Below are 144,179 nucleotides of genomic sequence, written 5' to 3' on the forward strand. Positions count from 1 at the left end.
CAGTAGCAGGTCCTCCTTGCCCAACCTGCTCCAGTCAGCGAGTAACAGCTGCCTCTTGATACAGATTTCTATCTCTAGACAACTGCTGCTTAGGAAACACGATGGCCACTAATGTGCTGGTGATATGATGACGTAACCATGATGACATAAACCAAACAGATCCTGGCATTTCCAGGTAAATATGTTTAACACAATGAAAACTTTTCTAAGCAAAGTATATAGTGCTTGCTTCCTGAAAACTGCCTCGGGGAGGGGTTGCAGAACTGTGCACCAGCACTGTGGACGAGCTGCAGTCGGTGTCTCTCTCAGTGCGGTACAGGGTCTAGGATTTGACGTACAGGACCTGTCAGAGTCAGGCATCTCTCAGATCATTCTGCTGTACCCAGCAGATGTCAGCACTCCACAGCCACTGTAATGCTCTAGGTCAGGGTTGTCTACAGAAGCACAAAGCAAGGCACATATGTTCTTCAAGAAATTTCTAGTAACAGTGCTAAAACAAGTATGAAGGAATAAGTAAAATTACTTTAGATGTATTTGAAACGTATTATTTAATATATTTAAAATATTTCAAATGTAATCAGTATATGTATGAGATATCTTCCTCCTAAGACACTAATGCTTTTCAGTCTGTGCTGTGGTGGAACTCAGGTCTTATACAGTACCAGGCAAACTCTCTACCACTGATCCTGAGCGTCAGGTATTAGCGTCTTGAAAGCCAACGTGCATTTATACTTATGAAATATCCCAATTCAAACTAGCCACAAATTGCTCTTCCACAGTGTGGGTGTGGAAGTTTAATAGTGTGGCTCTGGGCTGTGGGCAAAGTTCAGCAACAGGTCATGGTCTCTTAGCACGTGCAAGGCCCTAGGTTTGATGGAACCAAAACAACAGAATAAAAACAGTACAGATTGGGACTGGAGAGATGGCTCAGAGGTTAAGAGCACTGACTACAATTCCAGAGGGTGCAGGTTTAATTCTCAGCACCCACATGGCAGCTCATAACTGTCTGTAACACCATTTCCAGGTAATCCAACACCCTCACACAGACATACATGCAGGGCAGACAGCAATGCACATAAAACCAGATAATTAAAAACAAACAAAAAAAACCAGTGCAGATCTTCCCTCTTCAGGATGGCACAGACAGATGATGCCCCAGAAGTCCCATGGCTATCCATATATTAGGACATTTTGGCATATTCTAAACTGAGGTGGCTTTATAGCTTCAGAGACTGGCACTTCCATATGCATCTCTGTGTGAGTGTAGTGTGCAGGTACCACACACCTCCTGAAATATCAGAAATCCTATCTTTCTGTGAGAACAAGACAGCCCGACCTGCTGGAGAATGAGAAAAATAGGCTTCCTGTTCACTAGGTCATATGCAGTGTTAGCTCTTTCTCACAGATCTAATGGTTACATTCTGATATCGTTCATTTATTCTGCAGATGCTACTGAGACATCTCAGCTTAATAGATTGTTAAAATATTTTTAAAAACCAATTCAACAGAACCAGTGGCAAAATAAACTTATGTAGCTATAAACAGCTTTACTTATTTCACATAGCTTTCTATAGTAACAGAACTTTGTCCGAGTTCTTAGACAAAGGCTCAATGTCTCCAGTTCTTAGACAGTTGCTCGTGTGCTTAGTAAATATTTCTGCCCATCACCTGACAGCCTGCACCTCGAAATGGTTACCTTAGGTAAAAGTTCCTTAGTGACTTCATCATCTCTCTTTCCCACCTGCATCATTTCTTGGCTCCCGAGGTAGGCAGCATTTGCTTCATTGGAAACAAACAAAGAAACAAACAGTTAAACACATAGACTATGCAGAAGAAACACAAACGTCAAATGAATGTTATCAAGTTGATATGATTCCTTTTCCTAGAAGCCACGCGCTATTTGACACCAGACACTGTGGATCTAAAAGCTATACATGAGCTCTCTGGCAGGCTTGCAAAGCTGAGGTGTGTTTTCAGAGCACTATGTCTGCTAGGTTCAGCTAACCTTGGGAGAGGCAGCCCACCCTGGACAGTAAGGCCACAAGATGCCAGGGCACCCTGGGGAATAAGAGCAGGACCCACAGCCTTCGGGCAGTGAGTAGGGCTGCACTTGTGTTCATCCTTGCATGGCAACCGGGAAACTTCAAACAACAAAAGAGATAATTGTAAAATTCACTTCATTTGATTCTCTTTTCTCAGAATCCCTGCTTTTCACTTCAACATCCGCTGTCTTGAAACTTTTGTTTTGCAAGAAGTCCTGCTTGTTTGTCCCAGACACCCGGCTAGCTTAGACCCTAAATAAACACACAAAAATTGTATTAATTAAATCCCTGCTTGGCCCATTAGCTCTAGTTTCTTATTGGTTAATTCTTACATCTTAATTTTTTTTTTTTTTTTTTTTAGTTTTTCGAGACAGGGTTTCTCTGTAGCTTTGGAGCCTGTCCTGGCACTAGCTCTTGTAGACCAGGCTGGCCTCGAACTCACAGAGATCCGCCTGCCTCTGCCTCCCGAGTGCTGGGATTAAAGGCGTGCGCCACCACCGCCTGGCTCTTACATCTTAATTTAACCCATTTCTATTAACCTGTATATTGCCACGTGGCAGTGGCTTACTGGGTAAAATTCAGCACATCTATCTCCAGTGGATCCATGGCATTCCTCTTACTCTGCTTTCTTCCTCCCAGAATTCAGTTCTGTCTTCTCCACCTACTTAAGTTCTGCCCTATCAGGTCAAGGCAGTTTCTTTATTCATTAACCAATAAAAGTAACACACAGAGGGGACTCCCACATCACTTTTGCTTTTACATTTTGTTTTTTTTCAATTGTTTTGGGTAAAAGGGCAAATGAAGTTCTTCTTATTCATCTCAGAAATGGAGGAGCTATGTGAAATTATTGTCGCTTGAAATGAAAATCCACTTGAGATTTTCTCAATCAAGATATTTGGAAACAAGCAATTTATTTGGTTGCTATTTTTTACAATTGAGAAGTCTTCATTAAGAGATGACACTTCCTGTCTCTGGAAACATCTGGAGCCTGATGGATCTCAGCATCACGAGGAAGACTTTGTGGTTCCATTTTACAAATTAAATTCAGAAATTGTTTTACCAACACTGGCTAAAGGTTGGGTGTTTCTAGCCTACAAGAATTTATTATCACAATACCGAATACAAAGCACTGAGTCACACATTTAATGCTACAGATCAGCATAACTCAAGCCACACGTGTGACCTTGGGAGGCTCCTCCGTGGCTACCGTGTATTGGTCAGAAGGTCTTGGATAGATGTGCTGCAGACACTGAGACCATGGATGCAAGCCAAGATTACTATACCCAGCAAAGCTTTCTTTCACCATCGATGGAGAAAACAAGATATTCCATGACAAAAACAGATTTAAACCATATGTATCCACAAAACTAGCCTACAGAAAGTACTAGAAGCAAAACCTCAACCCAAGGAAGCCAACAACAACCACAATAGCACAGACATCTGATAACCCTCCACCAATACAACTCAAAGAAGAGAAACACATAATACTACCACCAAAAGATAACCGGAGTTAACAGCTACTGGTAAATAATATCGCTTAATATTAATGGACTCAATTCACCTATAAAAAGGTACAGGTTAAGAGAGTGGATACGAAAACAGGATCCAGCATTCTGCTGTTTACAAGAAACACACCTCAACCTCAAAGACAGACACTACCTCGGAGTAAAGGGTTGGGAAAAGGTTTTCCAATCAAACAGACCTAAGGAAAAAGCAGGTGTGGCTATCCTAATATCTAACAAAATTGATTTCAAACTAAAATCAATCAGAAGAGATGGGGAAGGACACTTTATACTCATATCAGGAACAATTTATCAAGATGAAGTCTCAATCCTGATATCTTAGGCCCCTAATATAAAAGCACCCACATATGTAAAAGAAACATTACTAGAACTCAAAGCATACATCAAACCCCACACTACAATAGAAGGAGATATGAACACTCTTCCCTCACCAGTGGACAGGTCAACCAGACAGAAACTTAACAGAGAAATCAGACGACTAACAGATGTAATGAATCAAATGGACTTAACAAACATCTATAGAACATTCCACCCAAACAGGAAAGAATATATATAATATATACCTTCTTCTCAGCACCTCATGAAACCTTCTCGAAAATTGATTACATACTTGGTAACAAAGCAAGCATCTACAGATTCAAAAAAATTGGAGTAACCACCTGTGTCTTATCAGATCACCATGGAGTAACGTTAGAATTTAACAACAATACCACCACCAGAAAGCCTACAAACTCATGGAAACTGAACAGTCAACTGCTGAACCACACCTGGGTCAAGGAAGAAATAAAGAAAGAAATTAAAGTCTTCCTTGAATTCAATGAAAATGAAGGCACAACATATCCAAACCTATGGGACACTATGAAAGCAGTGCTAAGAGGAAAGTTCATAGCACAAAGTGCCCACATAAAGAAAATGGAGAAAGCTCACATTAGAGACTTAACAGCACACCTGAAAGCTCTAGAAAAAAAGAAGCAGACTCACCCAGGAGGAGTAGAAGACTAGAAATAATCAAACTGAGGGCTGAAATTAACAAAATAGAAACACAGAAAATAATCCAAAGAATCAATGAGACAAAGAGTTACTTCTTTGAGAAAATCAACAAGATTAACAAACCCCTATCCAAACTAATCAAATGGAGAAGAGAGAACACTCAAATCAACAGGATCAGACATGAAAAGGGGGACATAACCACAGACACAGAGGAAATTCAGAGAATCATTAGGTCTTGCTACAAAAGGCTGTAGTCCACAAAATTGAAAAAATGTAAAAGAAATGGACAGTTTTTAGATGAATACCATATACCAAAATTAAATCAAGACCAGGTGAACAATTTAAATAAAGGAAATAGAAGCTGTTATCAAAATCCTCCCAACCAAAAAAAGCCCAGGGCCAGATGGTTTTAGTGCAGAATTCTACCAGAACTTCCAAGAAGAGCTAATACCTATACTCCTTAATGTGTTTCACGTAATAGAAACAGAAGAGTCATTGCCAAACTCTTTTTATGAAGCTACAGTTACCCTGATACCAAAACCACACAAAGACTAAACCAAGAAAGAGAATTACAGACCAATCTCACTCATAAACATTGATGCAAAAATTCTCAATAAAATACTGGCTGGAGCCGGGGGGTGGTGGCGCACGCCTTTAATCCCAGCACTCAGGAGGCAGAGGCAGGCGGATCTCTGTGAGTTCGAGACCAGCCTGGTCTACAAGAGCTAGTTCCAGGACAGGCTCCAAAGCCACAGAGAAACCCAGTCTCAAAAAACCAAAAAAAAAAAAACTGGCAAACCAAATCAAAGAAAAAAATCAAAAAATTATCCATTATGGTCAAGTAGGCTTCATCCCAGAGATGCAGGGCTGGTTCAATATATGAAAATCTATCAATGTAATCCATCATATAAATAAACTGAAAGAAAATACCATATGATCATTTCATGAGATGCTGAAAAAGCATTTGACAAAATTCATCACCCCTTTATTTTAAAGGTCTTGGAGAGATTAGGGATACAAGGATCATATCTAAATATAATAAAAGCAGTATACAGCAAGGTGACAGCTAACATCAAATTAAATGGAAAGAAACTCAAAGCAATTCCACTAAAATCAGGAACAAGACAAGGCTGTCCACTCTCTCCATATTTCTTCAACCTAGTGCTTGAAGTTCTAGCAATAGCAATAAGACAGCATAAGGAGATCAAGGGGATTCAAATTGGAAAGGAAGAAGTCAAACTTTCGTTATTTGCAGATGATATGATACTGTACATAAGTGACCCCAAACCTCTACCAGAGAATTCCTATAGCTGATAAATACCTTCAGTGATGTGGCAGGATACAAGATCAACTCAAAAAAGTTAGTGGTCCTTCTATACACAAAGGATAAAGAAGCAGAGAGGGAAATCAGAGAATTTGATAGCCACAAATAGCCTGAAGTATCTTTGGGTAACACTAACCAACTAAGTGAAAGATTTATTTGACAAGAACTTTATGTCTTTGAAGAAAGAAATTAAAGAGGATACCAAAAAATGGAAAGATCTCCCATGCTCTTGGATTGGTAGGATAAACATAGTAAAATGGTAATCCTACAAAAGGCAAGCTATAGATTCAATGCAATCCCAATCAAAATCCCAACAAAATTCTTCACAGGTCTTGAGAGAACAATAACCAACTTTATATGGAAACAAAACCCAGGATAGCCAAAACAGTCCTATACAATAAAGGAATTTCCAGAGGCATTACCATCCCTGACATCAAACTCTATTACAGAGCTACAGTAATGAAAACAGCTTGGTATTGGCATAAAAACAGAGACGTTGACCAATGGAATCAAATTGAAGATCCAGATGTTAATCCACAAACCTATGAATACCTCAGTTTTGACAAAGAAACTAAAATTTTACAGTGGAAGAAAGAAAGCATCTTTAACAAATGGTGCTGGCATAACTGGATGTCAACCTGTAGAAGAATTAAAATAGATCCATATCTATCACCATGCACAAAACTCAAGTCCAAATGGATTAAAGACTTCAATATAAATCAGACCACACTGAACCTGATAGAAGAGAAAGTGGGAAGTAGCCTGCAATACATGGGCACAGGAGACCACTTCCTAAGTATAACTTCAGTAGCACAGACTGAGCAACAATGAATAAATGGGTCTTCCTGAAACTGAGAAGCTTCTGTAAAGCAAAGGACACAGTCATTAAGACAAAAAGGCAACCTATTGAATGGGAGAAGATCTTCACTAACCCCACATTGGACAAAGGTCTGAGCTCCAAAATATATAAAGAACTCATGAGACTAGACTTTAAAATTCTAAATAATCCAATTAAAAATGGGATACTGAACTGAACAGAGAATTCTCAACAGAAGAATTTCAAATGGCCAAAAGACACTTAAGGACATGTTCAACTTCCTTAGCTATCAGGGAAATGCAAATCAAAACTACTTTGAGATACCATCTTACACCTGTCAGAATGGCTAAAATCAAAAACACCAATGATAGCCTTTGCTGGAGAGGATGTGGAGAAAGGGGTACAGTCATCCATTGCTGGTGGGAATGCAAACTTGTGCAACCACTATGGAAAGCAGTGTGGCGGTTTCTTAGGAAATTTGGGATCAACCTACCCCAAGACCCAGTAATACCACTCTTGGGAATATACCCAAAAGATGCCCTATCATATGACAAAAGCATTTGTTCAACTATATTCATAGCAGCATTATTTGTAATAGCCAGAACCCGGAAGCAACCTAGATGCCCCTCAATGGAAGAAAGGATAATGAAAGTGTGGCACATCTCCACATTAGAGTACTACTCAGCAGTAAAAAACAATGACATCTTTAATTTTGCATGCAAATGGATGGAGATAGAAAACACTTTACTGAGTGAGATAACCCAGACCCAAAAATATGAATATGGTATGTACATACTCATTAGAGGATTCTAGCCCTAAACAAAGGACAGTGAGCCTATAGTTCACGATCCTAGAGAAGCTAAGTAATAAGGTGAAACCAAAGAAAAACATATATAGATCCTCCTGGAAACTAGAAGCAGACAAGATTGCCAGGCAAAAGTTGGACATGGGAGTGGGTATAAGGGGAAAGGGAGAGGGGGAGAGAGAGGGGAGAAGGGGAGGGTTGGGAAGAGCTTGGGGGAATGGGATGGTTGAGATGGAGGAAGGACGGATATGGGAGCAGGAAAGAAGATATCTTGATTGAGGGAGACATTTTGGGGTTGGCAAGAGGCTTGATTCTGGAGAGGTTCCCAGGAGTCCATGGGTATGACTCCAGCTAGGACCCTGGGCAGTGGAGTAGAGGGTGCCTGAACTTGCCTTGTCCCGTAGTCAGACTGATGACTATCTTGAATATCACCATAGAATCTTCGTCCAGCAATGGATGGAGATAGAGACAGAGACCCACATTGGAGCACTGGACTGAGCTCCCAAGGTCCAGTTGAAGAACAGAAGGAAGGAGAATATGAGCAAGGAAATCAGGACCACGAGGAGTTGGTTCACCCACAGAGACAGTGTGCCTGAGCTAATGGGAGCTCACCAACACCAGCTGGACTAGGACTGAACAAGCATGGGACCAAACTGGACCCTCTGAATGTGGCTGACAATTAAGGCAGACTGAGAAGCCAATGATAATGGCACTGGGATATGTCTCTACTGCATATACTGGCTTTTTGAGACCCTATTCTATTTGGATGCATACTTTCCTAAGCCTGGATAGAGTGGGGAGGGCCTTGGACTTCCCACAGACAGGGTACCTTTCTCTCTTAGGACTGAAGAGGGAGAGGAGGAGGGTGTGTGGGGGAGTGGGAGGGAAGTGGGAGGAAGGGAAGAAGTGGAAATTTTGATCGGTATTATTTATAAAGTAATACAAAAATTAAAAAAAAACATCATCACAACACTGAACACAAGGCACTGAGTCACACCTTTAATGCTACAGAGCAGCAGAGGTCAAGTCACACGTGTGACCTTGGGAGGCTCCTCCGTGGCTGCCATGTGTTGGTCAGGCCTTCTCACAGCCACACGAGGCTTCATCAGTCATCACACATTCCCAGGTGGCCTTTCTGCCGTCCCCACGGGCTGGAGTGTTATCAAGACGGGGATATCAGATCAAAGCTCCTATTCCCAGTAATCAATACTTTGTAGGCTAGTGACAGAGACTCCAGTGGTAATGATTTTCCTATGTAAGCCAAACCACCAAAGGCCCAAACTTCAGCTATTTACTGGCTCAAAACACCCGACAGATCCTACCCTCCCTCCACTTGAAATCACCCCAGAGCTAGATACCAGACAAGAGACCACCTAGCAACTTCAGAAAATTTAACAGCCAATCCTAGGTCTCCTCACCCAGGTGCTCAACCTGCCTCATCCCATCCTTCCTAGGAATCTATAACATAGGCTGTGGGTCCTCTGTCCCTTCTGCCTCCTGACCTAATAAATAGGGTGCTTCCTTGTGGAGACCTGTGGTGTGGCATGTCCCCCACTACTGGGAGCTGTAAGCAATAACCTCTCCTTTGAAAGGCAGCTGATTGCAAGTCTATCATAGCTGATGGAACAGTTCTAACTGCGTTCTGCATCAGGGAGACAGGGCATCTGGGAGGGTGAATGCAGTGGCTTAGGTGGAGCAGAGCAGAGCAGAGGAGAGGAGAGGAGAGAGCTACAGTACCTGGAACTTCCAGAGATGTACAAAGGGTATCCTTGAGATTTAACTGAGTACTGACCAGCATAGTCATGTGACAAATAGAATGCCGGGAAAGAAACTTCAGAAGGGATTGACAGACTCCGTGACTGTTTCTTCCAGTCCAGGGGAAAGATTCTTTCTTCTTCTTTTTAAATCTTCTTCCTTCTTTGTCCTTCTTCCTTCTCCTTCCTCCTCCTTCTCCTCCTTTCCCTCTTCTGGTTTTTCTAGACAGGATTTCTCCATAGCTTTGAAATCTTTCCTGGAACTAACTCTTGTTGACCCGGCTGGCCTTGAACTCACAGAGATCAGCCTGCCTCTGCCTCCCAAATGCTTAAAGGTATGCGCCATCACTGCCCACTTGGGGAAAGCTTCTTAATGAGCAACATAATAACTAGAGGACTCAGGGTGGCCTTCAGAACCCCATGTCAAAAAGTCAGACATTCAACTGTGTGTAGTTTAGCCATGCTACACTCTACAATGGCTTCATCACACTGGGGAGCTGAGACATGTACATACAAGTCTTTGGAGTAGGAAGTACCTATAAATGGAGAAAGATATGCACCAGATGGCAAGAGTACAAGAATCTGGATATATTTTAAAGTTTCTTGAAATCAACAAGAAAGAGACAGATGACCAAACATCGAAATGGGTACAGATTTGAATAGGAAAAATCTGAACAATTTGGGATGCTCACATTTCTGAAAATAATGTTTTCATTTTGAATATCCTCCAACTTAATTTTATTCTTACTTGTTTTTCTTTGTCATTTCCACCTAAGTATACTTTTTTCTTTTCTTTTAAACAAGACCTCCTGTTTCTTCTCTAGTAACCGCTCTGAGGAAGCCATCTTTGTCATTCCTCAGCAATGCTTCACACCCCACCCCCGGGCAATACAGTGGTCAGAAATGTAATCTCCTAAGTGGAAAACACACTGCTCTTGGCAGTGACTGCCAACAGATGCTTGCAAACCCAGCAGGCTTCAGAGTGTCGAGCACTGTTGAGAAGGAAATGTCCAGCAAGAGGAGAATGGACATGAAACCCTGAAGGATGACCTAAGAAAACGCTTGTTTACTTGGGCTTCGTTAAAGCCTACACACAGCTGCACAAAGGCTCACCAGGAGCTCCATGCTCTAATGTCTTTGCTGCAACCACCTTCTGAAACATTTGACCTTCAAGTGTCACCATGGATGACCAGGAGAGAGGCTGAAGGGTTCAGGGTGGCTGAGGACCAACAGGGCAATGACCTCAGAGCACAGTGTTGCTGAGTTTTCCACGTGCTCACAGTCTGAAACAAAGGCTGCCTTCTGTACAGACTGAGGCCTGTCCTGATGGCATCCGTGGAGCCAGTCATCTCTGCTTTATACTGACCAAGGTCTGATTTCCTCTAAGTACCACTCAGGTCCTGTTTCTGTTCTTCTGACAGCAGACATTGCCACACACAAACATCACCTACAGCTGTCTCTCCAGCTCCACTGTTAACTTACGGGCAGGGGCTGTGCCTCATCCATCAGTCTATCTAGTGTTTTGCTTCTAACAGGTCTATAAAAAGAAGGGTTAAATGAGGACTACTGAGAGCTCAAGAACAATGGCAATGGGTTTTTGATCCTACTGCACGTACTGGTTTTGTGGGAGCCTAGGAAGTTGGGATGCTCACCTTACTAGACCTGGATGGAGGTGGGTGGTCCTTGGACTTCCCACAGGTCAGGGAACCCTGATTGCTCTTCGGGCTGATGAGGGAGGGGGACTTGATCGGGGGGAGGGGGAGGGAAATGGGAGGCGGTGGCGGGGAGAAGGCAGAAATCTTTAATAAATAAATAAATTAAAAAATAAAAGAATAAAAATAAATTTAAAAAAGAAGGGTTAAGTGACATAAATGGGAAGGGCTGAGGGAGACGGATGCTTGGCTAGGTATTTTTGCAGGATTGGTGAGAAAAAGCCTGCTGCTTTATTTAAGGTGGTCCAGCATCTGACATCACTATGGAAACAACAATGGAGGCCGAAGCACATTGTTGAGATAAGCAGGAACTCAAGCAGGAGAAATAAGCAGATAAGAGGAGGGTCTAAATCTTTCTTTGACATCAGTCATACACTTGTAACTCCCAGGAATGATACAAGGGAAGTAAAAACCATAATAAGTAAAAAAAAAAAAGCAAGGTTCAAAAGAGATGTACAAAGAACCTTCTGAAGCAGACTTGGGGAGGACATCAGCTGTGCGGCTCTTTGGAGATGTGTGCTCTCTCTGCTGCTACTACTAGGGTTTACAGTAAAATGTTCTGGAATTGTTTGGTTTTACAATCATTCTGGAGGATGTATGTAGTGAGAGGCTGCAGGCAGGCCTGCTTTTTGTTCTGCCCGGCTCCTGCATGGCTAGCTTAGCCCCAGAAATAACAACACACAAATTGTATTCATTTAAACACTGCCTGGCCCGTTAGTTCTAGCCTCTTATTGGCTAACTCTCATATCTTGATTAACTCATTTCTATTAATGTATGTAGCACCACAAGGTGGTGTCTTACCGAGAAAGATTCAGCATGTCTGACCTGGCGGCTGGCTCCATCGCGTCTGACCTACTTCCCTTCTTCCCCGCATTCTGTTCTGTCTACTCCACCCACCTATGTTCTGACCTATCAGGCCAAGCAGTTTTCTTTATTAATCAACCAATGAAACAACAGATAGATAAGACCCTTCTACACTATTTCCCCTTTTTCTGTTTAAACAAAAAGGAAGGCTTTAACATTAACATAGCAAAATTACATATAACAAAACAGTTATCAAGCAAGAATTACAGTTACAATATTTATATCTATTTTCTTTCTTTCTTTCTTTCTTTCTTTCTTTCTTTCTTTCTTTCTTTTTTCCGAGACAGGGTTTATCAGTAGCTATGGAGCCTGTCTTGGAACTTGCTCAATAGACAAAGCTGGTCTCAAACTCACAGAGATCTGCCTGCCCCTGCCTCCCGAGTGTTGGGATTAAAGGCGTGTGCCATCACCTGGCATGAACAGGTTTTCCCATGCCCACCTGAGTGAGAGAGTGAATCACAGGGTTTCTTTGTAGTAAAGAAATTTAATCTGGGATGGGACTAAAGGACAAAATTCTGAGGAGAAATTGGTGATGTGTTGTGAGGCTTGCTAAACAGTTTGAACAGTTATCTCCATGTTTACTAAGGAGGAAGAAGACTATGGAAGCTTCCTTCACAACATTATTTACAAAGCACAGTACCCTGGCAGGACTGCTTCGGGTCTTGGGCTCCGTTCCTCTCCTGAGGTAATGGAAAGGAAAGAACACATCAGGTTACCCTATCAAAAAGACCTTCTAACATTTTAAACACTTAACTGTTTGACCTTGATACTGCTGAGCTGAAATATACTTTCTTTAGATTTGATCAGAAAATCTAACTTAGCTGTCTTAGTGGGAAGACAGTGTATGTCTCAAGATACGGTGTGTGTGGACTCCAGGGAACAGATGTAGCAGCAAACATTCCAGGGTTGAAATTAAGGGGGAACATCCGTGTATAGTCTTTACAAACCACATTTCAGCATATCGAGTTACAACCTAATTTACCCTGATGGATGCAGAGGTAAGGCTTACACTATCTGCTAATTGAGTTAGAGCCACTGTCTAGATGGGAAGCGACATTCCCTCCCTCCCACTGGAGGAGAACTCTGATGCCACAGACCTTGGTCTGCTGGAGGGAGGGAGACCTGAAGAGGAAGTAGAAGGCTTGGTGTGTCCTCTTTGCCTGGGGTGGTAGCACTGAAATGATTGAATATTTTTGTGTATGACATTTCAGAGCCTATAAAAACAAAACTGTGGGCACAAACTAAAGGACCTGAAGGGCACCCCTATCTAGACAGGGCAGGATTTATAATCTACCTCTTGGACTAGCAAACTTCCTCCACATGTTTCCATAAGATTTCTCCTGCAGCACAGACATTACATAATGCACAAACACTGCAAGGCAGCCTGCAAGTTCACCCAGCAAGTTAAAGGTCATCCTTTGAAGGGCAACTGGACACGGAGCAGGTCCCCAGCGGGAGGATATAGCTGGACCACAAGCAGTACTGGGAATAATTTCTGACCTGAACTTTTGCTAAGTCTACTTAACCACACCCCTGATGCGGCCCTATGAACACTGGTTACCTTTCTCCAGGGCATGGGTTATTTTGGGGCCCACTAACTATTCTCAGCCTGAGGCCATGTCTTAAGAGCATTGTCCTTTCAGGAAATCACCAAAGGCATGACCAGGTGGCTGGACTGGGGTAGCTTCTGTGATGATTATGGAAAGAGGAGGCAGTGGTACTGGAGAGCCAGTGGAGGAGGGGATGTGGTGGCCGGGATGTCTGGACACTTGGTTAATGAGCAGCTCAGGGTTTCTAGGTTCAACTAAACATCCAGGCAGAGGAGCCAGAGACTAAAGAAATAGTTCTTACTTCCTTTCCCTGTAACCAAAGTTCCACTGACTAGAAAAGCAGAGACCACCAAAGTACTGACTACCTGGATATTGTTAGTCCAGATCCAGAGCCAAGAAGAAGAAGACCAGATGAAGCGGCATGCCAGCAGCAAGCTGGCCATGTGCACAAATACATCTGCTTGCGAGTGGGTCATTTGAAGCGAAGACGAACTTCCTGTGGTGTTTAGGGTCTATTTTGAAGACGGTGAGTCGACTATGGTTCGGGAGAAAGCTGACACAATGCGGCTGGAAGGCACTGGTTGGCCTTGTCTAGAGGGGGAGTGTGCACTGTGGTTGAGCTCCAGCGGAGGTTGCTGGAGCTCATGGCTAGAGCCCAATCACTGCAACTGCAAGGGGGGGGGGGGGCTCCTTCCTCACCAGTGACTTCAGGGTGTTTCTCTAGGAAGATGTTTATAACTTTTGTGTAGGAAAGACTAGAAATATCTTACATAAGCACTTGCTTAACAAATATCAAGTGACGGCTATGAACATTTCCAAATTGAGTTTGGTCTTCTCTCTTTTAAATTATATTTTAGTATTTATTTATTTATTGTGTATGTATGAAGGCATGCACACAAAAAGTGCACCTATGTAGATTACAACACGTGGGAGGGAGTTGGTTCTCTCCTTCCACCAGGTGGGACTTGGGGATCCACCTCAGGTGCTCAGGCTGTGGGCTACTGCCTTTACCCAAGGAGCCATGAGCTCACTTGGTAATTCTTTCCACTTACCGTTCTTTGTATTTTTTTTTTAAAGAAATTCTTCTCTAACTCCTAATCAAGAATATGACTTTTCCTTCAAAATATTTCTTTAAAATAACTGGATATGCTGGCCTTATCTTCTCTACTATGTAGGCCCAAGCCTGTGGCTGCATTACATCAGTTGTGGGTCTGTTCTCTGACTTCAGATATCTGCAAATGTTTGATCATTTCCTTCATGTATTTTATATCTCTTTCTGAGTGAAATTAACACACTTTTCTTGAGGATGGGTTTCTACCTCCGTCTGCTGTGGGCAGTTCCTTTCTCTTGGTCACTGTTTGATGACATTGCCCAAATGCCAAATTTGGTCAGGTGTCCCCTGGAATTCTCCCTTTGTGTCTCTCACTAATGCAGAACAGGGATTTGAAGTGAAAACTTGAGAAGGGATTTTTTTTTGAGTCATATCTTGTTTTTTTCCTGGTCCTATCTCTCAGCTAACTATTCAGCTATTTCCTGTAGACCTTTTCTTCCACAACAATACTTGAGATATTTTGTTTCCCTTTGGCTCACAATAATTTGAGTTTCTCTGGTTTTCCTCCTCAGCCCAATAAGAACATATGATTCCAGGAGTTCCTGTATGGCCAGGATGATGAATGAAAAGGTTTGGGGTGAGGGGAAAGAGCTTTTCAGACGTCTGGAAATGCTGCTTTGGTAGCAATGCATCGCCAATGCTGCCGACACACTTCTTAAACAAGGCACAGCGTTTCAGCCACAATATGAAGTGAGTTCTGAAACTCACACAGAAAGCACATTCTGTCATATTCCCATGCTGTAATGTAGGTATCTGTCGTGTTACTTCAACATCAAGCAGCATGCTTTAGGAGTCTGAGGGGTAAAACTGATGAAAAACCTTTCAGGAATAGGAGAGGTATTCTATTAACCAATGACTTTTCACTGCCCAACTCAGAGTTCTGTCTTTTAGGGAATTCTGATGTCACAAATCCTTTCATTCCTCAAAGTGACAGAGATGCTGCTTTAGATTTAAAGAGATGGAACAGATTGCAAATGGGTGGGTTTGTGCAAAGAAGTCCCTTGTATTGAGATAGGAAGGGCTGCTTCTGTGTCCTGTTGAGGTTTCCCAGGTGGAGCATGCTCTCCCCACCCCATTATTGCAGGAAGGTCCCCCCTCCAGGCCAAGGAGCAGGCTGCCTGGCAGCAGCTGAGGGAGCAACATAAAGATGTAGAAACTGAAGTCTCAGTGTTGCTAGTCCTGGGCGACACTCTGGTCAGGGAGCCAGGCTGGCCACAGTTATGAGCACGCAGGCTCGTCTCAGACAGGCAGTGCTCTGCGGTATCACTTCGGTAGACTTCTGTGTGCTGGTAAGTAGACTGGTCTGTCACTTTCTTTTCCCAATTGCATCTAAATTCATTTGTATATAAAGACTTCCCTGAGTTTCAGAGCATGGCCCTTCCCCACTATCTACAAGGTTAGTAAAATAATACAATATTTATGCTCTGAATATTCAGCATATCTCTTCACTGAAGCTATCTGGGTCTGGGTTTTCATTTTCCAAAAAAATGCATGAACTATTGATTTATTCAATTTATTTAATAGTTCAAGCTTATCCAGGATATTTCATATTGAATTTGTTGTCATATATCCTCCCCCCACAACCAGGCTTGAGTCCACTTCATTTAAATCTCCAAATTCACTTGCAGAACATTATTTATAGCATCCTGTTATTATATTTCCATCTCTGTCCTAGTAATGATGTCACCACTCACAGTTCTTATGCTGCCTGTACTGCGTGAAAGAACAAACTCTAACTATAAAGCAATTCCCTCCAATTTTAGTTCTTGTTTTCTCTTGGGCTTATTCTGTATAGCATTACACAGCTAACATAGCTTTCTCTTGGCAAGAGTTACAAGATAAGACTTTTCCTATTCTTTTATTTTCACATTTCTATATAGGTTATGATTGGAATTTTCCTCTATTCATTCTCATAATTTAGTTAGGATACATTTTCATCTAAAGTTACTTCTAATATTTTAGGTATGAACCCAAGGTACACAAAGCCCAGCTCCCAGCTCCCCTGTTAGCTTCCTCCATATTTCTTTATCTTTCTTATCACATTAAATAGATAACACTAAAGGATATGGAAATCTCTATATGCAAAGGTCACACTCAAAGATTGGAAACCAAAGACTACACAATCATGCCAAAAATGCGGAAAAACCATCTGACAATAATATAACATCTTCTCGTGCCATAATTTCATGACGAATAAGGTGTGGAAGGAACGCACCACACAGCAGTGGCCATAGATGGTATTTCCGGTGCTAACATTATATCCATGATAGGGGGTTCAAAGCCTTCCCCATAAGGAACAAGACAACCGTAGATTCTTACTAAAACAAGTAGGTTCAAGAAATAGAAGGTACATAAATCAGAAATATGGAGTTATACTACTGTGGACAGTAAGAGGAAAATGGAAAATGACACACTGAAAATCTGTTTGAACTAAAAAATTAGTTCAGTATTGTTGCAGGATGAGAAAAACAACACTTATAGAAGATTGGTAATGTTTCTGTAGGCCAGCCACAAACTTCTCCCTAAAAGATACCAGGAAAACAATTACACTTTGTAATTGAAGAATGGGTTTAATCTATAGGGCTGGAGACATGGCTTGGCAATTTGAACCAGGTACTGTTCCTCCAGAGGACCCAAGTTCAGGAAAACAATTCCACTTTTTAATCAATAGGGCTGGAGACATGGCTCGGAAGTTTGAACCAAGTAATGTTCCCCCAGAGGACCCAAGTTCAGGCCCTGGCACCCATGCAGGTCAGGTGGCTCACACCAACATCAATCCCACCCTCAAGAAATCTGCCACACTCTCCTGGCCACTGCTGGTACTGCAGTGATATGCAACTCCTCCACTCGCCCATCACATACACATAAAAAAAAAATTAAAAAGAATTACTTAAACCAAAAACCCATATACTCAGAGGTGTAAAATACTGAAGAAACTGACAACATCAATAGCGAAAACCTCTCCACTGTCCATCGATCAGAAGACTACTATGCATATGTCCACACTACCTAGGGCAATCTACAGATGCCATGCATTTTCCACCAAAGTTACACAGGTGTTTTTCACATTAAAAAAGCCAAACTGTGGGGAGGTGGCCGGAACCCGGACGGCGGAGGTGGCCGGACGCCCTCTGCAGCCGGCGGTGACCGGCTGGGACCGGAGCAGCAGCAGAGGACACAGGCAGCAGGCGGTGGACACCGTCGTGGCAGCAGAAGCAGGCTGCAGGGACCGCACACAACACTGAGAGCAGATCGCCCCACTAAAATTAAATCAAAGAGGTAGGCCTTTGGTTGGCCAGGTCCCTGGCAAAAGAGGAGCCGGGTCCTGTTCCTGAAGACCCTTCTGAGGGGTGAGAGGGATCTTGGCCCCCGGCAGGAACCAGGAAACAGAGTGAGGGCATTTTGTAAGAGGAGCCCCTGGCCAGCAGGGAAACCTGAACCAGTTTTAACAGACCCCTTAGATAGCATCGATAGGAGGAGATAGGCAGGCGCCAAGGCAAGAATTCACCCAATAATCTGAAAAACAGCATGAAAACACCAGAACCCAATGATCTTACAACAGAAGGTGTTCAACACCCTAACACAGAAGAAGTGGAAAAAATTGACTTTATGAAAGCAATAGAGTCCCTTAATCAACAAGTGAAAAATGCCCTTATAGAAATGGATGAGAAGTATAACCAAAAATTTGAAGAAATGAGTAAATACGTACATAATACCCTGGGAAACCAAGAAAGAACGATCAAACAGGTAATGGAAACAGTTCAAGAATTGAAAACTGAAATGGAAGCAAGGAAGAAAACACAAACTGAGGACCAGCTGGATATGGAAAATCTAGGTCAACAAGCAGAGCCTATAGAAACAAGTATAATCAATAGAATACAAGAAATAGAAGAAAGAATCTCAGATTCTGAGGACACCATAGAGAAAATAAACGCACTGATCAAAGAAAACTGCAAAGCCAACAAATTCTCATCACAAAACATTCAGGAATTATGGGACACAATAAAAAGACCAAACCTAAGAATAATAGGAATAGAAGAAGGAGAAGAGTCACAGCTCAAAGGCCCAGAAAATATTTTTAACAAAATTATTGAAGAAAACTTTCCCAACATAAAGAAAGATATTCCTTTGAATATTCAAGAAGCATACAGAACACTAAACAGACTGGATCAAAGAAAAACATCCCCTCACTATATAATAATCAAAACACAAAATATACAGGTTAAAGAAAGAAAGAATACTAAGAGCTGCAAAGGAAAAAGGCCAAGTAACTTATAAAGGTAAACCGATCAGACTTACACCTGATTTCTCTATGGAAACCATGAAAGCCAGAAGGTCCTGGATAGAAGTACTGCAGAAGCTAAGAGACCATGGATGCAAGCCCAGACTACTATACCCAGCCAAGCTTTCATTCACTATAAATGGGGAAAACAAGACATTCCAGGATAAGAACAAATTTAAACAATACGTAGCCACGAATCCAGCCCTACAGAAAGCAATAGAAGGAAAATAGCAACCCAAGGAATCCAACATTGCCAACACTGCCAACAATAACTGAGGCATCTAGCGACCCTTCACCAGCACAACTCAAAGAAGGGAGACACACAAATTCTACTTCCGAAAACAATAAGAATATCCGGAGTAAACAACCACTGGTAATTAATATCACTTAATATTCATGGTCTCAATTCACCTATAAAAAGGCACAGGCTAAGAGATTGGATACGAAAACAGGATCCAACATTCTGCTGTTTGCAAGAAACACATCTCAACCATAAAAACAGGCATCTACTCAGAGTAAAGGGTTGGGAAAAGGTCTTTCAAGCAAATGGTCCTAAGAAAAAAGCAGGTGTGGCCATATTAATTTCTAACAAAACTGACTTCAAACTAAAATCAATCAGAAGAGATCGAGATGGACACTTTATACTCATAACAGGAACAATACGTCAGGATGATGTCTCAATCCTGAATATTTACGCCCCTAATATAAAAGCACCCACTTATGTAAAAGAAATATTACTAAAACTCAAGGCAGACATCAAACCACACACATTAGTAGTAGGAGACTTCAATACACCTCTCTCAGCAATGGACAGGTCAATCAGACAGAAACCTAATAGAGAAGTAAGAGAACTACTGGAGGTAATGAAGCAAATGGACTTAACAGACATCTATAGAACATTCCACCCAAATAGGAAAGAATATACCTTCTTCTCTGCAGCTCCTGGAAACTTCTCAAAAATTGACCACATACTAGGGAACAAAGAAAACCTCCACAGATACAAAAAAATATCAGTGTCCACCTGTGTCTTATCAGATCACCACGGATTAAAGTTAGAATTCAACAACAATCCTACCAGCAGAAAGCCGACAAACTCATGGAAACTGAACAGTCAACTAATGAACCACACCTGGGTCAAGGAAGAAATCAAGAAAGAAATTAAAGTCTTCCTTGAATTCAATGAAAATAAAAAGACAACATACTCAAACCTATGGGACACTATGAAAGCAGTGCTAAGAGGAAAGTTCATAGCACAAAGTGCCCACTTAAAGAAAACAGAGAAAGCATACACCGGAGACTTAACAGCACACCTGAAAGCTTTAGAAAAAAAAAAGAAGCAGATGCACCCAGGAGGAGTAGAAGATTGGAAATAATCAAACTGAGGGTGGAAATCAACAAAATAGAAACACAGAAAACATTCCAAAATCAATGAAACAAAAAGTTGGTTCTTGGAGAAAATCAACAAGATCGACAAACCCCTATCCAAACTAATTAAATGACAGAGAGCACGCAAATAAATAAGATCAGAAATGAAAAGGGGGACATAACCACAGACACAGAGGAAATTCAGAGATCATTAGATCTTACTACAATAGCCTGTATGCCACAAAACTAGAAAATGCAAAAGAAATGGACATTTTTTTTTAGATAAGTACCATATACCAAAGCTAAACCAAGACCAGGTGAACGATCTAAATAGACCTGTTAGTCGCGAAGAACTAGAAACCGTTATCAAAAATCTACCTTCCAAAAAAAGCCCAGGACCAGATGATTTCAATGCCGAATTCTACCAGAACTTCCAAGAAGAGCTAATACCTATACTCCTTAATGTATTTCACAATATAGAAACAGAAGAGTCATTGCCAAATTCCTTTTATGAAACTACAGTTACCCTGATACCAAAACCACACAAAGACCCAACCAAGAAAGAGAATTACAGGCCTATCTCACTCATGAATATCGATGCAAAAATTCTCAATAAAAACTGTCAAACTGAATCCAAGAACACATTAGAAAAATTATCCATCATGATCAAGTAGGCTTCATCCCAGAGATGCAGGGCTGGTTCAACATACGCAAACCTATCAATGTAGTCCAGCATATGAATAAACTGAAAGAAAAAAACCATATGATCATTTCATTAAATGCTGAAAAAGCATTTGACAAAATTCAACACCCCTTTATGATAAAAGTCTTGGAGAGATTAGGGATACAAGGGTCATACCTAAATATAATAAAAGCTATTTACAGCAAGCTGTCGGCTAACATTAAATTAAATGGAGAAAAACTCAAAGCCATCCCACTAAAATCAGGAACACGACAAGGATGTCCACTCTCTCCATACCTCTTCAATATAGTGCTTGAAGTTCTAGCAATAGCAATAAGACAACATAAGGGGATGAAGGGGATTCATATCGGAAAAGCAGAAGTTAAGCTCTCGTTATTTGCAGACGATATGATAGTATACATAAGCGACCCCAAAAACTCTACCAAAGAACTCCTACAGCTGATAAACACATTTAGTAATGTGGCAGGATACAAGATCAACTCCAAAAAATCAGTGGCCTTCCTATACACTAAGGATAAGGAAACAGAGAGGGAAATTAGAGAAGCATCACCTTTCACGACAGCCACAAATAGCATAAAATATCTTGGGGTAACTCTGACCAAGGATGTGAAAGATCTATTTGACAAGAACTTTAAGTCTTTGGAGAAAGAAATTGAAGAGGGTACCAGAAAATGGAAGGATCTCCCTTCCTCCTGGATTGGGAGGATCAACATAGTAAAAATGGCAATTCTACCAAAAGCAATCTATAGATTCAATGCAATCCCCATCAAAATCCCATCAAAATTCTCCACAGATCTGGAGAAGACAATAATCAACTTTATATGGAAAAACAAAAAACCCAGGATAGCCAAAACAATCTTATACAACAAAGGATCGTCTGGAGGCATTACCATTGCTGACTTCAAACTCTACTACAGAGCTACAGTATTGAAAACAGCTTGGTATTGGCACAAAAACAGAGAAGCCAACCAATGGAATCGAATAGAAGACCCTGACATTAACCCACAATCCTATGAACACCTGATTTTCAATAAAGGAGCTAAAAGTATACAATGGAGAAAAGAGAGCATCTTCAACAAATTGTGCTGGCAAAACTGGATGTCAACCTGTAGAAGAATGAAAATAGATCCATATCTATCACCATGCACAAAACTCAAGTCCAAATGGATTAACGACCTCAATATCATTCTGAACACCGTGAACCTGATAGAAGAAAAAGTTGGAAGTACTCTACAACACATGGGCACAGGAGACCACTTCCTACGCATAACCCCAGCAGCACAAACATTAAGGACCTCATTGAATAAATGGGACATCCTGAGACTGAGAAGCTTCTGTAAAGCAAAGGACACTGTCGCTAAGACACAAAGGCATCCCACTGACTGGGAAAAGATCTTCACCAACCCCACAACTGACAACGGTCTGATCTCCAAAATATATAAAGATCTCAAAAAACTAGACCGTAAAATGCTCATCAACCCAATTATAAAATGGGGCACTGAGCTGAACAGAGAATTCTCAACAGAAGAACTTCAAAAGGCCAAAAGACACTTCAGGTCATGCTCAACTTCCTTAGCGATCAGGGAAATGCAAATCAAGACAACTTTAAGATAACATCTTACACCTGTCAGAATGGCTAAAATCAAAAACACCAATGATAGGCTTTGCTGGAGAGGATGTGGAGAAAGGGGTACAGTCATCCATTGCTGGTGGGAATCCAAACTTGTGCAACCACTTTGGAAAGCAGTGTGGCGCTTTCTCAGGAAATTTGGGATCAACTTACCCCTGGACCCAGCAATGCCACTCTTGGGAATATACCCAAGAGAGGCCTTATCATACAACAAAAGTATATGCTCTACGATGTTCATAGCAGCATTGTTTGTAATAACCAGAACCTGGAAACAACCTAGATGCCCTTCAATGGAAAAATGGATGAAGAAAGTATGGAATATATACATATTAGAGTACTACTCAGCAGTAAAAAACAAGGGCTTCTTGAATTTTGTATGCAAATGGATGGAAATAGAAAACACTATCCTGAGTGAGGTAAGCCAGACCCAAAAAGAGGAGCATGGGATGTACTCACTCATATTTGTTTTCTAGCCATAAACAAAGGACATTGAGCCTATAATTAGTGATCCTAGAGAAGCTAAATAAGAAGGAGAACCCAAAGAAAAACATATAGGCATCCTCCTGAATATTAACCTTCATCAGGCGATGAAAGGAGACAGAGACAGAGACCCACATTGGAGCACCGGACTGAAATCTCAAGGTCCAAATCAGGAGCAGAAGGAGAGAGAGCACGAGCAAGGAACTCAGGACCGCGAGGGGTCACCCACACACTGAGACAATAGGGATGTTCTATTGGGAACTCACCAAGGCCAGCTGGCCTGGGTCTGAAAAAGCCTGGGATAAAACCGCACTCTCTGAACATAGAGGACAATGAGGACTACTGAGAACTCAAGAACAATGGCAAAGGGTTTCTGTGGGAGCCTAGGCAGTTTGGATGCTCAACTTACTAGACCTGGATGGAGGTGGTCGGTCCTTGGACTTCCCACAGGGCAGGGAATCCTGATTGCTCTTAGGGCTGAGGAGAGAGGGATTTAATTGGGGGAGGGGGAGGGAAATGGGAGGTGGTGGCGGGGAAGAGACAGAAATCTTTAATAAATAAATAAATTTAAAAAAAAGCCAAACTGTGTACAGAGCAACAGAACACACCAGATATCCAAACTAGTCTTTAAGAAAAAGAGCAAAGCTGTTGCATCACATCAACTGACTTCAAAACACACTACAAAGCTATAGTCATCTAAACAGGATGGTAACAGCATAGAAGGCATTAGGCCAATTACACAAAGCATGACCAGTGTACAATATATACTTGTATGAAAACATCCTTATGCAAGACAATATCATGTACAATGAACAATGAAAATTAAAAAAAAAAACAAGGAGCCCTCCACATACTTGATTTTTAAAAGACAAATGTCAGAAATACACACTGTGAAAAGGACAGACTTGTAGTGACTAGAATAGGGACAACTGGTAACCCATATGCAGAGCAATGAAATTAAATACTCATCCCATTGCAAAATTAAAAAAGCATTAAAGGTTTAACTGTAAGACCTAAAAGCACAAAACTATTAGAAGGAAAAGTGAGAGAAAAATCTTCATGAAGTTGGTCTGAACAAGGATTTCTTAGATACGATTCCAAAAAGTGTAGGCAACAAAAGCCAAAATCAAATTGGATTACATTCAATTAAAGAGCTCTGTGCAGGAAGGGGAACAAGCTGTAAGTGGAGAGACATCTACAGAATAGGAGAAGATGTTTACAAACCATGCTTCTAATAAGAGGAAAATATCCAAAGCAGATGAGGAATTCATCAATAACCAGAAAACAAGTAACTTGATTAAAAAATGAGAAAGGGGGGCAAGAGAGAGGGTTTGGCAGTGAAAAAATACTGGCTGCTTTCACAGCGGACCAGAGTTCAAGTCCCAGCCCCACATCCGGTGGCTTACAACTCCTTGGAATTCCAGCTCCAGAGGATCTGATGTCCTCCTCTGACCTCAGCAGGGAACTGCCCTCACATGCACATAGCCACACAGGCTCATATGCAGATAATTATAAATAAAATAAATGTTAAAATAATAAGCACGCAGAGGACCTCCTTCCTGCATTCACACCATTGCTCTTTCTTTAGGAGAGCAAAACCAAACCACACGCTACCTCATTCTGAACACAGGTAAACACACAAGTGACAACACACATCACAAACGTTTCAAATGGTGACATTGTAAATAAATACTTTTAGCCTTCCTGGTAAGCCTACAGCAAACCAGAGCAAACAATTAGTGAAAACCATCTGTTTTCCAAGACATCTGATAATTGAGTCCTGTTTAGAAACCCACTGTTCATTTTAGTTCCAAGTTCATTCATTAACTTCAAAATCAGACACCTATGTTTACTATGTTTTTCTTAGAGATTTAGAGACTAGAAATGGTTAATGCAGTTACCATCAAACTGAAAGTATAGCACAGATTCCCCATGAGTTATGTAATCCTCAAGATTAAGGGAACTCTGGGCTGATCAAATCAGCTGGCAGAAACAGGAAGCAATCCATTATTTTTACACATGATCCTTTACTGTGACCCATGTTAAACAAAACTGCATGCAAGGGGAACTAAACACACCAGCAACCACAGGTTATATTTGGTTGATCTATATCGAAACAAATTGAGAATTAAAGTGTGCTCTGAAATCCTGGGAATGAACCAAAGCAATAGGAAGTTCTTAATCTCCTCTGAATGCCTCATTGCCTCGCAAAAACACAAGAGCAGAGACGGTAGAAACAGTGCGCAGTAGATGGGACAGGAAGTCACAACCAGTGCTAGGAGATGGGACAGGAAGTCACAACCAGTGCTAGGAGATGGGACAGGAAGTCACAACCAGTGCTCAGGAGATGGGACAGGAAGTCACAACCAGTGCTAGGAGATGGGACAGGAAGTCACAACCAGTGCTAGGAGATGGGGCAGGAAGTCACAACCAGTGCGCAGTAGATGGGACAGGAAGTCACAACCAGTGCTCAGGAGATGGGACAGGAAGTCACAACCAGTGCTCAGGAGATGGGACAGGAAGTCACAACCAGTGCTCAGGAGATGGGGCAGAAAGTCACAACCAGTGCTAGGAGATGGGGCAGGAAGTCACAACCAGTGCTAGGAGATGGGGCAGGAAGTCACAACCAGTGCTCAGGAGATGGGACAGGAAGTCACAACCAGTGCTAGGAGATGGGGCAGGAAGTCACAACCAGTGCTCAGGAGATGGGACAGGCAGTCACAACCAGTGCTCAGTAGATGGGGCAGGAAGTCACAACCAGTGCTCAGGAGATGGGACAGGAAGTCCCAACCAGTACAGGATAGATGGGGCAGGCTCCACCCTTCTGCCTGTGGAGAACAATTCACTGCTGCTCAGTTGAAACACACTTTCTCCAGACATCAAGATAATTTTAGGGAATTTATAGTTTAAGTTTGGTAGGAAAAGCCACTGTTGAGATTTCCTTTTTTAAAAAAATATTTATTTATTATGTATACAATATTCTGTCTGCGTGTATGCCTGAAGGCCAGAAGAGGGCACCAGATCCCATTACAGATGGTTGTGAGCCACCATGTGGTTGCTGGGACTTGAACTCAGGACCTTTGGAAGAGCAGGCAATGCTCTTAACCTCTGAGCCATCTCTCCAGCCCTGTTGAGATTTCTTTTATTCTTCACATAGAAACCTACTTAGAAAAGAAAAAAATCCACGCAGGCCAAGGAAGTGGACCTAATTTTCTGACCCAGCTCATGCAGAGCACTTTCCAGACCTCTGACAGGACAGGCCATGTTCTCAGGTGACTGCCTCGTTACAGAAAGCACATCGTTGCTGGCCAGCTGGGTCTGCTCTACAGAAACAGGTTCATCTGAGACCTACCAGAGTCAACGTCAAAAATACCATTTTTACATTTAAATTTGGTATGAGTGTGTGTGCACATGTGTGTGTGTGTGTGTGTTCACAAGTAGGTGGTCATGCACACACACATGTGTATGTCAGAGAACAAATCCTGGTAATGGGTTCTCTCCTACCATGTAGATTCTGTGAGCAAATCTGGGCCATCTATGAAATTTGGTTCAAGTGTTTTTACCCACTGAGCCATCTCATTGTTCCCAGTAATTTTATGATGTTTTGTTTTTTAATTTTGTACAGGGTGCACTATGTAGCCCCGTATGGCCTGAAACTATGGATTAGGCTGCCCTCCAAATCACAGAGACCACCCTGCCTCTGCCTCTCTGTGCTAGGATTAAAGCATGTACAACCATGCCTAGCTCAGAGTCAAGCTTTCTTATTGAGGCACAACCAGGTTTTCTTGGACATTTCTTGGAAAAAAGTAAATATTCATACTAGGACATTAAATACTGTCTACGTTTCAGGTCAGTGACAGTATTCTTGTGTCATTTTTCTTGAATTTACATATTTAATCATTCAGAAAAGAAGTCAAGAACTATCCTGAGATGTGGCCATGGGAAAAGAGCATGATGCTCATGTGCGGCTTTTGTGAAATATTTCAGTGTGTAACATTTAGTGATTTTTCACAGCATCTGGAAAATCAATGTGAATGAGAACTTAACATTAAAGTAGAGTAAATCTTAAAACCTTCCATCCATCTCCCCATTTATTAGCTTCTCCCAGGGTCATCCATTGTCCCTGAGGAGCAACAGTGACGTCTGCATGCGGTGACCAGGGAAACCACGACACTGAGGCTCTGACAGTGTCCAGAGAACACCACCACCCCACTACTTGCTCATTAGGGCACCGCCTGGCACAGTGGGGACTGTGTGCTTTCCTGCTCCACACCATGCAGACAGGAAAACCCAGCACAGCGCCTTTCTTCTCCCATAACTGCCCGCAGTCCTTTGAAAACATGCAATAGAAACCTGCCTTCAAAAATCAAGTTGTGAACAGTCAAAGTGGAGACTGAGAAATAATCTCCGTCTGTTTGTTTCTTTTCCCATAAAGTCACGTGTCCCTGTCCTTAGTGTCCTTTCAGAGACACAAGCGATTAGCTTTCCTTGTCTCTATGCACTTCACAAACTGCAAATGTCACTTTTATTTTAATCAGAGAGCTTGCTTTTGAGAGAGTATTGTCTTTAAAATCTCATATATCAGAAAGTAAGAAATAGGGCACATTAGGCAAGCACTTAGCACAGCAGTGTGATGTCTATCATTTCCTCGGCATTACAGAAGCGTACTTTTTAAGCATTTTCTCATTTAATCCACGAAACAGCCTTATGAAGTAGGTTCTTCATTTTCATAGATGGAAAAAACTGAGGATTAGCTACAAAGTAGCAAGTATGAAGCATAAACCCAAGCAGGGTGATTTTGGTACTAACCGTTAAAAATAGTACCAGTGAAAAACTTCTTAGCAATAGTTATTATTTGGAAACATCAGATTCCTCACGATGAAACAATTGCTGCCATTATTGTCAGGCGATCTATACAAGTCTTAGAAGTCATTTAGCATGAAAAAAAAAAAAACTAACTCACATGTGAAGAAGGCTGAGATTCTTCATCTCATGATTTTTCTAAACTTTACTTATCCAAATGTAAAGGGAAAAAGGCCATTGCATGTGTTTAAACTGGAGGCCAGAGTTGCTAATTTACAGGAACAGAAGGATACTGGCAGAGAATCCATGTGGCTTACAACACTGATAGGGAAATTTTGTTTCCTGATCACCCTTTAAGCTTATATCATTATGACTCATGTTTCGTTTCCTTGGGAGGCAAAGTGCTCCTCTCAGGTGCACAGCTCTCTGAAGGAATCCTCCTGACACTGCCACTGAGAAGCCCTGAGAACACGGAACTTCCCAGGCTCACAGCTGGTCACCCTTCCCAAGCTGCTCTACAGCAGGAGCATCTATGACAAAACCCCTGCCGCTCCAAGGTGAACGGTGCTCTCCAGGTGGGTCAGCATTCAGGGAGCGGTGACAACAGTAAGTTACCCTCATGTTACAGCAACAAAGTTCTCACTATGCCAACAATGGCTGCTGGCATGATGAGCCCTTCATCCAGTATTTGCTGAAGGCGGTGAAGTCAGGACACCTCAACCACTGGACAACGAAACACACTGCTTGAAATTAGACTCCAGTCTTCTAAAGGCGAGACTTGGAATGAGAAGAGCAATGCATTAGGTCTGCTGGCTGTTCGCTGCTTGGTCACTCCTTTGTTGAATTGAGTATCCTTGATATATGAGATGCTGGGCAGATTGACACACAAATCAGTCTCTCACTTCAGAGAGGGTGTGTGTGTGTGTGTTTGTGTATGTGTAGGTGTGTTAATGTGCAAAGGGTATCTGTCTGCAGGAAATAAAGATCAGGACAAAACCGAGCCCCAGACTCTTGTCTATTACGCCCCATTACTAGCAATAGGCCTCAGGGAGATTCTGACAGGCATTCACTGGACACCTACATGAGCAAACACTGACGGCACAGCAAAGGTTCCTTAGGAAAACCACTGCAGATTATGTCCCACTTAACTGCTGAGAGACATTGAAAACCATTTCTGTACTGTGCACGAAAATGCTTTAAAAACCTGTACTAAGGTGAGGTAGAGGAATCCTCCACATCGTTTCAGAAAGGCACAAAAAGAGGCAGGGCCTCAGCACTCAATGCAGGTAGCAAAGTATTCTGCCATAGAAACTGTTCATGGACTCCTAGCTACCCAGAAACCAAATGGAGGCCACAGGGCTTGGCTTTCCAGTTCCATTTCAGCCAGGGGCAAAGCCATCAGTTAGGGAAGCTGTGACCCCATGAGACAGAGACTGCAACTTGGGAATAGAAAGTTGTCGCACAGGTTAAGCTCAAGCAGAAGTGAACGGAGGAGCATGTGAGTTCCCACACTAGCTGTGATGATGAAGCCAGAGATCTGACCTGTTCAGTCAGGGGAAAATAAAGGCCTGTCTGAGATCCATTCAGTAATACCCTCTCCCTCACCGGTCTCTCCGATGGAGAAGCTCCCTTTCCTCATTGGTTCCCCGTGAAATGATAGTTTGTCTGTGTTTTAACAAATAAAGCTTGCCTGAAGATCAGAGTGCGGAGCTAAAACACTAGAGGTCAAGCAGCAGTGTCACACACCTTTAAACCCAGGACTTGGGAGATGGAGGCAGAGGGATCTCTGTAAGTTCAAGGCCACCCTGGGCTACACGAAACTGATAAAGTCTATCAGAGAAACAGAGCTCACACAAAGGTGATCACAGCACTAGGGAGGTGGAGACAGGAGTGATATGGCTGGGTGGTGAGAGGAATATAAGCCAGGAGGAGACAGGAGCTCAGATGCAGTCTGAGGTAGGATCTGAGGTGCTGTCTGAGGACAGGATTGCCCCTTTGGTCTGAGCACTAGAACAGGTAAGAACTCTCTAGTGGTTGGGCTCCCTGCTTCTTTGATCTTCAGCTTCCACCCCTGATGGTTGACTCTGAGTTTTTACTACTAAAAACAATTTGAATTTGTGGTACACGCCAGCTTTATAAGGTGCCTTATTTCCCAGGCCCATACAATCCAGGTTAGTTCTTTTTAAGGCTCCCTGACCTTGTGAGTTCTCCCAGTTCCGGCAGAGCTCATAGAAAGAACACCTGACTCCAGGGAAGGCCCTCACGTGCCCCCCCCCCCCCCCCCCCGCCCAAAGGACTGGATGTCATTCCTGGGTTGAGTCTACTTCTTAATTTTAGAATGTTTGACTCACAGACACAGGCCACCAGTTTATTAGTAAAAAAAAAATACCAATGCTATGCACAATTCTGTATGGGAAAACTATACGTGGTTACCGATGCAACCTTCAACCAAGAACTGCAAAATTAAGACAATTCAAAGGCTCTGGATAGCTGTTTAGTAAACATGGATAATATTTCTCATTGATTTGATTCACATTTTTAAGTGAATACAAAGTTGTTTTTATTAAACACATCTTGCCACAATTATCACAGCAAACTCTTTTTGCTGTGATTCTAAGTAATTCAATGATATCCTCAGTTAATCCAATCTGTTTTTTTAAAGATACAAATACCTCCTTTATCTTCAGTTTCACACAACTTCTATGAAACCTTCTCTGGATTGTATTTCCATGGGTAGAAAAGAGTTACTATGTGGAAAGTGTGTTTGTTAGGAAAAGTACCCGGAGATCAAATGCCACTAGCAAGTAGTCTTTTCCAGTTTTTATATTCTGAGGTAAAAATATTTTCTCTTCTCCTTTGAGAAATCCCTATTAATAATAGTGAGAGCATGAAACAAACAATTCAGTAAATTAAAGATATGTCTGTAATAAGCCACGTCACATTTGTCCAGCCCCATGAGCTCTCTCATGCAGCATATTCTAATATCTTCACATCACTATTCATTAATTCATGTCAATGGCTGTGGGTTGTGGAAACTGCATGTGCCCTTATATTCCAAAGCATACCAAAGCAGACACAACAGAAACTAACATCCTCATAGTTGCATGATAGCCTTTATTAGAGTCTGGTAGGCATGTGTGTGCGTGTGTGTGTGTGTGTGTGTGTGTGTGTGTGTGTGTGAATGGTCAAGAACAGTAAGTTAGCATGCAAGAATTCACTCTGTTGCTAAATGGAATATTTTAATATTTTATTATCAAGATATCTTCATAGTCATTTTAAAGAAGCCTGATGTTGGCCACCATACTAACTAACATTTGGGGTCCTTGACAAGAAGGTAACTTGTACCTCTTCATCTCTCAGTGAAGGCCAGAAGTCCACATGTTCACAAGTTCAGCTCACACAAAGACAGAAAGCCTCCAAATAACTAATTTATGCTCTTAAATGCAAAAAGAAACAGTAGACCAACAGATACTAGCTAAAGTTAGAGAGCAAAATAATTGCAAAAAAAGCCCAGAGAAAGACAGCAAAAGAGCAGAAGAAACGAGGACTTGCTTAAATGCCAAACAGCATTGCATGGTGAAGAGTGGGGTACAGAAAGGACTAGATTAGAAGCAGTCCTCCTGCTGACAGCAGAGATTAGCAGGCAGGATTGTCAGGAAGCAGGGAAGAAGCAGTGTAAGAGTCAGAGGCTGTGTCTTATGGGCACAGCAGAGCTGCTACTCACAGGTATTGCGACAGCATATGTAAGACTTGGCCAATCTCAAGGGGGACCAAATCACAGCTTAGAGAAGGGATCTGGGCATGAAATCCCATCCCTAGCCATAGAGCTATTGGCAATTGCTATCTTTTAGGATAGGGTGAGTCAGATTTTTTTTCTTAGCAGCACAGCCCTTTCATGTCAGCTACGTTCCAGTGGAAGAGAACATATCCAAGAATATTTGGGTAACACATATTGGTCTTGATTTAGTGTTTTAAAGGATAAAAATCTGGATGAGTAGGGAAGAGGGGGTGGATCTAGTGAGATTTAGGGGGTAAGGAGTCAACATGACCAAAACACATTGTATGAAAGTCTTAGGAACTAGTAAAGAAAAAAATATATATCTCCAATCCAAGAAAACTACATTTCTGTTAAATGAGTTCAAGGAAGATTTCTCTGTCTCTGTCTCTCTGTCTCTGTCTCTCTCTCTCACACTCACTCACTCACTCACACACACAATAGAAGGGAACCTAACAGAAATGAAGCATGCAAATTTTCTTAAGTTTCTCTATAGCTTTGTTAACTAAATAAATGAAAGCTCAGTGAAGAGGCAGCCCGTCCTCCAGAATACCTACCTCAACCACTGTCCGCGTAGGGAGGCTCTGCTAGCTAAGCACAGCCGGGTCATTTACTCTGTCTAGAAACAGAAGAACACAGGTGTGATGGTATAAGTGCGTCATCTGAGCACTTGGCAAGCAGAAGCAGAAAGACCACCACAAATTCAGGGCCAGCCTGAGCCACATAGCAAGTTTCAGGCAAGCCAAGGCTACAAAGTAAGGTATTGTTTTAAAATAAAGAAAAGAGAAAAACTCTGAGATCTGGGTGCACAACACAGAACAGCAGGAAGGAAGCAAAAGCTTCCTCTGGATTCCAAGATTCTCTTAGTCAACACTCGCCCTCTGGACTGTTGGCATCTAGCACTGCATTCAGACAAGAGGGTTCGAGACCCCCTCTCCCAGGGAAAGACAGTGGCTCTAGAAGATGAGAACCACACCACACAGACAGTACGCAAGGGAGGGACAGACTCTAAGAGGTCAGGGCACCCGCTTCACTTTCCGGTGAAGCCGAGCAGCTAACAAAGCGCTCTCCCAACAAAATGCGACCTAAGCCTTTCCAGTGCCTCATCCTTCTCTGTGGAGAAATGATGCAGGAGCATTGAACGGCTGAGGGCGACTTTGATTGGAACAGATCAAGAAAAATAAAACCTGAAAAAGTGAATCTGAAGTGGAGACAGTGCAAGACAAAACTTCAAAACTCTACTTTCCTGAGATCCATGATGAAATCCACAGGAGGAACAAAGAACAAGGAATTCCTTAGAAACTTTTAGCATGAATGCCGAAACCAAAAGCTTTATTAGATGAACCAGAAAATAAAGCTGAGGGAACTTATTTCCCTTCATATAGAACTAAAAAGCAGGAGATGGCCAGGGCATAAGATGAATGGAGGAAATCTTTTCTTAAAGTGTTACATGAATAAGGAGAAATCCAGGAAACAGAATTCTCACTATGCCAGAATGCCAGTGTCCATAGTAAAAGCGGCAATAGTCCATGAAAACCACCATAAGATGCAATACTGGGGGTAGCCTGGAGATCCTAAACTTTCCACAGGAAACCCCAATTGTCCAACAGAATGAAACACCCAGACTGCATACACTTCATCAGACAGGCTTGCCAGACCCTGAAGCCAGTCAACACCCGGAAACGGCACAGGTGGGCATAGGGCAGTAGACTCTTGGTACACAATCTTCCAGATGAGAGCAGTTCAAAAATCAGGGGAAACACTACTTAGAAATCCCCCCCAAACCAAACCAAACCAAACCCATTGTGCCGAGCCTAATGCAAGGGTCAAACCCCAGACAAAGGGGAAATGTAGAGAACTGTGCCAAAGAGTTGAGAAAGTTTCTGGAAATCTGATGAGGCTCAAGGAACAAAAGTTATATGGTAGAGACGAGGTACCCTAGGCTCCCGACAGTCTGCCACTAGGCTCCCGACAGTCTGCCACTAGGCTCAGGTGTCTCCCTCGGCCGTCAGTGTTCCCTTCCTGGAACTTGGGAATCTTTCTTCTTGCCTGTGCACTACAAGGAAGCTGACCTGGAAGACCTGGAATGTTCCATCTCAAGGTGATCACTTATTATTCTTATAAGGTGTCCTTCACTTGGTGCCCCCTAGGCTGTTTCCACTTCCGGGAATTATTTCGTGGTCTCCGCAGCATACTGTCCACAGATTTTCCACACAAGCGAGAAGTGAGTGCTGCTAATGTGGTAGCGACCTCCCTCTCCCTTCTTCGGAGGCCACATCGCATTTCCTGTCTCCATGAGCTACAGAAAGAATGAACACCAGAAGCTTTCGTGGAGTTCTGTGCATCTGTTTCCACTCACTTCCTCTTTCTCTCTGTCCTGACAGGTGTGTTGCATGTACTGAGAATCCACAAGCTGAGCGTCTGTAGATGTCTATGGAGTGTCACTGTGCAAGCTGTACTTTTCAAGTCTATAGCCAGCTAATTGCGAAGGAGTTCACAAACACTGTATCCTGCCTTATCGCGTGGGCCACTCACTTATCTCCCAGGGTCTCGTATTATTCTAGCACTATGACTCTCATGGTCGAGTGAGATCTGAATATGGCTATCTGTTTGTCAGACAAGGCCTGTGTTAACTCAGCCGAGTGAAGATGCCAATCTCACCTCTACTTGTGGTTTTGTTGGACCTCAAAAGCCAATGACAAGGCAGACCATCTGAAGGTATGCTTCCCAACCGTTAGGGTTCTCTGGAGGCAGGGAGGCATCGCCAGTAGAGCAACGTAAGGCAGCAGAGAAGAATGCTGAGAGGAGGCTAGGCAGGGCAGAGGGGTGAGGAGTGGCAGGCTGAGAGAAGCTGGGGAAGCTGCAGTTAACAGAGGTGTTGATATACTGTGTCCTGACGGGCCTAAGAGATGGGGCTCTCTGCAGAGAAATCACGCAGTAGATCTCATTCCTTTACTTTGCTCTTTATTCTTCATCTACTGCTACTGAACAAGCCATTAAAGCCTTTGCATATTGAACTAATACATGTGTTATTTCAGTGTGTGCAGGTGAAGAGTCTGGGTATGACTTTAGCTGGGTCCTCTGCCTATGACCTCTCAGACTGTAATCAAGGTGTCAGCTGGGACAGGGACCTCACATGAGGCTTGACTGGGAAAGGGTCAGGGATCACTAAAGCTGTCAACTAAAGCTGTCGTCAGGAGTCAGCTCCTTGCATTGTAGGACACAGGGCTCCAGATTTTCTTGGCTATTGGCTCAAGGTTGCCTTTAGCTTCTAGAAGCTGCTGTAATCCCTTGCCACAGAAGCAGGACAGCTAAGAGCATGGCAGTTTGCTTTCCAAATAGTCAGAGGGACAGGCTTCAGCAGGACAGGGTGTCACCTTGGGTATGTAAATCACACAACCCCTGCCATCTTACATTGCATTTTGTTGATTAGAACTGTAAGCAGGGAGGAAGTGACATATAAACATGGGCGTGAGTAGTGGACATGAGACCACAGGTGGACACTCGGGGTCTGCCCACCACACTCCTGCTCACTTCCTTCTTCCATGTCACTGTATTTTGTACAAAAGTTTGATTTGTGTAAATTAAATTTTTACCTAGTCTAAGGCCAAAGTTTTAGGAGTTAAATTAGAATGGCTTCTTTACATATTGTGGTGGTTTGAATAAATATGGCTCCCATGAGTCCATAGGGAGTGGTACTATTGGGAGGTGTGGCCTTACTGGAGTAGGTGCAGACTTGTTGGAGGAAATGAGTCACTGGGGTGGACTTTGAGGCTTCAGATATTCAAGCTACACCAGGTATGGCTCTCTTTTGCTTCTTGAGGATCCAGATGTAGAACCCTACCCCTCGAGCACCATGTCCGCCTGCACACTGCCATGCCTCCAACCATGACGATAATGGATGAAACCTCTGAACTGTAAGCCACCCTAAAGAAATGTTTTCCTTTATAAGATTTGCTGTGGTCATGATGTCTCTTCACAGCAACAGAACACTGACTGAGACACACATGCTCTGCCGATCTGTGCCTTCTCTCCTGACAACAGACAGATGTTCCCTTAGTCAAGGCAGGTGTCAGGGTCCTTACATGAAGAGAAGGAGCCAGTGGTGCTCACAACACTGACAGTAGCCAGCAGTAGCTGCTGACAGGACTGTCACGCGTGTACTTTATTTCTATTAGAAGAAAAGGAAGGCGGGTCTTCCTTCGGGAATATATAGGAATATGTAGGACCCCACCTTCAAACTGGCAGGAGTCAGCTTCTGTTCTATGCCCGTGAAAAAACTAGGCCCAAGCTATAAGCCCGACAAAGGAGCCAGCAGGAAGCATGGATATGTCTGGGCTTTGTTACAGTGGATGATACACTGGCTCAGGAGCATTTTCCGTATCCGAGAATATAGTCTTCTTACAGAGATTCAAAATAATGGATTAGTGAAGTTTAAGGGTTTGAACACCCTTTACAGAAACTTTCCCCTAATAATATGGGGTCATTATAGAACACAGTGAAAACAAGACAGTCATCACTCCAGGGACAGCAGCCATAAGTCTCTGGGGTCTCTGTGTTCACTGTCAAAATGTCCTGGGCTCCATAATACACTGCAGAGCGTCACTGACCAGACACGGTAGGTACCCGTCACTCTACAGACACTAACTGGGTAAGCATCACTTCACACACTGTGGCAGGTATGTATTATCATAGTTGTTATAGTTCTCAGGTCCATATCTGCTGCTGTCTTTTGTATCTTTATCTGAGAGCTTGCTATTTTTTCATGAACTTCTAGAAGCCCTTTCTAGTACGAGGTTAGGTACTAAGCTTGGCGGGTAAACACATGATGGGTCCAGTCCTAGCACTGCTCCTCACTGGACCTGAGCAACAATCAAGGTCCTTCAGAGTCTCCAGTTCCTCCCGTATGAACTTGATCATAAAAACCTCTTCAAGTTGTTGAAAGGATTAAAGAACATTCCTCCAGCATTTACTGTAGCTACAATGGCTACAGCAAAGAGACTTATTAACACTACTATAAATAGCCACAAGAGAATTGTATACTTGAAACATATTTTAACATTCTAAAAGCAAGAATGTTAAAAGAGCTCAAATTTTTCTTTTTTCTCTCCATTAACTAAAATGAACAGAGTGTACTACATCATTTTCTTTGTTCTAAGCACAGGTATATAGGACATGCTAGCTTTAAAGTAATTTTTATTTATCTGTGTGTGTGTGTACATGAGTGTGCATGTGTGTGTGCATGCCACAAGTCAGAGCACAGCCTCTTGGAATCCTCTCCTTCTATCATGTGGTTTCCAGAGCTGAGGCTTAGTTGTCAGGCCTAGAAGCCTTTACCTGTTGAGCCATCTTGCTGGCCCAAATCAGTAATCTTTAAGGTAAGAGGCAAATCAGCAACTCTGCTGCAGACATCTCCTGATCAACCGCAGGCAGCTCTCATTATAGTTCCCTTGGCCATTTCTACATGGTTTTAGGAAGCCACTTGCTGCATTAGAAAAGCGGCCAGCTGTACACTGTGTGACGTCCCTCTGAATGATTCTCTACCTTTATTTTTGCATGTTTCCCCCATCTTTCTGAAATTTGAAAATATCATAACTTTTATAATTAGAAAACAATTTAAAGAAAAAATACTTTAAAAATAAATTATGAGTACAACAAAAATCAAAACATAGATTATATCCATTACTTTAGATACAGAATAAAACAAATATAAGGATTAAATACCATAAAGAATGCAATTTACTCAAGATACTAATAAAAAATGAGATGAAAATAATTAAATATTAGTAGCTATAATACTATGGATAATGGGTTTTTATAGAGTCACTATATAATTATTTTGTTTTTGAAAATTTCAAGTTAAATTAAGTATCTTAATTTTATAAAAAGGATTTTTTAAACTTTGAAAAATTTCATAATAAAAATGTAAAATTATCAATGAAGAAAAGCTTTTTAAAAGCTTATTCCTTGCCCTATATAATGGCATATACTGCTATAAGCTTGCTGAATATTCCATTTTTTTATTTTTTATTTCATTTGAAACAGGGTCTGAATGTATAGCTCAGACTGCCAGGAACTCACTGTGTTAGCCTCTAACTCACAGTCATTCTCCTGCCTCAGCACACTGACATCTCAAGTTGAATGATGGAAGTCAGCCATCAGCTACATGTGGATGATCACTTTATTTTAAGGAAGGAAATTAGGCCCTGGCTAAGGGAATCTAAGGACTTTAAAGGTGGATTCAGAACCATATTTAATAGACCATACCTGTAATCTCAGTCCTCATGGTGCTGAGGCAGGAGGAGCACCGTGAGTCTCAGCATAAGGTGAGCTACATAGTGACTTCCAGGCAGCCTGGATTTTAGACTAGGACTGTATTAAAACAAAAACAAATGTAGCAGAATATTATTTTAACTAGGCAAAGATGTATTACATTTGTTTATGCTGTGGAATATTCCTTTAACTCTGTGAAGGTGTCTTACAGTTGTTTCTTCTTCCTTTGTTAATGATGTAGGAGGTGTAACATTTGTTTATGGTGCATTTGTTTCATTATGTAACAATGTGTTGAATTTGTTTCACCTTGCCTGTCTAAGGCACTTGATTGGGCTGATAAAAAGTTGTTGGGCAGGAAAGGGATAGGCTGGGCTGGAAGTCAGAGAATAAGTAGGAGGAGAATTCTAGGCTAGGGAGAGAGAAGAGAACAGAGAGAAAGAGAGGAACACTCTACGAATCAGAAGCCAGGCAGCTGCCAGATAGACATGGAGACAGCGGGAAAGTAAGATATAGAGAAAGAAAAGAAGGTAAAAAGCCCTGAGGCAAAACCTAGATAGAGAGAAACAGATTAAAATAAGAGATAAGATAAGGCTGCGCATTCATAACTAATAAAAAGTCTCTGTGTCATTATTTGGGAGCTGGCTGGTGGCCTGGAAGAAAAAGCCTGTTATGAACAAACAAAACCCAAGCATATTCAGGACTGCAACACCTCAGTGAAACATATGGTAAGCTATGTAGAAGGAGAAGGAAAAAGAACTTCTTTGTTAATTGCTAATTTAACATTTTTTATGAAACAGAATTTTTAAGGCTTTAAAAACTTAAGGTATTTGATATCCTCAGAAATAAAAATAATTCCTCCTATACCAGAAAGTGGCATCACAAAAAGTTAGTAAACACTACATGTGCTCCACCAGCAGCCACTTTGCTTGTCTTGTCTCCCCTTTGAGGAACAGCTCACCCAGAGCTGGCAGGCTGAGGGAAGCTCTACACCTGACAGTAAATATATACTTAGATCTGGATGCTCAGAAGCCCTGCGTGAAGATATGCGGTAAAGCGCCGATGCTGACGCGCATGAAGAATGTTCTATTATAAACCCATGTTCACTTTCTTGCAGCTTTCCAAAAAATTAGCCTTTTGTGGTGAAATTTTCCATTCTTAGTTTCAGTCCAAAGGTGATTTTTTTTGCAAAGTTTGAGAAAAATATATTAAATAGTGCTTGAGTTAAGAAAAGACGAAAAAAAAAAAGACCACATAAAATTTCCACTTTGAAAGCAGTTTCAGGATTTGCAAAAATATTCAGACAGCTAACAATTGCTAAAGTTGAAAAGCTGAAATTTTCCATGTGTCCAGTGTTCAACAAAGTAGTCTGAGAGATTCAGAGAAGACAATATGTGTGCACACACACAAACAAATACATACGGAATCTGGCAAGATTGCTCAGTGAGTAAAGGCACCTGTGGCCAAGCCTGATGACCTGAGTTCTATCCCTGCAGCCCACACAGTGCAAGGAACGTAATGACGCCAACTAGCCGCCCTCTGACCTCCATGTGTGTGCAGTGTGGAGTGTATGGACCCTACTATCTGCCCTCTGACCTCTGCATGCCTGCAGTGCTGGCATCTGCAACCACACACATTTGCATGCTCAGACACATACGTAAATTAAAATGTAAAAAGTATTTAAAAACCAATCAGAGTGTGACAAGACACTGGAAAACCAGCACTCTACCACATTTAACACAAACTTTCCCCAGAACAGATTTATTGTTTTCTAACGCCAAGTCTTTCACAAGCAGAGGATTCACGGCTGACTCTGATCACGGTTTTCACACCAGGACTCACTAGTGATCACATGGAGACAGTCTCAGCTACTGCACTGCTTCTGTGGGGTCAGGAGCCTGCATTGCACTGTCCCAGATGCCATCCCAAGTCTGCAAGTCTCACCCTGTTTTCAGTTCACCTTCTGCCCTTAGCTGGGCCTCGATGCCACCTTCCACCTAGAGAACATTCACCCAAGCTCTGATTCCTCCAAAATCTCCCCAAACTCCCTGCAAAGAAGCATTCACCTACTCCCCTTAAAACGCCGAGTCCTTGAAGAACTCAGGTATTGAGGAAACAACATAAACACCTTTAATTTAAGGAAACAGCTGCTCTTGCAGAGGATCTGACTTCCAGCACACATGGCAGCTCACAAGGGACTGCAACTCCAGTTCCAGCAGATACAGCGCCCTCTTCTGATCTTCTCTGGCACTACATGCATATGGTAGGCAGAGGCACATGCAGGCAAAGCGCTCACATACACAAAAATAAAAACAGAAAAATTAAAAAAATGTTTCCTCAACCAGATCTGTAATTCCTGTATTAATTTTTCTCCTTGGCTTTTAGATTTATATCTATTGCTCCACATTCTGCAGCTTCCTTCTCTTATTTCACTAACAGCGTACTCTGCAGGGTAATTCCAGCAATGGGATGCTTTCCACCTCATCTTCTTAACCAGCTGTCACTTTACATCACTTTATTTCAGCTAACTGTCACTGTGGAATACCGCTCTATCTCGGGTCTTTGCAGGTGAGGAATTCTGACAGGCTCAGCTGGATAACCGTGTGGCTCCTGGATCAGCTGGGCACTGACGCAGCACACAGTGTCTAAAGGGACTGGATAGCTGTGTGGACCCTGGATCAGCTGACCAGGTGCAGCGCACATTGCACTAGGAGCTGCTTTGCCAAGTGCCTGGGGACCCTCTCCTGTGGCGAGCCAGGCGATGCCAGAGTAGCTAGACTTTTAATATGGCAGCTGCCTACTGAGACGAAGGAAACAGAAGGTCGAGTCACTGCAGTGACTTGCTGAAAGCAGGTCAGGTGCCCAGGCTAAAGCAAAGTGGAGAGGGAACTCACTCCATTTCTTGAGGAATGAATGGCAGGGAGCCAGGGCTCTTCACCTGCACATCAGGGCACCTCTCGCGTCCTCCTTTCCCTTCTCTCAGCTTCTGTGCTATCCTAGCCTGGATGAATGGCTTTCAGAACTTTTACCTTAACTCACAATTAGATATACATTCCAGAATGGAACCTGAGATAGCAGCACACACTTGTAAAATGAGAAACAAATGTCTGGCAATAAATACCTAGATTACAATATAAATACAGGCTGTTCTATTTCTTCAAGTGCTGTTTGGACATTTATAAATGATTTCTTCTCTCAGGAGAGCATTAGACATTCTAGCCTCATGGGCCAAACCCTGGTCAGGTGACTTGCCCTGGACTGTGGGGAGAAGTGTCACCTTCAGAGAGAGACTTTAGAGTGCAGCCCACCCCTTTCTATGCTCTCCATGATGCCAGAACATGCCAGACCGAGCCCCTCAGTTTGGATTCTGGAGTAAGACTGTTCAGAGAGAACTGCACAGGGACCGCCCATCCTCACAGGACCTTTACCACAAGCAAGAACTAAGCCTTTTCACTCGGGCTTGTCCCCATGCCTGTGCAACTGTGGACAGTCATCCCATCCACACTGTAACCCACGGCAACATCGCAGGGTGTGCGGGAAGTGTGGGTGATAGTCTGGAAGGAAACTGTGTTTTCTGCACTTTTCTTGCTTCCTCCTTTACACAATGGAACAATCCCTGAGTGTGCACACATCTACACACTCTTCCTCCTTTACACAATGGAACAATCCCTGAGTGTGCACATCTACAAACTCTTCCTCCTTTACACAATGGAACAATCCCTGAGTGTGCACACATCTACACACTCTTCCTCTTTACACAATGGAACAATCCCTGAGTGTGCACACATCTATACACTCTTCCTCTTTACACAATGGAACAATCCCTGAGTGTGCGCATCTACACACTCTTCCTCTTTACACAATGGAACAATCCCTGAGTGTGCACATCTACACACTCTTCCTCCTTTACACAATGGAACAATCCCTGAGTGTGCACACACCTACACACTCTTCCTCTTTCCACAATGGAACAATCCCTGAGTGTGCACACATCTACACACTCTTCCTCTTTACACAAGAACAATCCCTGAGTGTGCACACATCTACATACTCTTCCTCTTTACACAAGAACAATCCCTGAGTGTGCACATCTACACACTCTTCCGCCTTTACACAAGAACAATCCCTGAGTGTGCACATCTACACACTCTTCCTCCTTTACACAATGGAACAATCCCTGAGTGTGCACATCTACACACTCTTCCTCCTTTACACAAGAACAATCCCTGAGGGTTCACACATCTACACACTCTTCCTCCTTTACACAATGGAACAATCTCTCCAGTGTGCACACATCTACACACTCTTCCTCTTTACACAATGGAACAATCCCTGAGTGTGCACATCTACACACTCTTCCTCCTTTACACAATGGAACAATCCCTGAGTGTGCACATCTACACACTCTTCCTCCTTTACACAATGGAACAATCCCCGAGTGTGCACATCTACACACTCTTCCTCCTTTACACAAGAACAATCCCTGAGTGTGCACATCTACACATTCTTCCTCCTTTACACAATGGAACAATCCCTGAGTGTGCACATCTACACACTCTTCCTCCTTTACACAATGGAACAATCCCTGAGTGTGCACACACCTACACACTCTTCCTCTTTACACAAGAACAATCCCTGAGTGTGCAACATCTACACACTCTTCCTCTTTACACAAGAACAATCCCTGAGTGTGCACATCTACACTCTTCCTCCTTTACACAAGAACAATCCCTGAGTGTGCACATCTACACACTCTTCCTCCTTTACACAAGAACAATCCCTGAGTGTTCACACACCTACACACTCTTCCTCCTTTACACAATGAAACAATCTCTCCAGTGTGCACACATCTACACACTCTTCCTCCTTTACACAATGGGACAATCCCTGAGTGTGCACACACCTACACACTCTTCCTCTTTACACAATGGAACAATCCCTGAGTGTGCACATCTACACACTCTTCCTCTTTACACAAGAACAATCCCTGAGTGTGCACACATCTACACACTCTTCCTCTTTACACAAGAACAATCCCTGAGTGTGCACACATCTACACACTCTTCCTCTTTACACAAGAACAATCCCTGAGTGTGCACACATCTACACACTCTTCCTCCTTTACACAATGGAACAATCCCCGAGTGTGCACACATCTACACACTCTTCCTCCTTTACACATGGAAGAATCCCTGAGTGTGCACACATCTCTGCCCCCTTTATTCAGTCTCCACTGGGAATTTGCTGTGCACTGTATTTAGTGCTGCTCACTTGCACTAGGAATCACGCCTATTACCTGGTAGTTTTCTTTTCACTGCACCTTCTTTCCTGTTTCATTTTCTTCAGTGAGAAATGAGTTCACTGCACGTCTGATATGACCCACGATTCCTCCTATGTTTGTGTGTCCCCACTGCAGGTGCAGGAGTTAAAGTCTGACTGGCCTCGTTAGATGTATCACACTGCAGCCCAACTCAACATTTTACCTGCTATTGCTGCTTTCAGGGGCCAGTGACAGAAGCCAATTCTTTCATTGTGTAGAGCACACAGTGACTCCCTGTCTCTGTCTCATGGATGTGAACTTCTAGAGGCCTGTTCAGATACCTGGCTGTGGAGAAGGGCTCTGTTCAGAGACTCCTGCCACAAAGCTCGTTTTGATATTTTGAGATGGAAGAAGGTTCTGCTCTCCACACATCCAGATGCTCTCAGATTTTCCCTAGTTTACTTCTTATCACTAGATCTGGGGACAGGACCCTGGCGACAACCCCTGGGACACCAGTCGTTCCTCTTGCCTTCCTGAAGGTTGGCCTAACTACTGAATAGAACACAACACAGCAACACACGGTTCTCACAGCACGCCTGATTGGATGGGCCAGGAAGGCCCTGCAGAGTAGAACAGCTCAGCACAGGCTGTCTCGCTAACCACACAGCAGGCAGAAGATCTCAATTTATTTTGTTCTATTATGGAGGAGATGTACTCCTAAATCAACAAATTATATATCCTAACGTGCCATCCTAACTCTCAGCAAACTTTTTCTAGCTACTCAGGTGCAGTCACACATTTGAAGTCTAAAATTCAGGATATCTGATAACTCTCAAAGAACGAAACAGGATCCCAGTGTAGCGGCTCATTCAGCAATCGACCCTGGAGAGCCTTAAGCAGGAGAACTGTCTGGGCTATGAAAGCTCTAGGATAGCAAGTCAGACCCTGTCAAAACGAAAATGAAAACACCCAGAAAAGAAAAACAAGCAGAAACAGAGAGGAAAAAAGAGTCTCTAAACTGTAACGGCACCCATGCCCTTCATTTTGCCAGTTCTCCTCTGCTATCCTTAGGCCGACACTGTTTGTCTTTACTGACACAAGTTATAACCCGGCTGTCAGTTTCTTCTGCACATAGTCGTGACAGGAGCAATGGGTTTTAAGTAGAGAAATGGCTCCTAGTACTGAGAGGAGACAGAAAAGCTCTAACATAGACAGACAGGACATAGCTTTTTTTTTTTTTGTTTTGTTTTTCAAGACAGGGTTTCTCTGTGTAACTGTTCTAGCTGTCCTGGAACTAGCTCTTATAGACCAGACTGGCTTCGAACTCCCAGAGATCCGCCTGCCTCTGCTTCCTTGAGTGCTGGGATTAAAGCTGTGCACCACCACTGCCCGGCTGCTAGGATGCATTTTGAAAAACAATGAAAATTCACAGTTCCCTAAACATGTTCTGGGGACAAGCAAAATCTCTTGACTACATTGTATCTAGCACAGCACCACCAGGATTACAGTAACTATTGCTGCTCAGAATCTGTAAGTAAACCTCCTCTCTGCTCCATGGTCCTTGATGAAGAAAGCAGAGTAACCACCAGGCACGGGACAAGGCTTTGCTGCCCCTGGACTAGCGTGCTGCACATTACCGAGTTAAAGCTATCTGGAGGTAGAGGAAGACACTTTTGCGGTTCAGAAGAGGTCAGCTGTCTGCTACCGTGCACCTTCCCCAGGGAGCGCCAAAGAACACAAGACAAACTTGCAGAGGATCTGCTCCTCCCAGAGGATGCTGTCGCCAAATGTGAAGGTAACTGACATCATGTTACAACTCAGTCCACAGCCCAGGTAAGTCCTAATCTTGACTTTATGGAAATAACCAATTGGAAGACACCTTTTTAACATGCAGAGGGTTCATGCTGAGAAAGCAGGTTCTAGAAAATAGGGTAAGATTGCTACTGCTAGGGCACCTGCAGGGTTTCTACCCTTTAGCGGACATGAATTCAGCCATGCACACTGTAGGCACACACTATAGTCTATCACCCAAAGGCTGAAGGACATCAGACACCTTTCCAGACCCTCTATAAACACAGCTAACAGAAGTGCATCCCACTTCAAGATTGGGCTCCAGATGAGGCTGAATCCCAATGAGACCCCTTTCTCTTATTTTTTTTCATATAAAACGAAGATGACTGTCAATTAATCTCATCTCTGATCTAAGACACTATGGGTCTAAAGACAATTGTGAATATTTGTCAAACTTCTATTTCTATATTTTCATACATCAAACTCAACTAAAGAGAGAAATAAAAATTTAATTCCAGATTTTAAAAGATACAGTTATTTTGCACTGTTTGAAACTATAGGTCAGACAATATTGCATTATGCAATAAGTCTCTTCAAATGTTTTAAGAACAAAGTTGTCAGTAATTACACAAAACTATTGCCAAGAGCTAAACCTAAGAAAACCAAACCACCCCAACCAGCTAGTAAACTGCAAATGTGCCCTCAAAATCTTATGGGAGTCAAAATTCCAGTAAAATAACAGAAGAGATGGAAACAGAAGTTTCTTATTATCACACTTCATATGTTATAAAACATAACAGCTAACTTAGTTTTGGCAAATGATTAGGGCTTGCAACACTCTGGCTTCCACAAACTCACTTGATTGTCAAGTGCATCTCAAATGGAGCATGTCATGTTAACTTCAGGCATGCTGGGACCGCGTCGTCAGTGAGACACTGAAATTTCAACACTTTGGCATGGATCACACGACCAGATTAACAGGCCCAGGTGTTTAATGGTTGAGGGGTGGGAAGTGGTGGTGGAGAATTTCAACAATGCAGATAATTGAAAGCAGATAAAGTTTTTCAAAAAAAGATTTATTTATTTGTATGAGTTTTCCCCTGCATTTATAGCATGCACATGCCTGGTGCCTGCAAAGGTCAGAAGAAGGCATCAGATCCCTGATCTAGAGTTACAGAGGGTCGGGAGCTACCACGAGGCTTCTGGGAACTGAACCCAAATACTCTGCAAGATTACAAACATTTTCTCACTGCTGACCCATCTCTCTAGCCTCAGATAAAGCCTTTGACTAATGAAAACACAAAATCGTAGCGATGACTCCCTCCCTCCCCAAAGGTGCCTTGCATGTACAGTCATACACATTATTTACTGTTTAGACATGCAAGTCTGTGTGTCTCTTCTGTGTGTATGTGGTATATGGGCATGCATGTATGTGCATGTGTATGCATGTACATGTGAGGGCAGAGGTTGATGCTGGTTCTTTCTCAACTGTGCTCCATCTTAGGTTTGGAGACACTGTCACTGAGTCTGAAGCTCACTGATTTGTTGAGGTTGGTGGGCTGACAAGCTCCAGCGATCTACCTTCCCTGCTCCCATAGAGCTGGGTTACACCTGGATTTTGTGTAGGAGCTGGAGATCTAAACTCGGGTCCTCATGCCTGTGGAGCAGGCACTCTCCTCACCGAGCCATCTCTCCAGCCCCATCAAATACAGTTTTCACCGCTCTTGGGAACTCTATCACCGTCCATCTTTACAGACGGATTACGTTGTCCTCATGTTTTTCCCTTTCCTCCTCCCCTCTTCCCATCCCTTCCCATCACTATCTTAATTCACGTGTTCACAGGAGACTGCGACCCTGGAACGATACATGGCTACCACCTGGTGAAAGGCTCTGCAGTCGGGGACCTAGTTAAGCTGTGATCAGATTTCTGATCAGAAACTGAGATACAAATGTGTACCATTTACACTTCTAGTCTTGGACAACCTGGTATATAGCAGTAGGTAGCCAATATAGCAGTTAGCATAGTGATTGAAGCAAGTTCACTGTTACTTCCATAACAACAATAGTAGTAATACTTGCTTAGAACTTTAAAATCCCTGGCAACGCTCTTAATATTTTGCATAATTCTTTAGAAAATCATTGAAGAACACATAATTATTTCCAATGTGTTGATGGGAAAACTAAGGCCAGAGACTCAATGACTTCTTCAAATTCATGCAAACAAAAGATGACGAAAAATATTTGAGCCTAAGTGACTGGCAAGAGCCAGAGCTCACGGGGACTGTGTGATAGGAGCACTCACATGTGGGCCTGGCACGGGAAAGATGGCAGCCGCCTATCGGGTAAGAGGAATGACATGAGCAGAAAGGAGGCTGTAAGTCACACCAAGGCCAACACCGAAGGTAAAGCTGCTCTCTGACTGAAGCACCACATCTGGAAAGAAATACCTCAACTGAGGAGGAGCAAGAGTCCAATGACAAGAGCACTGTCTTCAGTTTCCTGCGTTCACGCTTAGACATAAAAACATATTTTCTTATATCCAAAAGGAGAAAATTAAAATCCATTCGGTGTTAGAAACAGGGAGACCATAGTTGTGCTCTTTCCAAGTGCTGGTTTGAGCACTGAGCGCAGCGAGCTGGCAGGAAAGGAGGCAAATTCCTAGTGGGATCCAAGACCCTGCTGGAGATATTTCATCACACGGAGTGAAAATATTCATGGACGGGGCTGCTGTGAAGGGATCCCTTCCTCTCACTTAGCTGTCTCATCCATGGGACTCCAGGCTCTTAGCTCAGAACCATGCCTTGTCCCCTGGGGCGTCCTCAAGATGGCACAAGAGTGATTTTATACCCATGCGTGCCAAATGAAGACATCAATTATCTTGTAATTGTACCCACTCAATGGGTCATTTCATGATACATGAGTGAAGGCATGCCTTTAAGGCTCTTAAAGAGTACACTTCCTATTGAGGGTACTTTAACTTTTACTCTGTGATGTCAATGTCAATGTATAATACACAGCCACACTTAAGAACCAGATGTTGGCAGCTGTGGGTGTAGCTCAGTGGAAGATGCTTGTCCCTCATGCACTAGGCCCTGAATCCATCCCCAACATCAGGACAACAAACATAAAGACAGATAAAGAAAGTATTTCTGAATGAAAGCTGCATACATGTCTAAAAATGGCTAGAAAATACAGAACAGACAAGAATCTATACTTACTAACACTTAGTGTGTTCCTGAAAGACAGGTATTACCTGTCAGTGATGATGACACATCATTTTGCTTCTTAAGATAGACAGGAATATTTTCTTATTTCAATTTTTGGGACCAGCTGCATGCAGTGCCTGTCAAGGCCGGAGGGCACAGGATCCCTGGAGCTGTATACGGACTGTTGAGAACCACCGTGTGGGTGCTGGGACTCACACTGGATGCTCTAGGAGTGCGGTCTCAACTGCTGAGCCTTCTCCCCAGCCCATGCCTATTTTCAAAACACGCTCTCAATACAGACAGAGTCCTGCACATGCTACATGTTCTTAAATATTGTTTCATAAAAGAGAGCAAGTTAAATATAACACTAGAATTCCAGAGAACCTTAGACTGAAAGATATTCACTTAGAAAAATCTCTGTCTTTCCCACCATCATTCACGGGAACATTATGGAAATTTCTTAAACACAGGTCTTTAGCAACAGACAAAGATAAAGGCAGCCACTATACATCCCTCTTTCTGCTCTACAAAAAAGCAAAGGAAAGATGAGGCTTTTTGTAAGGCAACAATCAGGTACCCACAGTCACCTTCTCAGGCATACTTACGGGCAGCTCAGGGGCATCCTTCTTGACCCGAAGAACAATATAGCTGCCTATGGAGTGGCCAAAAAGGATCAGCTTCACATCCTTGGGCACATGAGCTCTCAGAAAAGCTGAATTTGACCATTCAGACCATAGATGTCCTCCATTTCTTGAGCATTTGGCTCTAAAAGCAAAAGTATAGAACATGCTTTAATGAATAAGTAAACAAGCTTATTAAAGTAGAACAAGATCTACAAAATGCCGAGACTTAAGAGAGTGACTTAGAGTCACGCACTGAGCACTTGTCATAGCCTGTGATAGACGAGCTGCAGTACTAGACACTTAGATTACAGACATCCATCCTCACCACAGAACGGGAAAGGCAGCACTAGCGGAAACGTCCCAGCTCATGGACACTGTAAAGACTGACAGCTGTGGACCTCTGACGTAGGGCAGCTTAGATTCAACTGCAGGTCTGCCCTTGAAGCCTGTGAACTTGTAGCTCCTCCACGAACCACTGCTAGTTTAGGTCGGTAGAGCTCAAGGTTGATCACGTAGCGAGTACTCGGGAAGGGCTGCTGGAAGATAGCTGGGCCCTGACACAGAGTTTCTGACACAGTAAGTCTGTGCAGAGGCCCACGAATTCCCCTTTCTAAGTTTCCAGGAGATGCAGGCAGGCTGAGTCTAGAGTTACACACTGGGAACCACTGGGTTAAGCTGACTCAGATCCAGTGAACTAAGAAAACACATGGTGGATACTGTTGACTATGTTGAATAATCTGTGCATATTTAAAGAACTTAAAGACATAAGTAGAAACCTCAATGTTAACATGCAATCATGACCTGCAATGACCTTTCTGTTCCTATTCTTTTTCTAGGGTTTTTCAAGATCTAATTAAAAACTACACTTGCTTAAGCTCACTGGGCCAGAAAGACAAAGACGGTATGTACTCACTTATAAGTGGACATTAGATGTTAAGTAAAGGACAATCACACTACAATCCACAGACCCATAGAGGCTAAAAAACAGGGAGTGCTCTGGGATGGGTGCATATATTTCCCTGAGAAGGGGAAACAGATCTTGTGGGTGAACTAGGAACATGTGAGTATGGGAACAGGAGGGATCAGGTGGAATAGGGAGTATGGGGGGAGAGAATGTGGGGAGAGATGACTGGAACTGGAGGGTATTTGGGGGTAATGTGGAATCCTAGTGCAGTGGGAACTCCCTGGAATCTATGACGGTGTCCTTAGTAAGAGCTCCCGGCAACAGAAGATATGGAGTATGAACCATCTAACCTCTCTAACCAGGCAAGACTTCCAGGGTTGGGACTGGAACAGCAACCCAAACAAAAAATGTCTGACAGACAATCCATTCTGATTGCAAGATGTATTGGGACAATGGTGGCACAGAACTTGTGTGAGTGGCCACCTAATGACTGGTCTAATTTGAGGCCCATGTCACAAGTGGGAGGCCATGTCTGGTACTAGCTCCATGACCAGGAACCAGATGCTGGATAGCCCAGAGACTTACAGTAGAACTGAACGCAACTCGTAGGATAAAAAAAAAAAATCAATGAAATGATCCCGAATGATGTTCTGCTATATTCACAGATCAGTGCCAAATCCAATTGTCACCAGAGAGGCTTCCTCTGGCAGCTGTTCAGAGTGGATGTAGAGACCCACAGCCAAACAAGAGGTGGAAAGAGAGCCCAAGTTGGAGGTCTCCATCTGGTCCCTCTTTTTGGAGCTAGAAGTACCCTGCTGAAAAGGAGGAGGAGCAGCAGCTTTGGGACCTAAAGGGGTCAAAGACATGTTGAGCACATGGCTGGCAGAATCAACTGATGGGAGTTCACAGAGACTGAAGCAGCATTTGAGGAACCTGATGGGTCTGTGCTAGGTCCTCTGCATAAATGTTATGGTTGTTGCCTGTGTTTTGGGAGCATTCCTGACAGGGAGACTGGGGATGTCTCTGTCTCTTTTGCCTGCACTTGGAACCCCTTTCAACTTTCTGGGTTGATTTACCCAGCCTTGATGTGAAAATCTGTGCCTGGTCTTACAGATTTGTGTCATCCCATGTTCTGTTGACATCCCTGGAAGGCCTGCTCTTTTCTGAGGGGAGATGTGGAGGAGGGGGTTGAATCTGGTGGAGAGGGAAGGTAGGGGTGCTTAGAGAAGTGGAGGGAGGGGAAGTTGCTGTTGGGATGTACTGTATGAGAAAAAATAAACAAGCAAACAAGAAACAACAACAAAAACAACAAAAATCTACACCTGCCTTCAAGGACATTACGGTCTAGGAGAAGAAAATATAGATTTTATTTATTTTGCATATGCACATGTGTGCATGTTTACATGTATGTGAGCACACATGTGTGCAATGCTTATGGGTGCCTGAGGTTGGTGGTGGGTATTTTCCTTGATCACTCTTGGCCTTATATATTGAGGCAGAGTTTCCCACTGAACCCAGAGCTTGCTGTTTTGATTGGCTTGGTTAGCCAGATTGTCCTGGGGATCCTGTTTTTGCCTTTTTCTTGCTGGGATTACAGTAAGACCATCGTGCCCACTTAGGGTCCTGAGGATCCAAACACTGGTCCTCAGGCTTCTGCTACAAGCACTTTGCCTGTAGAGCCAGTTCCCTAGCTCCCTCACATATATTAAAAATATAATTATGAAGCCCTCAAGAAGTCCCTCAAGTAGGTAAGTATCTCAGCATCTACTGGGTTATGGTAAGTGGCAGTGATCATCTGTACTCACAGAAGTACTATACCTCCATGTTCAGAGAGTCCGGTTTTATCCCATGCTTATTCAGTCCCAGTCCAGCTGGCCTTGGTGAGCTCCCAATAGATCAGCCCCACTGTCACAGTGGGTGGGTGCACCCCTTGCGGTCCTGACTTCCTCGCTCATGTTCTCCCTCCTTCTGCTCCTCATTGGGACCTTGGGAGCTCAGTCCAGTGCTCCAATGTGGGTCTCTGTCTCTATCTCCACCCATCGCCAGATGAAGGTTCTATGGTGATATGCAAGATATTCATCAGTATGGCTATAGGATAGGGTCATGGACAATGAGGGCTGATGAGAAGCCAAGGACAATGGCACTGGGTTTTGATCCTACGGCGTGAACTGGCTTTGTGGGAGCCTAGCTTGTTTGGATGCTCACCTTCCTGGATCTCGATGGAGGGGGGAGGACCTTGGACTTCCCACAGGGCAGGGAATCTGGACTGCTCTTCAGACTGGAGAGGGAGGGGGAATGGAGTGAGGGGAGGGGGAGAGGAGTGGGAGGAGGGGGAGGGAAATGGGAGGCGGGGAGGAGGCAGAAATTTTTTCAATAAAAAAAAGAAGTACTACACCTCTTTCCAACTTCCTCAAGAAAAACATTACAAGAACACTAGAAATACTACTAGAACATTATCATTGATGTATATGTTTAGCTACATATTTGAATGGGAACATGCCATGTTCATATGTGTATGTTTAGCTACAGATCAAATATTCAATGTGTAAATTTAAGTATGTATTTTCACTCAAATAGTATTTATAAAACCCCAATGACCATAAAGCTAGACATAAGACTAGAAATTAGTGCTGTGTTCTGGGACTGAGTGTGCGGACAGTGACCCCTCCTCTTACACAGGAATTTTCACATCACAGAATTCTTCCATTTTACCCATGGCTACTCCAAAATGATATTCTAATATTTTCAATCAAATATCATACATGTAGGAATATAAAGGCTGAAATCAGAACTTCAGATTTGAAATGATCTGAGCTAGATGACTATGTCGTTTATTTCTTGATGGACTTTTAAAAACAAACTACGTTTATCTGATATGTATCTTATAATCGACAAATCTAAAATGCCATAAAATTTTTACTCTAAATTCAAAGTATAGCCAGGGATGGAATGCAAGAAAATTTTATATTATTTGTTGATTTACAATATTAAAATGGTCTGGCAAAGCTAGCCATCATGTAATCATAGAAGTTGAGCTGTTACGTAAGTATGAACATTGAACTTGGTTTAAAAAAGAGACATTTTCATACATAGTCCCCATGTGCCATCATCTACTTTACAGGGAAAAAAGTTACTTCATTGTTAATCAAACAGGGAAGAGAAAGCCAAAAGGACTTTGTAAGTTCCTGCTACAGATCACAGAAGCAGCTGGGGGAGAACTGTGGCCCCTTACTTCTTTACGACTCATTCCTTCAGAGATCTGAAGGACATTCCTTTCACAGTTATCCTTAGGTTTACAATCTGAGGTGAAGGGTCACCTCACAGTTTGGGCTCGTCTGTTTCCAGCTCTCTCCGTGGTCTGTAAGCTCTTAGGATGGAAATACTGGTGAGACCCTGCCAGCTCTGAAAGCGGAATAAGAGACGGCATCTACAACCATTTACAAAAGCTACCTTACAAAAAAAACCCCATGAACCTAAAGAATGACTTATAAAATAATTTTAATTATTATTCTCCAAACAGAAGGTATAATGGAATAATCAAAAGGCATCAAATTATATTTCCCACTTGACGGGCATGAAGGGTCTGCCAAAAATCTTAACAGATAAATGCGGGGAACAGGAGGGAGATTCAGGAAGAACAAAATGCCACAAACAATAAAGAAAGCAAGAGGCACAAAGCGCAGTATTTGGAACTGATAAGGAGTCTATAGGGAGCCATGGAACTAAGTGGCTGGAAAAGGAAGTTGACATGAATCGAGCAGAACGTGGGCCATTGCAGCAGGGCATGTGACTGCACAGAAAGGAGCAGCACGCTTGGCTGTGGGCTCCAGGGTGGGTGCTGCCATGCTGACAGCCCCGGTACATCAGGGACTACTGAATGCACTTGGAAAGGTGCCAGGGCTCTCGGACATACTATCCAGGCACTAGTGAACAGGAGAATCATCCTGAGAGCTCTCATCTGAAATGCCTGTCACCAGAACTGCCTAGATTTCAGGTCTCTGTGTCTTTCTGATTTAGGGACACTTGCCTTGAGTTTACTTGCTAAGCCTCTCTCATTCAAAACTCTTCAATATAAACAAGGTTCCCCACTCTTCTCTGCCCCAGGACTGTAACCATGGGCTCCATTTCCAGACCCCTCTCCAGGTCTACACTTCAACTTGGAAACATGTGTGCGTTCCTAGTGGCTGTGAGCAGCAGCTGGACTGTCCCACACCTTTGGGCTTGTCTTTCCTCAATGTTCTTCTGCTAGTCACTGTCCTGGAGAGGGAACTCCTCCAAGCAGTCTCTCTCTCTGTCTGGAGGACTATTGGGCATGGTTTTGTTTCTTTATAACTACACAGGCTAAATTCATCTTCATTGAAAGACTGGTAATATTTCATCTGCTGCAGTTGAACCGGTATAATTTTTATCTTGTGCTTCATGGGTTTTGAACAAAGGACCTGAAGTAGTTGATAATAAATTTACCACCGAGTAAGCAGACTCCAGAAAGTCAAAGCCAGACAACAATTTAAACTCCCAAATTGTTTTAAAAAAATTATGTATCTTTCTTGAATCATCCCTGTGTGATATCAGAGAACAGCTGTTATTATATTCTGTCATTACATCCACTTTACGATTCTGTCAATGTGCTGTAACAAGAATATCATTCCCAACTGTTCTCAGTTTTAACTCATGCTCACATGAGGCGAAGCATGCTGCCAACCTCTGCTGTGCTGCTAGAGCTCGCGCTCTCTTGCTCATTATGTATTCTGCAAACCATGCTGTGCATGTCAGGCACCTGTACTTAGGGTGACAATCCTGCATGGGAACGATGTACTTGTCCTGCCTGCACTGACCCATCTTATGGCCCCCACTCGTAAAGCACAACCTCTAATAGGTAACGTAGGTTTTAAGGCCCAGGGCTACACTCGGCCTCATAGAACTTTTGGGATACTTAGGGTGCAGATGGAAATAGTCACCTCGGTAGGCAGACATGGGCGTCTCTATTAATTCTCCTGCAGTACCTATCATTGCCTAGTTGATTATAAATCCTAAGTGATGACAGACTGCCCTTTCATCCCCCTTCAATGTCCGCTGGCCTCTGGGCCTCTAGATGGCACTGTTCTCATTAGGTGGCAAAGAGCTCAGACTAATGCTAAGTTATTAACACATTATTAAGTATAGAACCAATCCAAACAATAAGCTTTCAAGTAAGTTATAAATAAACAACAACCATTTTAAAACACAAATATATTTTCTAATTTCCTAAATATATTTCCTAAATTCTGACCCACAACATACATATATCTTTTACTTGTGTTGAGCACTAGTGCATAGTAAGGAAGAATCCATGACCAAGCTCTGGAAGATGGGGTCCTAGGACCAGCAGCAGGAACACTGTTGGGAACTTTCTAGAAATGAAGACTCTCAGGTGGTGCTCCACATCTACTGATCAGCGAATCTGGGTGTACACTTATTCTAATAAAGCTTTGGATAACTTTGAGGCATGTCAAAGTTGAGAATGCTGATTGTACGGTGGATAATCTTTCACATCTGCTCTCAATTTCAAAGTTGCTGCTCATATTCTGTTTATTTGCTTCAGATTTTAGTATATTTTTGGATGGTTGCTATGACAATTGCTGTTGCTATAATTAAGAATTTTCTCTATACAACACACCTTTTACTACAAGATAAGGATGAAGGAATAAAACGTGATAGCTGCATATCACTGAGAAGTTTGAGCAGAGGGATTAGATAATTAATCTTCATTAGGGATCCACATTTAAAGAGTTTCTTGCAGACAGCAGATAGTTGGACCTTGTTTTTACCTACTCTGAGAGACTATCTTTAAAGTACTCATTCAAACTGATTAGTAGTACAATTAGATAAATGATTATATACAATTTTACAAGTGATTTTTAAAACAATTACGTGTCATATGAATGTCTATGTGTAGGTATTGTGCATGTGAATGCAGGTGCCTGGGGAGTCCAGAAAGGTGTGTTGGATTCTATGGAGCTGGAGTGATTGTGAGCTGCCCAACTTGGGTCTTCTGCAAGAGGAGTAAGTGTTCTTAGCTGCTGAACCACCTTTGCAGCTACTCTAAGTGCTTTCTATTTGATACATTTGCCTTCTTACTCTTTTTTCTACTTTTTCTAGCCTTAATTGAGCATATTTAAACATCCCAGTTTTCTCTTTTTGTCATAGTAGCTGTATTTCTTTACATTTTTTAAGTGGTTGTCCTAGAATTTGCAGTACTTAATCTAAGCCCAATGTATGTAACAGTATTATCACCCTACCTTTAGTTCAGGTATGTTACACAATAGTATTCTCTCTTGTCTTAATTCATCCTTTACGCCATTGCCAATAGTCATTCTACTTACCCACACATTATCATCACTAATTAATTTGAGTAGTTATTAAGTAAATTTAGAATAAGAAAATTTAAAAATCTTTTAATCATTTCTTCTTCCTTGCTTTTCTGTTTTATATTCTTGGTTTTTTTTTTTTTTTTTGGTTTTTCGAGACAAGGTTTTTCTGTGGTTTTGGAGCCTGTCCTGGAACTAGCTCTTGTAGACCAGGCTGGTCTCGAACTCACAGAGATCCGCCTGCCTCTGCCTCCCAAGTGCTGGGATTAAAGGAGTGTGCCACCACCGCCCGGCTCTGTTTTATATTCTTATTAATTAATTTGTGTATGTGTGTGTGTGTTTATGTGGGTGAGAGCATGCATGCCTGTGTGTGTACACTCATGGACACATATCTGCACAGGTGTCCACATAGACCAGAGGAGGTGCTGGATGCTCTGGAAGCAGAGTTGCAGGTAGCTGTGGTCTATTGGACATGGGTGCAAGGAACTGAGCTCTGGTCCTCTGAAGACAGAGTCCTCTTAACTGGTCAGTCATCGCTCTAGCCATGCCTTTCCATTCTTGCTATAGGTCTGATTTTCTGTCTTCATTCTTCTTTCCTAGGGCAGAGCTAAAGCAAAAGGTCTCCTCAGCTTCTGTCTTCAAAGGCTTTACTCATCCTTTATTTCCAAGGGTAATTTTATTAGACACAGAATTCTAGGTTGCTGATATTTTTCTTTCAAATATTTTACTTTATTCCCCTCTTTGTATCTGACAAGAAGGCACTGGAAGTCTCATTGCCGTCTTCTTTCAAGGCTTCTATTTGTCTTTGGTTCCCTGTAATTTCCATATGGTGAACACAAAGGTGAAGATTTTGAGTATTTATCCTGCTCAATGTACTCCACATTTCCTGATTCTGAGTTTTATTATTTGACTTAAGTGCTTCCATTATTCTGGCTCCATTCTCTCCATTCTCTGGTACTGTATTATGTGGATGTCACACCTTTGAAACTGCCCATAGTTCTTGGATATTCTGTTCTTTAAAAACATTATTTTTTTTGTTCTTGCGTTTCAGTTTGGGAAGTTTCTACTGGCCTATTTTCAATTCCACAGATCCTTTTCTTAGCTGCATGAGGTCTAAAGACAAGCCCAGGAAGCCAGTCTTCATTTTGTTGCAGTGTTTAATACTTTCTTCTGATTCCTTTAAAAGTTCCCAGCTGTCACTGGGTTCCCACTCTTCTGCAGTGCATTACAGTTCTCAGTGGAGTCTCAATATTGACTGCCATGTTTATTTTAAATCCTCTATCTGATTGTCTGAAAATCGGCACTATGCACACATGAGTTTGATTAGGAGTCACAGTTTGTTTAGTCTTCTTGACTTTTTTTTTGCCTTTTACGAAGCCTTGTAACTTTATGATTGAAGTTGGACGTGATGTGCCAGTTCTAGGAACCGAGGGAAACAGATCCTTGCATGAAGCTTGATGTCGAGGTGGCCAGGACCTGAGCTACAGCTAATATCCGTCAGAGGCTTTGGTTCCCTCCACGTCTTTGCTTTTCCACCCTTCTCACAGTTGCTTTCCCCTAAGCCCTCCCGATCTGCTCCTGTGTCTTGCAGTGCACACACCTTTGTTATATCAGAAGTCTACTGACATGGGGTAAAATACGGGAGGAAAGTGATCTACAACCTTATACTTAATGTCATCGGGGGCGGGGCTGAGACTCTGGGAAAAAAATGCTTCTCAAATTACTTTCTTCTCTATGTTATGCAAGAGGGCCAGGAGGCCCTTACCTTGGGTTACAGAGTCTAGTTCCCTGGAGAGTAGCATTTGCTATTGAGAATTCTTTGGGAATGCTGCAAAATGATTTCTTCTCTTCCCTCCTCAGGAAAACCCTGGGGGATATTCTCAGATAATTACTGTGTTAGATTTACTGTCATGACAAAGATCCCATGGTGATTAGCTCATGGTTTCAGAGGTTTCAACCCATAACTATCTAGCCCTATTGTCTTGGGTATTTTGGGAAAAGACCATCTAGGCAAGGAATGGCAGAACAAAACTGTTGGCTTTCTTCTGACCAGGAAGTAAAAGGAGAAGAGACGGACAGGGGAAACAACAAATCCAAGCAAGGTCTGAGGAAGTGATTTTTTTAGTTGAGGCCCAAAAGGTAAACAAAAGCTGTGAATAAATAAAGAGCTCACTTATTAAAGCAAGAGAAGTTATCCCTCCACCCCTGGATATTCTTGTTACATCAATATCATCACGACTAAGGAATATGGGTGGATATAGAAGCCTGTATGCAGCAGGGACGATGAGGAGAAATATACCAGTCAGCATCTGAGGACCATGACAGGAAATTTGTTTTTTATTCTAAACAACACAGGACAAGGTTAAGAGGGTTTAGGCATGATCAGATTTCCATTGTGAAATATAGTTTAAGATGTGGTGCATTCATTTATGCTGTAGAATATTTCTTTAATGATGCAAACACATGTTGCATTCTTTTATGCTATATCTGTTTATATCTGTAAAGCTATGTTACTCTGTCTGTCTAAAATACCTGATTGGTTTAATAAAATAGCTGAATGGCCAATAGCTAGGCAAGAGAGACACACAGCTGGGGGCTAGCAGGCAGAGAGAATAAATGAGAGAGAGAACTGAGAAGAAGGGAGGAGTGAGTAAAGGAGGAGACACTATCACAATAGGCAGCCACCCAGCTGCACAATCAGCCATGGAGTAAGAAGAAAAGAAAAGGATATAGAACAGAGAAAGCTAAAATCCCAGAGTCAAAAGGTAGATGGGGTAATTTAACAAAAGCAGGCTAGAAAGAAATAGACCAAGCTAAGGCCCAGCATTCATAAGTAAGAATAAATCTCTGTGTATTTATTTGGGAGCTGGGTGTGGGCCTCCAAAGGGAAAAAAGTAAAAAAAAAAAATCCAACTATATATTTCAATCATTTTCTACACTAAGAAATAATTAGAAAACATAAAATTGTGGTAATTTACACAGAATAGGCCACTTTCTATAAAGATGGGAAGCATCACAGATTATTCAAGAAGAATTAGATAATCTCTATAGGCCCACTATGAACTAAAGAAAGTCAAGCTTAAAGACTGAAGAGCTCACAAACAAATCCAGACCTACAAGGCTTTACTGGTGAATTCTACCGAGCATTTAAGGGAAGAAATACTATCAGTTTATATGTATTCTTTAAGAAAACATGCAAGGATAAATAGTTATCAGCTTATTCTGTGAGGTCTATATCACCATCACACCAAAGCCAGATACAACTTCTAGAAAAACAAAACTATAGGTCAGTATCACTGTGAACAGAGATGAAAAATTATACAGTTTTTTGATGAAAAATTATCCCCGCAAATTGAACTCATCAAAAGGTTAAAAAAATGTACATCGTGACTGAGTAGAGTTGATCAAAGAATGACACCATTGATTTAACATTTAAAAATTAATTGTATCTGTCATACTTATAAACCGAAAGATTCACACACTCATCTTAAAAGATACAGAAAAAGTGGAGCTTACCTTTTGTCAGGAATATATTTAGTAATATAGCTACATTTTTAAACACAACATACATGAAATACTGAATCACAATTCCTAGATTATGTATACAGTCTTTGTACCTAGTGAAGCTAGTCTCTTTCCATTACTGTCTATTTTTCTATATATTTATTCTCTGTTTCCCATTTGAGAAGAGTCTCTCATACTCTAGCACATCCTGGCCTGTATTACGGAGCCTTGGCTGTCCTCAAACTCAAAGTCCCTGCCCCTGACAAAAGCAACACAATAAGAACAAAGGAGATTTGAACTAAATGCCAGGAGCACACTGATGCTAAAGGTATTTATGAGGATTTGTTAGAACTAAGAAGCTAATTTTAAAGATCAGTTAAATGAGGTTCCTTTTCTCTCTTAATAAATAACAAAATAATACTATGAAGGCAAATGAAGAAAAGGCAAAAGGTACCCCAGATAAGGAAACAGTGAGCAAGGACGAGTCCTAAACGTGAAGGTTCTACAGACAGGAAAACACAGGGCAAAGTGTTGATGTAGGTTTCTGTCTGCCCAGTCCTGCAATAAACACACAGAAACTGTTATTATAACACTGCCTTGCCTATTAGCTTATGCTTCTTATTGGCTAGCTCTTATATCTTAAATTAACCCATTTCTATTATTTTGTATTTTACCCATGAGGGGCGTGGCCTACCTGAAAGGTTCTGGCTGGTGACTTGTGTCTTTCTCCTCTGGTGGCTATGTGGCACCTCACTTAATCTGTCTTCTTTCTCCCAGCATTCAGTTAAGATTTCCTGCCTAGTTCTACTCTTCCCTATCACAGGCCAAAGCAGATTCTCTATCCATTAACCAATAAAAGCAACACATAGACAGAGGAACTTCCCACATCAGAAAAGCACACGGAGGCAGAGGACACAGACAGACTCACCTGTGGAAGAATCTGCTTTATGTAAAGATAGCATTGCAAACCAGAAGGGCAAAGATAATGCTATGAATCTAATGAATGGGATGAACCAGTTAATGACTGTCTAAGGAGAGAGGGAGAAACAGATTTCTTCCAGTCTGAGGGATTCTCCACAAACAGTGAAAACACATGGCAGGCAGAGCTGTTTTTATAATCTTAAAGGAATAGACCATTTTGACCAGTTTTATGATGGTGTATATTTCTGTACAACCAAATAAATGCAGAAATAAGGTCAAAGTCACACTGACAGGGAGGCGTGCCATGTGTCCCAGGCAGAACACAATTCCAAAGTTTATTGCTTGCAACCCACCAGATACCTCTGTCAGTGACATGGAAAATTCACAAAGGGCCAGGAAGAAAATCCCAGGATAAAAACTCCACATTAAACAGATAATCACCTTAAAATAAGGCGGGAAAAAGTTGTTAAAAACTTAAACTTTGAGCAGGGCTGTGGTGGCACACATCTTTAATCCCAGCACTATGGAGGCAAAGGCAGAGACAGGCGGATCTGCCTGCCAGGTGAGTTCTGGGCCAGCCTGGTCTACAAGAGCTAGTTTCAGGACAAGCTCCAAAGCTACACAGAAATCCAATCTTGAAAAAAAAACCCAACAAAACTTAAATTTTGATAAAGATATAAAAACATTTACAAGGGAAATTACAAAACTGTGCATGTGGTACCTTCTCCATTAGACAAGGCTCCCTGTATTATATATCAATGTAAACAAAACTAAAACCGCACACCCAGAGTAGTAACCATGGTTGCTCTAGTAATTTCCCTCTGGTTCGCCACAGTTTACCAATAGCAATTATGAAATCATAGGTTTTGAGTATCTGTAACGTTTAAACTTCTCCGGAATAATGAAGATAAGCAGTTTCGGCCTGTTGACACTGTTCATTAAAGAAATTAGTCCAGGGCCCACAATTATACAATCTGGGTTTCAACTCCACCACAGAAAAAGAATTCCTCACGCACAGAGATTTCTTTTTGAACTTCTGAGTCCATCTCTAAATAAAAGGATGGGGGGCAGGTATGAGAAATAAAATAAAGACCGAGCAAAAGGCAGGAGAGGTGTGCACAGCTATAGTCTCAGCCCTCAGGAAGTGGACGTGTGAGATCAAGGTCAGCCTCTTTAGCTACATAGAGTTAGACACTAGTGTGGAGACCCTGTCTCAACCTCCTTTTCACTCTCTCCCCATCCCCTACAAAAGCAAGGGAAATATAAAACCTTGAACCAAAGACAATATTGAAGAATTAGAAAGGGTCATTTCAAAAACACTCAGAAGAGAATGCCACAGGGCATGTCCCAGGTGCAAGACTATTCAGCTGTCTGCATCAAAAGACTGAAAGGCAAATTCAAACAACCACAAGGGGTTTCCTGAGAAACAGGCAGTCACCTGGTCAGGAATGGCCAGGAATCACAGTCAGATTAGTATTTTCCCCTGTGGCTGTCTCCAGTTGGAAGCCACAGTGCCCTTGGATGACTTCCCTCCCCTAGGCTGGCATTCTCTGGTAGCTCAGTGCCTCACCTGAGATGGGCCCTCAACCTTTACCTGGCAATGGCTGGGGGAAAGCTCAGCTCTCTCAGGATGGAAAACACTGAGTTCTTTATGCTCATTCTAGTCACTCTCTTCTGCCCCAATTCTGCAGCACAGTCTTGTGTCATGGAAGCACCACATCATTGGATTGTGAAAGAGGTGGGCAGGGAATACCAGGACATGAGGCGGCAAGCATGCAAGATTCTCTGAATCATGTTATACATGCCAACTGGAGACTCTGAAATCTTTAAGTACTCCCCCACCCCCATCTCTGTTTTTGCCCTCCCTGTCTATGGGCACCAGGTCTCAGCACTTCAAGACTCTGTCCCAGCCTTCAGGACAGCCTGCGCCTCCTCCCTCGTGATACCCGGTCCTTTCCTTAGCACACTCTGCTCACGCCTTCTCCCCAGTCACTTCTGGACAACCTTCCCACTGCTGTCAATGACCCATTTTGATGGAGGAAGGTCATTGGTTAATTAATAAAGAAACTGCTTGGCCCTGATAGGTTAGAACATAGGTGGGTGGAGTAAACAGAACAGAATGCTGGGAGGAAGAGGAAGTGAGCTCAGACGCCATGCTCCCCTCTCCTGGGCAGATGCGATGAAGCTCCGACCCAGGATGAATGTAAGCTATAATCTTCTGGGTAAGTGCACCTCGGTGCTACACACATTAATAGAAACGGGCCAGGCAGTGTTTAAATGAATACAGTTTGTATGTTGTTATTTCGGGGTGTAAGCTAGCCAGGCGGCAGGGAGCAGTGCGGCAGGAATGCAACTTGCAGCTCTTACTACACCATTTGCTGCCTCCCACCAGGAATTCCACCCTCTCTCTCAGGGCTGTGCTCACAGCTCTGACCCTGAGTTCTGAAATGCCTTTCTTCTGTCAGGGGAGGCCGTGATGAGTTCCTGGTGGAAGTGGTTGGAGAGTGGCAGCTGGAAGCCTCCCCTGAAGGCTCTCCCTGGAGGACATGTCTTCCCCTTGGTGCTGCACAGCCACTGGCCACGCTTAACACTTTCAGCAGAGCAAACTTCCGTCATTAAATACAACTGACTCTTAACTAAATGATTCCAGTAATGAGACATTGGCAGTTTGATTAACCTCAAGATTTGTGAGAGTTCAAGTAGATATGAAGCACAAGCACTGTCTATGAAAACTGGAAAACAAAACCCACAGTAGCAATTCTAATACACTTCAAACAAAATAACTGGACTAAGAAGTGTGGAGTGGAGTTCACACTGGTGTTCCCAGGGGTCCCTTCCCTTCTCCTTCCTCTCTCCCCTCCCTTCCTCTCCCCTCCCTTCCCTTCCCTAGTACATCTGATTCTCACCAAGCAGTGGAGAAGGAAGGAAAGAAAATCTTACCTAAGAGTCCGAGGTAATCTGTTCTGTAAGGACAGATTAACAAAACACTATGTTATGACAATTATAGGTTGCTGAAGGGCGACAGTTCCACCCTTGGCCTCGGCTTCAGCCTATGAGCAGGCCTGGATTAAATCAATTTGATAAGCACCAAGCATAGGAATGGATGACAACCAAGTGTGACTATGACTTGTGCAATTTATGAAAACTTGTTTTTCTAAATACAGGTGCTTACCTGGATTAATAATTTTTTAATTCTTTGGAGCAACATATCTTTCCAGTTTAATCTTATACAAACCTAGGCAATATGTGAAACAGAAACAGCATTTCATCAGTATAAATTTTAGATCAAACATACAATATTTTTGTTATGTTTATTACAATATTTATAATGCACATATATACTATATTGTATGAAGCCAATGAGAACAATAAAGCTGAACTGATGAACAAAAATATTCAAAGTAGAATTGTATGTGTATCCAAATGTCTGCTGTTTATTTTAACTATCCAGAATTTCTACAGTCATGTAGGAACTGACGATGATAACTTTTAAAAAGCTTGAGCTAGAGGCTGGAGAGATGGCTTAGGGGTTAAGTGCCTCTTCCAGAGGTCCTGAGTTCAATTCCCAGCAACCACATGGTGGCTCACAAACACCTGCAATAAGATCTGGTGCCCTCTTCTGGCCTGTAGGCATAATTGCAGGCAGAACACTGTATACATACTAAGTAAATCTTAACAACAACAACAAAAATAAATAAATAAAAAACTTGAGCTAGAATGACCCAAGAGTTGTCAATCACATTATGAATCAAAAAGACATAGCAGGGGAGTTTTTCAGATTTTCCCCTTTTCTTCCAGTATTTGTGTGTCCTCACCTGTTTGCATATGTATGGAGGGCAAAGGTCAACTTACAGTATCTTTGTCTGTGCTTGCAGGGACCTTAATTTCTCCAGACAGGGCCTCTCTGCACTGACTGGCTGGCCAGCAAGCTTTTAGGACCCATATGTCCCCTCCCACTCTCCCCCTGCCGGGGTCACAATAGAGCTCTTAAGTGAGCACTCTGGGTCCAAACTCAGGTCCTTCAGCTTGCACAGCGCACACGTTACCCAGGGAGCAGCCGCCCAGTCTGCAAGAGTTCCATTACTCTGTCTACTAAGAACCTGTGTCACTTACCACACACATGGGAGTCTAAGAAGCTCCTAAAGCTTCCTCAGAAGCCGGTCTTCCCGTGATCATCAAACGCATGCACCACTTACCATCTCACCATGAGACACAGCAGAACACACATCACGCATGTCTGATTCTTGCATGGAAATTAATTCGTGTGGTTCCTGGGTACCAGCGTCTAAGCTACTTGTGAAATATTTGGTGACTGGAATGCACAGATTGGCTCTTGAAAGGTTTGCGGCAGACACGCCAAGTTTGTAATTCATATGGAATGACGATGTGAGAAGAAAATATGAAAAATAGCAGAAGCTCTAGTTCAAATACTGACATGCTGGTTATCTGAATGTGTTAAATCACAGAGGTGAGACTGCAGTTGGTTTTGCTTAGAGGTTTGTTTTTTGAGTGGAGCTGGGGCTTGAACCCAGTGTCTTGCACATGCTAGACAAGTGTTCTACTGAAAGACCCCCCCCCCCAGTGCTGGGGAGACTCTCACTCAAGTCTCGGGATAACACGACCCCCCAGTAACTCACAAGAGCCCGTCCTTGCTGCAATCACACGAGGCTTTAATGATGAGATGAGACGGGAACCAGTGCACTGGGGCCGAGACTCATAACCCACGCAGGGGGAGAGTTCGACCCCGAGTGACCGGGAGAAGCGATTTTTAAGGGAAGAAACCACACAGCTCAGTGATCCGGAATTGGCAGGGAGTGTGTCACAGAAAATTCCGAAAATACCAGTGAAGATTACAAGGGGGCAACCCCCTGCCTCTCAGGACCACTCCCAAGGTCATTATCAGCTAGTTCTTAAAACACATTACAATGACAATCACAAGGGGGAAACTCTCTGTTTCTCAAGATTATTCTCAAGATTACAACCTAACTTTGTTTTCAGCTACTTCCTGAAACAGTCACTAAACTGGCTAATGCTAGATTCCTGATTCTTCTCTTCCTGCTTGGATTTTTGGCTATTTTCTTCCTGCTGGGGAGGTCTGGATTTATCCAGGTCTTTCTTTGGGGATACCTGGAGTTATCCAGGTCTTTCACTACTACTTAATATTCCCAGTCATTCGAGGTTTGTTTTTAAGTTTAAGATGCAGTGAATCTGATTTTTTGCAATAGCAGATCAGCTTGCTTCCAAAAAAATCTTCCACTGATGACAACTAGAGAAGCCAGGGGAAAAGCTTTTTCTGCCTTTTAAAAAAATACCAGTAACCACTAAAAGAATGGTCCAAGAATGTGTAACAAATTTGTACAACAGTAAAAACAAAATGTGGTAGATGAGTGAGAAGAAAGCAGAGAATAGGTTTAAAAATATAACATCAAAAATACGGATACAGAGCCTGATTGCAGACCTTCTCCACTCTCTCTGTTCCCCAGACCCAACCCCTCAGGCTCATCTACAGAGCTGCAGCAGACACCAGCTGCTGTCTCCCTTTCTCCTGCCCACATCTCCTGTGGATCCCCCAGACCAATCTCTCCTGACTTCCTTTCCCTGACTCATTGCTATATCCCAGCTCCCAGCTCAAGCAGATACCCCCTGACCAACTGCAGGCCACACGTTTCAGAAAACCAGGTGGGCTGCCCGCAAACCTTCTCAACTTCTCTGTTTCCAGAGACCCAATCCCCAGGTATCCTCCCTAGCTCTGCAAGAGATCACCAGCTGAGGGCTCCCTTCCTGCTGCAGCTGCCCATGTCTCCTGAGGATCCTAGGAACATCCTCTCCAACCTTTTTCCCCCTTCATGTCAGCCTCCAACACCAGCAGGCATTTCACACAAACACTCCAGCTGATCAGCCCAGGAAAACAGGCAGCACACAGCCATCACACTCTGAAAACCCAGAGAGGAAACAGAACCCAAGGAACAAAATACCCAGCAAACAAAGACAAACCCAGAAATCAGCATCTAGACCTATAATCACCACAAACTGAGATGCCTAGATGCCAGTGTAAGAACACAGTCAGTAACAGTCACTATAGTATGTCTGCACTAGAGCCCAACTACCGTACCACAGTAGGCCAAGGATATTCCAACATCGATGAAGCACAGAAAAAGACCTTATAAACAAACTGTATGAAGATGATAGAGGTCCTTACAGAGGAAATTAATATATACCTTACAGAAAGTCAGGAAAACACAGACACACATTGTTGTGCTTTCCTGTCGCTTTAAGGGACAAGCCACGCCCACTCCCATTACCTCTGACCTGGCCAACATCTTGGCCCCTTCCTTTTCTGCTTCCTTGACGTGTGTGCTTTTTATTATAAGGAAGACCAGGGAATGTTATGGTTTTGGTCCCTTTAAGAGACAAGCCACACCCATTACCCTCCCCATCCGCTGAGGCAGGCTGATCTTCAGCTTCTGGCCTGAGCTCGCTCTCTTTTCCATCTTCCTCTTGGAGAGGCAGCTTTGCTTCTGCCTCTCTCCCCACTTCTCTGCTTCCCCCTTCTCTGTCTCTTTCTCCTCTTCTCTCTCTCTCTCTCTCTCTCTCTCTCCCTCTCTCTCTGTCCCTCCCTTCACCCTTCCTCCTCCATAACCCCCTGAATAAACAAACATTCAACCTCACCCTGCATGTCGTGTCTATACATGTTTCTGTCTTCTGCCCGCTCGCCATGTGTCTCCCTGCCTGGAACTAGCCATTGCTCGGGGACCAGCAGCCGTCTCTGCCTGAGGCCCACTGCCTGCTGCCACATGGCCTGCCACCACTGCTCTGGGACCAACAGCTGTCTCTTCCTGGGACTGGCTGCTCCCAGGGCCCACTGTCTGCCACCACCATTTGGGACCTACAGCATTTCTGCTGCCTACTGCCGTGGGGATCTTGCAGCATATTTTAAAAAAGAATAACACACATAAATACACCTATAGCAAAATAACAGAAATAAACAATCATTAGTCACTGATATCTGTTAATATCAATGGTCCCTATTCCCCAATAACAAGACAAAGACTAACAGAATGGGCTGCAGGAAGTATTGCCATTCCTTATTTCAAACCGTACCACAGAGCTATAGCAAAAAAAAAAAAAAAACAAAAAAAAAAAAAACAAAAAACAAAAAAAAAAACAAAAAAAAAAAACAAAACAAAAAAAACCTCACATGGTACTGATATAAAAACAGATATAATGATTGCTGGAATCAAACTGAAGACCCAGACATGAATCCATACTCCTATGATCACTTGATTTCTGACAAGGAAGCCAGAAACACACAACAGAAAGAAGAAGGCATCTGCAACAAATGGTGCTGGACAAACTGGATGTCTGCATGGAGAAGACAATAAATAGGAAATGTGAAAAAAAATCAAGCTGCATAGGGATAGAAGTAAAGAAAAGATGGTCTTTCAAACAAACAACACAGGTCAAGTAGACATCAATATGGAACATGAATGAACCACAACAGAGAGCGCCACAAGTAGATTAAAATATAGAAAACAACAAAGCTTCCAGGAGACTCCTGTTTCCATTACACCGTATCTCCTGACCTTTATACAAAGTTTACTTAAACAAGTCACAGCATGCCTTAACCATAAAGAAAAGGGTTTTAAAATGCATGCTTTAGATTAACAACATCCATTCGTCACTAGACACTGGTAGTGAAAGTATAGTCAGAAGATAGAGTAGGAGAGGACACACACATATGTACAGTTTTCTGGTTATAAGACTGTTGTTAGGATGTTCTCCAGAAACAGGTGTGAATCTTAAATGCTACTCATGTGTCATATGCATTTGTTTGTGTGCTTGTATGTGTACAGATTTACAGTGTTCTCCTACTCTATAATTTTCTTAATCTCCTGTGTACTCTTTACCTGAAGATATAACTACTTTTTTTTTGTGGGGCTTGGGGTTGAACTCAGGACCTTGCATACGTTAGGTAATTGCTCCATCGCTGAGCTACATTTTCAGTCCATATGTCTTGTATTACATGTGTTTAGTACGTATAAATAGAAATAGACTTCAACACGCACATATCCAGAATATGCAAAGAACATCTGCAAATCAGTAACAAAGAGACAATCCGATGAAAATACATGCAAACTATCAGAAGGGCACTTTATAAAAGAAAATGCCCCCAAACAGATGGCTAATAACCATAAGGGATTTCTGGAAGAGTCAAAGAACACCAATATGGAAACTATCATCTGGGTATGTTGATGGATGTCCAGAATCCCAGAATTTTGGAGGGTGAGGCAGGAATGTTGTAAGTTTGAGACCAGTCAGGTTTACACAATATAAAATAATGTCAACAACAAACAAACAAACCCCCAAACAAAACCCCAGCTGTTGTAGTTCACGCCTATTCTACTAGGAACTAGGGAGGTATACATTAAGATCAGGAGTTCAAGATCGGCCTGGATTACAGAAGACTCTGTCTCAAAAAACAAAACAAAACAAAACAAAAACAATACAAAACAAAAAAAATCTCTATAAAATATAATGCTGATCACAGGGGACAGATTTGCAGAAAAATACACACACAGATCAGGGCTGGGATTCTCCTACTCCAGACTACCAAGGCCTTAAATATCAGGTTAATGAGTTAGTGGAAACCAATGATTTCCAGACCATATCTTGTAAGAGACCTGAATTGACAGCTGTTATAATTAAAAAAAAATAACAACTTACCAGGAAATACAGGCATCCCATTTATTCTTGATACATGACACACCACCGTAACACTTAATGCCTTTAAACAACATGTTATATGTTCACAGATTATGTGGGTTAGGACACCCACCCAGAGAGCAACAACACATTATCTGTAACGGTACTGGTAATTTTCATGCGAATTTCCCAGGAGAAACCACGAGGGACAGAAAGGTCTTTCAACTTTATATGGAAAACAAGAAAGCATTCAACAGACACCAAACACTCCTACTTACAGTCCCAAAGGCTCCTAACAAAGTGGTGGGGGTCCTGAACTGGCTTTCTCCTGTACTCAGACTGGTGACTACTCTGTCATCATAGACCCTTCATCCAGCAACTGATGGAAGCAGATGCAGAGATCCACAGCCAAGCACTGGGCTGAGGTTCAGTTTAATCGATAAAAGGGAGGATGGATTATATGAGAAAGGTGTGTGTCTGTGTGTGTGTGTGGGGTCAAGATCATGACGGGTTAACCCACAGAAACAACTGACCCAAACTCCTGAGACTCCCGAACTCTAGACCTACAGCTAGGAGCCTGTATGACACCTACCTAAACCCTATGCAGGTGGGTGACAGTTATATAGCTTGATCTGTTTGTGAGGCTCTTAGCAGTGGGATCAGAACAAGTCCCCAGTGCGTGAGCTTGCCTTTTGGAACTATTTGCTATGGTGGGGTTTCTTGCTCAGCCTTGATGCAGCGGTGAGGAGCTTGGTCCTGCCTCAACTTGATGTACCAGGCTTTGTTGATTCCCATGGGAGGCCTTACCCTTTCTGAATGGAGATGGAGGAGGAGTGGATGGGGGGGGGGCATAGAAGAGAGGTGGGGAGAGGAGTAGAAGGGAGAGGGAACGGGAGGAGGGGAAACTGTAATTGGTCTGTAAAATAAAATGAACAAATAAAAAATAAGAAATCAGTAATAACTTGAAAGATAAGAAATGAATCACTGAGTCACACAACCTGTATTCTGAGCTGTGTGTGTGGGGGGGGAGGAGGTGAACCCCACCAAAGGTGAGAGTTGGCAACTAAGGCAGGAAGAGTTAATAAAAGCAGTGTGGACCTCAGATGCGAGGGCAGACCCAGACGGACTCTGACTCATTTCTAGCGGACTGCCTAACAAGACACAGACTCATCTCTTCCCCTCTTTCCGGGGAGCCGCTGGCGACCTTGCCACAGGTGGGCTGTGTGCAGAACCATCTCGTTCCCCACGGCCAAGTTCAGCGGCTCCGCACCCAGGGTGATGGCCACTTTGTTATCCTGGCACGGCCCTGAGCGCAGCACGCGCGTCCTTCCTCAGGGAAAACCACCCACCGTGCGGTCTGCAGCACCTCTCCCGCCCACCTGACAACCTGAGATAGGTTATCCTCAGATCTGGCAAAGTGTCACCAGAACCGGAAGTTCCACCCGTCGTGACGTCACAACACCGCGTCGCGCCCATCGAGGAAGTTGGTACCCCTTACGTGTGAGGATAGTGAGTGTAAGTTTTGATGACAGCTTGGTAGGAATGTGGTCCCTAGCCGGCGACATCGCTGGGAGCACTTAAAGAGTTTCCTTTATTTCTTCTGAATTTTACCCGCTTTCTGTTCTTTGTGGTTATTTAGTAGTTTTCCCCCCCTCCGACGTCCTTTTTCTGTTCTCCACACCTGCCCCCTTTCCTATCTTGCATCTCCAGTCCCTTCTTCGTGAACACAGGAAAGCTGGCTCTCAGTTAACCTTAGCGTTAGTATTCCGCTTCACATACTCTGTACTTTGGGATAATGAGACTGTACAGAGGTACTTTCAACTAAGCACAAACTCCAAGATCGTATCCTCAGCACTTGGTACATTGTAGGCAATCAGTGTATTTCTATCCTTAAAAGCTCTGTAGCTTATATGGCATTCTTATATCTAGACAAAGTAGCATGGAACTAATAAAAAAATCACAGTAATTATCACCCACGCATGGAAACGAAGCGTTGCTCCTGTATTCAATACCTCAGTGATGGTGCCACCGTCCATCTTTTACCTTGTTTATAAAAAGCCTAGAAGCCCAGGGTTCTTTCATCCTTTATTGACTACTTATACATCCTACGCACTCCTCAAGGCCTGGGATGAAAGGTAATCCAAAGAATAATTTCTGCAGATTATAGATCCCCCAATAAACAAATTGAACAAATTAATTTGATAGTGTAAGAGAAAGTACAAGTATGTTTAATTTTTTTTTTGTAGAGAGAGAAAAAGAAGATGTGGAGTTGGATAGGTGGGGAGAATCAGAGAAGAGGCAGTTGAGGGGAACCATGATCAGAATATGTTGTATGAAAAATATCACTTTCAGTGATAAGATTTACAATATGTATTCTTTGAAAAAAATTCTCATTCTAGATCCAATTCAATAAGCATAAATAAAATATAAAAAATTAAGTTAATTTTTTGGAGAGATATTGGATTATTTAACTTTTCATAATATGTGAATCATGTTTTCATTTTCTTAACTTAATCTTTTTGTTTTCCTGAGAGTTTCCCACGTGAATGCTGTCTCTACATCATCTCCACGCCTCCCTCTCTATTGCACCAACTTCTCCCATGGCTTTCTTGCTTAAGAAGAGGCTTTTTTTGACCTCTTCTATAGTCATTTCTACTAGCTTTCTCTACCTCTCTCACACAGAAATCTACTGAGCCCATCTCGTGTTTCCGTTATGGACATGTGTCTAAGGCTAACCACTCGGGATTGGATAACCTATCAGTAGGTTCGTCCCTGGAGAAAACTGGTTTTCCCTCTGTCACTAACCATTGGATATTTGTAACAATTTATCCAGCAGTGAGGCCTTGTGAAATTTCCTGTATTCATCTTGACACGTTGAGTGGTATTTTAATCACAAAGGGCTTGCTTAAGAAATCATTTTGTTGAGTTTTCATGAATACAGCTCCCTGTCATGTCTAGGAAACATTATCTAGAAGCAATTGGCCTGGTCTTCTTTCTCTTACAGTATTTCCATGCTCTTTTCCATGATGTTCCCTGCACTTCGTTGGTGAGATGTGAAAGTCACACTTATCTGTGGGTATAAGGATACATATTTATAATAAAGTTGGAAATTGCATTACTTTAGGAAAATGGAGGCAGTAGATTCTTCTGTTGGGTCTATGACCACTCCAACCATAAGGTTTTTTTCTAGGTTTACAGTGCCAGATATGAGTTTCCTCTAAGTGAGGAAGCCTTAAGCCCAGTTAGACAGTGGTTGGTTACTCTCAAAATAATAGTGCTGCTATTGTACTTTGGGGATTGTGGTGGTTTGAAAGCCCAAAGGCTCATAGGGGCCATTTTCTATGAGGAGATGTGACCTTTTGAAGTAGATGTGGCTTTGTTGGAGGAAGTGAGTCGCTGGGTGGGTTTTGATGTTTCAGAAACTCAAACCAGGCCTAGTGGCTCACAGCTCACTACCTGCTCCTGTTGATCCAGAAGTAGAACTCTCAGCTACCTCTCCAGCATTGTGTCTGTCTGCCTGCTGCCGTGCTTCCTGCTGTGAATATAATGGACTAAACCTCTGAACTGTAAGCCAGCCCCAGTGAAATGTTCTCCTTTATGAGAGTTGCCATGGTCATGGTGTCTCTTCACAGCCATAAAATTATAGCTAATACAGGGATATATTGCTGGGCCCATCATTATTATGAAAGGTGAAAATGGGGGGGGGCGGTGGACTGGGGAGAGGGGAAAAGGGTATTCCAGAAGGAGAGGAAGGAAAAAAAAATAGCACACTGAGGATGTTTTTTTTTTTTAAAAAAAAACCATAGGGAAACATGCTTACAAATGTACCTAAAATACATATGCATTATATAAAAAAAGTATTGTATGTGTAACACACACACACACACACACACACACAGAGAGAGAGAAAGAGAGAGAGAGAGAGAGAGAGAGAGAGAGAGAGAGAGAGAGTGTTTTAGTAGATTTACAGAACATAGGGTAACTCCAGGAGCAATAGACCATCTTTAAAAAGATCGGAGGGCTAGACATGGAAAATATCCTGGAAGCTTTTTTGGTCAAGGAAGCTGGTGTCAAAGAGGCTCCCAAATACCCAAACAATATAGGCTATTGCCATTTTCCTTGCCTGCCATCTGGAACTTGAAGGTAGACCCTATTGCTGAAGACAACACAGACTTTAGACACGAATCAAGGAATCAAGCTGGAGCTGGCCTGAAAGTGTTGTTCTCAAGGACTAGCTCTCCATACCTGAAGGTGCTGTACACCCTGCCAAGAGAGAAAAGTATGAGAATAAAAAGCAGCATTTTAGTCTTTAGAAAGTATATGGAAAAATAGTAATAATACTTACAGACTGGTAAATACATTAATATAACTAAAGTGTTCTATGTGAGAGCTAGTGATAGAAAAGGCAGTCAGATAGCTAGTCCTCAGGGCAATAAATGTCATCTGTAAAAGTTAGAGATTCTCACTAAAGAGCTGTTCATATTGCATTGCCTTTACAGAGGCATTTAAAATAATTGAACAAAAATCTGACAAATAGCAGCATCTAGATGTCTCTGCCATTAAATTATACAGCATATAGTAGTTTGAAAGAAAAGGGCCTTAACGGGAGTGGCATTATTAGGAGGTGTGGCTTTATTGGAGTAGGTATGGTCTTGTTGGAGGAAGTATGTCACTGTGGAGGTGGGTTTGAGGTAATATATGTATATACATGTGTGAGTATGTTTTAGAGAGACAGTAAAATAGTATTTTTAAGACTTCCCACATAATTCACCACATATAATCTCACGGTGACACAAAATATTTATCTTAATCCTTTCTGTGTTCGTTAGTGCTTTTCAATGATTCTGCACTATAAAGAAGCTGTAAGTGGCTGGGCAGGCTAGAGGAAAATATGAATGTTGTAGTTCAGATATCTGTATAAACTCAAAACAAACAGGTCAGCGTTAGCTACAGATGGACACCACTTTACAGTTCAAAGTGTTCCATTTTATTGACGTCCTCAGAAGCTCATGGGCTAGTTACAGCACTTCAGGACTTTTACAAATCATTCCTTTTAATTTTTTAATGGAGACTTCATATTCTCCAATAAAATAAAATCAGGGTTTTCCTAGATCCAAATACCTTTCCATGCAATTCATCTTACCCAAATGTGGGAAACACAATGATGGCTCTTTGGAGATGCTAATGTCCTAGCCTTGGGAATTGCTTGTGCTACATTTCATGGTTAAAGAGACATTGCCAATGTGCTGAAGACTGTGATATGGAGAAATTATCTTGGGTTCTTCAGAGGGGACCAAAGAAATCACAAAGACTGAAGAGGGAGAAGGAGGGCCAGAGTCACAGAAGACACTGTGGCATTGAAAGCAATTGGTGAGCGGGGGACAGGGATGTGATGGTAGAAACAATGAGATGGTGGGAGACTCTGCATTGCTGCCTTGTAGATAGAGTCCAGAAGCCACAAATCAAGGTATGCTGGGGAGAAGCAAGAAAAAAATAAATCTTCAAAGGAAACATAGGCTAGCCAGCACCTTCATTTCAGCCCACTGAAACAACCTTTGAAGTTCTGGCCTCCAGAATAGATGTTGCTTTAAGGGACTGCATGTGTTTCAACATGCAGTCACAAGTCACAACAGACTAACAGGTCAACGGAACAGATGCCTTGACTATTTCTGCTTTAAACGTAGGTGGATGCTTTACTTGGATTGATGTCACGCTTCTGAGTGCCTGTTACTGTCCTTGCACGCTTATGGTTTCTACAACTTTGCCTTCTTAGCTTTGGAAACCTTCAAAAGTCTCATGCTGGCTACCTTTTCTCAGAGCAGTTCCCAGTCAAAGAACTGGAGTCATGTTGTTAGTACCCCCATTTTATGTATTGTAATGTATGGGATTCTTACCTGAAATTGAAAAGGTGCAACCAAGCTTGAAAAGAATTGGTGAATTCTGCTATCTTTAAAGTCTCCAAACTTTTGATTATGGATCCATTCAGTTTTAATATTCCAGGAAGCCTAGGAAAGCGTGTGCTGTGTCTCTCCTCGCCTCCACTTCCTTTCTCTTCTCCTTCTCTCCCTTTCTCTCCCCTCTTCTCTCCTCCCCTCCCCTTCCTTTCTCTGCTTTTTCCCCCTTTTCACTCCCTCTTCTCTCCTCCCCTTTCCTTCTCTCTTCTCTTCCCTTCCCTTTCTTTACTTTCCTTTTCTCTTTCATGCTCATTAATTCCCCCTCTAGATGTTGAAACTGAGGCAACAATCTCAAAGTATGGTGAAAGAAAGATGTTTTACCTTTTTGGCAGTCCACATCTGATATTCTGTGTTTGGAGAATGTCTCATGTGGTGAGTCCTATTACATTCTAAGCTAGGCTTGCTGAGAGAAACCTCCTTCTGGTCAAAGATATGAAATTATCTTGTGTGAAACTATGCTGATGCTGCCAATGACTTCATTGACAGGTTGAACACTGTGCTCTTAAGAAGTTCAAAACAAAGCAAAACAAAACAACTATGGATTAGATGAGGTCTCTAACCTAAGACATTTTTTGAGTCTTTCCTTGAAAGATGTTTGTGTGAAGGTGACCAAAAGTTGCATTATGGTCAAGGTAGCTAATTCAAAAAAATATGTAAATTTGTTTGAAGTGGCATGATCCCGTGACTCTATTGTTGTCAGCTCTGTACAGTAAAGACTAATGTCCCTTTTGATGGGAATGGTGACAAATACTTGTAATCACAGTACTTGGGAGACTGAAGCAGGACCTAGTCACGAATTCAAGACTAGCTTAGACTACATAGCAAGACTTTTGCTAAAAAAACAACAAAAACCTAAACCAACCAACCAACCAACCAACCAACCAACAACATTAACAAAACCAGAACTACACACACACACACACACACACACACACACACACACACACCACAAAAACTAAACGTGATAAAAACCCTGAATGTAATATTGTATCAGATGTTTTCACTGGGTTTTACACACCTTCTTCTGCAGAATCCTCCTGGAGCTGTTTCCTATCTAGGATGCTTTCCTAAACATCTTGGCCCTCACAGCCCTAAGCTCTCTTCCTTAAATAGTATTTCCTTCCTTGGTAACTCAGAAAATCCCTACACATCCAAATACTCAATACCACTGCTCTGATTTTCGTAGGTCAATGGAGGTTCCTAACACTGTGATCTTTAGAACTAATCTACAGTGTGGTACTCATGTGCCCTAATACTGTAACTTTTTGTTTGTTGCAAACTATTTAATCCATCACAACACTTTAGCCTCAGGTGCTTCAGGATGAACCCCTACCAGATAAAGACTTAAAAGTTGTGCCATCATCTTATCTCATAAATTAGCAAATACCTTTAACAGGGCCTGTTATGCAGAGAATGCTCAGTTTCTCTCACGTAAACTTGACTTATGGCACCATCTTGTTCTGTTCTGGAGCTTCTAGGGGAACAGTGCACTTCACTATTGCAGTCCGTCAGTGTTACTACAGGAACAGAGATTGTAGACTCTGATGAGCTTTTTACATAGCACAACAAGGACACATTTAGAAACAGAAGTATGGGGGCTGGAGAGATGGCTCAGAGGTTAAGAGCATTGCCTGCTCTTCCAAAGGTCCTGAGTTCAATTCCCAGTAACCACATGGTGGCTCACAACCATCTGTAATGGGGTCTGGTGCCCTCTTCTGGCCTGCAGGCATACACACAGACAGAATATTGTATACATAATAAAGAAATAAATATTTAAAAACAAACAAACAAACAAAAAACCACAGAAGTATGACTGCAGGAATCTACCCCTCTCTTCTGATAACACATACTAGAGTCTAAGGACTTGTTCAGGTTTTGAATCTGGAAGCCCTATCTATCTGGCCTCTGGCAGACCCCTCCTTCCATTACAACATAGCAAAGAAACTGCTCATTGTACAGTGACATTATCTATTGAGAACAACTCAGGGTCCTGTAAGAGCTCCATCAATCCCTCCCCAAGGCCATGCTTCCATGACCTAATTGCCTTGAACTGGGTTCCACCTTTGAAGGGCTCTGTCTCCACCTCACCAAACTGAAGACCAAGTTTTGGGATGCAAACTACTTCTAAACTGTAGCAAATGAAGAATAAGATTTCAGCCTTGAGCACAGCATAGTCTTACATTTACTAAATGATGCATTATCTTGAGTCCTAGCCTTCTGGGTGGTCTCCAAAAGATAGCCAAACATGAGTCGCTGATGTAATAGACTCCTGTAAGATAGAAGCAAGATTCTCCTAATGGTTTTTGTTTTTTATCTTTTTCGGGACACACCCCATGGGCCAATGATTAAACCTAATGAATTTAAAATGAAACAACTCTCAAAGCTAGAATTTATTTTCCTTTTTCAATGTTTCTTGTGAGAATGACCTCAGTTAGTATAACATTTTTAACATCTCTTAATCCCCTGCTTACTGTGTGCCAGGGAAAGCACAAAAACTTGGCCCTTTGATAAATTTTAGAAGACTTAGCTATGATTGATGCATTAATTGTTTTCTTCTCTTTGAAGTTGGCTTCCCAAATGGAGGGGGAAGGTCTTATCTTTTCTATGATACACATAGAAAAGTGTCTATCACAACCAAACATTGCCTGTGACAGCATGGGTAAATGTTTCTATTTCTGGGGGTCACTTTAAGTTTCTTTTGACTTTCATTGTAACTAGGGATCCTAAAATGGTCTTTCTTAGAAAAGAGGTGATACTTTGGTGTTTGTATGTTTTATTCCTAGTTGCATTTCTCATTTTTTCTAGAATCCAATGAAGATAAAGAATACCATTCTGGTGTGGGTTGGGGATTGTCCCTTCAAAGAGAGAAGCATAGTGCTATTTTAACACACTGTTATATTTTCTAATATTTTACATAGAATTTTTGTGCTCATTTCCTTAATAAGGACAGATTTGTATATTTCATTTAGGTGTTATTCAAATTCCACCAATTTGATACTAGATTCATAAGAAGATTTCAGGTGTTTTCCTTTTTCCCCATGTTCTGGAGAAATTTAAATAATATTGCAACTATCAGTAGTTTCTATTTGCTTAGAGATTACCCTTTTACTTCAAGTTCTTTTATTTGTTTGGTTATAGCTGAGGAAAGTAGACACCTACGAATCTTTACAGTTCTCTATTTGTGGTTATTTCATTCACATTTCCAAGTTTTGTGCTTTTTTTGTACTTATTCAGATCAATGTTATCATGTATTTTAATTTTAGTTCAGTAGAATAGGCTTGTATTTTGGTATTAGTTGTGTATGACTGACTCTGTTTTAAAATTATTTATCGAGTTCTGTTTTGTTCGCCATTGTTTTCTCCTGCCTTTTTTTGGGACTCTGTAATTTGACTTTTATCTTCCAGCTACATTTCCTATGCTTAGTCTCAGATTTCTGATGTTACCATGAATGGGCAGTTTCTTGGTAAACAAGCAGAGTTTTCTTGTTAAGTGATCATTGTTCTGTGAATGCGACAGCTGAGGAATTTGTTCTTTGTGTATTTTTTCAAGAAGTCTCTCTTTCTCTTCCCTCTTCCTCCATCCCTCTCCTTTCTCCCCCTCTTTCTTGCTCTCTCACATACATCTACACAAAGAGAGACAGAAACACACACACACACACAGGCACACACACACACACACACACACACACACACACACGATCTCACTATGTATATAGCTCTGGTTGGCCTGGAACTTACTATGTAGGTCAGGATGACCTTGAATTTACAGAAGTCTGCCTGCCTCTGCTTCCAGAGCTGGGTTTACAGGTGTGTGCCACTCAGACTTTAGGAAGTTTCTTTAACAATAAATTTATTCCCAATTTTCTGTTTTTCCCAGTGAAGGGTTGCATTTTGTTCACACTGACATCAAGTTTAGTCATGTGGTTTACTTTGGAATGGGTGTTGATATGTAGTTGTGTGGGATTTCACCATTGTGGGAGTTCTCCCCTAATATCACCATGTTCCAGATCAGGGTTCTTTGCCCTGGGTCACAAAGGAAGATATAAAAGGAGGATGTAATAACCAGTGATGTGTAATATTGCAAAAAATAAATCTTAGTTGCTGTAAACTGCTGAGAGTTGGGGGTTGTTTTTTATTGCAGCAAATGTTAGCGAAACTGTTATGTAACACCTTTTGAGTGCATATATTTATTATATTTATTTTATATTATAGAAAATATATATACTTTTATATGTATATAGCAATGTAATATTTGTTGAAGTGATATGAGATGTTTTATATGTAGCATTAATATGTAATTACATTTTGTGGAATTTAAAATATAGCTTTTACATTTAGATTATGATTAGAAAAGTTAATGGTTAAATTTTTATTTTAATTTTTAGTATTTATTTGCTTACTTACCACTTATTTATTTAATATGTGTGGGTGTTTTACCTGCATGATTGTCTGTGTGCCACATGCATGCCTGGTGTCTGAAGAGTACAGAAGCAGTTGTTGGCTCATCTGGGACTGGAGTCACAGTTGGTTGTGAGTGACCATGTGAGTGCTGGGTATCAAACCCTGAACTTCTGCAAGAGCAGCCAGTGCTTTTAATTTCTGTGCCGTCTCCAGCTCTCTCCAGCACCAAGTCTTTGCTTTTTTTTTTTAAAAAATCTATTTATTTTAATTGTATATATGTGAGTGTTTTGCCTGTATGTAGGTCCATACACCATGCACATGCCTGCTGACCCAAGAGGCCAGGAGAGGTGTCAGGTCCCTCAGAACTGGAATACAGGTAGTGTGAGCTACCGTCTCCATGCTAGCAACCAAACCTGGACCCTCTGCATGAGCAGCAAATGCTGTTAACTACTGGCCAGCCCTCCAGCTACTGAGTCTTTGCTTTTCTGGTGCACTTACAGTCATGGTTATGATTTCCTTGATTCCAGTGTTTAGTGAGAAAAGTTTCCCCCTTTCAATTCTGTTGTATCAATCCAGGGACATAGTTTTTGAAATTCAGTCATGGAAAAGGACAGCATCTCTAGTTTGCAGTTTTAATTATACTGCAAGAACAAGTAAACATAACTTCTAGTCAAAATGACATCCTGTACCATATGGATAGAGTGTCCTATGCCTATCAGAAATGCCAACAGGTGAAGGTATAATCTAGAAGTTTGGTATTTAAAGATTTAAAAGTGAACCTCATATGTTCATAGTACACATACTTTAAATTTTTTTTATTAATTATTATGTGTGTATAATAATCGCACACACACACACATAGGTAAGAGAACAACTTTATCACTTTGTTTTTTTTTTTTTTTTTGAGACAGGGTTTCTCTGTGACTTTGGAGCCTGTCCTGGAACTAGCTCTGTAGACCAGGCTGGCCTCGAACTCACAGAGATCCGCCTGCCTCTGCCTCCCGAGTGCTGGGATTAAAGGCGAGCGCCACCACCGCCCGGCAACTTTATCACTTTGATTCTTTCCTTCTACCTTTGCATGGGTTCCGTAGATTGAACTCGGGTCACCAGGCTTGCACAGTGAGCACCTCTAACCACAGCCCTTGTCAATGACTCTCATAGCACACGATGGTTTTAGCTTCCATCTCACAGATGGACATAAGGAAAATAGAACAGGTGTTAAAAATGCTTTAAAACCATTTTTTCTTGTTTGTTTGTCTCCTCCTTTCCACACCAGGTTGTTTTATGTGGGAACACTGGCACAGGTGAAAGCTTGGTTCATTTTCTAACTTTGCACTTAGAAACTCAAATTCTCCCTGTGGTAGTACAAATATGAGTCTTAGTGGCCTAATCTCCGAGGAATCAGATATGCCTCGGGAAAACAGTCTCCAGAGGAACTGAAGCTGAGGACCATATGATTCGCATTATTAGTACTTTCCATGTAATAATTCTGCACATTGTTATCATTAGCAACACTGTTTCAATCATGGATATCAGCAAGTTCAGAAGAGATCATTTCTGAATTGTCTCTAGTGCACTGTGATCAAGAGGAAATAGTACAAGTCTGGGTTTTCCTTTAGTGTTGCTTCTGACGTTTTTAAATAGACTCATTTTCTGTGGTTTCATGTGACCTGTTACATGTGTCGCTGGATGGCAAGGAGGCCTGTCTCTCATTAGCGCTTCCGCTAGTACTTGAGAAAAATATTCTGTAAGGAAAAAAAAAAGACTCCAATCTTCCTTCCCTGAATTTGAAAGCACTTGATTTTTTTTCTTTTTGAGAATTTTGGTGAAGACCGTCTTTAGTTTTAGCTGCATACTCTCCACAGATGATAGAACGAACACTCTATCTGACTCAAAACATGTTTCTCTTTGATCCTAAAAATGGTTTTTGATTAAAAAATTGGCTCTCTATTATATTTAGGGTGAGATAGGATTTAGCTGCTTGTGGGGGAAGGAAACAGATCTATAAAAGACGGAACAAAAGAATAGGTTCAAAATAAATCTGTTACTTAAAAGAATTGTATTTTACTTTTGAGGAACATTTATTTATTTATTTATATCTTCTTTCTTTTTTATTGTTTTATTGAGCTATACATTTTTCTCCACTCCCCTCTCTTCCTCCCTTCTACCCTTATGCTCTCTCCTGTGACTCCCATGGCCCCAATTTTCTCAGGAGATCTTGTATTTTTCTCCTTCCTATTTAGATCCATGTATGTCTCTTTTTTGCCTAGGTTCTCTGGGATTGTGAATTGTAGACTGGTTTTTCTTTGCTTTATGTCTAAAAGCCACTTATGAGTGAGTACATATGATATTGGTCTTTCTGGGTCTGGGTTACCTCACTCAATATGGATTTTTCTAGATCCATTTATTTTAATTGTTCATGTACTATAGTTGATCAGCTCATGCTGTATGCATGTTATGGAAATAGCATATTGAAGCCCATTTTTCTACTTTCTTTTTTAAAATGACTATGATTTTGATTATTTATATCCCAACTGCAGTTTCCCCTCCCTTTTCTCCTCCCAGTCCCTCTCCAACACCTCCCGTATCTATTTTTTTTTCTATTCAGTAAAGGGCAGACCTCCCATGGGTCAACCAAACATGGCACATCAAGTTGCAGTAAGACTAGGCACTGCCACTCATATTAAGGCTGAACAAGGCAGCACAGTATGAGGAATAAGGACCCAAAAGTCAGCAAAAGAGTCAGACATCCCCTGCTCCCACTGTTAGGAGTCCCACAAGAAGACCAAACTATACAATTGTAGCATATATGCAGAGGGCCTAGGTCAGTCCCATGCAGGCTCTCTGGTTGTCAGTTCAGTCTCTGTGAGCCCCTATGAGTTCAGTTTAGTTGATTCTGTGGGTTTTATTCATGTCCTTGACCCCTCTGGCTCCTATAATGCTTCCTCCTTCTCTTCTCCAGGATTCCCTGAGCTCTGCCTAATGTTTGGCTGTGGATCTCTGAATCTGTTTCCATCAGTTGCTAGATGAAACCTGTTCTATTAGTAGCAGAATATCACGAGGAGTCATTTTATTGACTTTTTTTTTGTCAGTCATGTTTGTTTCTATCCTAGGGCTATCTAGCCTGTGGGTCTTGGTATCCAGGAAATGTCAGAGGTGGGCTCTTCTTGTGGCATGAGTCTCAAGATGAACCAGGCATTGGTTGATCACTCCCACAATTTATGTGCCCCGTTTACCCCTAGCACATTTGTGGGGAGGACAGATTGTAGGTTATATGATATGTGGCTGGGTTGGTGTCCTAATCCCTTGACTAGAATTCTTGCCTGGTTACAGGAAATGGCCAATTCAGGCTCCATATCCCCCAATTGCTAGGAGTTTTAGCTATGGTCACCCTTGTAGATTCCTGGCGGTTTCCATTACACTAGGTTTCTAGCTCGTCCCCAAGGTGCCCCCCAATTACAGTGGACTCTTTGAGTACACTCTCCCTCCATCTTTCCCCCACCTCCTTCCACCTGCAATGTCTATTCTATTTCTGCTTCCCAGGGAGATTCCTACATCCCCCTTGAGCCCTTCTTGTTTCTTAGCTCTCTGGGTCTGTGGATTGTAGCATGGTTATCCTTTACTTGGAAGCTATTATCTACGTACTCCCCCCCCCCCATCAAAGATGTTCCCTAACTTGTCTTAGTTTGGTTTTTCTATTATTGTGATGAAACATCATGATCAAAAAGTAAGTTAGTGAGGAAAGGGTTTATTTGGCTTATATTTTCACATCGATGTTCATCATTAAAGGAAGTCAGGACAGGAACTCAAACAGGGCAGGAATGAGGTAGCAGAAACTTATGCAGAGGCCATGGAGGGGTGCCACTTACTGGTTTGCTCCCCATGGCTTCCTCAGCCTTCTTTCTCATAGACTCAGAACTACTAGACCAGGGATGGCTCCACCCACTGTAGACTGGGCCCTCCCCATCAACCACTAATTAAGAGAATGCCTTACAACTGGATCTTTTCTTCTGTTTTTTGTTTTTGTTTTTGTTGCACATGCATTTTTCTCCACTCCATCCCTTCCTCCCCACTTTCACCTCCCTTCCCTTCTACACTCTCCAGTGTCCCTCATGCTCCCAATTTACTCAGGAGATCTGATATTTAGATCTATGTATGTCTCTCTTAGGGTCTTCTTTTTGTCTAGGTTTTCTGGGGTTGTGGGCTGTAGGCTGGTTTTTCTTTGCTTTATGTCTAAAAGCCACTTATGAATGAGTACATATTATATTATATTTGTCTTTCTGGGTCTGGGTTACCTCCTCAATATGTTTTTTTTTTTTGAGATCATCCATTTGCCTGTGGATTTCAAGATGTCATTTTTTTTTTAACCTCCGAGTAGTACTCCATTGTGTAAATATACCACATTTTCTTTATCCATTCTTCAGTCGAGGGGCGTCTAGGTTGTTTCCAGGTTCTGGCGATGACAAACAAAGCTGCTATGAACATAACTGAGCACATGTCTTTGTGGTATGAATGAGCTGCCTTTGGATATGTACCCAAAGGTGGTGTTCCTGGGTCTTGAGGTAGGTTGTTTCCTAATTTTCTGAGAAATCGCCATACTGATTCCAAAGTGGCTGTACAAGTTTGCACACCCACCAGCAATGGAGGAGTGTTCCCCTCACCCCACATCCTCGCTAACATAAGCTGTCATCAGTGTTTTTGATCTTGGACATTCTGACAGATGTAAGATAGAATCTCAGATTTGTTGGCTTACTGTATATTTCCTTTATTATGTTTACTTATGCTCCTTGTATTCCTGCTCTCTCCAAGACTTTTATCATGGGTGTTGAATTTTGCTGAAGGCTTTTCAGCATCAAATTAGATAACCATGTGGTTTTTTTCTTTGTTTGTTTATATGATGGATTTTATTGACAGATATTCATATATTGAACCATCCCTGCATCTCTGGGATGAAGCCTACTTGGTCATGGTGGATGATTTTTCTGATATTTTCTTGGATTCAGTTTGCCAGTGTTTTATAAGCATTTTTACATTAATATTGGTGAGTGAGATTGGTCTCTAATTTTCTTTCTTAGTAGTGTCTTTCTGTGGTTTGGATATCAGGGTAACTATAGCCTTGCAAAAAGAGTTTGCCAGTGTTTCTTCTGTTTCTATTGTGTGGAACAATTTGAGGAGTATTGGTATTAGTTCTTCTTTGAAAATCTTGCAGAATTCTGCACTGAAACCATCTGGTCTTGGGCTTTTTTTTTTTTTTGGTTTGGAGCTGGGAGTCTTTTGATGACTCTATTTCCTTATTGGGTATATGTCTAATTAATTTGCTTATCTGGTCTTGATTTAATTTTTGTAAGTGATATTTATCCAAAAAATTGTCCATTTCCTTAAAGTTTTCCAGTTTTGTGAAGTACAAATTTTTGAAGTATGGCCTGATGATTCTCTGAATTTCCTCTGTGTCTGTTGTTATGGCCCCTTTTCACTTCTGTATTTGTTAATTTAGATATTCTCTTTCTGTCTTTTGGTTAGTTTGCATAAAAGTTTGTCTATTTTGTTGATTTTCTTGAGGAACCAACTCTTTGTCTCATTGATTCTTTGTATTGTTTTCTTTGTTTCTATTTTTGTTGATTTCAGCTCTCAATTTAATTATTTCCTGTCATCTAGTCCTCTTGGGTGAGTTTGTTTCTTTTTATCTAGACCTTTCAGATATTCTGTTAGCTCAGTGTGTGGGATTTTTCCAGCTTCTTGAACTTTCCTCTTAACACTGCTTTCATTGTGCCCCTTAAGTTTGAGTATGTGTGTGGTTATTTTCATTAAATTTTAGGGAGTCTTTAGTTTCTTTATTTCTTCCTTGACCCATTGGTGATTCAGGTGAGCATTGTTCAATTTCCATGTGTTTGTGGGCTTTCTACAATTAGTGTTGCTGTTGAATTTTAACTTTAAGCCTTTGTGATCCAATAAGATATATGTAGTTGTTTAACTTCTTTCGTTTCTCTTGAGGTTTGCTTTGTTACCAAGTGTGTTGTCAGTTTTTGAGAAGGTTCCATGAAGTGCTGAGAAGAAGGTATATTCTTTTATGGTTTTCCAGCTGGATCTTATGGAGGCATTTTCTCAACTGAATTCCCCTTCTTTCAGATAACTCTGGCTTGTGTCAAGATGACATAAAACTAGCTGGCACAACATCCATTGGTGACTTTCTACTGCGGTGAACCATTTGGGGGAAGATGGTTATTTTCATACCACTCGCTGAGGGACAGCCATTCTAGGGCAAGTGTTCAAAGTCATTTCAGCCATGAAAGTCAGCATCACTCTCAGGCCAGGCATAGTGATGTGAACCTACAGTCTCTTGGGATGCTGAGTCAGGGGGATGAAGAATGAACGGATCCTGAGCTACATAGTGAGTTTGTTGAGACCTGTTCTAAACAAGTGAATCAGAATAATAATAAAAAAAAATCAACCCAGTCTACTATTCTGACCCCTCTCTGCCCAGTAAAGTGAACATTCCACATTTCCTGCTGCAGGGTATGTAGACATCATAGAAACTGGAGTTGAGTCATCCTTGCTCTTATCTTTGAAAAGGAAGCCTGTGAAAGGAGAGGAACTTAAGTGACTATAATCTATAAGAGAACATTTATGGGTATCCATAGGAGGAGAGCAGTGGCAGACAACAGGAGAAGATATCATTTGCTGAGAATCAAGGGGAGACTTGGTGGGATTAGAATAGACCATAGGAAAGAAGAGAGAGAGAGCATGGGTATCCATAGGAGGAGAGCAGTGGCAGACAACAGGAGAAGATATCATTTGCTGAGAATCAAGGGGAGACTTGGTGGGATTAGAATAGACCATAGGAAAGAAGAGAGAGAGAGCATGGGTGGTCACTAAGGGTACTACTTGAGTGAGCAGTGAGGTGTACTCCAGCAGGTTTTGGAATCAGCCTATGTGCTCATCAACAGATGAATGGATCCAGAAAATGTGCTGCATAACACAGTGCAGTGTTCTTCAGCTACAGGGAGGACAAAATTATGTGATTTTTCAGGAAAATGATGGAACATGTTAAGTGAAATAAGTTGAACTCACAAAGACAAATATTTCTTCTTTCATATATGGAATTAGAAATGAAAGTAGATAGGGGAGGGAATGAGCAACTGGAGGAGGGGAACAAGAGAAGGCAGAAGAAGCATGATAAAACACATAATATATATGTATGAGAATAGCATAACAAATCTCATTACTTGTACAATCAATAAAAATAGATTTCAAGAGAAAATTTGTAAAGATTTCTCTATTGTTCTAAGAAGTCAAAAGGTTACATGTGAATGGAGAGGGGCCCAGGTGACCAGCTGCTGCAAGTCCTAGTTGTAGGCACATTTCTGTTCAATAAAAGCTTCTGTCCTTTTTTGGCTTAACATTCGGGAGAAGGTGTACTTATAAATCTAATGAGGCATTTTCCAAGGTCTATGTGTTCAGGGAAGGATGGACCTGAACTTGCTGATGGAAATAGTCTTATTATGGGAACAGAAAAAAAAAACTGAAAACCCTTTACTTCTTCGTAATGATTGATTATCCCTGTGCTGAGCACCATAACCACAGAGTCTTTATTAGGAAGGGAAAAAACACAAAGGGCCATCCTGGAGAGAAAAGCTGTATAAGGAAAGGATTACAGGTTATGTGCCCCTGGAATGATCAAAAATGAGGCAAGATTTTACTTCTTGGGCAGAAATCCTAAGGAAGAGCAGTGGAAATCAGGGCTGGATGGGTTAGACAAAGGCCTTTGAAATTTGCTGGACAAGAAAGTGAGGCAATATTGGTCATTCTGGAGTCAAAGAATGGTTTAGGAGAGCCATCAGGACAGCAGTGTCGGCCTCCCATTTGCAGTGACCGGCTCTGGGACAGGACAAGTGGAAGGCATAGTGGAGAATTTCTTTATAGAGAATAAAAAGAAAGCTCGGGGAGATTTTCTGAAGGGCTAATGACGTTTGTAATGGAGCGTGTAAAAGTGAGAGATGAAGAATGGCGTGGAGAATGGCACGGAGGACAGAACACATTCTGTTTTGAGAACCTTTTTACTTTAGGATATCTGTCAGTATAAAATTTTGTATCATATGGATTTCTTTTTATTTTTTAACTTTAAAGACACTACCCTCAATTTGTCTCCCTTGGTGGTCAAAAAAATCCATGAACCAGGCGTGGAAATTAAATAACTATTATTTTTAATCAATATGAAGCTGAAGCTCAGAGACCTTAAGTGGCTCAATTATTCAGTGACCCTGCTGAGGCCGATAGTGTTTTTGATCAAAGTGAGAAAACACTGTACAAGTATCATGGGGATACAGGGCTATGAGTGATGGCTCAGCTAGGGACGTGAGAGGACTGCACACAGCCTGCAGGTAAGAAGAGGTGGGGTGTAATGGTGCCACCAGTCCTCACCCACCCTCAAGAGATGAGCACTGTGGACTTGAGTTACCTAACTAGATAACACTGAACTCAACTCTGGTGTTAGAGTCTTCCCTAGTAGAAATGGATTGCTGTTCAGTGTAATATTTGCCATCATCTGCCCAAATTATTATGGGAGGCAGTTTGTTATCTACAATATTAAGAATCTCTCCATTTTTATTTAATGTGGGGCATTAATTTGTATAAGCAGGATGACAGATGGGGGCCAGCATAAAGTGTAAATGCTGAGATGAATGTGGAAAAGCTGTATGCAAGATAAACTCTGTCCTCACAAGATGGGAAGAGATGCTTCTTGCAATGGACGTCCCATCATCCCATGTGGTACCCTCCAGAAATACTGCTGGGGCAGTGCTGAATGTACTCCTCTGTTATCCATGGACTGCGGAGAGGTAGAAGGGCAAACCCTTCTCCATTCTCATCTCTGTTAGTCAGTGTCAAAGTGTTAAGACATGTGTACCTTTAACTAAGGGTATTATACTCTCTCTTCCTATTTTCCTTGGGGTTCTGGTAAAGATCCCTATGCTTAGATTAGTTTCTGTGTGGAAATTGTTTCAGAACACTGATCTGTAATCTAAGTGAATGTCATGGCCTCGGAGTTCCAATTCGGGAACTCTGCATCAAGGCCAATCAGTGATAGATTATCAGTAGCAAAGAGCATATACTGCCATCATTCCCATAGCAAGGATCTAAACTTTCGCAGGGGCCAGAGGTCAAGTTCTAGTTTAGATAAATCTTCACCCATGGAGTCTAATGTCTGTGGTGCTTCGCATTATTTGTTAACTTGGTTGGAATGGGCTTCTTCAGGGAAGACAGGGAGAGAGAGGAGCATCCTGTTTTATTTGACACCCAAAAATACACACACATGCACACAGTCTGTCTATGTCTCTGTGTCTGTCTCTCTGTCTCTCTTATCTCTCTCTCTCTCTCTCTCTCTCTCTCTCTCTCTCTCACACACACACACACACACACACACACACACACTATGCTGTTGTTTCTATTTGTTCAGTTTCTTGGGAACCCTGACTAATACAATGGGTTTTTGTTTCATTCCCTTATTATTATGTAACAAACAATTCTAAGACTCAGTGCTTGCAGCCATTTGTTTTGCTGACAGATTTGCAAGTTGTTTTGAATTCCCTGGGAATGGCTGACTTATGCTTGATATTATGCAGCTCAAATGTTCAACTGTGTGGGGTAAGTCTCCATTTAAGCTGTCTTTCCTCAGATGATATGGCTGTTGTTTTAAGCCACCCACTCCCTCCAGGTCCATGTGTTGAAGTCTTGGTCACTATCTTGTGGCACCTCTGAAATTGTGAGCCAAAGCTAGTCCTTCCTCTTTTTGTGTTTATGCCCTGTATTTTATTATAGCAGTTAAGAGCTGTTTTATATTGGCCAGTGAGTACGACCAGAGCTTCAGATGAGGAGCTGAGCCATGGTTTCCTAAGATGTACCTTTCACAGGTTGCTTGGGTTTGCCCACACCATGGTGACTATTCTAAGAGCAGATGGCTTAAGAGTAAGAATCAGGCAGTTGTATCTCCCTGCCTGTCCTTGCTTTAGAACTCACACAACATAATTTTGCCTCAAACACAAGCCCACCTGGATTTCAGGGGGAGGAACTCTTCAGTTTCCAGAAGAAATGCACAGTGTTCAGGGGGATGTGGATTTCAGACGAGTAGAAATGGGCTCTTAGGGATTAAGACATCGTGTGAAAATTTCAGATTGTGCTGAAGGGTTAAGACATCATGGGCAATATTCATATCATGTTTACAGATTAAGACATCATGCAAAATATTTGGATCATGCATATACTAGAAAGTTTGGTGGGGCATGGTTTCTTGAGTTTTATTTACTAGATCTGTAATAATCTCCCTCTACCAATGGGAGAAAGGTCAAAATCAAAATACAGCAATAGTATGTAGACCAAGAGTATATCGTGTCTGTATTTAGAAACTACTCCTCCAAGGCTTCATATTACCCATGTGTAAAATATATTCCAGGTCATAAACAGCAAGTCTCTTTCTTTTTTTTTCTTTTTTGTTTTGCTTTTTAAGATTTATTTTTCAGTATGTGTGTATATCTGTGTCGAGATATTTGTTTTTTTTTTAAATTTATTTATTTATTAAAGATTTCTGTCTCTTCCCCGCCACCACCTCCCATTTCCCTCACCCTCCCCCGACCAAGTTCCCCTCCCTCGTCAGCCCAAAGAGCAATCAGGGTTCCCTGCCCTGTGGGTAGTCCAAGGACCACCCACCTCCATCCAGGTCTAGTAAGGTGAGCATCCAAACTGCCTAGGCCCCCACAAAGCCAGTACGTGCAGTAGGATCAAAAACCCATTGCCATTGTTCTTGAGTTCTCAGTAGTCCTCATTGTCCTAATGTTCAGCGAGTCCGGTTTTATCCCAGGCTTTTTCAGATCCAGGCCAGCTGGCCTTGGTGAGTTCCCGATAGAACATCCCCATTGTCTCAGTATGTGGGTGCACCCCTCGCAGTCCTGAGTTCCTTGCTCCTTCTGCTCCTGATTTGGACCTTGAGATTTATGTCTGGTGCTCCAATGTGGGTCTCTGTCTCCTTTCATTGCCTGATGAAGGTTAATATTCAGGAGGATGCCTATATGTTTTTCTTTGGGTTCTCCTTCTTATTTAGCTTCTCTAGGATCACTAATTATAGGCTCAATGTCCTTTGTTTATGGCTAGAAACCAAATATGAGTGAGTACATCCCATGCTCCTCTTTTTGGGTCTGACTTACCTCACTCAGGATAGTGTTTTCTATTTCCATCCATTTGCATGCAAAATTCAAGAAGTCCTTGTTTTTTACTGCTGAGTAGTACTCTAATATGTATATATTCCATACTTTCTTCATCCATTCTTCCATTGAAGGGCATCTAGGTTGTTTCCATGTTCTAGCTATTACAAACAGTGCTGCTATGAACATAATAGAGCATATACTTTTGTTGTATGATAAGGCCTCTCTTGGGTATGTTCCCAAGAGTGGTATTGCTGGGTCCAGGGGTAAGTTGATCCCGAATTTCCTGAGAAACTGCCACACTGCTTTCCAAAGTGGTTGCACAAGTTTGCATTCCCACCAGCAATGGATGAGTGTACCCCTTTCTCCACAACCTCTCCAGCAAAGCCTATCATTGGTGTTTTTGATTTTAGCTATTCTGACAGGTGTAAGATGGTATCTTAAAGTTGTCTTGATTTGCATTTCCCTGATAGCTAAGGAAGTTGAACATGACCTTAAGTGTCTTTTGGCCATTTGAAGTTCTTCTGTTGAGAATTCTCTGTTCAGCCCAGTGCCCTGTTTTATCATTGGGTTGATTAGCCTTTTACTGTCTAGTTTCTTGAGTTCTTTATATATTTTGGAGATCAGACCTTTGTCAGTTGTGGGGTTGGTGAAGATCTTCTCCCAGTCAGTGGGTTGCCTTTTTGTCTTAGCGACAGTGTCCTTTGCTTTACAGAAGCTTCTCAGTCTCAGGAGGTTCCATTTATTCAATGAGGCCCTTAATGTCTGTGCTGCTGGGGTTATACGTAGGAAGTGGTCTCCTGTGCCCATGTGTTGTAGAGTACTTCCCACTTTCTCTTCTATCAGGTTCAGTGTGTTCAGAATGATATTGAGGTCTTTAATCCATTTGGACTTGAGTTTTGTGCATGGTGATAGATATGGATCTATTTTCATTCTTCTACAGGTTGACATCCAGTTTTGCCAGCATAATTTGTTGAAGATGCTCTCTTTTTTCCATTGTATACTTTTAGCTCCTTTATTGAAAATCAGGTGTTCATAGGTTTGTGGGTTAATGTCAGGGTCTTCTATTCGATTCCATTGGTTGACTTCTCTGTTTTTATGCCAATACCAAGCTGTTTTCAATACTGTAGCTCTGTAGTAGAGTTTGAAGTCAGGGATGGTAATGCCTCCAGATGATCCTTTATTGTATAAGATTGTTTTGGCTATCCTGGGTTTTTTGTTTTTCCATATAAAGTTGATTATTGTCTTCTCCAGATCTGTGAAGAATTTTGATGGGGATTGCATTGAATCTATAGGTTGCTTTTGGTAGAATTGTCATTTTTACTATGTTGATCCTCCCAATCCAAGAGCAGGGGAGATCCTTCCATTTTCTAGTGTCCTCTTCAATTTCTTTCTCCAAAGACTTATAGTTCTTGTCAAATAGATCTTTCACTTCCTTGGTCAGAGTTACCCCAAGATATTTTATGCTCTTTGTGGCTATCATGAAAGGTGATGCTTCTCTGATTTCCCTCTCTGTTTCCTTATCCTTAGGGTATAGGAAGGCCACTGATTTTTTTGGAGTTGATCTTGTATCCTGCCACATTACTAAAGGTGTTTATCAGCTGTAGGAGTTCTTTGGTAGAGTTTTTGGGGTCGCTTATGTATACTATCTTATTATCTGAAAATAACGAGAGCTTAACTTCTTCTTTTCCAATAAGAATCCCCTTGATCTCCTTATGCTGTCTTATTGCTATTGCTAGAACTTCAAGCACTATATTGAAGAGGTATGGTGAGAGTGGACAGCCTTGTCGTGTTCCTGATTTTAGTGGGATGGCTTTGAGTTTTTCTCCATTTAATTTAATGTTAGCTGTCGGCTTGCTGTAAATAACTTTTTATTATATTTAGGTATGACCCTTGTATCCCTAATCTCTCCAAGACCTTTAATATAAAGGGGTGTTGAATTTTGTCGAATGCTTTTTCAGCATCTAATGAAATGATCATATGGTTTTTTTCTTTCAGTTAATTTATATGGTGGATTACATTGATAGATTTTCGTATCTATCCCTGCATCTCTGGGATGAAGTCTACTTGATCATAATGGATAATTTTTTGATTTTTTTCTTTGATTTGGTTTGCCAGTATTTTATCGAGAATTTTTGCGTCGATATTCATGAGTGAGATAGGCCTGTAATTCTCTTTCTTGGTTGGGTCTTTGTGTGGTTTTGGTATCAGGGTAACTGTAGCTTCATAAAAGGAATTTGGCAATGACTCTTCTGTTTCTATATTGTGAAATACATTAAGGAGTATAGGTATTAGCTCTTCATGGAAGTTCTGGTAGAATTCTGTATTGAAACCATCTGGTCCTGGGCTTTTTTTGGAAGGGAGATTTTTGATAACAGTTTCTAGTTCTTTGCGACTAACAGGTCTATTTAGATTTGGTACTTATCTAAAAAAATGTCCATTTCTTTTGCATTTTACAGTTTTGTGGCATACAGGCTTTTGTTGTAAGATCTAATGATTCTCTGAATTTCCTCTGTGTCTGTGGTTATGTCCCCCTTTTCATTTCTGATCTTATTTATTTGCATGTTCTCTCTCTGTCATTTAATTAGTTTGGATAGGGGTTTGTCGATCTTGTTGATTTTCTCCAAGAACCAACTTTTTGTTTCATTGATTCTTTGGACTGTTTTCTGTGTTTCTATTTTGTTGATTTCCGCCCTCGGTTTGATTATTTCCAGTTTTCTATTCCTCCTGGGTGCATCTGCTTCTTTTTTTTCTAAAGCTTTCAGGTGTGCTGTTAAGTCTCCAATGTGTGCTTTCTCTGTTTTCTTTAAGTGGGCACTTAGTGCTATGAACTTTCCTCTTAGCACTGCTTTCATAGTGTCCCATAGGTTTGAGTATGTTGTCTCTTTATTTTCATTAAATTCAAGGAAGACTTATTTTCTTTCTTGACTTCTTCCTTGACCCAGGTGTGGTTCATTAGTTGACTGTTCAGTTTCCATGAGTTTGTTGGCTTTCTGGGGGTAGCATTGCTGTTGCCTTCTAACTTTAATCCGTGGTGATCTGATAAGACACAGGTGGACACTGATATTTTTTGTATCTGTGGAGGTTTCCTTTGTTTCCGAGTATGTGGTCAATTTTCGAGAAGGTTCCAGGAGCTGCAGAGAAGAAGGTATATTCTTTCCTATTTGGGTGGAGTGATCTATAGATGTCTGTTAAGTCCATTTGCTTCATTACCTCCAATAATTCTCTTAATACTCTATTAGGTTTCTGTCTGATTGACCTGTCCATTGCTGAGAGAGGTTTGTTGAAATCTCCTAACTACTAGTGTGTGTGGTTTGATGTCTGCCTTGAGTTTTAGTAATATTTCTTTTACATAAGTGGGTGCTTTTATATTAGGGGCATAAATATTCAGGATTGAGACATCATCTGATGAATTGTTCCTGTTATGAGTATAAAGTGTCCATCTCGATCTCTTCTGATTGATTTTAGTTTGAAGTCAGTTTTGTTAGAAATTAATATGGCCACACCTGCTTTTTTCTTAGGACCATTTGCTTGAAAGACCTTTTCCCAACCCTTTACTCTGAGTAGATGCCTGTCTTTGTGGTTGAGATGTGTTTCTTGCAAACAGCAGAATGTTGGATCCTGTTTTCGTATCCAATCTCTTAGCCTGTGCCTTTTTATAGGTGAATTGATACCATAAATATTAAGTGATATTAATGACCAGTGGTTGTTTACTCGGTTATTCTTATTGGTTTTGGTAGTAGAGTTTGTGTGTCTCCCTTCTTTGAGTTGTGCTGGTGAAGGGTCGCTAGATGCCTCAGTTATTGTTGGCAGTGTTGGCAATGTTGGATTCCTTGGGTTGCGATTTTCCTTCTATTGCTTTCTGTAGGGCTGGATTCGTGGCTACGTATTGTTTAAATTTGTTCTTATCCTGGAATGTCTTGTTTTCTCCATTTATAGTGAACAAAAACTTGGCTGGGTATAGTAGTCTGGGCTTGCATCCATGGTCTCTTAGCTTCTGCAGTACTTCTATCCAGGACCTTCTGGCTTTCATTGTTTCCATAGAGAAATCAGGTGTAAGTCTGATTGGTTTACCTTTTTAAGTTACTTGGCCTTTTTCCTTTGCAGCTCTTAGTATTCTTTCTTTAACCTGTATATTTTGTGTTTTGATTATTATATGGCGAGGGGATGTTTTTCTTGTGATCCAGTCTGTTTGGTGTTCTGTATGCTTCTTGAATATTCAAAGGAATATCTTTCTTTATGTTGGGAAAGTTTTCTTCAATAATTTTGTTAAAAATATTTTCTGGGCCTTTGAGCTGTGACTCTTCTCCTTCTTCTATTCCTATTATTCTTAGGTTTGGTCTTTTTATTGTGTCCCATAATTCCTGAATGTTTTGTGATGAGAATTTGTTGGCTTTGCAGTTTTCTTTGATCAGTGCGTTTATTTTCTCTATGGTGTCCTCAGAATCTGAGATTCTTTCTTCTATTTCTTGTATTCTATTGATTATGCTTGTTTCTGTAGGCTCTGCTTGTTGACCTAGATTTTCCATATCTAGCTGGTCCTCAGTTTGTGTTTTCTTCCTTGCTTCCATTTCAGTTTTCAATTCTTGAACTGTTTCCATTACCTGTTTGATCGTTCTTTCTTGGTTTCCCAGGGTATTATGTACGTATTTACTCATTTCTTCAAATTTTTGGTTATCCTTCTCATCCATTTCTATAAGGGCATTTTTCACATGTTGTTTAAGGGTCTCTATTGCTTTCATAAAGTCAATTTTTTCCCCTTCTTCTGTGTTAGGGTGTTGCAGACCTTCTGTTGTAAGATCATTGTGTTCTGGTGTTTTCATGCTGTTTTTCAGATTATTGGGTGAATTCTTGCCTTGGCGCCTGCCCATCTCCTCCTATCGATGCTATCTAAGGGGTCTGTTAAAACTGGTTCAGGTTTCCCTGCTGGTCAGGGGCTCCTCTTACAAAATGCCCTCACTCTGTTTCCTGGCTCCTGCCGGGGCGCCAAGATCCCTCTCACCCCTCAGAAGGGTCTTCAGGAACAGGACCCAGCTCCTCCTTTGCCAGGGTTTGGCCTACCAAAGGCCTGCCTCTTTGATTTAATTGTAGTGGAGTGATCTGCTCTCAGTCTCTTTCTTCTAGGAGTTGATTTAATGTTTAGAATCTCATCCTCTAAATTAGGTCCAAGGTTTGGTCTTTATGCACCGTTCCATCAGTACAACTCCCTTTTACTTTGAAGAACCATGGAGAGCAGTGACAAGTTCTGTGTCCCCTCTGCAGTTGGCATATGACAGTGAGGGGGGTAGAAGAAAGTAGCTATAGACTCTTCCATTCCTAAATAGAAACAATAGCAGAGTGGCTTATCTGGGACAGTTCTGAAATTCTGTTAGGTGAATGTTGTAGGTTCTTGGTGAGTGACTCAATCCTGTTGCCCAGAATCCTTAGTGCTCATGCCTGTGTCTAGGTTTTTAGTTCTTCCTGCCAAGGCACCTTTCTCCCCTAAAATGGCCTGCATTGGAGCTGATTAATAGTTTGAAATTCAAAGGTCTTTTTTCTTTTTTACCATTTCATGTTTCCCATCTAAGTTTATATCATTCCTTTAAGAATATTGTGATAATTTGCATATCAATTTGTGATCCTCCCTGTTGATACAAAAGAGGCATTCACACATCTCTCAGTAAGAGTGTCTGCACCTTGCATTAGGAGACTTCACCCAGGCTGTGCCTTTAAGATTTTAGCTGATCTATTCCTTCACTATTGTTTCTTGACTTTGTTTTTTTTCTTTTTTTTAAAGAACTAAATTTTTATTTATTTATTTATTAAAGATTTTTGTCTCTTCCCTGCCCCCGCCTCCCATTTCCCTCCCCCTCCCCCAATCAAGTCCCCCTCTCTCCTCAGCCCGAAGAGCAATCAGGGTTCCCTGCCCTGTGGAAAGTCCAAGGAACCCCCACCTCCATCCAGTTCTAGGCAGTTTGGATGTTTCTTGACTTTGTCTGCAAGCTTACAGAATGCTGTACAAAGCTCACCTCTAGCTCCTTGCTCTAGATTTGCCTTTACGTGTATTTCCTGGGGTTGTGGCACTAAATCACAATACCCGTGGCTTAAAACAACAGATTCTTTAACAATTCTGCAAATGAGTCAAAGCATCAATCAGACTTTGCTTCCCTTTTTATAATAGACTCTAATTGTTTTAATGTTATTTTCATGTAAATATGCTATGTGTTATAGATGCACATGTACATGTGGTTTCTCCACCTTTGTGCATGTGCCTGGTGGCTTGAGGAGTACACTGGGTATCCTCCTTTGTCACTCTCCCCTCATTCCTTTGACACAGTCTCTCCCTGAACACAGAGCTTACATTGTTTATATAAACTGACAGGTAGATAGCCCCATGAGCATTTTGTCTCTGCTTCTTACAGCTCTGGGGTTACAGGTGCTCATGAGGCCATCCCTGACTTGTTTAAAGGGATCCCAGAGCAGGTCTTCATGGCTGTGAAGCAAGCACTGTTAGCCACAGAGCCGTCTCACCAGACACATCCTTTACAGGCTATAGAGGAGAACTTATACATCTGTCTTTAGTTTCTCACAACACATCGTCTTCGATTTATGGACATGTTACTCCAGTCTCACGAGTGAGCCGTCATACAGCGGTTTTATTATCCTCTCGCCTACATTCCAGTTTGGGTAATAGAGCCAACAATGTCCTTAGAGCACTTTTGTAATTCTAGGCACAGTTAAGGGGTAGCTATCACATTCTGTCAACTAGTCTCTGTGGTCTTAACACACATTATTTCTTCAGTCTTTCATGCTTTGGATTTTACTGACATTTTGTAGATAAATAAATCCTCTAACTTTTTAAATTAATACTCTCCTTATTTAAATGTTTATATGTTTCTAATTAACTTGAAGTTAACAGTTTCCTCTAAAAGACTATCTTCAAAGAATTGCTAGAGATGTACAGTATGAATCTGTTCCTTACTGTTGGCATTAACTTGGATCATTTGGGTAAAGCATTGCTCAACTTTATGATGGTTTAATTATTATCTATTTCTTTCAACTGACAAGAATTTTATCTGTAAATGATTCAAACATCCTATTTCTTATCCAAATTGCTCCTGGAGGAATTCCACCCATTGATGATTACCATGGAGGTTGTAAAATAACTCTCACCTGCCCTGACAGTTCCCAATAGGTCCCTGACACACTGCTGTAAGCAAGAGACCTCCTTCTCCTTTGTCTCTTTGCTTATGAATCACAATGGATGCATGGCATGTGGGCCAGACTTTTTGTTGCCTTCACCAAATAGCTGGCAGAACAAACTTAAGAGAGAAACTTTATTTCAGAGTTTGCATTCAGAAGTTGCAGTCTATAGTTGGCTGACTCCATTGCTACTGGGCCTCTAGTGAGGCAGAGAACCATGGTAGGAGGGTATGGCTAAACAAAGTTGTCTACTTCATGGTGGGGGAGGAAACAGAGAGGCAGATGGAGAGAGAGGAGGGAAGAAGAGAAGAGAGACAACAGGGCAGGTTTATCTCTCAAAGGTCTACCCTGAGCTATACACTGCCTCCAATCAGACCCCACCCCTTAATATCCCATTTAGTATGAACTCATCAGTGGAGTGACCCACTGTGAAGTTAATGCTCCAGTAATCTAGTTATGTTTAAGTGATTGAGTCCACTAGTTGTGGACCAAGACTTTATCATGTGATGAGGATTTGACCTACTCCTGCCAAGGGTTCTTAACACACAGAACATAGTATACAGAATCATACTTTTAATGACTTAGAATTACAGTAATTATATGGATAGTAAATTGATTTGGCTGGAGGAGTTTCTTCAAGCTGTTAAAAATGGCTTCTGTATCATGTGACATTCTTTCAGAGCATTGCCTAATATGTAATATTCTGATTTATCAATTATTTCATGCCTGTCATTTCTTTCATGCTGGCTCAAACCCAGTGCTCATGTATGTGTGGCAGGCTCTCTCCCAGCTGAGCTCCATCTCTAGCCCCCCCAGGATTGTCTTTTCCCTGCTCCAGAGTCAACCTTGGTTTTTTATAATGGAGATGATTACAGTAGACCAAGGTGCATGCACTGAAGACTGTTCATGCTGCAAGGGTAGTTTTGTTTCTTGTTTTTTACAGTGAACAGAACTAGGAAATATATGCTCATAAATACACATATAAAAAATGTACAAAAGTAAATTTGCTTATATATTTATCTAAAGATATTTTAAGTATTTTATCAATATAACATTGTACATATTTATTAAGTTTAAACTCATACTTCTAGTTATAATGGCCACAAGCTTTCTTCTTTTCCCCCATGTAGCATTTGACATTTTCTTCCTTCCTAATAAATCCTGCTTCTCAACATCAGGGTCATTTAATTCGCTTGCTTAACTTTGTTATACATTTAGGATGACTCTGAAGTAATTTTATTTAAACTACTGCAAAAGCAAGTGTGTTGCAAAGAGCTAAGGTCTTTGTTGGTGTTTTGGTGGGAAAGATATCATTTTTGCATATGGCAGAATTTACTAATAACTGAAAATAAAACTTAGGTTAAAAAAACTAATTTTCATTACAATATGTATATCCTGGCTGGACCTGATCGAGTACTGTTGTTGCTGTTGTTTTTGGCATTTGGAGATTTGAAGCTAACTCCACTGACATCAGAGCAGGTCTATACATCAGTGTCAACATTTTCCACAGCTCTGTCCAAGACAAACAGTGTTCAATTGCCTGATTTGGAATCTTAAATTCTCCAAACACCTCTCTACGTTCTGTTATAGTATGGACTTGCTTTAAAGGTTTTAGGGGAGCTGTTGTTTAAAAGAGATCTGATTGGGGACATGAGTTAAGGGGGACTCTTAAGAGAGGGAGGACAGCAAATAAAGTAGAAGGTGGGAGGAAAAATAGCAGTCAGGACCAGTAAGAAGTCAGAAGGAATCATACTATTAACTATTTATCTAAAATACCCTGTAATACATGTAATTCTTTGTAAAAATATACATCTAAAAGTGAAATTTTCTCATCCATACTGACAGTACTCCCTCCAAGAGCCAAAGTCCACCTAGCAAAAACCCCAACACCAGGCCTGAAAAGGCCTCTTGATTTGTTGATAAGGTCTGTCTGCAAGCCTTCCAAAGCATACAACCTGTTGCTTTTGCCTTCGATTGTTCTCTGGAGGTGGAAGGTAAGTCCCTGTTGCTGAGGATGCCATGCATTTCAGACACAGGGCCCAGAGGTCCTTGATTTGGAACTGACCTGAATGCCTCCTCTCTGAGGACTAGCTTTTATGGGACCACAGAAAGTGGCATGCAAGCTTCCAAATGAGGGAAGCAACCAACAGTCCTACCAGCAATGACACCAATGAACTACAATGATGACCAGCGTGACACAACAACCCTAAGAGTGTTGGAGGGGCACACATGTTTTAGAAATAACCAACAGCTCTCAAATTGGACAAAAGAACTGACAAACAGAAAGGAAAACATGCCTGGTACTAGCAACCTAGTCAATTACTTAGGGTGAGTGAAGTCATGTATGTACCTCAGAGGGGAACCAATAACTTCCACTTCACCAAACCAGCCCAATCCCTCACTACACATTCTAAACATTTGTTCTCTTAGGAACAGATAAGTGTAGTCCTCTCCTTTCATCAGGGAAAACTCATTCTGCAACAGATGGAGACCACTATGGGAAGTTATAACCAACCAAAATGCAGTTATGCAGCTCAGTCCCAGTGGCTACATTTACAATGCTCCCACACCTAAATCTCAGGAAACATTGCAGAAGAAGGGATGGAATGATTGTGAGAGCCAGAGGACTATGGAGTTTTCTGTGAGACTCTGTCTGCCAGTAATGTCAGAAGCTACACCCTTAAGTCTCACAAGCATGATGCCTCAACATGAGCCGAACAAGGACAACAATAGAAACATCAGAGTGGGCAGGGGAAAGCTGGGAAGGCTTCACCCCTACACAAGAACTACAGACAACTAAGGAATACTGAGAGTGGGGGATAGTCTTCTCCAGTGATGAGTGTGAGGGATAGTCTTCTCCAGGGATGAGTGCACAAATTGGTGATCTAATATAAAATGGTCATCCCTGAAAGTGTACCCTATGAGTGACATTATAGCGACTGAGCAGGTTATACTTAGAAATATGTGTATGCGTGTCAGCCACAATGATTGAAAAAAGGAGATATGAATTTGAAAGAGAGCAAAAAGGGGTTTATGAGAAGGCTTAGAGGAAGGAAAGGCAAGAGGGAAAAGATGTGAATTATATATTATCTCAAAAAAGAGAGTGCTGGCTGCGTGTGATGGCACATGCCTGTAATCCAGCACTTAGCAAGATAGATCCTTCTGAGTCAAGTGCCAACCTGGTCTAATAATAAGTTTTATTACACCCAGAGCTACATAATAAGATCCTGTGTCTTAGTTAGGGTTTCTGTTGCTGTGAAAAGACACTACGACCAGGGTAACTCTTACAAAGAAAACATTTAATTGGGATGACTCACGTATAGTTTCAGAGGTTCAGTCCTTTATCATGACAGTAAGCATGCATGTAGCATGTAGGCATATGTGTTGTTGGCTATTCTTGACTCGCAGGCAGCAGGAAGTCAGCTTACACACTGGGTGGTACCCCCACAGTGACATGCTTCCTCCACCCCTCCTAATAGTTCCATCCTGTGTGAGATTATGGGGCCAATTACATTCAAACACCACACCTCTCTTAGAAAAGAAACTGAGAATGTTCATGAAACTTTTATCTGATTAAATAATCTCTATTGCCAAATACATATTTTAAATTAGTAATTTAAAATGACTAGGTATAGAAAATTGAGAACACCACTTTGTTTTAAAAATAGGAAAAATGGGGGCAATAGAGATGGCTGAGTTCCTACAGTGTTTACTGCAGAGCACAGAACCCACTCACCCTCATGAATGGCTAGGCACAGTGACATACACTGGTAATCCCAGTCCAGGGGTGAGGGGCTCTCTGACCACCCAGAAGAGCTTAATCAGTGAGCCACAGGCTCTAGTGAGAAATTATGTCTCTAAAACAAAACAATATGGGTGCCAGCAAGATGGCTCTTTCTGTAAAGCTTATGTGGTACAAGCATTAGAACAGGACTTTGAATCCCTGGTGCCCTCAGAAATGCCAGTGGGCATGACATCCCCCCCATATTAATTGGGGTTGATAATCACTGACGAGGGTTCCCAGGAAAAGCTGTCTAGCAAGTCTAACAGAATTAGGAAGTTCTGGGCTCAGAGGAGACCCTCCCAGAATATGAATATATATGGAGAGTTATTGAGAAAGACATCAGACTTCAACCTCTGGCTTCCAAATATACTCACATATGTGCTCATGTACTTAAAAACACACAAAACGTATGCATACATAGCACAGTCACATACATATGAACAAAATGGATAGTTTCTGGGGAATTGTGCCCAAAGTTGTCCTCTGACCTACAAACATGCACCTACACATAGGACCTTCAAGCACACTGTGTACACACACACAAATATATGTACACACGCAAACAAATATAAAAATAGGGACAATGTTCCCAAAAAGATTATCCTAAAATTAAGTCTATGAGTATGCTCTTTCATTTTCTCTTGGAATCACTTCCTGGTACTCAGAAGCTGTTGTGGGTCTTTGTAACTAGCAGTCTGCAAAACTGTTTGCTTAATACATATTTGTGGGTGGAAAGACTAGTCAGTAGGAAACAATGTATGAAGGCACATTGGCAAATCTCTTTGATCTGAAATGGTTTAGATGAGGGTTAGTTACCATAAAATTTATAATTTGAATAGATTTCAGTACGGAGCAATGGCCGTTAAGACTTTGGTGTTCTGGTGGGAAAGTTGTCAACTTCGGAGCTGGTTAGAAATTATAGAAGGCGTAGGCAATGGTGCCAGGTTGTTTTGAAATTGCATCTAGCACTGTGAAATATCTGAAGGCTATTTATCAAGGTTATGACTCATGATCAAAATAAACCAAGCATGTTGGATCTTCAAGCTGTCTGTTAGGAGGTATCTATGAAAACCTTGAAGCTTCCTTCCACGAACTCTTCCTTGTAGTACCTTTAGCCTGAATTTGTGTATATGGTTCCTGCCTCAGACTCACAACTGTCATATGGGGCAAGCATCCTAGAGAAGTACTATCTTTTAAAGGCATGGCAAGGATTCTGAACTTAAGAGGAACAAGTCAATCTTCTAAGGTTTTCTGGAATTATATCCAGAGTTTCGATTCAAATCTCCTGGCTCGAAACGAATACTATTATTCATTAAAACACCAAGAGAAAATAAAACCCAAAGCATAAGAAAATGAAAAGTGAAAAAGTAAGGTGAGCATCCAAACTGCCTAGGCTCCCACAAAGCCAGTACGTGCAGCAGGATCAAAAACCCATTGCCATTGTTCTTGAGTTCTCAGTAGTCGGGAGCCTAGGCAGTTTGGATGCTCACCTTACTAGACCTGGATGGAGGTGGGTGGTCCTTGGACTTCCCACAGGGCAGGGAACCCTGATTACTCTTTGGGCTGAGGAGGGAGGAGACTTGATTGGGGGAGGGGGAGGGAAATGGGAGGCGGTGGCAGGGAAGAGACAGAAATCTTTAATAAATAAATAAATAAATAAAAATAAAAATAAAAAAAGAAAAAAAAGAAAAGTGAAAAAGTTAAAATTTATAGACTGTTACAAATGATATAATTAAGACTACTTTTTAAAAATTGTAAACTGGCCTATTGCTCAGACTTATTATTAACTAGCTCTTACAACTTAAATTAACCCATAATTCTTATCTATGTTTAGCCATGTGGCTTGGTACTTTTTCTCAGTAAGACATTCTCATCTTGCTGCCTCTGCTTCTGGCTTGTGCCTAAAGGCATCTCTGCCTTTCCTTTTCCCACGATTCTCCTAGTCTGGTCGCTCCGCCTATACTTCCTGCCTGGCTACTGGTCAATCAGTATTTTATTAAATCAGTATGAGTGACAAATCTTTATAATGTACAAGAGCATTATCCCATAGCACAATCTAATTATGATAAATATGAATTCTATATCCATATAAAAATATTTTTGACTTTGAGTACCAGAAATATCAACCAGGCTGGGCTTAAATAATAACTTTATTCTAAATAGTAGGAGATTCCATATTTTCTTTACTGACTTTGATGAGTACCTTAATTGTCATCTTAGAAACTTCTTCTAGCAACTGATGGAAGCAGATGCAGAAATGTACAGCTAGCACTGAGCCAAGTTCCCAGCATCCAGTTGAAGAGAGGGAGGAACGATAATATGAGCAAAGGGGTCAAGACTATGATGGGATATCCACTGAAACAGCTGACCTGAGCTAGTGGGAGCTCACTGATTCTGGATTGTCAGTGAGGAAGCCTGCATAGGCCCATACTAGGCCCTCTGAATGGTGGTGGAGACCGTTGTGTGACTGGGGCAGTCTGTGGGGCCACTGGCAGTCGGACCAAGATTTATCCCTGGCTTTTTGGAGCCCATTCTCTTTGGAAGGATACCTTGCTCAGCTTTGATATGGGGGGGGGGGGCGAGGAGGGCCTTGGTTCTGCCTCAAGTGATGTGCCAGACTTTGTTAATTAAGACTATTTTAATATTAATATGAAGAACACTGGGACTGCTTTTCTTGGGAGCGTGGCAAATTGGTAAAACTTTTAAATTTGGATATGAAGAAAGCTTTGGCATTGTGGAATAATGATAAACTCATATGGGAACAAATGATAAATATCAATGACTCAGTCCCATATGCAGCAAATTATGGGTCACTGTAGATTCTTCTGGAAGTTTTCTGTTGGGGATTCCTTACTTTCTTATTCCACACAGATTGGTAGTAGTACTCTGGATAACCAATGCAAGTTCCTGTTTTATGAGAACCCTGTCTTCCAAGTGTCCGTGTGTGCATTAGGGGAGAAGGGAGGCCCATCATAAAGGGAGACATAGGTTGAACTCAGAAGACACACTGTTATTGGACATTGTTACTGGAAGATTTTCTAATGCAGGGTCTGGTTAAACAGTATCATCCTCTGCAGGGAAGAAGTCAAGTCCAAACCCAGATCTAACATGACTTTAATGTAGCAAGCTTGATAATGTACAAGCAACAGGACTCTGAATGACTGTCCTTTTCATGGCTGTTCTTCCGTCTATTGCATGATGTGCTTGGCCTATGCATTTGGAATTACAGAATAAAATCTATTTTTCGTTTCTGCTAAGAAATTAGAAATTTAATTTCTAGTTAACTTGGGCCTTCACAAAATGTATAAAGCACGCTTGTGAAAGTCCATTGAACACACCAGCAATGCATCCATCTTTTAAAAAATAGCATTTTGAATAGTGATAACTCTTGAATCTTTTATGTTTGAGACAGGGTCTCTCTTTGTAGCTGAGTTCTAGCTGCAAACTGTGACCATCCTCCTGTTTTGGCTTCTTCAGTACTGGCATTACAGGTGTGTGTCATGATTCCTATTTGAGACACTTGAATCTTAATAAGATAGTTAACTCCTATTCCAACACATAATTGAGAGATTACTGAAAGCCATAAAGTTGTTTGCAGATCCCCCTTGAGCTTGCGAGCAGGTATTCTGTCTAAATGATGTAATAGGTAAAATGTAAATTACATGGTGTAAATCTTTGTCATTGGTTGTTTTGTACTCTTTGACTGTTTTTGGGGCCCTACCACCCAGCTCCCAAATAAATCACATATGGAGTCTTATTTTACTTATAAATTTCTGGCCTTAGCTTGACTTGCTTCTTGCCAACTTTTCTTGACTTAAATTATTACATCCACCTTTTGACTCTTGGTTTTCCCCCTTTTTATGTCTATAATCTTACTTCCACTCTTACTGTGTGGCTAACCCCCTACAGGCTAACACCCTAACATCCTCCTGTCCTTGTTCTCTTGCTCCTTGATTATCTTCTCCCAGATTTTTCCTTTTATGTATTCTCTCTGCCTGCCAGCCCCACCTATCCTTTCTCCTGCCTTGCTATTTATTGGCTATTCAGCTCTTTATTCGACCAGTCAGGTGTTTTAGACAGGCAAAGAATCACTGCTTCACAGAGTTACACAAATGCAACATAAAAGAAAGCAGCACATCTTTGGCTCATTAAAAGTTCCACAGCATAAGCAAATGTAACACATCTTAAAATATTTTATAACAGATCTTGGAAACAGATATTGTGCCAAGTTGAGTCTCTTCTTCCTAGGTCTTCCACATCAGGAGAGTTTTCATTTTCACTGTTTTTGAGGATGAAGCCAGGGCAAGGTTGACTGTTAGGTAAAATTCTTGTGTAAATCTGGTCAGATAGAAGAAATTTTATTTGTGTTGAATCAAAAACTGCAAATGCACATTAGACCTGCTATTTGGGCTACTTTCTGGAAGATTCCTTTTGTTCCCTACTTCCCTAGCTATACTCTTTCTCGGATGATTGCATCATTCATCCCTATGCAGCCTTCTCTATCTGGTCAGTTTGTGCATGTTCTCTGGAACCTGGGGATTTTGTGAGGTCGTTGAAAGAGTGAGAAGAGGCTTCTTGTAACAAAGCTCCCCACTCAAGTGTCTTCTGGATTTGATCCAGTGTAGAATAGTCCTCTCCACACACAAATCCATTCCTGCTACATGTATTCACAACTCTTCTAAACCGCTGCTCTGGGGTGTCCCACCTTTTGCAAGGTTAACATTCAGGCTTTCTTCTTCCTCCATGTTTTTGTTCATGTGACTCCCTTCTGCCAGTAAGTGCAAACATGCAGCTAAACAAGCAAAACCACAAGCAAACAAACAAGAAAACAAACCTTGCTAACCTTCAGGGCTCTGTTATCATGCCTTTTCTTCTTGAAGAAGATATTCTGCCCTTCATCTACTTGTTCTGAGCATAGCCGCAGAACACATTATTGATGTAGAACTTATATCATAGCTTTATATTTACACATATGTGCGTCTACATGGGCATTCACTTGTGAGATATTCTGAGCATCTTGTGACCTGAATCATGTCTTTTTGTCACATGTGTAGCATCAGCTTTTAGAAAATGATGAATTAATCAAATAAATGAACAAATGCAATAGTCCCAGAGGAACCACAGAGTTTTTTTTTTTTTTGGCAACCCAAGAGCCGTATTTATGGAAGAGAACATTAAGTGTCCCAAGTTCAAAAGAGTTTGAATTTGCTCAGATGCTTCAAGAGGAAATTAAATACAAAAGTGTTGAAAGTAGGGGTGAGTTATTGAGGAGGTCTGGGGATTGTGGTCACTGTAGGAGTTGAGTCTGCTTTAAGCTTTGTAGCCATTTAGGTAGCACCATTTCACTCTCTTAAAGGAGAAACTTCTAGTTAGTTGGATACCAGGGAAGATAGTGGATGCTGAGAAAAACTTAGATCTCATATCCACCCTCTGGTGAAGTGGTCTATATATTAATGCACTCATTCTATTACTAAACAATTATTAATATCTGCCCCTTACAAGACCCATGCTAGGCTTAGAATGTAAAATAAAAGTAATGTAGGCATAGCGAGCTACCTACCAAAAACATACTGGCTAGCAGTAAATACCAATGCTTCCCAAGATCCACCTGATCTCTAGCTTTTGTACATTCTCACTCACTTTGTACACACTCACTTTTGCGGCTTCATTTACACTATGTTCAGTGTTGATTTTACTTCTATTCTGAATATTGTCTTGACCTCCAGGTATGTACATCTTATTGGATTTAGCCCTCTCCCTTGAATGCTCCTCAAGGGCTTCAATGCAACATGTCAAAAATTTCCTCATTATATTTCTCTAATAGTAATTTTTCTTTCCATATTCATGCCAATGCTATTTATACTCGGACCCCCTAGTCCTGAAACCATCAGATCTACAGGGTATTTTCTCAGTGCTTACCCTGGTTCTTGGGCTGTGAGAATATTTAGGCATACAATGTTGTTCTCTTGCAACACTACAACTCCCAGCATTCCCTTGGGGACACATTTCCCAGAAGCCTTTGCATCTTCATTAAAAGCAAGGACAAGTCACGAGTTCGCCCCTTCCTTCTGCCTCCCCTAGTATGTCTGCACGTTTTCCCCTACCTGTTTGTTATCCCTCCCCCCATTAAAGTGTACCACGTGGGACCGCCGCGTGTCTGTGTCTTTTCCACGTGTAATCGTCTTTACCCCCACAGGACAAACAGGAATTAAGAACAACATACCATATCTGGTCTTCCTTCCTTCCTTTTTTCCTTCCCTTTTTCCTTCCTTCCTTCCTTCCTTCCCCCTCCTCCTCCTCCTCCTCTCTCCTTCTCCTTCTCCTCCTCCTTCTTCTCTTCCTCCTTATCTTTCTTCTCCTCCTTTTCCCTTTTCTTCTCACTTGTCAGTATTCAACCTAGTTTCAATCTGGTAAGTTTAACTGTTATGAATTTCTCCATCTTTCTCTACTGTTAATAACCAGATTTTTTCTCACTTCCTCTTGGGATATCTTACTTTCTTCATTCTTTTAGAATACTTCCAGGAATTTGGATACTTTTTTTTGATGGAGGAAGGTCATTGGTTAATTAAATAAAGAAACTGCTTGCCCTTATAGGTTAAAACATAGGTGGGTGAAGAAAACAGAACAGAATGCTGGGAGGAAGAGGAAGTGAGCTCAGACTCGACAGCTCTGCTCTCTGGAGAGACGCCATGCTCCCCTCTTTTGGGCAGACGCACGCGATGAAGCAAGCCACCAGGTCAGACATGCTGAATCTTCCCGGTAAGACTGGTGCTCACAGATTATTAGAGATGGGTTGATTGGGATATCAGAATTAGCCAGTAAGGGCTAGAACTAAAGGGACAAGCAGTGTTTAAATGAATACAATTTTTGTGTTGTTATTTCGGGGCATAAGCTAGCCAGGTAGCCGGGGTGCTGGGGATGCAGCCCCGCCGCTCCTATTTCAACATTTTTTCCCCTGAAAAATAGTCTCAGTTTGCCATTAGAAGCTCTACATACCTTGCTGAGACTTGTTCCTGCCATGTGTAGATCCAACAATGCATCTTTTTATAATGGGCCCCAATCTTACTCTGTTCTGATATTTCACTTGAGGTGTTGATATCTTTGGAGCACCATTATCGTGTTCTGTATTTTTGAAATCCCCAAAGCTCAGCACCATCCCCTAACCTCCCTTCCTCCCACATCTTTTTGCACTATAATAATTGTTCTCTCTTCTACTTCTAGAGGGCTTTCTTTGCAGTGTGGTGATGACTATCATCCAGATGAATATACATGAGAAGGAGGCAAACTGTGTCTATAACCAGTCTTTCTGGTTATTCACATAATTTTAAATAAGGCAATTGATTATCATAAGCTCTATGACCTTGGTTTAGACCCTAAATCTGTAAGTGGAGTACACTCTGAACTAATAACCAACAAGACAGCTTCATTTTCTTTTGCTTTGGTTAAAAAGAAGAAAGCTATTCCGAATATATAAATATCTCATGTAAGTAAAATTGAACTACATCTTATTCTCAGCATGGTGGCATTATTGGAAGAGTTTAGATGGAAGGGACGAGGGGCAACTACTTGGGCTAAGACTGTTTAAAGAATGGAACAACTGTAGCAGTGATAACATCAAGCAGCTCCCTGAAACCTTCCATGACATTTGAGGGGAGCATGTTAGGTCATTGCCTAGTTTGTTGTTATAAATGACATTAATGTGGTTATGATCCTGTATAAGACAGAACATTCTGGAGATGGCATTAGTGTTTCTAGGTCCGATGGGGTTTAATTCAGTATACCATTGTAGCAAGCGTTTCTCACCTGAGCATGTTATTTCATGAAAAATTCAGGTGATAGCTGCTCTGTCCAGTGCCTCTACCTACTCCCCAAACCTGCTCAGATAGCCTCCCCCTCCCACTATACTCCTACAGCCTTCTGAGAATTTGTTGATTGCAATATGTTTCAGATTATACTTACCATTCCTGGAACAGACAGGGTGTTCCTTAAATATTTTTAGGCCATTTTTTAAATGTTTTGATGTCTTTTGCTCAACAATAAAATGTCAAGTTTATTTTTTTTCTTTTTCTGATCACTTTTGTTTAATGAGGAAAGAGTAGAATTCAGGCAAAGAAGAGAGCTGTTTGGTCTGAAGTATCCCCATTCCAGAAAGAGTGAGATCACACGAATGGAAATTGACAGTGTTTCCTCATGGGGCAGGTGTCTACCGAGGATCCTTCTGAGGAAGGAAGGTGTGATGGACGATTGTAAGACAGGCTGTCTCAGGGCTTGCTGCTCTGGACATCACTTCAAACCCTGTGTCTCTAAAGGCCAGGAGACAGAGGGAGAGCAGGGCAGTGTCTTCCCCAAACGAAGGGGGCCTGGATCCTCTTGAGCCTGGCGAGTGTAGCTGCCTTCTGGGGGTACTCTACCAGGATCTACATCCCTTTTCTACCAAGAAGGAGCTCTTTGCTGAGAGGGTGAGCAGACTACAAACAGCTCTGTCCGTCTCTCACCACTGTCCTCACGGGCACTGCAGAGCTCCTGTTTCCCTGTCAGAAAGATGGGAAAGCCAGACGGGAAAAGAGTCAGAGAGTGTTTTGTGGAGCACAGCCCAGATCTGACCAAAAGCACAGCCGTTCTGAGCTGAGACAGGGTCATTGTTCTTTCTGTGAGTGTATGTAATGGCAAACATGGTCAGTCATTAGCTTCATGGGATTTCCTGAGTGACCGTTTCTGAGAATGGGGTGAAGGGAAAATTGGAAGAAATATATTCAAGCTCAGACACTGCATGAGGTAGGTTTGACCAATCAGCCCGGGGTAAAGCAGCCACTGATCCTCTGAAGAGGGAGCAGGGAGAGGGGAGAAAAGGAATAGAAAGAGTAGGAGGCCCAATGATGAAAAGACAAGTCAGAAGGAGCCGGAACTCTTCCCTGAACTCAGTGGGTTGCTGGGCAGAAGCTCTCATGCTCTGCTTGGTCCAGGGAAGGGATTGGGAGAACAGAGAGAACTTGAGACAGTAATGGCTTTTCTCTCCAGGGAGAACCATAGTCAACCTCATAAAGAGAGTCAGTGGAGAGGGGTGCCAGAGAAAATGGATGGACAAATGGAGCCCCACCCAAGTGTTCAGGCCAAGTCAGTGAACATGGGAACCTAGACTCCTTTGTGAACCAGCCGCGTGGGTTCATATGGCAAAATGTGGACTGCCGTGGGAGAGAGTACGTGGCACCTTTCCGTGAAGACTGATCTCAAGGTCAGTGCCGGTCTTCAAAGCACAGCTCGTTCAACTCCTCACATAGCAGCTTTGGAAAACAGGGATTTTCAACCTCAGGACAACTGACTTTCGAGGCGCAGGTAGTTCCTTCTTGTAGAATATGTGGGAGCCTCCCTGGCTCTTCCTCATCAGAAGTCAATGGCATCCTTTCCCCAGGTGTGGTGACCAAGAGTGTTCTAGACATTGAGATCCATCCAATGAGATCATAAACCCCACTCCAGCGGAGAGCTACTGACTTGAGTGTTCTTAGGGAGGGTGTTTCTGTGTTAGTTTGCTCAACTATTTTCTGACCTTAGTTTTTAGTATTTTTGTTATTATTGGACCTAGTTTGATTTTCTTTTGTTTTCCTTGGTGCTGGGGTTAAACTCATGGGCAGAGGTCCAGAACCTTTACATAAGTAACCTATTTATTCATTTAACAAGCTTCTTTCCTGTTTTAACCACGGTAACCAGAAAAGACAATTTGGTTCTCCAAATCAGGCAGCACTCGAACAAGACAAACAAACCATGTCATATGGATGCAACATTGATACTGGAGTCAGAGAACCTGTGCCGAGGTCCCTGCATGTGTGGCTGTGCCAACCAACCTCTCGGAGCCTCTAAATAACCGTAACAGCCTCTAAGGACTGCAGTCCTTAGCTATGAGGAAGGTCGTTTTGTTTTCCCACTTCTATGAACCCAGCAGTAACTAGTAACAAAACTGCTGCCAGGAAGCTTCCTGTAGTTTCTCCTAACACACTGAGAATCACATCAAACAGCCTGAACTTATTTCCATTAATGATCCTGTAGAGATAAGCAGATATGGGTTTAAAAAGATATAGAAACAGCAATGTAGGAGTTTTTAAAATGGATCGATTTGATGACCCATATATGATTGGCATAAACAGTAGAAACAGGGAGATACAAAATACCTGTAGCCTGTGTCTAAAACATAAAATAACATAGAGAAACTAAAACTTAAGAAGATAAGCAGCCCTGCCTCGGGAGAACTGCTGTAATGGTGAACTATTGCAAGTGCACTCAGTGGGCGGGGGATGGTCCATAGACCAGAGGAGCAGACTGGCTCTGGAGGGATTGACTTTAGGCTGGCTGGATTTAGTGTGTTCTCGTAGAGGATGAGTTCTCTTCTAGGATTAGAAGATTAGAAACATTAATCTCTGTTAATTGTCCTACCTTTCAAACCATTGCATCAGCAGTTTGTTTTCAACACAGCCTTCCGTGGGGCCAGACCACACCCAAATCATTTCAGATGCTTCCTCCATCTTCCTTTGCTCCTCATCCCATCTTATTTTCCTGGCATCACTGATCTCATCCTGAGTTGTTGATTTGTTATTTGCTTGTTGTCTGTCCCTGAGTCACAGCATACACACAAACTGTTTGCTCACTGCCACCTCCTACTTGACTATTCTTTCCTGACTCATCAGAACTTGTAGGAGCCGGGTTTAGTTAATATAAATAATTGTACTTATTAACAATCCAATTATTCCTTAAATTATAATAGTTAATTTTAAAAGTATGTTAGGTAGCCCAGATATACATAATCCTTTACAGTGACTCTCGAAGTTAGGAACCATATCACACATCCAAGGAATTTAGGTGTGTTAGAGTGGGTTAAGTATATTCGTAGTAAACTTTAAAAAATACAGGCTAAAGAATCTGAAATGTGTTCATAAATGCACATAAAATCCTACAGCCAAGAACACGTTTGCATTTAATCTGGTGTAATAAGTCTTTTCTAGATGATCCGGTGTCTCAAAGATGCACCTGTCAGTACCATATATGTCCTAAACATTTTTGTTATTTTTTTTAAATAAAACTTATTTATTCTATGTGTTTTCCACATCATGTTTCTTGATCCCATTCATTTCCCATCCCTTCCCCTCAACCCTTCACCCCTGTTACCACTCCGTTCCCGAATAAAAAAAATTAAGAGAAAAATATGAAGAAAAGATGAGAAATATAAAAAAGAGGAAGGAATTAAAAATATCATTATGGAAATTTCAGTATAACCCAGAAAGTCATGCCTTATACCTCTTTGTCCATACATCTGTACTTGCAAATGTTCATTGCAAAGAGTCATTGATTTGTTTTGAGGTCCCTGGTCCTCCACCATACATTTGATGCTGGGTCACCAATCAAACTCTTCCTGGATGTCCTGCAGGAGCCCTGTGTTATGGAGATCCTTCAGCTTTTGGTCTGTGGGTCAGATCCCTTCACATGAAGATCATGGATGGGATGGATGTGACAGGCCAAGTCATAACCCTGGATGTGGGCATGAGAGCTGTAGGGTTGTTCTTCCAGATGGGAAATGAGGACGTCTCCCCATGGTCACAATTTCCAGGGTGGTTCACCTACACCTGTGCATACTGTGTTGGCTCTATTGTCCTGCCCTGGCAAAGTGCAGGAGGTAAGGAATGGCTCTCCTACTCTTATGACCATAGGGTCATTTCTCCACTTGCCTCTGGCATTGATGTGCGGGTGGTGGAGGCAAGGGGAGTACTTCTTCCCTGCCCATTTTGCCACAAGACAGATGGGTGATGGAGACAGCTCTTCCATGGTCACAGTTTCGCGACAGACTCTCTCATACTTTCATGAACAGTGTTGGCTCAATTCTGCTGCCCTGCCCAGGTGCTGGGCCTGCTCTCCTGAGTTTTTCAGCTGGTGGGGGTAAGGATTGGCTCTCCCAGCCTTTTGACCATAGGGCCAGTGTTGGAGCCTGTGTCGCTCCAACACAGATAATTATTTTTTCTAACTGGGACTGGTACGGAGTCGCAAGGAATAATCAGATTCAACTTACACGGTCATCATGGAAGGGCATCTTAGGGTCCTTTCTCCTGACGATCTCCTGCATTTATTATCCAAACAGCTTATATACCATCACATCAATTGAGCGGGAAAATACATTAGGCTGTCTGCTAGGTAACCAGGTGAATGCCTTCTGTCATGTCTGCATTTACCTGTATGCTAGCTGTCACATAGGCCTGAATTAGCATCTTTATAAGATATCCTTCAAATTACAAAGGAAGAAGCACCAAACATCCTGAGCATTAGCTCACCAGCTTCAGCCAACACCTCTCCTCAGGTGATCTACATTTATAACAAAAGAGAAAGGAGCAGCATATCCTGGCTATTGTTAGGCAGAGACAGCTTGTCTGCAGAGCTACTTGACCACCTCAGATCGGGCCTATGGCTTTTGTGCCTAGCTGCCACACCATATAAAAATATGGGCCTACAGGCCAGCTCTCCCACCTGCCCCAGATGTTGGTGGGTGGGGAGGAAGCTTCCCTCCTCTGCACATTCCACCCCAAGACAGATGAGAAATGGCAGTGGATCTCCATGCTCACATCTTCAGGGCTGACTCACCACACTTGTGCTACTAGGGTTAGCTGTATTGTGCCACTCTGTTGAGGGCAGGACCTGCTATTCTAAGTGTTACAGCTGGTGATGGTCAAGGACAGCTCTCCTGCTTTTATGGCCCCAAGGTCAAATGTTTTCATTATTAGAAATTGAAACTGGATTCATCAGTAGTAACTATTTCCCCTGTTTTCAACTCCTGGTGACCTTTAATCTACTCGCTGAATCTACACATTTTCATATTCTAGATATTTCTTGAGGCATAGTCATATGACATTGTCCTTTGAGGGAGGCCTGGATAATTTCCATGAGTATAAGATTTACAGGGTTCATCCATGTTGTTGCTTGTATCACAACTTCATTATTTTCTGAGTGATATTCCATTGTGTGCATATATACCATGTTAAACATCCATTGGCTTACAGGTGAGCACACAGAGAATCTCCCTCTGGTCTGCTATGAACAGTGCTAATGATGTACTATAGACACAGGTATAGAAGCATCTGGGCCTCTTTTCAGTTCTTTTCATCAACTTCCTGTACGTGGACTTTCTTTTTTTTTTTGGTTTTATCAATACAGGGTTTCTCTGTGGTTTTGGAGCCTGTCCTGGAACTAGCTCTTGTAGACCAGGCTGGTCTCGAACTCACAGAGATCCGCCTGCCTCTGCCTCCCGAGTGCTGGGATTAAAGGCGTGCGCCACCACCGCCCAGCCGATGTGGACTTTCTTGAACAGTGTGGTAATTTTGTGTTTACAGTTTTGAGGAACCAGCAAACCATTTTCTAGAGTGGTGGCACCATTTTGGGCTCCAGCTCCCAAGGAAAAGGCATTCCATTTTATCCACATCATTATCAAAAGTTATCTCTGCCTCTTTTGAATGTAAGATACTATTTTTGACCATATTCAGAGAGCAAAATCAATTTTCCAGAGTGCCCCCAACTACTTATGGGCAGACTTTGGGGCTCGATTCCACCTATTGTTGGTACAGAGAATTAATTAGTATAAAACTTTACCTGCAGATGCAGTAGCTATGACCCACATATTTCACCACGTTCATATTCTCATACAAGTGATTCATATCAACATGGAAGAAATGGTCTGAAAAAGCAGGGCTGGAAAAAATATTTGAGCCATTAGTCCTGCCAATTCAACACCAGGGCATCTTGACCGCGAATTTGGAAATACAAGAAACAAGCCACAAACTTCTGCACTCTGGGAATGATTACATCTGGCGCAAGAAGAGGCTGGTGGACAGAGCCCATCAAACAGCCACAGACAATCCTTGGGGTGCATTTCCAGGCTGCCTGAGAGGAGGATAATCAGAGCCCAGGAGCCTGTGCAAACATTGTCAACAGGAAGAAAGCAGCAAGGACCACATGAAAGGGTTACAGAAATGGACAAGGATGGATTCAGGACTCAAATGGGACAAAGAAAGGTTTACTGCCGAAGGACAAAGAAGGAGGAACAACAGATCATTGCTTTTAGGGCTAGTCAGCTAAAAGTGACTGTGGATGTGGATGACTGGGTGGGAGAATCCACAGATTCTGCGCTGTAAGTGCTGCTTCTCCGACTTTATGGCACATAAGAGTAAGGCAGCACTGGCTAGAATGTGGATCCTGGCAGAGCTGGTCTGTGCGGAGTGGAAGTCTTCGTGCCTAACAAGATCGTAGGTGATCTCATTATGATGGGCCCCACATCCAAGTGTCAAAGCAGTCAGTTAAGGATGAGGTAGGAAAACAACGGAGAAGGAAATGATGGAGGATAGAGGAGTGTAAGCCTCAGTAGGTTCTTGCTCACTATTCTGTGGTAATATTAGTCCTTTGGGTCCTTTGACAACTAACTTTGATTTGGGACCATGACAGAATCCCCCTGTCTCTAGGGATTTACTCCAGTGGCTATGGGTGTCTCAGCTGTCTGTGTGATAAAGGGTAATACAGAGCTAATGTTTTATTCTTTCTAATTTGTGGACTGAAACACCATGGCTTCAGGGATGTAGACCTTTTACAGCAGAGCCATTACTGATTTAAAGATAGGGATGGAGCAGGGAAGCTGCATAGAATGTAAGTGGGTGGTTTGGCATCTCTGAGACAGTCTTAGGGATGTCTAGATGTCTGTTATTTTGGTCAGCCTGTGAGAGTTAAGGAACTATGTCAAGGAACTTTTCATATACTCTTCTTAACAGTTAGGCCTTCATTGCATGTCTGTGTTTAAAGTTCTACAAACTAAAGAGACATAAAGTCTTCAGAGTTACAGAGAGTGTCCTTGAGGCTTACAATGTCCTCCAAATACTATTGTCAAATCAAAAGCACTCTAAACTGGGCATACTGGTCCATGTCTATAATCTCAGCTCTCAGAAAGATGAGACAGGAGGGTGAATAGTTCAAAGGCAGTATAAATTACACAGTGGGAGCTTGCCCCCCCCCCCACTTATTACCCCCAAGCACTTCAAGTGCTGAGATAAGGCCAATGTGAGTTTAAAATGTTTATTAAAGATGGCATGGTATTCACTGCTCATGAACTTGTAATGTACCTCATGCCCGGAAGATAATGTAGAGTTCCTGCTTCCTTGGTTCTTCCATCCATTCCTACCCATTCTGGGCACATGTATGATCTATATTGTCTGTTTATTACAAGATACATATTTCTGTGCTTCACCTATCCTAATTCGTGTGTTTTTCTAGTTTTTATGACCATTGTAGGATTTAATAATCTTTTCAACAATCACAAACATTCATTTATTTCCCTGAGGCAGTTTGCAAAATACATGAGACACAACTAATGAGACCTCTGAATGTAATCCAAAGTCTCCTTTCTTAAACTGTGATTTCTCTTTCAGTCTTGGACTAGGTCATTGTTTGGAGCACCACAGATCACAACCAGGGAAGCCAGCACTATTCTTTTCCACCAAAGCCAGGTTGAATCCCACATGTTGAACAACTAAGACAGTTTGCACATGTGACAGCAAGATGGGGAGCTCTTTGGAGGCCATCCTGGCACAAAACTCAATGGAAAGGATGTTTGTTTAGACACTGTCACCACAGTGGATGACACTAGGTTCTTACTAAATACACCTGTGCAATTAAGGGGACTGAGGGAAAGTGCTACATATGAATTCTGTACAAAGACCAAACCACAATTGAAATAAAAATTGGGAAAATATCTCGTCTTTTTGCATTTGAGACTCCCCATATAATTAATGGGCAAAAGTAAAACCTCAACTTGTCCTCATAAAATGAAAACAGTCATTGTGAAAAACTTTATTCCTCTCATTTAATAAGAATCGTTAGGCTTTTGTTTTACATGGGAAAAGGGGATCAAAGGCATTAAAGCCCAATAATTTAAAGTCAAAACAGTGTTTTACTGAGTTTTCATAATTAAAGTAGATCAAGGACTTTTAAAGTTCAAAACAGTAAGTGAACATATTTAAGAAGACACAGCATGAAAGAGAAGAAAATTCAAATAACTGCAAGTCTTTACGTAAAATAACAAGGCTCCTCCCCTCCCCCACCAACTGTGCTTGATAGAAAAGCAAAGATGAATCATTTTCATTAGCTAAGCGTATTCTAATGTTCTGTCGGCTCAATGGAAATCTTGTTACAGTCCCCAGTGGAACCATTTAAGCTAGTATTCTTTATGTGTCTCTGTGTATAAATATCTAACTTCAGAATTTTAACCGAGATCCAAATCAAACAAAATTAGTTAATTTCATCTTTCAGTAAGACATTGTTCAACTAACGCACAGGTGTACTCTTTGGAAAGATGCCAACCACCAGAAAATTCTTGAAACCAAGTATAGAGAAATTACCTAAATTTACTAAAGAGCATAGGTTAGAGTTTTAATTACTTAAAGAGCAGTTTATTCAAATAGCCAGGAGGGGTTTTCTTCTCAACTGAAAATGTTTGGGTAGGTTCCATTTTCCTTTTCCCTACACTAGAATGTAAATCTTTTTTTTTGTTTTATTTCCTCTCCCAAGGCACCATATTGCTTTTTGCGTTATGCCAATAAATACAAAGTTCCTTTGAGTTGAAATATGGACAAACAAGAAAAACACTCACTTGCTGTCCAGATACCCTCAACTCCTCCACCCACAGCTCCGAGGATAAACGATACTCTTGTTGCTTTGTTCTGCGAATCAAGCCGAACCCTCTGAAGATTAGAATTTCTTACAGGGCTTCCAATAATAATACTCAATAGAAGGAAAAGATGTAGCAATTGTTCCAGATCACAGTGATGCGGGTACTTTTGTCGTCACCCAGGTTTGAACTGTTTAGTCCTCATCAGAACGCCACGTAGTTGACGTCAGCAAGCAGGTCATTGTTCTCACTTTATAGTCCTGATCTCTAACCATCAGAGTGTGCTTTCTCTACCATTTGGATCCTGCCTTGGACGGACTATGAAACATGCTCCCCTACTCCTTCATTTTGTCTCACAAGGACCCTGAAATGCAAGAAAGCCGCTTTCGTATTCGACTTTTTAAAAAATACACTACGATCACCTCAGCTGTCTTAACTTTAAAAAAGTATTTGGAAATTCAACTCCAGGATCTCTTCCTTTATTTCTGGAACACAAAATCTGGGAGCATTCTCATTGGTTATTACAGAGTCTTTCTGGTAAAAATACTGTTTATGAAGAGGAGTGGAATTATGTCATTTGCATGGAAATGGATACAAATGACCATAATTATCTGAAGTAAAATTAACTGACTCAGAAAGGCATGTGCTCCATGTTTTCCCTCATTTGTGGGTTTAGACTGTAGGTTGATACATAAAATCGCATTTGTGAACATATAGAATTGTAGGGATCATTGGGGATAGTGAGAGGGGAAGGAAGGAGAAAAAGAAGTTAGTGGATGAATATGGCTAAAGTACATGAAAATGTCTTTATGAATTCTATCACTTTGTGCAATAAATACATGCCAATAAAAAGATAGGTGTAAAGTACTGCCTTTACAACCACAAGGACCTGAGTTCAATCCTCAGAACTCAGTTACAAATGGTGGTCATGGTGTAATTCCGTTGTAATCCCAGCAATGGGGAGGCAGAGACAGAGGAGTCCCAGACAGAGGGGCCTGGTAGCCAGCTGGTCTAGCCTAATTGGTGAGTTCCAGGCCCATGAGAGACCCCATCTGAATAAAGGGAGATAGTGTTCTGGAGTATGTCATCTGTGGTTGCTTTCCAGCTTCCACATATGTTCACATATGCACATGTGTGAGCGTACACACACACAAAAGATAGTTCTAAAAGAAGACAGGTTTGAATAATTAAACTAATTTAAAGATGAATGGGTTTGAAATTCCTTTCTTTCTAGACTTAAGAGGAAGCCCAAAGTATTTCAAATGAAATTGGAAGTTATTACTTGATTGAAAAGAAGACTAGAGTACATTCATCTTCCATACCCTTGTCTCTGAATCTAAAGCTCTAGTTAGTCTTTTGTTTAGAGAATGCCATGGGGGTAGCTAATAAGTTAGCCAGTATTGGAAGGGTTTGCAATGAGAGCAAATCACTCAGCACTTCTCAAGGGAAAGGTTTCCCCATTCTTGTGCCTGCCCACTATGAATTAACCAAGGGGTGGATGGCAGAGGAACCTCTGTTCCCAAGTTCCAGCTGATGAAAGCGCCAGCACATTTTAGGTACCTGTTAAGCGCACTCTACACACTGATGCAGAGGCCAGGAACATATCTCTGTTCTTCTAGGATATGAATTGAAAGTATTGTTTTTAATCAGAGTTCGTTGGGCGGAAGTGAGTCAAATGAAAGGCAAATAAATAGTGTGATGAGTGAGATTGCTTCCGCTGTAAACACTTGATCTTTGTACTACTTGCCATACATATGACATTTTGTGTAATATGTATTGTATATATGTGCATAAATGCATGTGGTAGCTACTAGAGTGTTTTTATATACATAGAGCCTCTTCATGTACATTAATCTTGCTTTACTTATACTTGTGAAAACTGAAGAGAGAATAAAAATATACATTTCCCTTTTCGATATCCACGATTATTTCAGAGACAAAATCCCAATGGGAATTCATTTGCCATCCTAGAGAATACAAAGGACAGCAAAGAACTGATCTCAGTGTTTTCTTTGTGGAACACTTTGCCTTCGCTCCCGTGAGCCTATTGAGCGAGGGATCATCACCTGCTCCTCGCACGCTCACTCCGAATCTCCATCGCACACTGCACAGAAGTCCTGGCTTTATGCATTTCAGTGCAGTGCCTACTTTCCGCTGGTGTCAGCCATTGCCACCGTCATCCTGTCTTTGCAGCATGATGTCTGCTGGCATTCATACCCCTCCCTTCACTAGAACTCCTCTTGCTGAATTCCCACACAGGCCCCGATTCCCGAGTCCCACACATTCATCCAGTTCCTTGTATCTGACCTCATTTTCTGTAGTATGGAATAGAGACATCATTGCTCGCTTGGGGAACCACCACTTTATGGCCTTTTGTTTCTCTCATCTCCAGCCGTCTGGCCACATCCACTCTCCCTAGTGGGTTCTCATTCCCTGCATTAGGTATTCTTGCTCCTTGCAACTCCATCCCTGGTGCCCTGCCTTTCATACAACATGCTAGTCACTTGTTTTCTGGCTAGGTCCCATGGCAGAAGGAACGACCAGGTACCTGTGCTGAGGTCAAATGTCTGGAGATGGAGGCCTATTGCCGTTCAGGGAGGAGCAGAGGCTATCGCTGCCCACCTGTCTTCATATCGTATGTAACTGGACTGAGGCAATAGAGGAAGATCTGGGGGATTTTGGTAACTGACAGCACAGACTCAGAGATAAACGAGTTCTAAAGTTCTTCTGGAGCAGCAAAGGGGAAGAAAGCTCCAGCTAATACCAGAGAAAACACGCCCCGCATCTGTGGGGCCGCTCATTGTCCTCCCGTCTTCATAGCACCCTCCAAACTGTCCTGACTCCTGTATGGGAAACCTCAGCGCTCCAGATGTCAGCCCTGCTGTCCTCTGTGTTAGAAATCAGGAGGGGGATTGCCTTGCTAAAGAAGCCTGGCATAAGTAAAGGCTTTCATCACTCTAGGAGGGAAAGAGAAGGCTTAAGGATGGGTGTGGACAAGCGTATGGCTGGTGAAGGGACCACTGGAACCTACTACATCCTTTCATAAATTGAACAACAGCTGGCATTCACGCAGCACAGCCTGAGGGGAAATGCACGAACCCAGTTTCTCACCGAGTGTTCAGAGGTACTTCAAGGATGAGGTGGGAGGGGGCTAAGAGTTTACTTCCCTGTGATTGGCTGATTCTGATCCCGGAACTTCCTAGCGGTAGCAGGACTCTGCAAAATATGACAAAATTCTATGGCTGTAATTGTCCAAATTCTGGTACTGTTGGCCTCCTGGGAGGATCATGGGTGTTTTACATAGAACTGTTTATAATCAGGTTCCTCATGGAATGGGAAAATCAAAGTGCCCATAAAGTCTGTCTGATGATCTTAGCTCTGAAAGTTTTGTTGAGCTTTCAACACTCCCCTCAAGTTTTCTATTCTCTAACACGTCCTTCCAATCCCAGAAGACATTTTACAGCTCTTTCTTGGTGCACCATTTTTATTCTCTCTCTCTCTCTCTCTCTCTCTCTCTCTCTCTCTCTCTGTCTGTCTCTGTCTCTGTCTCTCTCTCTGTGCATGTGGAGGCCAGGGCTTGATGTCTTTTCCTCTATGGCTGTCCACCTTAGTTTTTGAGACAGGGTCTCTCACTGAATTTTGAGTCTCACTGATTTGGGTAGCCTGGCTTACCAGCAAGCTCTGCCTCCTCAATACTGAGATCACCAGCACAGGTTGTCACACGCAGCTTTTATTTATGCAGGTGCCAAGGCATCTGAACTCTGGTCCTCCTGCTTACGTAGCCCTTTACTAACTGAGCCGTCCTTCCACCTCACACATCACCTTTCATTATGTCCTTATCATCTGTTAGCTGAATTGTATCTGGTAAATAGGAAATTCTTAGGAGATTTTGGATAAATAAATGGAATGAGTATGAATGAATATGAATTTGAAATTCTATGATTCAGTCTAGGAATTAAGTTCTTAAAAATAGAAATGCTTGGTTTATATGAGGCCAGCAATGTTGAGGTGCATCAGGAAGATATTAGTCAAGGGCGTGTATATTAAGACTTCAAGAATGGATACATGTTATTTTACCAGATGCCTCATCTGACATACCAGGATGATACAAAATATGGGGTCTTTCTAAGTTAAGCATGGACAGACATACTACAGTATCGAGATGTTCTCAATAATTTTACTATTCTTTCTAAAACACTCTTGACCTAATGGAGAAAAAAGTCTCAACAAAACAATTTGTGTAGTTAAGTGAAATCACCATGTGTGATGGCTGGCTTTAATTGTCAACTTGACATAGCCTAGAATTACTTGGGAAGAGAGTCTCAATGAAGGATTGTCTGCATTGGGTTGGACGGAGGGCATGTCTTGGGGGTATTGTCTCAATTAAGTTAACTGATGAAAAAGACCAAGGTCACTGTGGGCAGCAATATTCCCTAGGCAGGGGACCCTGAGCTGGGTAAGAGTGGAGAAATTGAGCTGAGCACAGCAAGCAAGCAAACAAGCACACATGCCTTCGTTTTCTGCTATTGCCTGTGTATGTGATGGGGCTGTTTAAAAGTTCCTGCCTTGACATCCCCACAATGATAGGACTATATCCTAGAATTGTGAATAAAGTGAAACAAACCCCTTTGTTCCTTACTTTTTTGTCAGGGTATTTTTTTTTAACAGCAACAAAAACAAAACCAGAACAGCATAAAACACTTAGAAAATAATTACAAGTCTTTGTTTGTCTCAGATCAGGCCATTAGTCCATCTAAACAGGTCTCAGGATTTATGACATTCCCCACTGTACCCAAAGGGTCAGCATATGGGTTCATGGATGAAGCAAACATTAAACCTTTAAGTTGTTATTAAACCAGCTGTGTTTCATTTTTTCTGTGTTTTAAAGATGTTAAATTTTTTTATTTCTTTTTCCCCCATTCTCCCCCCATGTGTGTGCATGCGTGTATGTGTGTGTGTCTGTGTGTATATACATGTATGTCATGTATGTGTGGGACCACACAGAGGCCAGAAGAACGTGTTGGAGCTTCTAAGTTGGATTTACGGGCAGCAGTGAGCAGTGTGACATAGATGCTGGGAATTGAACTTGGGTCCTCTGGTAGAACAGAATGCACTATTAACCTCTGAGCCATCTATCTAGCCCCAATTCCTGTACTATAAAAGCTTCTTTCCCACAATTCTTACAGCAACAGGGAGTTTGTCTCTGGTTCTTTTTACATAAAAGAAAAAGACCCCAGTAAACGAGAGAGGGCAATAACTCTGTCTCCCCCCCTCTGTGTGTACATATTGGATGGAACCAAGGAAAAGATGGGAAGAAATAAAATCCAGCTCTCCCAAGCTTAGCGCCCCAAGTTGGCAGTTCCAGGGCTGCCTTTGCCTCATTTCATTAGGCTGTTGACAAATAAACACATGGAAACTGTCCGCAGCTGGGCACTGATTGCATCTTCCTTCAAAGGCACAGCAGACCCTGTGTCGTCTGTGACAAATTATCTTAATCCCCTGTTGACATATAAGCCACCTTCACATCTTCCAAAATTTCTTAGTCATGATCTTCAAGGTTTTGATTGCTGCTCTTTCAATATGACTTTGCACACAGTGTTTATTTCTCTCTTCCCTTCAAGCCTGTGGTAAGTAGAGGGAGAATGGCAGCCGAACAGGCCTCCAGTTACATCATACGTAAGATACAAGTGGAACCTTCTTGGTTCTATCACGTTGCGCCACCATCCAGGGGGTATTTCTGCAGAGTTGGGACCAACGTTTCTTCTCGGTAATGTGCACAGAAGTAGAACCGTCTCATTGAGACTGTAAACTTCAAAGGTGTCTGTGTCTGTCTGTTTCCCATCTTCCCTAACTCTGCTGGCTACATTATGGGCCTCAATCTATCCTCTTCCTCTCATTGGTTGAGAGTCTAACAGCCTCACTTGTTCACAGCACCATGGACTAACATCTTGCCCATGTCTTTAGAATCTTGCTGATTATGGATCATCCTTAGAAGAGCGGGGAAATGATGACTCAAGCCTTTTTCTTGTTTACTGGCTTAGATGAGCAACACTGGTTGAGAAATGCTAGTAGAATCCAGGATTTACAGAAGCAAGATGAGGACAGTACCATCCAGTGGTACCCTAACCCACACAGGCAGTGCCTGAGCACCATATACAGCTGATGACTTATCAGGAGGACAATGAGATCTACACTTCTAATAGAGGGATTCTCCATGAAGAGATCCTTATAACATTTAAAGCCACTGTACATACTTAGAAAACATTTGCAGGTCTTTGTCAATGACAAAGATCCTGCACATAAAGTTATATTTCTAGTTGCTATTAAAAGGCCATCCCTCTTCTATCTGAGAAGACTTCTGACATCACTCTGCACTAGACGTCACATAAAACATTGCTGGCAAACATGCAAGAAAGTGTTCTCTGCTTTGAGGTAGCATGTGCTTTAATGAAAGAAACACAGACAATAAAAGAACACACACACATATAAATACATATATATGGCATTTAAATTCATACCATATTTGTGGGAAGAGAAAGGCACATTGAGAAAGTGAATGATAATAAACCTGCAGGAAACTGGTAACATCTGAGGATAAGGATTCCCCAAAGAGAAAAAGCAAATACAAAAGTCCCAGAGTAGAAATGTAACAATAAGACAAACCCATTAAAATTTTTGAAAAGTGATTTTTCAGGATATTCACAAACTTGTGTAACCATCACTACTGTCCAATCATAGAACACCTTCTTTACCCAAGAGGAAATCTTGTAGCAGAATTATTCATTAGAGCTGAAAGGGGGAGACTGCTCACTTACTCTGCAAATAATGAATGGCTAAGTTAAACGTTGTGTTTATTTAGTGAATGCTACTTAGTAATACAAAGAAGTGTTGATTTTTGTTAGGTCATAGGTAAACCTAGAAGACATTATTCCGAGTACAAGAAACTAATCAGAAAGGACCACATGCTGCACGATACCATTTACAGAAAATGTCCCAAAGGCATAAATCTATAGAGGCAGAAGGCATCTTAGTGGTTGCTTAGGGCTGTGGTAGAAGCGGGTAGAAGTTCATGACTAAAGAGTATAGGGCATCTGTCTATAATAATAAAAATGTATAAAATTATGTTTATGGATATACAATTATTTTTTTAAGTTGTGTGTGTTTGTGTGGTAGGTGCCTGGGAGTGGCTATGTGCACATGAACGCATGCACCTGCAGAGGTCAGAGGCATTGGAGCCATGAAGCTGGAACTATAGGTGGTTATGAGCCACCTACCATAGTGCCAAGGACTAAACTTGGGTCCTCTGTAAGAGCACCCCTTACAGAGCCATCTCTCCAGTCCTTGGCTGCACAATTCACAAATACACTAAAAAGCCATTTGTACACATCAAAGCTCAGTTGTATAATGTATAAATTATTATGACCTCATAAGTTTGTTTGAAACAAAAGGAAGACTCTCCATTCTTCATTAGCCACTCACTCTCCGTTCTCCCACTCTATGCCAACCTCTGACAGACCACTAATCTGCTCTTTAAGCAGAAGTTTTAATTTTAATCAAGTCCAAAGTGAGCTTCACAAATAGGGCCAAAAAGCATTAGTTTTCTGAGAGTTAGGTTTTGTAGGAACTTTTATTGGCAGGCGCTTCCTGCAGTGGCAAGGACAATGTTTTACTATTTTTTTTAGGATGACTTTAGGCTGTCAGTTTTCAAGGTGGGTTGGAGTCAAAGCATATGTGATAAGAAAGCTGGAAAAAGCTGGATGTTAAAATAACTCTAGGTTCCCTGTTCTAAAACCTCAGCCTTTCATGACAGAGAAGCACACCCCAATTGCCGCAAGACTTTGGTTTGTTTCCAGCATTCCGAAAAACATGACTCCAATCAATATTGCCAGATTTCACAGTGCTTTTAAGGCAGAGAATCTTATAGTTCTCACTTTCACTGAGTCCTCTTCTCTGAAGGAGCAGCATGGCTTAGACAGGGTGGGAAGGCTGTGTTCACAGTGGCGGGGAGCCGGGAAAACACACCATGTGAGGAATACCTTAATGCCACTGCAAGTACTAGGTTTTATTCGGACACAAGTATTTAGGTAGTGTTTTAAGTAGGTGATGAACTCAAAGGCTTTGATCGAAATAGAGCTCTTCCATTAAACTCCGCTTCGTGGTGAGTGTGGCAGGGCAGCCCAGGAGGAAGAGAACAGATCCAGATGATCTCAGAAAAACACAAATTGTTTCTCTTACTTGCCAGGCCTTTCGTGATGTCTGTCTGCCAGCTCTGTCCCCGTTCTCTACTCCTTTGCAACTTCTTAATTGTGTCCCAGATAAACTGGGTGCCTGCCTTTCCTCAGAGTATGTCCCTGCCTCGGAGACTTTGAACCTCTTGTTTCCCTTGCAGATTCCTATGGCTCAGTACACAACAATCTTAGTTCAAGCGTTCTTTCCCAAGGGCCTGTTTTGATTTCCTGGTATGAAATGGTAACTGTCTTCCTGCCACTTGTCATCCCCGTATCCTGCTGAGTGGTTTTTGGAGTCTCTATTATCACCTGAATTTATTTATTATCTTCATCTGAGCTAAACAAATATGACAAAGAATCTCAATGAGGAAGCTAAGAATAAAGGAGGGGGTGAGGATTGAGGACTTGGAGGAAAGTGTGATTAGGTGAAATACTAAATCTGTCATCTTTTCTCTTTGAGCTACAGTAGAATGACCCGAGAGCCTACAGAGCCTGAGGGTTGGTCCTAGAGAAGCCAAACATTCTGTTTAGGACCTGCAAGCGAAAGGTGTCCTATAAGATGACACATCACAAAAGATGCTCATTGTTTAGACTGATGCAGACCTGGGACCAGAGAACAGAGCTGGCAAGCAGAAAGAGGGCTCCATTCCAGGTCAGCAAGCTCCCTTCACAGCACACATGAACTGTGGGGCCCCAAGTGGGAAACCTGGCTACTTTTCAATTCAACACCAGCAAGTGGTGTAGATGTGAGTACAAAGGGGCCTTTAGGAGGGCACAGCTCCATCACACCGTGTTATAGACCCCAAATCAAACACCAAGACAATCAGATATTGGCTCAGATTCTCAGGATCTAGGGTTTGTTTGCTGTTTTCTGCTTTGGTTGAAGGCATTCCCACCTCTCAGGTGACGAGCCAAAGCTTAAGAATGAAACATTCAAAGTCTGTAGTAGAAAGTTTGTTTGCTACTCTGAATGGCTTTCATGAACTAACGAGCCTCTTTTTGTTCTTGCCCATGTGTGTGTTTATGTGACTCACATGTGTGCAGGTGACGCGTGCATAAGGTCACGTGCACAGAGGTTGGTACTGGGTACTTTCCTCCATCACACTATTTATCTAGGCAGAGTGTCTTAGTTACTTTTCTATTGCACACACACAGACACACACACACGAGACACACACACACACACACACACACACACACACACTGACCACAGCAGCTTGTAGAAGAATGTGATTAATGGGGGCTTACAGTTTCAGAAACTGAATCCATGACCCTGTCAGGGAGCATGGTGTCAGGCAGGCAGGCATCGTACAGGAGCAGTGATCCACAAGCACTAGGAAGAGAAAATGAGATAACGGGGGATGATGGGTTTTTGAAACCTCAACCCCCCCCCCACCTCCATGACACACCTCCTCTAACAAGCTATACATCCTAATCCTTTTCAAATAGTTTCACCAACCAAGCATTTAAATATACGAGCCTCTAGGGACCATTCTCATTCAAATCACTACATAGGGTCTCTTGTTGGATTTAGAGCTCTCCAATTCAGCCAGTCTAGTTAACCAGCCTGCCCTGGGGAGCCGCCACATCTGTCCAGCTTTCTGTGTGGATGCTGAGAATCTGACCTCTGGCCCCCATTCATAGAAAGCTCTATGGATCCAGCTTCTCAGCTTTTGTTTCTAAAAAAAGTCATGGCTCTCATTGTGACATTTTTGTACATATATATCTCTGTACCTTGTTCTCACTTAGCTCTACCTCATCACTTCCCCCACCTTTTGCTACCCCTCCTTACCAAGTAGTTCCCCCCTCTTCTGTCATATAACACATCTACTCCATCAATGTGTCGTATATATTCCACCATCTACTTGTCAATGTAAATGCCATGGGGCACTCTGGGAACACAACTTTACAACTCACTCCACAGAGTTAAAAACATGATTGACAGGAGCAGGGAAAGGAATCAAAACGTTAAGTAAGCCCTGAAAACGCCCAGTCTTCTGGTAACGTAGATCCTATCTGAAACCAAAGCTGCTTCTAATCAAGGGTGACTGACTTGCTCTTGTAATACTTTCCACATTGGCCGCTTTGACTGGAACACAGTGGATCATGGGCCTGTATATGTATGCACTGTCAGGTCGGGGAGGACTGTTCTCTCAAAGGAAACCTATGCAGGCACATATGAAATGAGAAGCCTTGAGGAACCAACACCTCCTGCCTCTGCTAATGATGACCCAGAATAGGTTGTGAGAAACGCCAAGTTCTGCAGTCTAGAGTCCCGTGAAAATGAGTTGCTCAGTCGGCAGAGCTTCGCGTTAGCTTTTAGAGGCATTGTCGATATGGCTCCAGGTCTGTAATCACTATGGAGAAAATACTGTGAATGGTGCCCTGATGGGACTCGGGTGTGACTCTCTCCAGAGTTCCTACGCTGGGGTGATCATTTGCTTTTAGAGGAGAAAGTAAAAGAACGCATAGCTTAGTCAGTACAATGCTTGCCTCACATAACGTGAGCCTGAGTTCAATCTCTAGACCCCATGTAAGAAATCAGGTGTGGTGGTACAAGCTTGGAATATCTGTGCTTGGGAGGCACCAGAGGGTCCCAGAAACTCACTGACCAGACACAACTGATGAAACAATTGTGAGAACAGTCCTCCCCAGCCTGACAGTGTGTGCACATACAGGCCCATGCCCCACTGTGTTCCAGTCAGGCTGCCAATGTGGAAAGTATTTGTCTTAAAAGAGGAGGACAGAGTTACTGAGGATGAATGACATCTGAGATTGTCCTCTGGCCTCCATGTGCACATACACCATGTGCACACACACATGAATACACACCCAGGTATTATAAGAAGAGCCATCAAATCCCTATCACACCCGGATTTACTGAGCATCTGAGTGTATAAGTTTTAGTAACAAAATTAAGAATATGCCGCTATGAAACTTTCCCAGACCACCATGACCAAAGCCAACTATCCCTTCCTGGCCGCACTTTTCCTCTTCCCTGAGGATGCCCAAGGACTTGGTGGTTGCGAGATAGGTGATCAAGTTCTTATAGGTGGGAGGGCCTTCCTGAGATGCATGCTTTCTGGGAATGCGAAGGGCACATTCTGCTTTTTGGGTAATTCTTTTTTTCTACTTGATCAAAAAGTTAAGTAAGCCCTTCATGGATGTTTCTTCCCTGCTGCACAATGAGAGAAGACCAGAGGTGAAGGAATTTCTCTTCTAATTGCCAATTCTCCCAAGTCTCTGATGTCCTCCGCTTTTTTATTCAGCTTCTTCAGCAATAACATTGCTCACAAATATTTAGCACACTCAAATTCTACTAGAATGTGATAGATAGCTTGCTATCATTTTGAGTTATTAAGTTATATGGAACTTTTCTTTCTTCCATCTCGGCTTGGCCAATGTATGCAACCTTGTCAGTCTTCCAGCAAAGAAAGAGCAAAGTCAGAAGCAACAAAGAGAGTCATTCTGAGATACATTTCTAGAAGCTGATGCTTTTAGGAGAATAGAGAAGGAACCATGTGTAGACAGGAGAGACCCTTTGAATGAGAGCAGATTATTGCTCCTGCCCCACTCCCCAGGGGGACAGAGAATTAGTAGATAGCATAGTGGTCCATTATGGCAGTTCTGAATGTGTAAACTCCCTACCTCTGTCCCAATCTTGTTATGACAAAACAATTCCTGCATCCTCAAGAGCCAGTGCCCCCCACCCCCAACACACACACAAAGAGGAAGTCATATCTCAAAGGTCTCACTCCGGAATGAGGGATGTCTTACCGAAGGATTTTGTGGATAGAGAATTGAAAAACAGATGGGTTGGTGCATGCTTTAGTAACGGCTTTATGGGCACAATGTCACCCCCATTTGTTCTGTTGGCACCACAGTGAGCATTCCAGAATGTAGACACAATCCTTTTGAAGACACAGGTATGGATGAAGAATGCTTGAGCTTAATCTCCTGTGATCACTCAATTGTGACGTCAAAGGATAGCTAGAGAATTGTATACACAATGGTGAACTGGGAATTCAGGGGGTATCTATCCCCCTCCATAGGAGAAGTACAAAGAATGGCCTTTTTCTTGCGTTTCCTTTCTATTCCAGCCCCCTCCTTCCTTCTGTCCTCCTGTGGATCTATCATGTGCCCATACTGTAAGAAAAATCAGACGTTGGGAGACTACTGAATGGAGGTAGGTAAGGGACTGTGGGGTTGAGTTCAAAGTCACTGAATGTCAAACTAATGAGAGGAAAGGCACCTCAGTGGGCCAGCCTGGCTCAGGTCTTCCCATTCCCTTTCCCTGTGTGGTCAGAGCGACATGGACGCCACTGTAACTTGGAACAAGGATTTCTTGCCCCCATCATCTCAGGTGTTTCTGCCTTGTAGTCATCTTGACCCACCTCTGGAATCTGGATAAAAGATTATCTTTGATCCTGAAATACAGGTCACTCATTGGGCTTCTTAACGAAGATCAGTTTCAGTGCAATACAGACTTGATGTCCACAGAGTGGGATAGACTAACCGAGACTGGATATGCCAAAGCATACTGAGAGCTGGAGCAGGTACAGACTACAGCACGGGCTTGTATGACTTCCCTTACTTCTCTGAGCTCTGAAATCCCTTGCTTGTTTCTTCTTTTCAATGTCAACAGCTCCTTAACAGTCTCTGACAATGTTTTCTTTTCCAAATGAGGGACCGTCCCTTTTATATGACTAGTGCTTTCTACTCACAGTAAAAATGTTTCCTGGGAAGCACACTTGAACACACTGGCACAGGAGACCACTTCCTAAATACAATCCCAGTAGCACAGACACTGAGAGAAACAGTTCATCAATGGGACCTCCTGAAGCTGAAAAGCGTCTGTAAAGCAAAGGACACAGTCAACAAGTCAAAACGACAGCCTACACAATGGGAAAAGATCTTCATCAACCCTACATTAGAAAGAGGTCTGATCTCCAAAATGTACAAAGAACTCAAGAAATTGATCATCAAAAGAACAAATAATCCAATAAAAAATGGAGTACAGACCTAAACAGAGAACTCTCAACAGAGGAATCTAAAATGGCTGAAAGACACTTAAGGAAATGTTCAACATCCTTAGTCATCTAAGAAATGCAAATCAAAACAACTCTGAGATTCCATCTTATACCTGTAAGAATGGCCAAGATCAAAGACACTGATGACAACTTATGCTGTGGAGGTTGTGGGGTAAAGGAAACACTCCTGCATTACTGGTGGGAGTGCGAGCTGGTACAGCCCTATTGAATGTCAATGTGGCGATTTCTCAGAAAATTAGGAAACAACCTTCCTCAAGACCCTGTAATACCACTTTTGGGTATATACCCAAAGGATGCTCAATCGTGCCACAAGTACATGTGCTCATTTTTGTTCATAGTAGAATTGTTTGTCATAGCCAGAACCTCGAACCCAGAAACAACCTAAATGCCCCTGAACCAAAGAATGAATAAGGAAAATGTGGTACATTTACAAAATGGAGTACTACACAGCAGAAAAACATAACAACATCTTGAAATTTGCAGGCAAATGGATAGAGCTAGAAAATATCATATTGAGTGAGGTAACCCAGATGCAGAAAAACAATTATCACATGTACTCATGGTTTTTTAAACATAATGCAAAGAAAACCAGGCCACAAATCACAATCCCAGAGAATCTAGACAACAATGAGGACCCTAAGATAGATATACATGGATCTAATCTACATGGGAAGTAGAAAAAGACAAGATCTCCTGAGTAAATTGGGAGCATGGGGACCATGGGAGAGGATTGAAGAGGAAAGGGGAGAAGCAGGGAGGGGAGCAGAGAAAAATGTATAGCTCAATAAAATCAATAAAAAACAATTCTCGCCAGGGTAACAGCTTAAAGTGCTGCCTCCACACTGGCTCCGTGATTTGAGACCTGCCGTCACAGTCACCCTGCTTCCTCTCTCCAGTGACCGTCTTCTTACTTCTTTCTTCTCGCTCAGAGGTGCCCAGGTATATGTGCTCTGTCTCCCTCTCCTCTTCTTATTTTCAGAGAAATGGCCTACAATCTATTGTCCATGTTAGCCTCAAATCCCTGGGCTCAAGAAACTCTCCACTTCAGCTTCCCAAGTTACGTGGACTATAGATAAACACTTATCCGGATGTAGATACCTCAGCTGATCTGAAAACCGAGATTTCCCAGGACCATCTCCTGCTCCTGCTGAACATGACCACCATGCTCTTTCTTAGCTGCCCCCTCAGGCTTTTTTATACATTCACCAGTGATCTCTGCAGTGATGAAACAGTGACTTTGACCTCACTCCACACTGTACTACACACCTCCACCCTCATATGAAGAACCATTGTTCTGATTCCAAATGCCACATACGTTTATACAAAAGGTGGGTGTAATCGAAAGCTTCTCATAGGTAGGTTGATACTTATCATCTCGAAAGAAGCCCTTACAATGAGGAATACTGAGAACTCAAGAACAATTGCAGTGGGTTTTTGATCCTACTGCACGTACTGGCTTTGTGGGAGCCTAGGCAGTTTGAATGCTCACCTTACGAGACCTGGATAGAGGTGGGCAGTCCTTGGGCTTCCCACAGGTCAGGGAACCCTGATTGCTCTTCGAGCAGATGAGGGGGGGGGGGACTTGATCGGGGGAGGGGGAGGGAAATGGGAAGCGGTTGTGGGGACGAGGCAGAAATCCTTAATAAATAAATAAATTAAAAAAAAAAAAGAAAGAAGCCCTGTGGGGTTTGGGACACTTTGGCAGGTTTTCTGCGTAGAAATGTCAGTCTTTCCTTTTTCTCTTTATGCTTAATGCCACTAAAGCTTCAGAAGTTAACTAGTTTTTGTTTTTATGCATTCAACTCAAGCTAGGCAAAAGCTTCAGTTCATGATAGGGTACTGGGGTGAGCTAGCTCAAGATTAACGCCTTCTACCTGCCTTTTAGTACTTTTGCTTTCTCTCCCTCTCCTCCACTGTCTTCAATGCCTGGAGCTGTGCTATTGGCCCATCAAGTTGCATAAGTAGGTATATAGGAGTTAGATACCAGCCCAGACCTGTCTCCAGACATGGGGAAATTGAAACTTAGTGGCAGTGTGGTTAGTAGTAGTAACACATAGAAGGATTCAATGTCACTCCTAGATAATGGAGGAGAAGGCCTGGAGAATATAGCTCCCACGAAGAGGCAGGAAATGATAGTGTTTTGGCAAGCATCCCCTCTCCAATCATCACCTCATGCTGGGTTCAGACTGAGCCAGTAACAGTCCTGGAATGGAAAGTGAAGCATTAGCTGAAGAACCATCAGAATTCCTTGTGTGTTTTCTGGTCTTGATGAACTTGATTGTATCAAAGTTCTGGGAATATCCATGAACCCTGGCATTCACATGTTTCTATAGATTGACAGAGGGTGGCAGGGATGTGGGCATCTTTCTTATTCACAAGTGTGTGACTCTGATCAGATGTTTAGACTCTTTCTGCTCACTGTTCAGATGTCATCAAATGGTGGCGTATACGAGACAACCTCAGACAAAGGTACTCTCAAGCCGAGAGCCATGGGTCTAGACCAAGGTTAGCATTTGGAAAACCGACTGGAATTTGTGAAATACCACTCCATCCCAGGAAAGAAAGGACACACTCAACACTTTTTACCTCTTGTTTGCTGTGGATGATAGTGTCAAATCTAGCATTTCTTTCTCTTTTTTTTTTGAGATCTGTAATCCAGTTTATTTATTTATTTTTTATTTATATTTTTTATTAAAAATTTCCGCCTCCTCCCTGCCTCCCATTTCCCTCCCCCTCCCCCTTCTCCCACTCCCCTCCCCTTACCTCTCCAATCCAAAGAGCAGTCAGGGTTCCCTGCCCTGTGGGAAGTCCAAGGTCCTCCCCCCTCCATCCAGGTCTAGGAAGGTGAGCACCCAAAAAGAAAAACATATGCTCCTTGATATTGGAAGTAGACAAAATTGCCAGGCAAAAATTGGGAACTTGGGGGTGGGGAGGATGGGGGTGAGGGGAGATGGGGAGAGAAAAGTGAGAAGGGGAGGATGGGGAGAGCTTGGGAGAATGGGATGGTTGGGATGGAGGAAGGGTGGATATGGGAGCAGGGAAGTATATATCTTAATTAAGGGAGCCATTTTAGGGTTGGCAAGAGACTTGACTCTAGAGGGGTTCCCAGGTGTCCATGGAGATGTCCCCAGTTAGTTCCTTGGGCAGCTGAGGAGAGGGAGCCTGAAATGGCCTGATCATATAGCCATACTAAAGAATATCTTGCATATCACCATAGAACCTTCATCTGGTGATGGATAAAGACAGAGACAGAGACCCACATTGGAGCACTGGACTGAGCTCCCAAGGTCCAAATGAGGAGCAGAAGGAAGGAGAACATGAGCAAGGAAATCTAGCATTTCTTGAATCTCACAAACAGTGTTAAACTGCCACATATCTCTTGAGTCTCCTGTACCCCTGAGCCCCCCCCAGCCTCCCTCCCCCCCTGCCTTGGTGTTTGACATGTAGTGTATTGACATTTTTGAAGACTCTGATCAGTTATATTGCAGAATGTTTTTCAACTTGAATGTATCTATTTTCTTAATAGTTGCATGTATGCATTTTTGGTAAGAACACTTGATTCTCAAAGGCATGCTCCTCTCAAGGCATCTCTTCAGCACAGATGACAGCTTGAGCCACAACTGAGTCACATGGTTTAGTGACACAGATGTATTTCTAGAGTAAGTTAAAGAACACATCATCAGATTCCATCCATACACACTCTTTCCCGTGTACCCAGTATTTGTCAAACACATTTGCATTCTTTCAGCAAGGGAACAGCTAGGGCCCCAGCCCTCCTGCATCGGGTCCTATCTCCTCTGGTGTGTGAAGGCTGAGAACAGCAGTCAGGTACAAAGAAGGCCCAGGCTGTAGAAAGAGGCTGAGTGAGCAAGGCTGGGAACTGTCTCACAGAACTCCCCTTCCAGTCTGACCCTTGACCAGCAGTCTGTAGAGCAGCTTCCTGTAGACTCTAAGAGACAACCTCCTGGTCAGTGTCTCACCCATGGTGTCCTTAGGGCATCTGACTTTGGAGAGTTTCCCTTGAGCCCTCAGATGCCACACACCTGCATTTCACCCATCACGTGCTCTTAGTACACATCTGAACCCTACATCACCCTGAAGTAGACAGGGGAAAATCCAGAGGGCACTGAATGTATCAGTGGTGACAGGGGACCTACTGCCCTTATTCCCTGTGCACTGTGGGAAATAAGAAAGATAAGTCAAGCAGTCACATCCCTGAGAATGTGAGCCAGGGCCACGATTGCCACAGACAAGAGAAGAGGGCATCACGGTGGAACCTGGCTCCTTTTCAAGGTCAAGTCCATTTACAAGACACGGAACCTTACAAAACCAGGGACCCAGGGATCTGGGACATGGTCTATACTCAAGGTTGCTCTTGCTGGATGAACTTAAACTTTGTGACAGGTCATCAGGCCTAGGACTGTTTCTGCCTCTTTTTCAAGGTGCTGAACTGATGAAGACATAGACAATATTATATGTGTGCACTCAAGTTGTGGCCTGGCATGTGGCAGTCTGTGCTGGTGCCAAATGAGTGTCTGGGTGAATGTGTGTGTAAGTGTACTTTCCAATCTGTAAGAGACTTGTATGGCATTCCCTGACTTCTCTGTTGTTCTGTAGAGGCTGTGTTTAATATCAGCAACCCTTCTTCCCTCTATGCCAAAGCGTGAACTCTTTTTCTGGGAGGCCGCTTAGTTCTTAGCCTGTGGCCCACTGGCAGCTCCAACAGAATACCAGGATCAATTGCTGGTTTGGAGCCTGATGAAAATCTCTCTTTCTTTCTCTGTCTCTGTGTGTCTGTCTCTGTCTCTCTCTGTTATGCTACTTTTATTATGATATCTTTCTACACTCTTAACATCTTCCAACCATACCAAGAACTGAGACAGGTGGTATAATATGGAGCATAGGGCAAGTGTGTAAAAAAACCAGTGCAGTGATGGGATGGTGGTGCCCATTTTATGGGTAGAGGTACAGAAGTGTGCCACTGGAGGAGGGGAACCATCTTGGGGTCTGTAGGATGATGTTCTTGGCCACCGCTTCATCTTCAGACTGACTCATTGCTCAATCTATCTATCTATCTATCTATCTATCTATCTATCTATCTATCTATCTATTGAAAGACCTGACCTTCAAACATGGGTTACATATAAATCCTTTCCCCCAGTCTAATTGATCAAGCCCAGGTCACACACCACCTCTGGCCTAGCAACAGTTGTGGGCACCATCAAACGCTGATGTCACGAACCAAACAGGAAGTCATTTCGTGCTACCATTGGAGTGAAAGTCTGGGTTGGACGAGTGTCCTTTGAGAATGGAGGGGAGAAAAGAGGTGGTAGGCAGGCAAGTCTCCTTTACCCTGTGCACATCCGCCATGTGTGCTGTGCAGTGCAGCCTGGGTGGCTCCTCTCCTTGGGCTCATGCAATTTCCATTTACTTTTGAGAGGATCTCCTACCCATAAATACATTTTGTTCTGTTGCTCTGAATACAGGAACAGTGCCATCTCTACAAAATGCATGTTTTTGTTTGTTCACGGACCAGGTAGAGGATTCTGTCCTCATAATGTTCCTATAATTTCAAGGATCAAGGCAGGCTGAGAATCACTGGCATGTGTTTCATTTGGGGGCTGACCATCTCCTTTATGGTGGAAGAGAGGTGCTGTGTCCTTACTCTATCCATGAGAGAGAAGTGTGTGGGCCAGGGGACCACAATCTCAGGGGCTGATATTGCAGACCTGTTGGAAGATCATCAGAACCGATGCTGGTGTCCTCGGGACAGCAGAAGAACGGGCTTGTCAAGAAAACTCGGTGAGATGAAATGCCTGGACCTGAAGTCTACACCCTCTTTCACTAGTGCTGTGAACTTTGCAAAGTTTATTTTGTTGTTCTTCCAGAATTAAACTACATGGAAAGCTCCATGAAATTTCTTTTGTCATTTGAAATGTGCAATTTAGTGGTCATGGATTACATCCACAATGTTGTGCAACATTTACCACTGTTTTCAGAGAATTTCCGTCTTTCCAAACAGAAATTCCGTACTAACTAATTAATGACCTCTCATTCCTTCCTTTCCCAAGTCCCTAGGAACCTCTAATTTACTTCTTGTCTTAGGAATTTGCTTATACATTTTAAGATCTATAACATGAAAACAAAAAGACAAAAATATATTTATATCATAACTACTATGTGAATAAAATATCTTGGAGCCTAAAAAGAAATCGATAAGGGCTTGGGTTTGTATCTCAGTGTGATTGCACACATGACGTCCTTATTTTATCCCCCAACACCAAAGAAAGAAAAAACCACTAGATAATATTTTGCCTGGAGGAAGGTTAGAGACATCAAATGGATAGAGATTAGAGATGGGATAAAGTTGTTTCAAGATGTTAACTAGTGCGTGTACATGTGTGTGTGTGTAGTTGCTATATACATGTGTGCACATATGTGTGTGTGTGCAAGCACACAGTGCCTGCTATTTTCTTCTATTGATCTCTTCCTTATCCCCTTGAGACAGGATCTTTCACTGAACCTGAAGCTTACCATCTTTGCTAGGTAGGCTGACCAGTGAGCCCCCAGGATTCTTCTTCCCAATTCTGGGGTCACAATCATACAAGGTCATGCCTGGTTTTTTATGTGGATGCTGAGGATTTGAACTCAGGTTTTCGTGTCTTACCCATTGAGCCAGCTCCTCAGTTGGGTATTAACTTTTATAACCTTAAATTCTGGACCATGTGAATAAATATTACAGACAACAAAAAAGGATTTGCCTATTCTAGATATTAAATGTAAGCAGAATTATGTGGTGTTTGTCACTTGGTGCTGGCTCTTTCCCTCGTGTGGCTGATCCACATCTCCATTATATGTACAGTTCACGTTTGGTTTACTTGTTTATCTCTTGATGGACAGGTCTCTACATTTTGGCTATGGTGAGTAATGTGGCAATAAACCCTGGCATGCAAGTGCCGCTGAGCAGATTTCCCCACTTCATGAGAACTATATGAAGCAGCTCAAGCTAAACCTCCAGTGTGGTGACAAGCGCAGGGGCAGGAAAGACCCAACAGATGTTGGCTATTACTATCCCAGGAGCCACATGAGTCCTCCAGGGAGAGGATTTGTTTTTCGTTCTTGTAATTTTTCAGTTCACTTGCCGATAAAACCAGAAAAACCTCTATTTCTGCTCTTTCTACACCAACGGTTTTCATAGATAAAACACATTTTCTTCCTTTTCCCTCCTTTTTCTTTACCTCTTCCCTTTTCTGTTTGAAATGAAGTAGGTCTAATGTTCGATTTCACTTCCTCTGTGATTAGCGTTCTGGCATAGGATAGGAGAGAGGCACCTCAGGGAACCGGAGCCATCCAGTGGACATGGGATTGGGTAGTGCAGTCAGCGGTGGCCACTGGGATTGGGTAGTGCAGTCAGCGGTGGCCACTGGGATTGGTTAGTGCAGTCAGCGGTGGCCACTGGGATTGGGTAGTGCAGTCAGCGGTGGCCACTGGGATTGGGTAGTGCAGTCAGCGGTGGCCACTGGGATTGGGTAGTGCAGTCAGCGGTGGCCGCATGAAAATGAGACTCTGCAGTGGAACTGTCATGTTAATGGAATAGGTTTCTGCTTTGGTCATGTAGATGACGATCATGATAACAAGTATACATGGCATTTATTTAATACTTAGAGTCACATATATTAAAGACATTTCCTCCTTCATTCAGAAATGTATGGGCTAGGATATATTGTTGACATTTGCCAGACGGGGATGTGAGATCAAGAGAAGTTACATTAAGTAATTCTGTAGTGACTTTAATTGTAAATCAGAGGAGCATGGTAACCCTTCTACAGTCAATGCCCACGAGTTGTTACAACATGGGATCTGGCAACTTATTAGCAAACAATTTGTGCTGTTACAGGAAAGCCCATTGTTCTTTAATGCCCTGTTTGTAGAAATTTCACCCACGTATGGTTTTTGCGACATAGTGTGATTGTCTCTTTGAAATCCACTGGGTTATGGGGATCTTCCAAACATAGATCAGAACATTTCTCTAAACAGTATGAGATACAGCCGTGTCTGCTAATACTGCTGCCCACCCTTCCAAGTTCATAGTAACAGACAGAAATTTTCCAGATTCTAGTTTTTCAATTAAAGGTATATACCATGTGTTCTATAATCAATACAAATGTCACCACAGAAAAAGATAGCTCATATCTTGGTATTGTCATGAAAAGTCATTTAAAGTGTTATGGGAATCCCAAGTCTCCATGAACTATACTTTGGGAACAAATGAAGCAAAATTGAGGACCAAACTCTGATGTCTTGGCTTTGACTGCCCATATGAAAACACATACACACACACACACACACACACACACACACACACACACACAAGCCAGACCTGTATATTTTGTGAATAAAGTACACCTCAATTAATTTTCAACACATTGGAGCCTGAGTTATGGCCATGACCCTGAAGGGAAAAGAAAAATGACCCAAGCCCTCTATTTTCAGAGCTGATTTCAAAGATGGTTTTGTTTAGTGGCGTATCTGCACATCCCATGGAAGGGAAACACCACAGAGCTGGTCGAGTGACTCAGGAAACAATTATGAGCGCCCACATCAAAGCCAAGAGGCAGACAGATGTCCATCAGCACCATTGCCAGTGAGATCAGCTGATAGCTCATGGGTCAGTGGGAAGTGTCGTCTGCGGGATGTGTGGGCCATGTGGCTGGGACAGAAGGATGGCAGCTGACTGAGCCTGGAGAGCCTGGATGGGAGCCCAAGATCTTCTTTGATCACAGCAGAATTAGTCTCTACTTCCTCCAGCCACAGGAAGTCCTTGCCTCTGTTTCCATGAGAATCCAACACAGGGGAGGCCACAGTTGCTACACATTCTGCCTTTGTCTGGAAACATTCTAGTTCGTTCTCGTCCTTTATCCTCCAGGTTTTCCACCTAACTGTAAGAGTCTGGGAAGGACTGCTAAGTTCTTATCTATTAGAAAACAGAAGCTCTGAAGGGAAAGAACTTTGGGGGACTGCAGAATTTGCCTTTCTAGTAATTTGTGAGAGACCGCAGATAGTGGTGGGTATGGGACCAGACTTGAGACTTGGTTCAGATTCTAGGTTTCAAAGGCTTTCCTTATTGTACCTGGTATGTGTGCTCTCAGGCTTCTTCAGGCTACTGTTATTGGGGGGAATAAGAGAGCAACCTGTTTCACACATGATGTGTGGAGACACAGAAAGACTCCTCCTTGGGCCTTGGAGTCTCTAGCTCAGGATCCATCTTGCCATGTCTGCAAGAGGACCATGGAGAGCAGGGACTGCTGACTTATGGTTTAAAGGAAAAGCTGACCTCTCTTCATGCTGTATCAGGCTCACCTTGGTCTCCTGTTTTAGAACGGTGATGTAATTGCTCAGCAGGTCCTACCCCATCCCATTATACAGATTAGGGTGAAGCATTTATACTTGTTCATTATAGTCTTATTGTTCTGGAAGTTTGTGGGAAGTCCTAATATCCAGAGACTTCCTGGTCATCACCTGCCTCGTTATGTTTTATTAGGTGGTCTGGAAATGGTGTGGTTCTCTATGGACCCTGGTAGGTAACAGTACCATTTTGTCCAGAGACTGTGCCTGCAAGGGGAAAGAGAAAGAATTCTGAGCCAGTCTGCAAGCAATGGGCTGCCTGATCCAGCTTGCTGGGGCTCTGCTCTCTCACACCAAGCAGCCTGCCTTACCACCCAACCCGCTGAGCTCAGCCATTAAACTCTGTTTGAAGTTTTATTTCCTTCTATTCTTGCTATCTCAGTGGGCAATCGCTCCGGGGATGTTTTGTAGCAAACAGCATTTTCTGTTCTGGAGAACACAGACCCTTGGCTTGCAGCCTGCTCGTCTTTAACAGCCTAGCCCTCCAGAGCCTCATTCTTTTTCTCTTTCTGTTCCTTCAAATTATTATGATTTACTTCTGAGGCTCTCAGGTATACAATCCCCAGTCTCAGCCACACTGGCATCAAGACCTATTTCTGTCTTATTTTCCCAGATTCTATCCCATTTTCTTTCACCGCAGGGGATCACTTATTCCACAAAGTCTGAAATTCCATATGCTGCAATGCCAATTTCGAGCCTTGTAGCATCCCATAGGCTTAGTCCTGAATTAGACTACCCGTGAGATGTGGGCTTTTGGCACAGCAGAGCGGAGCTCGTGCTTGGCTTGCTGGAGCCTGAGTGGCCAGTGTACTTCCTTGGGTCTTCCTGCGGAACACTTCCTAAATGCTGTGCCTGACATGTGGCAGGTGCCATGGATTCCATGCTGGCTGGAGCTTCTGCTCTGTTCTCGCTCACCAACACCTGTTCTTACACAGACCCCTGCATAGCATCCCTTCCTCAAGCACAAATCCAAAGACATCCCCCCAATGTCTAAGCCCTTGCCAAGCTCTGCATCGCCTTTTACATCAAATCCCAGTACCCAGCATCTTCTCTCCTACAGCCCCAAGTTTCATTCCTGTTCTACATCCCCTTCCTTATGGCCCACCCACTTCCGCCTCGCCTTTGAATGTCTCTAGTGCTTTTGTGTCCCCAGTCTCTACTTCTTTGGCTTGGGGTTCTTCCACACCTCTTCCCGGGCAACACTGGCACATGGTGCATGTGACCGCTCCTGTCAGCTTCCCTGACATCTAGTGTACAAAATGAGTGACACCTCCTAAGAGCCAAGTTAAGTCATTGGCTTGGAGGAGAAAAGGGAGTCAAGAAGGTTGGTGGGATGGAATTGGGAAAGTTGGAGGCCCGCTTGCTGTTCTGGAAGGCTGGGTGGTAAGGTGTGTGTGTACAAGTTGAAGTATAGGGTGGAGGTGACCAGAAATGAAATCAAAGAGCGATGCAGGGGCATTGGGGTAGAAGTGTAGCTTTTCCTCTGGTGATGGGAAGCAGCTAGGGGTGAGTTCAGCAGCAAGCCGCACTGGCTGTTCCTAGTTGGGTTTATCAGTGTGGTGGGGGGCTGATTCTCTCTGTGGCAACAATGTGAAACCTTTTCCCAGAATCCTCTAATCATGTGAACTCCCATTTACTTTAGGCAGAGGGACTTTCTTCCCTTAGCTCCTGGAAGCCAACCTCCTTGTTTATAGCGTTTCCTCTATGGTCCTGGGACTTCTGGTTCAAAGGTAGCTGCAGACCGTTGGGGCCCTGGATCCATTGCTGAGGCCCCATCCCATTTTACTGTTGTCCTTACCTAATCTGAACAGCCTCGGAATTTGAGAAGTGGGCACTGTGACCACCAAGGCCAAGGGGAAGGTCAACAGGGAGGCAGACAGTGCTGCCTGGGACTGTGTGCCTCAAATGGCTTTACAGTCCAGACTACAAGCATAAGGAATGAGGTGCCAGTCATCTAGGAGAGAAAGGACAGTACCCCAGAGGGAAGAGCTGATGCTGGGGGTGCCACAGAAGCCTGTGTTTTCATTACTAAGCAACTTTAGGAGCAGTATGTTTGGGGGGGGGGGAAAGAGGCAGTGGGGTAATAAGTCTGTAATAATGGGTGCCATGTGGAGGGGAGGCAGTGTTACCCAGCGTAGAAACCGAAAACATGGTTTATATTTTCAACAGTTGGAGAAAGAAATGAAAACTGAATATTTGCTGCACCTGTGAAAACATATTTGATCATGATGGCAAGTTGAGCATTCTTAATGCAGGATTCATATTTCATAACTCGTGTTCAAACAAGAAAAATGATTATAATGTTAAGTATTTCCTGAGTTTATTTTGATGGATGACAGAATAAGTACTGTATCTTTCACTCATTAAAATACAGATTGGTGTAATTTAATAAATGAACTTAATACACAGATGTTCCAGGCTGTTTTAGCAGGGTGTATATTAATCAACTTCTTTATATATGATCCTCTTTTATATTTTTTAAAGAAACTTGCAGGAGCCAAGAATTTATTAGATTTGCATGCTCTAGGACAAGTATCAGGTATCAGGTCCATGCAGGAGTGTATTAAGACGAAACGAAGCCAGTGTCTGCAGAGCAGCCAGGCCCCCACCAGGGCTGTCCCTGGACTCCTGGCTAGTTCTTGGGGTCAACTCTCCGAGCCCCAATCCTGCACTAGGTCTCAGGTCCCTGCTGAGCTGGCCAGTTGCTATAAATCCATTCAGAGATGTTTCTGGGAACCAAGTGAGAGGTGGTGGCCTTGTGCACTTTGGTGGCACAGACTGGCTACTTGCTCTGTCCTAGGAAGATGGCTGTAGTCTGGTAGGGGGATCTGAGGTCTCAGGTAGCTGGTCTGACCCCCTTCCCCACCATACACCATTTCTCAGGTCAGTGCCTCCACCCTTTCCCTCCACCTCTCTCAGCAGCACATTTGGCGGGGATGCTTTGTTCTGTTAGGAGCTTGCTTTCTCTGTGGGAAGCATGTCCTGCTAACAAGACCACAGATCTCTGAAAGTGGGGTTGTACCTTTTCCATCCCCTTCATGGGTTTGCTGGACTGCACTTACTCCATGCATTGAAAGAGAGCAGAAAACAGTCTCCCTCCCGCAGGACCTGACTTTGGAAGGTGCAAGGTGGGGGGCCCAGCAGCATGAGGGTGCAGCAGTAACTTAACTTCTTTGTCGATGTGCTGACTCTGGGAAGGGGAGAGAAAGTACAGGAGTGGGCACTTTTAATTTTTTTGCACACCCCGCG

General features: G+C 42.2%; 1 pseudogene; it reads right to left on the reverse strand.

Annotated features, from left to right (window-relative positions):
* Nucleotides 1-17,511: 17,511 nt before the first annotated feature.
* LOC121438887 lies at nt 17,512-61,402 on the reverse strand (annotated as a pseudogene).
* Between the last annotated feature and the right edge of the window lie 82,777 nt (nt 61,403-144,179).

This window comes from Microtus oregoni, unplaced genomic scaffold (genome assembly GCF_018167655.1).
Source record: "Microtus oregoni isolate MIOR12 unplaced genomic scaffold, Mior012 000058F_ref0000040, whole genome shotgun sequence".
NCBI lineage: Eukaryota > Metazoa > Chordata > Mammalia > Rodentia > Cricetidae > Microtus > Microtus oregoni.